This window comes from Diospyros lotus, chromosome 10 (assembly GCF_014633365.1).
Source record: "Diospyros lotus cultivar Yz01 chromosome 10, ASM1463336v1, whole genome shotgun sequence".
Classification (NCBI taxonomy): Eukaryota; Viridiplantae; Streptophyta; class Magnoliopsida; order Ericales; family Ebenaceae; genus Diospyros; species Diospyros lotus.
Window position 1 is genome coordinate 28,840,084 of NC_068347.1, and position 129,839 is coordinate 28,969,922.

A 129,839-nucleotide genomic window follows, 5' to 3' on the forward strand; every position below is an offset into this window, starting at 1 on the left:
ATTATTTAGTTACTAAATTTTAAAATGTTATTCATTAATCACTGATAATCTGTTACTACTTAATCATTGAATTTTAAAATATTATCTATTAGTTATTAATATTTTAAAAATATTTTTCATTCGTCACTTGTAAACTTAAAGTTGAAAGATTAACGAATGATGAGAAATGATTTTGAAATATTAATAACTAACAAGTAGTATTTTTAAATTTAGTAACTAAGTAATAACAGTTTTGAAATATTAGTGACTTCAAAATTTAGTGATTAAATAGTAATAGAATGTAAAATTGAGTAATTATTGATGTAATTAATCCGAGAAAAAGAGAGTGTATAAAAATTAGAGGGAGAATGATGATTTTAGATAAGAAATGTTTCTAGATAAGAAATGTTTTTATAATTTGAAAAAAAGAATATGACATATAATTTCACCCACCTTCACTCGAGATCGTTATAATTATTCTCTCTCTCTATATATATTTATAAACTTTATCCGCGGCCCCGCGGGGGTTCGTTATCGCTGCTTCTTCCGCACTGCACAGACTCTCTCTCTCACTGGCAGTATTCGCCAAAACTGAAAAGCATCCATCAGCTCCATAACCAATCGCTCTCTGCAGAATTGGACATGCAGTCTTCAATTTCATCCTATCCAGCCAATGTTGCCCGACCGAGCCACGCCTTGGAGCCCTCTTCTCTCGCTCCCGCCAATTCCATCAAGCCTCTGAACCTCCGGTTCTGTGGCCTCAGAAGGGAGGCTCTAGGGTTTTATCAACTCAAACACCGCGTCATCGTTCACAGCCGGAGACAAATACCGAAGAAGCTATTTGCTTCGTTGTCCAGAAATGGAAGCGCTCCAACGTCGTTCGATTACGATCTTGTCATTATCGGAGCCGGGGTGGGCGGCCACGGTGCTGCTTTGCACGCCGTTGAGAAGGTAAAGTGAGGCATTTTAGGGAGTTGTTTTGACTTAGGTGGTTTCGAGATATAATTTAGTGGAACTGGTAGTCGAATGGTCATTTTAGTTGCAGATATAATTTAGTGGAAGTGGTAGTCGAATGGTCATTTTAGTTGCAGGATTCGTTCAGCTTATTTTTCAATTTACAACTAGAATTAGGGGTACTGAAGCTAAACTTATCTGTGTTTTTTAGTTCGGTTGAAAATAAAAAGAAGTTTGTTAAAAGAAACTAATTTTTGTAGTTTAATTGTCCATAGGAAAATGTACATGTATAACCAAAAAACCAAACTTGGCGTTTCTGGGCGTTATTTTAGTGCAAATTGTTGTTACTGGTCATTTCAATTACAGTTGTCTCTGCTAGTTAGTTTTCAGCCTTTTATTCTCCGTAGTTCTCACTAATGCCACGTTTGAAACTTGTATGATCTGTGGACCGAAAATTGGAGTAAATGACAGGAAAAGAAATAAAAGAATTGCAGCCAGATTTATTTTTTTAATTTTTTTGGATGGTTTATAAAATGAGAAAGAAAATGGACGAATCTTTGTCAAAACACAATTCCTTCGTTTCTTCATCCATCATCTATATATATACATACCCACTGTTGGAACTAGGATTTGGCCAATGTGGGGAGGAAATAAAGGGAATGAAGCAAGATAGGATCAGAAAAAAAATTGTAAGTTAAATTTATTTACGTATGGTTGGGTTAGAATTGAAATGGAAATTTTCTATGGCGGCAGTGGAACCTTGTCATTTCCCCCACTTAGACCAGCAATATGAGGCGCCAAAGCCTGCTGTGGAGGCGCCTCCACCTCCTTCAGCCACACCTGCTCCAACTTCTCATCAACTAGTGAGGGATTATTCTGTCCCTCCGTCATGAAATCATCAAGCTCAAACCCTTCAAAGATCTGGTTCATCATCTCTTGAGCTTATTTTTCTTCTCACCCTCGTAAATTTTTTCAGTTTCTTTGGGAAGGGCTTTGAAGAGGTAGCTCTCTTGGGTTGCCATTTTATGGGTGTGGTCACTCAATGACGTTAGGAGAAGCCTCTTGAACATTTGCCTGGCAGCTTCTTCAGATGGCCAAACCGTCAACTTGGCCTCGTTAGGGATGTAGAGAACAAATCCTGTTTCTACAGGATGATCCTAATGGCAATGAAGTCAATACTTCAAATGAATTTATTTGGGTTTTCGATTACTGTGCACTATAATGCTTCCACCAACTAACATCCCAACCAAGTGAGAGCTATGGACTGATTAAACTCACAGAACTCGATAATTATGCCAAGATCCAGGGTTGTGTGATTGAGATGACACATCGGAATTCCTTCCAACATCGAAAACTCTTTCTAATCATGTACACCTTGGCCAGGGGTTTTCCAATCATAGCCTAACTGAAACTGCATAGGATGTTCACCCCCATGCCGGAGGTCAATAGATCTCATTGGTGAGCATCTGCCTCCATACACCACTGCACAGTGATCACACAGAGAGCATTTCCACCTCTTACACTGAATGGTTTCGCTCAACGACAAATTTTCAATACCAGTGCACAAGACAACTTTGTCACCTCTGGTTTGAGGATCAGATATACAATCGAAAACCAACAATAGATCATTAATCCTCTCAACCATGTGATCTGCCACTAGCGTCACATTTAATAGATGTTCAACCACCTTTATCATTAGTATCTTATACTGATCAAAGGTAGTAACTCATGTGCTAATCCATAATCGATTAATTATAGTCCCCATTTGATAAATCTAAGAATTAAGAATACTTTTAAGAAATCCTTTGTCATAGATGCTTGTCACATATTCTTAACAACTTAAGAATAGGACCATTAGGAAATTTCAGGACTCATTCATACACATTTGGAGAGCAATGAATGAAGAAATGACCAACAACAACAACAACAACATATCCAGCCTTTATCCCACTATGTGGGGTCAGCTACATGAATTCTAGACTTCTATGTATTTCTATCTTCTGTCATATCTTCATTGAGATCCATACACTTCATATCAAACTTTAATGTCTCCCTCAAAGTCTTCTTAGGTCTACCTCTACCTCTTTTTTTGATTAATTGTTCCATTTCATCAACTCTCCTCATAGGAGCGTCTCTTGGTCTCCTTCTCACATGACTAAACCATCCTAGTCTAGTCTCTCTCATCTTCTCCTCTATTGGCACTACTCTTATCTTATTACGAATAACTTCATTTCTAATTTTATCTTTTCTTGTATGGCCGCACATCCATCTTAACATCCTCATCTCCGCTACACTCGTCTTTTGCTCATATTGGTATTTGACTGCCCAACATTCTGAGCCGTAGAACAAAACTGGTCTTATAGCTGTCCTATAGAATTTTCCTTTCAATTTTAATGGGATTTTACCATCACATAACACCCCGATGCATTTCTCCATTTTAGCCAACCTACCTTAATTCTATGTGTGACATCCTCGTGAATTTCTCCATCTTTTTGAATCACTGATCCCAAATATCGAAAATGGTCTTTTCTTTGTAAGATTTGGTCTTCCAATTTTATTATAACATCCTCCACTCTTGCATTCTTACTAAATTTACATTCCATATATTCTGTTTTCTTTCTACTTAATTTAAATCTCTTAGATTCTAAATTGTTTCTCTATAACTCAAGCTTAGTGTTTACTCCTTCTTTTGTTTCATCCACCAATACTATGTCGTCTGCAAATAGCATACGCTATGGCACATCTGTCTGAATATCTTTAGTGAGTTCATCCATTACTAAAGCAAATAAATATGGACTTAGTGCAGAACCTTGATGCAATCCTATTGTAATTTTAAATGGTTCAGTATCCCCTCCGCATGTTCTGACCCTTGTCTCTGCACCATGATACATGTTCTTAAGGGCTTGTATATAGGCTATTTGAACTCATTTCTTTTCTAAAACCCTCCATAATACTTCTCTAGGGACCCTATCATAGGCCTTTTCTAGATCTATAAACACCATATGTAGGTCCTTCTGATGATCCCGATACCTTTCCCTTAGGCGCCTCAATAGGTATATAGCTTCCATTGTTGACCTACCGAGCATGAAACCAAATTGATTTTCTGAGACCTCTATTTCTTTTCTGAGCTTCTGCTCTATTACTCTCTCCCAGAGTTTTATGGTATGGCTCATTAACTTAATTCCTCTGTAATTTTCACAATTTTGAACATCTCATTTGTTCTTATATATAGGGACCAAAGTACTCTTCCTCCACTCATCTGGCATCTTTTTTTATTTAAGAATCGCGTTAAATACTTTCGTTAGCCAGGAGATACCCTCTTCTCCCATGCATTTCCATGCTTCTATTGGTATATTATCCGGTCCCACTGCCTTATGATTTTTCATCTTTTTTAATGCTTGCCTTATTTTATTTGGACTTATGCGTCGATAAAATGTATAGCTCACGTTCCCTTCGGAGTTACTAAGATGTCCCAACCTAACTCTTGTGTCGCCATCATCATTGAATAATTTTGTGAAATACTCCTTCCATCTCTCCTTAATCGCTCCCTCATTCACTAATACATTTTGATTTTCATTTTTTATGCATTTCACTTGATTTAAATCCCTTGTTTTTCTTTCTCTTGCTTTAGCTAATTTATATATATCCCTTTCTCCATATTTTGTATCAAGTCGTTTATATAGATTCTCGTATGTTTTTGACCTTGCTTCACTAACGGCTTTTTTTGCTGCCTTTTTTGATTCTTTATAATTTTTTTGATTTTTTTCATTGTTGCACTGATATACAGCCTTTTCGCAATTTTTCTTATTTTTAATTTTCAATTGCACTTCTTCATTCTACCACCAAGACTCCTTAAGGTTAGGGGCTCTACCATTTGTCTCTCCAAGCACTACATTTGCTGTGTTTCTCAGGGCATTAGCCATTTTTCTCCACATTTGGTTTGTCTGTCCTTCTCCATTCCATTCTCTTCTACCCCTTAATTTTTCTTTGAAGATTAGTTGTTTCTCCCCTTTTAAATCCCACCACCTGATTCTTGGATTTTGTTTTATGTGATTTTTTCTCTTCCAATTTCTTACTTGGACGTCAAGTACTAGAAGTCTATGTTGAGTAGTCAAACACTCTCCCGGTATCACCTTACAATCCCTACAACATACCCGGTCCTCTTGTCTCATGAGGAAGTTATCTATTTGGGTGCTTGATGTGACATTTTTATATGTGATTAAGTATTCGTCCTGTTTTTTGAACCTAGTATTGGTTATGATGAGCCCATATGCCATTGCAAAATCTAGAATAGACTTACCCTCATTATTTATTTTCCCGAATCCATAACCTCCATATACCTCTCTATAGCCATTTCCGTCTCTACCCACATGACCATTTAAGTCACCTCCTATAATCACTTTCTCTCCTCTTGGTATCATTTGTATGAGTCATTCTAGGTCCTCCCAGAATTTTACTTTTATCTCCTCACCTAACCCCGCTTGTGGTGCATATGTACTAAAGATATTCATAGTCATTCTTTATAGAATAACCTTCACCATAATAATCCTATCCCCTATTCTCTTTACATCCACTACCTCATCTACTAAGCTTTTATCCATAATGATCCCCACTCCATTTTTTGCTCGATCATTTCCTGTGTACCATATTTTATATCCATTTTCTGACAAAGTTTTTGCTTTTTTCCTTACCCATCTCGTCTCTTGAAGGCACATAATATTAATCTTTCTCCTAATCATCACATCTACCACTTCCATAACTTTGTCTGTTAATGTTCTTATGTTCCATGACCCAATCCTTAATCTATGATTTTGTTTTTGGCTTTGACTTTGAATTTGATTTTGTTTTTGATTTTGATTTTGATGTTGGACTAACTTCTTTACCCACATCCGTCCAAGCAAATGCGGGAACCCTTGCTCATTTGTCACTACATCCGGGCGTCGATGCAGCGGCCCTAGCTCACTTCACACTACACGCGGGCAGTGTAGCACGTCGCTATGAAGGGTTACGCCTACACCCAAACGTTTTTTCATAATTTGTCAAGAGTTCATGTTTTGGATTCGACTAAGTATTACGTTGATTGTCGGTTACCTAACACAACCCTCCTCCTTTATCTGGGCTTGGGACCGGCAGTGGATAACATTCCCAGGCGGAGTTGAATGAAGAAATGACCATTTTATTAATTGCAAGAATATCATACATGTATCCCTATTACATACTAGATGTCGTTTAGTTCCGACATTAGGCATACATCACTAACAGACTAATGGTTTGATGATTTTGTAGCTATGCTCACTGTTATGGCTGGCTTTGTTTTTGCTTGTGTTGGCAGTTTTCTCTGTTTTTGAATCATCTTTTGTATTGTTTTTGTGATGGGGTGGGTTGTTTGAGCATGGGAGTTGTCCGATGCATATAGACTTTTGATTGTTCTCCTTGTCAAGCGGAAAAAAAAAAAAAAAAATAGGGATGACAATTTTGTTATCAGGCTGTGTATATCAAGCCATAAGTACAACAGTACACACCATGAATGTCAAATACCTAAACTCAAATATGACAAATGTATTATGATAATATGGCAGATCGTATAACTCGTTTAACTAACAGACCGTGGCAAAATGAATTAATATAACATAACATAAACAACCCCATTTAATCAATGAACATAATATGACATAACATGAATAACTCATTTGGTCAGTTGCTTGTAAATTTTAAAACCTATTTACATCTATTTTGACCCAACTTGTCAAATTAAATAAATAAATTACATAAAAACATAAACAACTACAAATCTAATATGAAATTAACTTCATTCATACATTAAAAAATTGATGCTTTATCACAATATTCAACATGAATTCTAACTCTAATTTTTTAACCAAACTGTGAAACAAATTACATAAGACCTAAATTTCAAATTATATTTAAACAATAAAAAGTAAACAAAATTAACATCATTCAATATGTCCGTTAACTCCTCAAATTCAAATCTGATGGAGATGGAGTAGCTTGGATAAAACTCAATTTGATTATGAATAGGGAATATGGATAGCTATAAGAGATCTAATCCCCTCAGAATTTGTTGTGGGATTGTAAAGTAGTCATTGAGGCTAAACTATGTTAAATTTTTTGTGTTCTCTTTTCTCTTTATTTGTATATATATTTTATAATAGGTTATACGAGTCATTTTGGATTAAGTTAATTGAGTCACAAGTGACACAGTTTGACATGGTTAACCTATTAATTATATTTGTGTTGTTTTTGAGTTAAATAAGTCAACCCAAACCTGATATGATCAATTCCATGCCAAATTCAGGTTGGCTCAATTTTGACACTACCTGTTTAAGCCAAACCCAAATATGCTAATTTCATGTCACTTTCAAGTTGTGTCAATGGGTTGTAGCACCCCAATTTTTAGAAAGAGATAAATAAGAGGGAAAACAAAATCCAAGAGGAAATAGGATTTCTAGAGCCATTGTAGATTAGGATAATTTAAAGTTTCAAAGAAATTGGATTTTTGAGTTCGAATTCTAATTGGAGATTGGGACGAGAGAGATTATCATAGTTGTGAAGGGATTTAGATTGGGGTGGAAGTTTGAATTGAAGATAAACTTGATTTCAGAAATTGTCTTGGATAAATTAGAATGATATACATATATATATTATTGGAACAGAATTTGAGAAGGATTGGGATTTATTAAAAATTCCTTGTTAAAGAAGAATTGTTTAATCCAAAACTTGGAAGCAAACTAATTCCTTATTGAAGAGGGATTAGGATTAAAGATGTCGATTTTGAGGATAAATTAGAAGAAAGACCTATGTATTATCTTTTTAGGATTTGATAAGGATTATAATTAATTGGAGAATTAGAAACAAAAGGGGAAATTGAAACCAAAACCAAAGAGGAATTGGATAACCCCGCAAAGTCGCTAGATTAGTGGATTTTCTCTACAAAGGGGGTTAGGTGAGTGGTTATTTCTGCTTTAATACATGTCTTGAAAATTAATCCCATGCTTGATTGAAAATTATTTTGATATAATATAAATCTCAATTTTGTTGCTTGATCTATACACATGAACTCTTGATTTGCAAAAAAATTGAAAACATAAAATTGTGAAATCACTTTGAAAGGTACGAAAAGATTTCTGTTATGGTTTTGAGAAACATGATACAAAGATTTTGTGATTGGTCATACAATGTTGTGAACTTGCACACTGGTGGACTCTAGGAATTAGGTGTATCGACTAGATCCAAGAAGAGTGTTAGATTACCTTATGTATGGTGAATCCAGGAAGAAAGGGGTATTGGGTAAATTCAGGAGGAGTACTGGGTTACCTTATAAGACTCTAGGAAGATAGGGGTACCGACTAGTTATTGAATAGATTTGAGAAGAGGACTGGTCCCCTCTTGCATCAATGAATTTGGGCTATATTGCCATGGAAATATTTGTTGAGATGATGATTTATTTACATTATGAAAATTGAATAGATACGCGCTATGTAATACTGCATGAGTTAATTCTTTTGTTGACACATTTGAAACTGAAATTTAGTTTATTATATACATTTATTATATACGTATGAAATTCTTTATTTTGAACATTGATCTATTATGTGGGATAATCTTCACTGGGCATTAAGCTCATCACTCTCCCTAACATTTTTCAGGAGAACTGGATTAGTGGAGCTAGACATGGACTTGCATCAAGGGGTTATAAGTGGTTGAGATAGTTAAATTTTCATTTATTTTGATAATAAATTGGATGAATGTTTAGGCTTCGTGAATTTTAAGTTTTGGCTTAGGATTCATGGCTAGTTACACAACCTATGGAGGGGGTTGTGACATGGGTCGTTATATATCTGTTACCTTTGGATGAAACCCCTAAAGAACGAAAGAAACATATATATAAACTGATATGTAACTGGTGGAATGAAACACTCAAAAGAAAGAAACACACAAAAATCAAATATATTTTACGATGTTACATGGGATATAGGGTCATTTGGGTTAAGTTAAATAGTCATGAGTAACAGAATTTGACACTAACACCCCCCCCCCCCCCAAAAAAAAAAAAAAAGATCTACTACAGAGGAAAAGCAATTCATACAAGATATGAAATATTGGCGGTGAGGGTTGTTTATGATTTAGATGTTTTTAGTACTTTTTTTTTAGGTTTAGGGGATGAGATAAACTAAGTTTGATCCTTGCAGGGGCTCAAAACTGCCATCATTGAAGGAGATGTGATGGGGGGAACATGTGTAAACAGAGGTTGTGTTCCATCAAAAGCTCTTCTTGCTGTAAGTGGTCGTATGCGTGAACTTCAGAATGATCATCACTTGAAGGCTTTAGGTTTGCAGGTAAGATAATTACAATGCAACCTTTGCTTCTGAAGCAAACAACAATATAAGCAGATAATTTTGAAATGGAACTCCTTTATTCCAAGTACTGCAAGTCCTACTTGGTTTTTGTACTCCATGGCTATTTATAAAATATTGGTGATGGGAAATACTGAAATGTACTTATAAAGGTATCCCCAGCAACATGGGGGTCTCAGCTTCAAAACTATGGGAACTTCCTTCCCACACACAGGGTATTGTTGGACCTCAGAACCTGCAATTGTGGTAGCCTTGTGCTTTAGGTTGCATTGTGGTTCATGTCGTCATGATGCATACCCTAGAGGTGTCCCTGCCAACTAAAAAATAGCCCATCAATAATTTGCACATCAATTCGTGGATGTTAAGATTCCTCCTTGTAGGCCTTTGGAAATGGTCAGTCAATGAACCTTGGGATAGGTGAAATGTCAGCATACCATCTTTGCAGGAAGTAAAATAGAATAACAAGTTCATTAGTATGTGGAAACTTTTTTGATAGCTTAAGTTCCTCTGGACCTCCTAACTTTCTCTTGTTTAACAATATTTGACGTCATAGCATGCACAAAAGCTTCTCAAAACTTGAATAAGTCTCTGCACCCTTATTCTAATACCATATGACCTATTGTTTTATTTTTACATAATGATAGGTTTCAGCTGCTAACTATGACAGACAGGGAGTTGCTGATCATGCCAGTAATCTTGCTTCAAAAATTCGTAACAATTTAACAAATTCATTAAAGGCACTTGGCGTGGACATATTGACAGGTTTTGGCACAATACTGGTAGGTCATGCATACTGTCATATGGAGTTACTGTCTATTAACATGGAAATTGGAAAACAAAAAGTTATTTCAGTCAAACTCTATGATAATCTGTACTTATTGCATTAGCTAATATTTGTCATACCTGCAGTATTATCTCATTAAAGGCACTTGCCACCCCAATGGTTTTTTTATGAATATGTTCAGGGTCCTCAAAAAGTGAAATATGGAAAAGTTGGCTTCTCTGATAATGTGGTTACAGCAAAAGATATAATTATTGCTACTGGTTCTGTTCCTTTTGTCCCCAAAGGCATCGAAATTGATGGTAAATCCTTTCTTCCCATTTCTTTTTGCTCATGTTTTATGGATTCTTATAAAACTCTTTGGTTAAGGCAGATTACTGCTATAGGTTTCTCTTTTCATACAACAGACAAGTCCTCTTCAATAGTGCACTATCGTTTACTGCCTGCAAGTCATTTACGTTTTTTGTTTTACCCTGCAAGACCTGGTATGGGTAGTGTCTGTCAGACCTTGCACATAACAAATTTACATGAGCCCAAATAAGCATTTAATAACTTGGCCTTACAGCCTGAAATAGGTTCCAGGTATCTGACACACCCTCCATAAAATTTGTTTCACAACAATTAGTAACATGATTTTTTTGACAAAGAAAAAGAAGGCACATTTAAGAGTTTCCATGAATGACTTGCACTCACCTGTTCTAACAAATGATTTGACTTGAAAAAATAAAGGAGACTTCCATAGATTTAGCTTTTAAGCATCCACTCAGTGGTGCATGTAGACTTTTAAAAATATTTCCTAATGTGTATTTGCCACTCTGTATATAGACTTAAAAGTATGACCTGAACTAAACTTAATTATTAAGTTGTATAAATAGTGGAATCCGTTATTCTAAACCAAACCAAGCGAAGCTGGTCATATTAATTTGCGAAGGAAACAGAGAGTCCATTTGTTTTTGTGAATAATAATTTTAAATTATAAATAAATTCCTGGATCAGCCCCTGCATCCACTTGATAAGAAAATTTCCAATTTCATATAATTGGGAGCTCTGTCCTTTCTTTTTGTCTTAATATGCATTTCTTGGATGAGAGCACAAATAAAATAGAGTGGAAGAAAATTCAACTCATGCTGATCCCACTGAACTACACAGCAGGAACAAAACATGTGCTCCATCTAAAAGATCCTTGAAGCTGATTTATTAGTTTGCATCCTTGTTATAGTCCTTATAGATGTAAGAACTATTAGACCAGTTTTTCTCCAATAGTTTAACAGCCAAACTTGGGAAATCCCCTGCTTGGCACTTCTTGGTATGATTTCTAATTTAACTATCCATTGATATGCAGGGAAGACTGTAATTACCAGTGATCATGCTCTTAAATTGGAGTTCATTCCTGATTGGATAGCTATTGTAGGAAGTGGCTATATTGGGCTAGAATTCAGTGATGTTTATACCGCACTTGGAAGTGAGGTACTGCCTCTTTGTCTTCTTGGAAAAGAACTTATTATAGTGATATTATCATTATGCCCTCGGATTAGAATCAATTGTAAGATAGTACTAAATTGTAGTTGGCATTGAAAGAATTGATCTTGTCCCAACCATCATCACCAATGGCACTGCAATTGTTCTCTATCAAGATTATGAGATTTTAGAAAATCTTATTTGATGATGTGAATGGTGAGCCCTGGAGTTTTATAGTTATGTTTGACCCTCTCTCTTGATTGGTCAATATTGAACCCCCTTGATGGTGTGCCCTAGTTTTTTGGAGTTGTCCCACAGTGGGAAATTGACAATGATATTGCAGAGTGTATCTAGCATTCCAAAGGCAACATAGGTGGAGAACAACCGGATGGTGAGTAAAATGTTATGTATAAGATTTCCTCAGCCAAGTTGACAAGATGCATGTCTTTGATGGCTAGACACTGATGTAGAGATTTTCATTGGTCAAGCAGAGAGGGTACTTTGATCATCCAGTAGGTAACACTCATGTGGAGTGTTCCACTGGCTGAGTGATGTGTGATTGTGTGAAAGTCTTCAGAGGCAGTTGGACGAGACTTTCATCAGCTGTGCCAAGGAGGTTCGTTAAGCGTCTTTGTGGCAATGGCCCATGAAGAAATTATGGAGGTTTTTAAGTGCCATCTTATCAGGCTTGCACTGGGAATCTTATATGGAGAGCTTGATCCCAAGAGAGTATATGGAAATTCAGCATAATTCATGTGGAGGTGATCTAGTAGACCAACTAAGAGGGCATGCATGTATACTCACGCCACATGTAAGATGAACTAGCATGTATTCTCTCTCCAGGCTATTGCTTTATTTATTTTAGAATGCTCGCATAAAATTCTCAACAGATGGTTTGGCTTGCTATGCTGTGCTCAATGTATTATTCTTTAAGAGTTTATACATAAATAATGATAATAGTAGCTTCACTTATTCTGCAATTTGTACACTTGCTTCTACCGGGTGCTACTATTTGTGGTCAAACTCTTTTCTTCAGCATGTTTATTGTGCACTGCTGTTTTGTTTTTGCAAAAGTGTAATTAGGCATTCTTTGCAAGTGGAAGTCTTTTGTTTGTTTTGTTTTTTGTTTTTGTTTTTTTTTGCTGTTGCCTTTTGTATTATTATGTACATGCATAATATTTCTTTATGTTGATACTAAAAGTTCCATTCCCTTGTGCGGAATCCACATGAGCGGTTTTTCATTATTAGTCTGATAATTTGCTTGTAAGTAGTAAATGCAGTAGTTTCTTCTCATTGTTGTTTTTATATTTTGTCATCGTAGATCCTTGATTTTTTCAGAATTATCAAGTCAATTAAATTTATCAGAAAGGTATTTTATAGGTTACTTTCATTGAAGCTCTGGATCAACTTATGCCTGGATTTGATCCTGAGATAGGAAAGTTGGCCCAAAGAGTCTTAATAAATCCTAGGAAAATTGACTATTACACTGGAGTGTTTGCATCCAAGGTAATTTGATTTCCTTTTTTCATTTGTGCCATGGATGCCTTTTTCTGAAGGGCCATTAATCCCGTGTGTTTTCTTTCCTATAGGTTACTCCAGCAAAGGATGGGAAACCAGTCATTGTTAAACTCATTGATGCCAAGACAAAACAACACAAAGACACATTGGAGGTAATTTTAAGTTGTGCAACATTAATGGCTACTATTTTGTTCAGCTAAGAGAGTTTAAAAATGAAGAGGTATTTTTCCCTGGTGGCCCTGAAGTAAAGTAGTTCAAAACTGCACTTAAACATTTTCAGGAGCACCCTTGATCCCATTTATTTTTCCATGTTATTAGTTGTTCACACTGACTCAATCCCAAACTTCTGAATTTGTTCTCCATAGGTAGATGCAGCCCTGATCGCAACTGGAAGAGCTCCATTTACAAAAGGCCTTGGACTGGAGAATGTATCTCCTGTTGAACACTAAAGTGCATGCTATAATTCTGAGCTGTTTGCTACCAGTTTTAAGACATGGTTTCAGCAATGTTTTGTTTGTTTTGTTTGTTTTTTTTTTCAGATCAGTGTAGTAACAGAACGTGGTTTTGTTCCAGTTGATGAGCGCATGAGAGTTATTGACAAAAATGGGAATCTGGTTTGTTATGAACAACCTCAAAATTACATTTCCTTCATTCCTTTACTGGTTCATGATATAATACTCATCATTAGGTTCCCCATCTATATTGCATTGGTGATGCAAATGGGAAAATGATGCTTGCTCATGCTGCAAGTGCACAAGGGATTTCAGGTACGCTGCTACTTCCTTCCTATTTGCTATTTCAGGCTAAGTACTTGCACATTACACCCATTCCATGCTTTGCACTGTTGTTTATATAGTTGTTGAGCAAGTCAGTGGAAAAGATCACGTACTCAACCACTTGAGCATTCCGGCAGCTTGTTTCACCCATCCTGAAATAAGCATGGTTGGACTGACAGAGGTGATTGTTAAATCTTCCAAGCATAATATGTTGTGTTCTAGTATGTTTGCTTTTTTGCATTCTATATATATTAATAGTCCCCAGGTATGAGCTCAGTTGAATACACCTGAAATATTCTCATGATTTGTCTCGATCAAGTGAAATGAAGAAAGATATTTTATTGCAATCATGACATGTTTCATTCAACTGAAATACAACTGACGTGATGGAAGATATTTCACTTATATTCCATTCCTTTATTCACTGAGATTTTAATGAATATGTAAATCTATTCTGTCATTGCCATCAACAGGCCTTCCATCCCATTTAGAGTTGTTTTGCTTTTCAGTTGATTTATCTTTGAAAACTACTTTACTCTTGCTTGCTCCTTGGTTTCAGGTGCCTAGAAAACCTCCAGTTTGGACAGGTTCTTCAGTTTGGCCTATTATATTTCTGTCCATAGCATCTGGATTTCTCATACATATGTAATATAATTACGAACCCATTATGATACCACAAGTATTAGATACACTGGGTTCTAAAATATGTTTTCTCAAAATGCTGGTTAGATTGAAAGTCCCAAACATGAGTTTTCCTCAATGTGGCAATGCTTTTGCTATACATGCATAATTAAGATAGAGGTGTCTTCCAGGAAATATGATTGCAACGGCTTGAGAAAACAGCATTAAAGGTTGCAAATTTTTCTTCTTCTTGTACATTTTCCTTTTCTGCTATTTTATTCAATTATTTTTTTCTGGCGCCCTGCCTCTGTTGGAGTAATGACACTTCCGAGATAGTGGACTTTACTTTTCTGTCCCCATGCATTTGGGCATTCTGCTAATCAAATCTGAATTTATGATTGATGCTTTCTTTTTAGTACTCTGGAGTTATCCCTACAGCAGTATTCTGTTCATGATTGAAGATTAATTAGATTCTTCATTTTCATTGCACATGCAGCTCAGCTTAGCTTTATGTATCTGTTGCACTAAGGATGTGTTTGATAGCATGGAAATTTCATGGAAAATGTCACATCCGAAGAATTGAATTCCATCTTTGCTATTTGACACACTGCATTTTTCATGGAATTGAATTCCATAGTACAACCATTAAAGCATGTTTTGGCCTCTTTTCTATGGAAAATTCCATTTAAGGGGGAAGTGATTTTTGTTTTCCATGCAAGTTGGAAAATGTTTTCTTTTCCAACTAAATGCTATCAAACACACCCTAACAGTTTCTGGATTCCTACCCCCAGCCCGTAGAAAAAATAAGTCAATAAACAAAACGAAATTAAAGAAGGCTTAAGTGCAATTTTCTTGCCTCATTGTTCTCTTCACTTGTACAGATTTGATGAACATCTAATTTTTGCAGCCTCAAGCAAGGGAGAAAGCTGAAAAAGAAGGGTTTCAGATAAATGTTGCCAAGACAAGCTTTAAGGCTAACACAAAGGCCCTAGCAGAAAACGAAGGGGAGGGACTGGCTAAGGTAGTGTTTCTTGGCTTTCTTCCTAATCCAGCTTGAATAACTGATGATATTTCTTTTTGGTAGGGGGCAGGGAGTAAACCAGTCTCTTTCCCCCATGTGAACTTTTTTTTTTTTTCTTTGGGAAAACCTTTCCCCTATGTGATTGATGATGTTATTTGGAAGGCAGAGGTAAACTCCATAGAGAAATTGTAGTTGATGATAATTCAATAGGACAAGCTAGGGTGAGGCAGGCGGTTTACATACACATATGCACAATTGTTCTTTTCTGTCAGTCTCTAGCAACTTTCTCTTCTTGTGAAGTTTTTGTTATGGTCTGAACCATGAAGTGCAGTTTATCCATTGCTCCTTTAATCTTCCTTCACTTGAAATTACCTAGAAAAAAAAAAAAAAAAAACCTTCATCTCTATATATAAGCTTGTTTTATTTCAATTCCAACTCACAGTTGAAATTGAATTTTCATCTGGCAATGTATCTTTCCAGCTGGATTTGACTGCCATACGTTTATCCATGTCATCATTGCAGTTAATATATAGGCCAGACAATGGGGAGATACTTGGAGTTCATATCTTCGGGTTGCATGCTGCAGACCTCATCCACGAAGCATCCAACGCCATAGCACTGGGGACACGAATCCAGGTATCATTTCTATGATAGCATTTCTATGATAAAACCCAGCCACATCATTGGATGCCTAATATGCAAACCTCCACAATATATATTTGTATATACCTTTTGGTGAATTTGAAGGTTATCCTCGGCCTGCAACCTCTGGCTTAGTTCTGTTTTGATGACTCTTACAAACCCAACTAAAAATTTGCAAGTGGTCGCTTAGCTTAGAAATATATGCTACTGGCACTCAAATAATTTAACTCTGTTCAACCAGTATGACGAAGCAATTGCTTGATCAAAAAAAGAAAAAGTATGATGCACCTGCTATTAAGAAATTAATCTACAACAGACTGATAAGAGTGTGGTTTTGTATTTTGGCACCTTGCAGGACATCAAATATGCAGTCCATGCTCACCCAACCTTGTCTGAAGTTCTGGATGAACTCTTCAAATCAGCTAAGGTACGGCACTAAACATAACATCTACAGCAATAGATGTGGAGAAGATAAGAAGCATGCCAATGGTTTTCACTTCTACTATTTCTAGATAGGATACTTGCACAGTTTCCGGAATTAAGATTTTTCTTTTTTCGCTGAGTGGAGCAAGGAATTTTCAGATATAACTGTGTATATATCTCTGCACATGCATAAGCAACATTCATTTTTATTCTTTTCCCCTCACAGACCACCCTAGTTCCAAATGCAATGTTTAAGGGGTTTTTTGAAAGAGTTTTCAATTTTTTATTTTCAGTTTTTAGTTTTTAGTTTTCATTTTATTTTATTTTTTTGATTTTCTTTTTAAAAAATGAAAACTTATCACATTGTTTTATAACCAAAGATTGTTTTCGGTTGTCTTTTTATTTATTTTTCTTCTTTTGCCTCCCCAATCCTTTTTGTTCCCACTGACGAAAAACCAAAAAAGGAAAGAACAAATAAAACTTTAAATGGAATTGCTGAGTCCTTATATTTCTGTTGACATATGAACCCAACCCCTTTTGCATCAAGCTTTAAGGATTCTGACAATACTTGAAGCAGGTAACCGCTCGCCCCGCTAGCAGGCTTAGTGAACCTGTTGCAGTTTAAAAGCCCCTCGGCAATCAGGCGCAAAATTTTTGGTGAGACTTCTCCTTATGGGGATTTGCAAGTTTTGTGTCCTTGGAAGGGAAACAGCAAAATTCTGCTGCACTTTGCGAGGAAACAAAATACTTGGAAAACTCGCTGTCCTCCGAAGATCATTTGCGCTTGTTGGTTTCCCATAGAATTACTATGTCCAAACTTTCTGGAGCTCTGTTTGGAAGCTTTATTACACATACTAAAACTTTTTAACTCTTTCTTGAAGTGTTAATTCTGTTAGAAGCAATGAATTTCAATTATAGTGAAGCTTTGATTGTCACTGAGGTTGGTCTTTTTTTCAAGTTCATCAAGACCGAAATTAGAAGTCTGTTCCACCATTCATTAAGTTTGAGAGCTGAGAAGCAACAATTAACACAAGGCAACAAAGAGTATTCCCATTTATAAGAACGAAAATGTGAAAAAGTTAGTAGATTTCATAGAATAGGCATCGAAATGAGCCAAAATGTATGATCTTCAAAACAAAGTAGGAATGTCAGGGATCGAAGCCTATATGATGAAACCCTAGAGTTAGAGTGGCCACAGGATCTCATTGATAGCGCCAAACAAGAAAAAAAATAACTAAGGATTGAAAATTCTGTGAATAACAATTAAGATGTGGTGTTTAGACTTCTTCAGTGGCTGATTCGCCACTCGTATTGTTGTCTTCCTCGCATGCCTCTGCTTCCTTAGAAACATAGGATCCATCTGTACAAAAAGAAAAAAGAAAGAGAAAGAAAACATAAACAAGTATATGTATAAATATGTCTACCTCTGCATAAACAAATACATAAATTATAAACACATAGATCGCTAGATCTCTCTCTCTTCTCAAAATATTGAATTCATCTATACAACAAAAAATACAAATAACTATACAGATCAACGCGTATATATTTTGATATATTTATATTTTATGTTGTACCAAAATTCAAAAACAAAAAAAGGAGAGATATATGATTCACAAGTGCCAAAAAATGCATAATTACATAAATATCATGTCATAAACATCTATAGTTATAAACATCATGCAGCATATATATATATATGTGTGTGTGTGTGGGCTTATTCAAGCTCAAAAAATGAAGGAAACTTTTCTCTTATATGAGATCATGGGCCCTCTCGTTGCTTCCAAATCTAAGGATCATAGTCTCTAACTAATGGTCGTTCTTGGTACACTAGCCTCCTCCCTTGGGATGAAGTAATTTCTTTGTGTAATCTTTCCTTATTTTTTGGAAAAAGAAAAAAAAATTGTTTCCACAATCCAACCCGTACCCCTCCAATCACAAAAAAGGCATTTTTGGACCCTCTTCGATCTATCTCCTTATCTCAATCTCTATCATATTATAAATAAACTACTCTTTATTTTTAACTTATCTCAAAAATTGTGCATACTCCAACCCACATTCTCTATCTCCTCTTTATTTCACTTTCTATTTTATTTATTTGTTTTTATAAATTTTAATTCTATTTATTTTACTTTATTTATAATTTTAACACAAACACAAAATAAACAAATTAATAACTAAATATACAAAATAATCAGATATACACATAAACAAAATAATCAAATATACACATACACAAAATTAATAATTCAATATACAAATCAATAACTAAATACATAAAAAAAAATCCCCAAACAATTCCACAAAAATTCTCGAAGAAGGCACTCATTTCCTCGATCTACTCCTCGTTCAACTAAAAAAGACAATGTTCTACTTGTTGCCGACACCAAATTCGACCGTCGTTCTACTGGTTGCCGCCACCGCCGCTACTCGTTGCTGGCATTTTCTTTAAATTTTAGATCTACAATAGAGCTTGAAATAAATAGCAATTTTTCACTCCTCAACTCTAAAAAGCCATTTGAAGCTCAATAAAAATTTGGAGAGGGACAAGGTAGATAGGGAAGCCAATTTAAGATAATTTCCAACAATTTCTTCCTCAAATTTTGGCTTGGCAAGAATTTGCCCCACACGTTGGAGATGGTCTTACAATTGCTGCCAAGTAGCTATACACACCTTACTTCTCATATTCTATCGTTTGTTCATAGAGATTGTTTGGCTTAATGTTTTTTAATGTGTCTTTTAAGCCTTTCTACTTAAAAACTGTGTAAACCTTTATAACTAACTAGCGTTTAAGTTGATAATATATTTGGATAAATGTATTTTAAATTATAATTTATATAATTATGTATTTGATTTGAAAAAATTGACAAGGTATTACAACTTAATAAAAAAAATAAAATAAATATGTTGCTAAATAATACAAATAAAGTTCATAAAATATTAATTTTTAATAAAATTAAATTACAAATAGATATCCAACTAATAAAATTTTTACTATTACACGTTCATAAATTATATATAATTATTAAAAATATATTAATATAATACTTTATGTTTAAATTTAGGTTTTATAAAAATGTTAAATATATGTTAAAATATTACATAAAATTCTTTATTTTAATATTTGCTCCATTTCATTTGCATTTTTTTTTTTTGTCTTTGTGATTGTTCTTGTTAGGGTTTCACGGTTATTCGTTATTTATTTTTGTTTGTTTTTGTGTTTGGTTGTTTGTTTTGTCGCCCAACGTCCGTCACCTCTACACTCATCTACATCCTTGTTGTTGTCGTTGGTGCCCGCGGCCTGTTCCCTGCCTCTCGATTTGCTTTTTGCCCTGCCTCTCTTATTCCGTTACTACTAGCTTTTCCTTTGTTTTCGTACCTTGCCCTCGCTCTCGCCTTTCACTGCTTCCTCACTTGTTACCTCTCTCTCTTCTCACTACTCTATCTTACTCTCGCCCTCTCCCTCTCCCTCGCCCTCTTGCTCTAGCCCTCGCCCTCTCGTCTCTGTTGGTCAAAACCCTAAAAACAGTGACAAGTCACTGTTTAAAAATAATAATTAATCATAATAATAATAAATAAATAAATAAATATAAAAATTCCAAAACAACTAGAAGATCATGTCAGGACCTGGTTCTCCGTGCGATGCCTGCAAAGTATTAAGACGAAAATATATTCAATTATGCGTCTTTACCCTTTTCTTCTGCCATGAAGAAGGACTTACTGATTTTGTAGATATCCATAAAGTTTTTTGTGCTAGTAATGCCTCAAAGGTACTGGACTAGCTTCTGATTAGTGACCGTTATGGGGTTGTCACTACACTATTGTATGAAGCACAAGCTAGGTTTCAAGATCCTATTTATGAATGTGTATTCTACATTTTGCCCTCCAACAGCAGATCGTTGATTTTCAATTTCATCTAGCTTTATTGGAGCAATTACTATTTGTAAATTCTTATGCAAACCTTCTAAATGTTCAAAATTGGTTTCACCCTGAAACGAATTTAAACCCGTATTATGACAAATGGATATTTCCTTGTGGATGATCCAAACCCTATTTGAAATTTTAAAAACCCAGTCATTCAAGAAGAAAATGTGTCATTCCCTTATTTTCAAAAGACTAGTTTGCAACCTTATCCAATCGAAACTAACAGCAGCCAATGGCCATTCTCAGGTGATATAGATGAACTTGGATCCGTCGTGTTCGGTAACAATCATTCACATTGAGCATCGGAGAAATCCAAAACTATCAACGTGGGTGCCTTAGATTATTATTTTGTAAATTTTGTAATGCTACTGTCCCTTGACTATACTATGATTATTTTCTTTGATGTTGTGTAATCTTGAATTATGCTCGATATTATGGATTATGCTCGATATATTTCTCTCACGAGCTATATTGTTTATATATCTTCATTTTCTTCGTTAATAATGTTTTTTTGATTATGACAAAAAGAGGAAAAATAATAAGATGTTATGAGATGAGAGATTGTATGTATGAGAGTGTGAATTGTATATTATTTTTGTATGGGAGAAGAAAAATGTATTATGATATTTTTTCATGCATGTGAGGAAATAGTATATCTGAGAGATAGGACATCAAGCAAGTGCAATTAAGACAATTAGATTTGACAATCAGGTTTGGTCTTTAAAATTCTTAAAAATTATTTTATCTATTAAGTTATATCCAAAATATTTTTACGCTATTAGTATTTTTGAAAGGGGGAGCTTATAGTATAAAATTAAGAAGGAGTTCAAAAATATTTTATCACATTAATCACCTCATAAATCATTTTTTGTCATCATAAAAAAGGGAGAGAATGTTGAGCTAACTTGTTCATATTAATTAAGTTTTAATGATTAATAAAAATATTTTTATGATATAAATGTATTTATTTCTCATATAAAAAAATAAATTTATTTTGAATTAAAAGTGGGTACAAAGAATAAATTTATTTTGAATTAAATATGGATTGTCTTTAAACATATTTCATTCTTTTGATTATTTATGTCTCAAGAGTTTATGTTTGAAGTTTTATTTATTGATAAATGCTTTTATTACTTATGCAAAAAGTATATTTATTTTGAATTAAAGGAGAATTACTTTTAGACATGTTTTTTTTTTTTCTCATACAAAAAGTAAATTTATTTTGAATTAAAGAGAATTGGTTTTAGACATGTTTTTTCTTATTCATGCAAAAAGTAAATTCATTTTGAATTAAATGAGATTGCTTTTAGACATATTTTTTGATTTTAGTCATTTATGTCTCAAAAGCTTATATTTGAATCTTGATTTCTAATGTAAAAAGTAAATTTATTTTGAATTAAATGTGATATATGTTTTTTTATTGTTTGAGAAAGCCTAAATATTTTTTGAATTTCAAACTTCATATTAACATTTATTTAGTGGGTAAAATGCTTATAAATACTCACAAACTCATTTTTTGAGTATCTATAGCACATATTGCATATTCAAAGCTGCAAAATGCTCTCAAACTAATTTTCAAACATTCCAAAATTCTTAAAGATTTATTATTCATCCACCGAAGAAGCACAAGGCAAGAGGAGAACAAGAGATCTCAAAACTGAATCCGATTTTCTCCATTCAAACTGAGATCACCGTTTATTTATTTATTTAAATATTATTGCCTTGTATATTTTGTACTTAATTGTGTCTAAGTGTGGAAAATTAAGAACACAAGAAAATATGTAAATAAAAAAAAATAATATTTTTATAAATATAAATTTTAATATACAAATTATAAAATAATAACTATTCAATCTAAAAATAAATATAAAATTTATAATACATTCAAACAAATTCTGAAAATAAATTTTATAAAAAATTAAAACTTTGAGTTAGATATGAAAAAAAATTCATTTCTACTTGTGAATAGAAATGTGTTTTTAAATCAAAATAGCGTTTTAGATATTTTCGTAATATCATAAAATGGTCATGAAAAATTTTTAAAATTATAAAAATAATCTAAAAATAATTTTTAACTTTTTACAAATGTTAGACTTACACTCTCGATAAATTTTCATGCTTCGTAGGTTATAAATGCCAATTTATAATTATAATCGGACCTAAGATGAGACACTTAAAAGTGGAAATTGCAAAAAATAACAACCCCTCAAATACAAAGTTCCTTTTTAGTCACATTTCTAAAAAAAAACCTTTTTAACATTTTAAACAAACTAATAGCATCATATAGCCACTTGACCAGATTTGACCATAATTCTCTTTAAAAAATAAAAAAATTAAAAAAAGTTAAATACCAAAATATCCTCACAATTTTAAACCCACAAAACTCGGAATATACTAAAATACCCTTACCGTACCCAACCCTCACAACTACAACCAGTTGACCTCTCTCTCACTACAGCCACCTAATCGCCGCCTTGACAGCTACCGTTACCGACCGCGATCGTTACCAACGACGTCGATCTCATCATCGTCGAACAAGGTATGCTTTTTTGTGTGATTTTGGTGAAGATTTGTTGACGTTGGGGCTGGTGGACATGGTCGTCGGTTCGCCTGTGTTGCCGGCAACGAAGATTGGTTATCGGGCTTCGTCTCGAACAAAGCCCGACAGTAGGCTTCGTTCGCGACGAAGCCCGATGGTGGGCTTCGTCCCAAACAACCAAGCCCCACTGTCGAGCTTCGTTGGGGCATCTCGCCTGACAAGGGCGACGAAGCCTGACATCGGGCTTGGTTGTCTGAGACGAAGCCCACCGTCGGGCTTCGTCGGGGCGTCACTCCCGATGTCGGGCAACACGGCCAACATCGGGCGCCGCCACCATCTTCTATGAGGAAGACGGTGGCTTCCGCCCTAAGCCCTATCGGGACAAGGCCCGATAGGGCTTGGCTTTGAGCCCGATAGGGCTCGTCTTGGAGCCCTATTGGGCCGTTTTCAATTAGGCCCAATAAGGCTTGGCTTCAAGCCCTATCGGGCCATTTTCAATTATAAGCCTGATAGGGCTCGGGTCGAGCCCTATCGGGCACTATATGGCCCGATGCCGAGCCCTATCGGGCTTATGGCTCGGCCGATTGAAAATGGCCCGATAGGGCTTGGCTGAGCCCTATCGGGTCATATAGTGCCCGATAGGGATATCAGGCTTAATTGAAAATGGCTCGATATAGGGTCATATAGTGCCCGATAGGGATATCAGGCTTAATTGAAAATGGCTCGATAGGCCGAGCCCTATCGGGCCATATCGTCAAGCAGATCCCGATAGGGCTTGGAGATATGGCTCGATAGGGATCTCTTCGAGCCCTATTGGGTCAAAGCCCCATGAATACGAAGCCCGATGGGGATCTCATCGGGCTTTGTGCCCCCAACTAAGCCCGATGACTATGTCTCATTTCTGAAAATTTCGATGGCTGTGTGCCTTTTCTGAAATTCTTTTTTTTCACATAGATCTGGAATGAATATCTACCAAAAATATTTTATTCACAACCACAACTATTCTACACAACTTAAATAAGCAATATCAACACAAAAAGTACTTTTGAAAAACAAAACAAATATAAATCAAAATCAATACCTTGAATGCTTCTTGGAGAGGAAAACTTCTCGTGAATGTGGCTTCAATGAGGTCTCTGCGATGATTGATGAAAAAGTTAAATCACCCAACAAGTAAAAGATTGAATGTAGGAAGAATGGTTAAGTTTGATGGTTTGGGCAATGAAGAAGAAAGTCGACAAAATGAAAAGAAGAATGTAGGAGCGTGAATATTGGAAGAGAGAAGAAAGGTAAGTGAAAGAGACAAGGATATTTTGGTAAATGAGGCTAACGGTAATGTGGCCTTTCTATTTTAAAATCTCATTAAGGGTATTTTAGGTATTGTACAAAAAAGTGGCTAGATAGTGCAATTAGTTTGTTTAAGAGTTCAGAAACGTTTTTTTTCTGTGAAGTGACTAAAAACAAATCTGTTATATTCATTTATGTTAATTATGAATTCATCTCCACTTAAAATAGGTTAACATTGAGGGTAGGTATTATATTTTATGCTTTTTTTTTATTTTTATGAGCTAAGTGTTCGAGTTTTGCCTTCCCCCTAATTCAATCTCCGAGTAAATCGGACGTGGTCATAAATTTATACATTTTTAAATAACCACACTATTAATTTTTACTAAATAAGATATTTTTACCTTTACTAAAAATTAATTTATCGCCACTTCCGAAAACAGCTTGGGAGCTTAGTGCTTCTTTGTTTGTGTTCTTTTCTCTTCGAAGAGGAAATGACAAATTGGTAATTGTGAATTAAGTTAAAAAAAAATGTGTAATTGTCGTAATAAATAGAAACTTTATTGTTAATTCCATCAACACAAACTCATTTACCCACCGTTTCCAAATCGGATGGTTACTATCGTCCCGATGACGCGTACAGACCAATGGTTACCATCCACGTGGACTCACGCACTTCCCAGTCGGCCACCTCATACCCACATTGAAACATGTTCTCTCTCCATTTCTCTCTCCTCTTCTTGTAAATAAACGTTCTTTTCCTTGTTTCGTTCGCACTTTCTCACTCTACAAGCGATACGCGAGATATCTTATTTTAAGTGTTATCTCCGACTTTGCCTTTGCCGCCGGATTGTTCTTGGCCGAACTTTGACGCAAATCATGTTTCTGCTCGACTGGTTCTATGGGGTTCTGGCATCTCTAGGTTTATGGCAGAAAGAGGCCAAGATCTTGTTTCTAGGGCTTGATAATGCCGGAAAGACCACTCTGCTTCACATGCTGAAAGACGAGGTTTTTTCACTCTCTCTCTCTCTCTCTATATATATATATAATATTGCGTGCGTGTATGTATATTCACAAAATTTCACTGATTAGGGCATATAAAGCAAAATCTCAGTTCCGCTTTGAATAAGTAATTTTTTTTTTGGTCTGTGTGGGGAATTCATTGAGCAGAAAGAACAAAAGGTACACCGCTAAAGCTAGGGCATACCCAAACTAAACACAAATCAACACAGGAATAAGTGATTTAATAGGTTCCTTACGTATTTTTTTTTTCTAATAGGAGAATTAGAACAGAAATGTATGATATCGTTTAACTTCCTCTCCAGTTTTTTCCTTTGTACTGCAGTTTCTTTATTTTTTTTTCTTTTTGGGAACTAGAAGTTGTCAATACGAGAAGAGGTTAGAAGTGGAACGATAGGAGTTGAATCTACGCATCTTTACTTTTAGAGAGCGAGGAGAAAATAGACAGTGATTTCTAATAAAGGAAATGAACATTTTCTCGTTTTTTCATCCAAGAGAATGTGCATGCGACTAAATTTAGTATTCCTTCATTTTCATTTTTATTTTCTGGTTTTCATTTTCTTTCAAATTCAGCTAGAAATTGTTTCCATTATTCGATAATTAGTATCAAAACACCGGGAAAAGAGATGATTAATGTTTTATTTTGGGAATTTCTGGCAGAGATTGGTACAGCATCAACCAACACAGTATCCAACCTCAGAGGAATTGAGTATTGGGAAAATTAAGTTTAAGGCTTTTGATTTGGGAGGGCATCAGATTGCTCGTAGAGTCTGGAAGGACTACTATGCCCAGGTGAGTTCTCGTGGCATCAGAATTTAATCAGTTAACTTTGGTGTATGGAAGGACTCCTGGTTCTTCATTTTTTTCCCCTTATTTTTAGTCTATTCAAAGCCTTGACTTGGTATAAGTAGATCTATAGATCATATGATGGATGTCACTTCTTGAGACCACTACTCTTGGGTCCCATTATAAGTGAATTTTGACTCAGTTCTTGTTTCAATTATCCTTGTTTACTGACGTTTTAGGCATTCTTGCAGTTCTGACTTATTTGCTGTGACCTAAGTATGAATGCTTATCCAAAGTTGGTATGCAGTTGATTTGTATGTAAGGGAGAATGAGATTCGAGTTCTCTCATGAGAAATTTGAACATTGTCTTGGTTTTATCACTCGTTGTTGCATGAGTTCTGCAGAGTCAGTGTTTTTCTTCTCAGCTGCTTGATTACCTGTCAAAACAGCAGTAAGTCAAAGATTAGAGAGAGGGAGGGAGGGGGGTGGGTGGGTGGGGGGGGGGGGTGTTCATGAATCACGTGTTTAATTAATTTGGCCGACTTGAGTTTGTGTCTTATTAAGTTGACTATGAAAAGAACTTCTGAGTTGTATGGAAGAAATAAAAGAAAGAAACAAAAAAGGAATGAGAAATAAAACTATGTTTGCTAAAATTTAATTTTACGATGTTCGTACTTACAGTTGTTCAATTTTGTTCGTCTCTTTTTTATCTGTGCATCTATCACGCATAGTTGTCAAAGGTGCAAGGTGCATTGAGGGACAAAAGAGTGCTTAGGCCTAGGTGTGAGGCAAAGCGTGAGCCTCATGCACATGAGGCACACATTTATTTAAAATGCTTGTAAAATATTTACACAACATTCTTTTCAATACGTACCTATAAGGAGGTAGATGCAAAGTCATCAAATCATAACTGACAAATAACCAACCCTATCGTAACAGCTAGTTTTATTGCAGAAAACAATTAGTTTCTCCTAACAAAATAAATTAGAGGAAAGAAAAAATTACAGTAGATGCAAAAAAATTACAGAAAAACAGTTCGTTTCTTCCAATTTAAAAAGAATTACAGCTGAACACACAACAAAGACAATTAGTTTCTTTTAAATTGCCCCCCCCCCAAAAAAAAAAAAAAACTAGAGGAGAGGACAATAATCAATAGAGGACACTGAAAAACAATTACAGAAAACAATTTGTTTCTTTTGCAATTAGTTTTTTCTAAATTGCAACAGAAATTAGAGTAGAACACAGCAAAAAAAAAATTACAGCAAAAAATTAGTTTTTTTTTTTTTCAATTAGTTTCTTCTAAATTGCAAAAGAAATTGAATGAAAGAAAGAAAAATGCAGTAGAACGAACAGGGGAATGCACAGTGATGCAACCGACAACCACAATTTCATGCTGGCTAATAGAGAAAAGGTCTCCAAGAGGGTGGTCTCCTGCCTCTGGCAACTTTGTAGGTGAAAACAGGTCACTGGAGGATAGGCGCGTGCCCACACATGCAACTAGTTCTCTAAAATATCACTGTCAAACGATCCCGATCAGTGGGAGATGACAAAATGGAAAAGAAATAGGGTTTTAATATATTTACAAGGCACTCAATAGCCATCTACCTAGGCAGACCCTAATGCATGGCGCTGCGCCTCAGTGGTGATGAGGAGCACAGAGCTGTGCCTCTGTGTGCCTAGGTGTGCCTTTGACTACTATGCTATCACATTGTTCACTCATAAAAGGCCAAGTGGAGTTGAATGTAAGTGGTCAGGTTCATGTCTGCTTCTTGATTGATAAGCTAAGATGCCCTCGCTTGGGAACTTCTTTTTTCTCCCTGCCATGGTGGTCTTAATCAGGCATTTTATCACACAGATCTATTTTGGCACTTGAAGCATGTGTGTAAACCAAAATCAATGGCTTCATGATTCCAAGCAATTTTTACTTGTCATGGAGTATGTATTCCATGCATTATATGCCCAATTTTGAAGTATATGCTTTATTTAGAAGCTTTATTTTTTTTTGAACCAGTTGTAATTATTCATCAATGAGGCAATAATGAGGGCCTGAGCTCAGTTTTGTACCTTTGTTGCTTTGCATGATGGTTCATGTGTTAGGCAGATATGGTTTTGAAAGCTCATGTTTTGAGCATGTAAGAATCTTTTCTGTCTCCAGTTTTATATAATTTTGGAAGTTCAACTTATTGAACAAGTAAAAAGGTTTTATGTTAGAGTTTTGTGTAATTGTCATTCAACTTGCAAGAAATTGTATGTCAAGCCTTTGGTTGTCTGGGTTTGAATTTATTTTTCATTCACTGCTTGTGTGTTTTTGCTTCTTGTTCTGTTAATGCACTCATATTTTCCAATGATATAAGTGGGAGATTTCATTTTAATTTTTTCCCTATCAACCTAGGAGGCATAGACGTTTTCAATTTTTTGGGTGTTGTAATTGTGGATCAATAAATTCAAACACAGATATATGTTGAACATGCCAAATGCCATTCCTATTGTCTACTGAATACATGCCCATAGGTCGGACATGTGGCATATGTAACAACCCATCTAAATTACTCCTAATTAGACCTTAAGTAATGAAAATTATTGATGATGTGACATTATGATTAAGTATGGAATTAACAAAAAGGCCTGATGAAAGAGAATTTGTCTAAGTATGAAAAGTAACCAAACAGTTGATAGTTTAGGTGACCTGGCTATCAGGTTGGATGATGAATCAGCACGCTATTAGGATTTTGAGTGTCTAAAATCAACCAAATTGAAAACAGTTTTGGGTCGATGATTTCTGTCTATAGCAGATTGTTTATTTTGAGGTTTTGATGGATTTTTTGAGAGCCATAATGAATTGATAAAATACACCAAATTTAGTATACTGTTGCCGAAGTTGTGACGAATATAGGGCATGCTTGGACTGTAGGTTAACCACGGATGGGTTTGTCACAACCCCAAGGGTATAGTAGTAAATATAATAGTAGTGGTAGTATAATGCATTTACTGTATTGTACCTTAGGCTACTGATTCATGTTGTACCTTTCAGTTAACTACTAACTGAAAGATATAATAGCCTGTAAATGGGCTATAGATTAGGTAGAGAATGTCATTGTGGAATAATAATCTGAATTTCAGTCATCTCTCTCTACATTTCTCTCTATATATCTCCTCTGTTCTCCCTCAATTCTCTCTGTTCTCTCTCTCTCTCTCTGTTCTAATTCTCCCTTGGTTTCTTCCAATTCTTTTCTAAACCCTAGCTCAACCCTAGGTGCATGACATTTGGTATCAGAGCCAACGATTCTCGGCTAGTGATTCCAGAAATTTTTAGCAGTCAGTCAAGGAAGGCGAAGCAGGTTCAGGTGATTTTCAGCAGTTGAATCCCAAGCGGCTGGATCTCGGTTGTTGAATTGGATGGTAGGTGATTCTCAGGAAGCAGCAGCAGAGTTGATCGAACTCTCAGGAAGCTGCAACTGAGTCGATCAATTTCAGGAGGCTGATTCAGATCTAAAGCCTAGCAGTTAATTTTGATTAGAACTTGAAGGCAGGCCAGATTGATTGATTCAGATCTAGGCGACTCCTAGTGGTGATTTCTGAGGGCGGATTCAGTAAGTGAATTGAGGCAATGGCAGAAGGAACAAGGATGAAGCAGTTGGAGGCGCGGCTTGATGTGCTGGAGCTAGGTGTAAAACAGACTCAGGAGGAGGTGAGTCTTAGCAGAGAAGAGAATGCAGCAACCAGAGAAGCTGTGCAAACCTTGGAAAGAAGTTCTACGGAATAATACACTCAAGTCAACCAGAGGCTGGATGAAATTATGTCAACCAAAGGATGGATGGAATGATGATTGATGAGGATGATTTCTACAATGCTTCAGGCTAGATTACCGGAGGATTTTCCTCCAAGATCAGCTACAGCTCCGGTTCTAGCCAAGGCTGGCATTCTTCCTTGTGCTCCTGTTTTACAGGAAGCCGAGGAACGCAATGAGTTGGAGCCTGAAATTCCAGGTAGAGGTTCCAATCCAAGTCACCACCACTCTTATGCCGAGGTTAGAGATCTCGGTCTTTGAAGGAGAAAAACCTAGGTGGTGGGAGAGATTTTTCCATTACTACCGAGTGGCTGAGAATCAGAAAGTGAATTTGGCAGCAGCATATCTCAATGACATGGCTGATGCCTTGTTCCAAGGATGGAGTAGGCTGAGGACTGCTTTTAATTGGCAAGAATTTGCAAATGATTTTTGTGACAGATTTGGTGAGAGGTTAATAACAGACATGATCGAAGAATTCAATTAGTTGAAACAAGAAAACTCTGTCATGGACTATCTGGTCAAATTTGAAGAATTGAAGTCATTGATGCTTATTTACCATCCGACTCTAAATGAGGCCTCTTTTGTATCTAGCTTCATCAGTGGCCTCGATGATGAGCTGAGGCCAACAATGAAGATAATGCAACCTGCTACGGTCAAGCAAGCTGCTGAGAAAGCTAGGCTGCAAGAATTAGCGTTGGAAGCAATTTATAGAAAGCACAAGCTCCTAACTGAAATTCAACCTTCAAACAGTCTGCAGTTGGAAGGTAATTCCTGGACTACAACCTCAGGACTGCACCAAGGGAATCTGAATCCTAGGGTTTATACTAACTTAATTCAGCCAAATCTCTTTCGATGGAGTATAAGAGACAGGGCTGTGCTACCATTGTGGAGAAAAATTTAGTCCAGGCCACACCAGTGCAGAAAACAGCTATTATATATGGAAGGACTAGAGGAAGAAAAAGAAGAGCAAGCAGGGATTGGATAAAGAATAGTGGTCATTCGCTGTAATTTCTTGGGGACAAGAAATCTCTCAAGGAAGGGGGATTGTCATGACCCCAAGAGTATAGTAGTGAATGTAATTGTAGTGGTAGTATAATGCTTTTACTGTATTGTACTTTAGACTGCTGATTCATGTTGTACCTTTCAGTTAAACAGCCTATAAATAGGCTAGATTAGGTAGAGAATGTCATTGTGGAATAATAATCTGAATTTCAGTCATCTCTCTCTACATTTCCCTTCGACCTCCTCTGTTCTCCCTCAATTCTCTCTGTTCTTTCTCTCTCTCTTTCTGTTTTAATTCTCCCTTGGTTTCTTCCAATTCCTTTCTAAACCCCATCTCAACGCTAGGTGCATGACAGGGTTGTTTGAGATAGGCGACCATTTGAAGCAACCTGTTGATAGTCTTGAGGACCATGAGGATGTGGATAATGATACCAAGGGAACCCGATAGGCTTAGAATGGTACCCAAGTATGATTCAATATCTCCCTACACCTCAATTGATTAATCAAAAGGGTCCTTTTCACTAAGTAGGTGCCCCAATGGCTGGACAGTGGGTTCCCAGGCACACATTCAGTTGTGCCATCATCTGTAAAGAATGATATCCAGCCCATAAATTATACTAGACATTAGGGTTTGAGGAGCAATAGTATCAGAGGAATCTTAAGATAATTAAAATTAAGAGAATTTTTTTCAACTCCATACTTTTGGCAAATAATGGACTAAATAAGAATAATGAGGATGCGGTCCTTACAATCGCAGCATATTTGTGTGGCCATGAGTTGGACAAACCTCAGGATGTAGATGGTTTTTTAATATAATTTTTAGAATTTGTATGGGGGTTGAGGTGTCAAACAAGCCAGGGCTGTGCTGGGCTGGATGCAGCCTTGCAGGCCTTATAGCCCCTTTGCAGGGATTAAGCTGCAGCATATGGCTGCATATTAAAAAAAAAATGTTTTTGATTAAAAAAATAATGAGTTAGCCAAAACAGGAGAGCCAGGCCATACCAAGCCTGGCCCTCAGAGTGTGGACAGGCTCAGAAAATGGTCTTGCCCCTTTTGGGTAACACTTGCAGATGCAACAATTTTTGGGTAAGAAAACACAAAATTGCGTGTATCTACAACACTGGATAAAAAATTGCTACTTCTTTTGGAAAAAAATGGCATGGTATGGTTTATAATGGTATCTTTACATTGAATTAATGGTATGTTTGTAAAATTTTTATGTATGATCATTACCATAAATTGAATGATATCTTTACATTGAATTGATGATTTTTTTTTAAAATTCTTATGTATGATCATTATCATAAATTGAATTGTATCTTCATGTTGGATTAATGATATGCTCATAAACGCCATTAATTAAAATATAACATGTTATTTTTCAGCTCCTACTGTTTCCATTTTTTTGCTTTCTTAACTCACCATACCATTTGTCAGTTTCTTCATCTGGATTAGTACTTATTAGTTGTCAACAGTTCAGAATACAATAGAAGTGGGTTGTCCATGTGCATGCTCAAGTATTGATATGTTGAAGAATTTATATTTTCTTCTTTTCCCCTGCAAAAGTGAGGATTACTGCTCGATGTTAAATGAAAAATTGAGGAGTTGGCCCAAATAAAGGTATGGTTATATGTGAAATTTATTACTAGTTTCCTGGGGTTGCAATAATAGCAGTTGCCAAATGTTGAAATGCGTATATTCTGCATAAGTCTGGAATGTTAAGTGGTCATTCAACTTTGTGTGGTTGTCTTCACTGCGCTTAATTCCTTCTGTGCACTGTTGAAGAATTTATGCAATACAACTATGCAATACTGTTCGCATAATAGTCACTTTTGTATGGAGTCTCCTTTCTTGTGTACTTTCACATGTTACTACAATTTGTAGTCTTGGGGTTCTATAACTTGATCTTGAGTCCATTTTAGGGCATCTGGACCTGAAGCAAATTATGCATCAGCGTCTTTGGGAATTTGTGTACCTCTGATAAACCTACATTTACACATTGATGTAATAAATTATTGACATGAAAACATAGGATAAAGAGAGGTTTGCCTTCCTAATTAGCATATGGTTTCACAATCATGCAGGTGGATGCTGTGGTGTACCTTGTTGATGCTTATGACAAAGAGAGATTTGCCGAGTCCAAAAAGGAGTTAGATGCTCTCCTCTCGGATGAGTCACTTGCAAATGTCCCATTTCTGATACTTGGAAACAAGATTGACATACCCTATGCTGCCTCGGAGGATGAGTTGCGATATTACATGGGTTTGACTGGCATTACTACTGGTAAGGGTAAGGTTAACCTGGCTGATTCAAATGTTCGCCCCCTAGAGGTCTTCATGTGTAGCATCGTGCGGAAGATGGGATATGGTGAAGGTTTCAAGTGGCTCTCACAATACATAAAGTAAGAGAATGGGAACACATTAAGTGAAGATGTGAAGCGACTTAAAGGGTAAGTTTCATCCACCACATCTTCCAGAGGTGTTGGGCAGTGTAATACATAGTGTTAATGTAGAGTCTGTTTGGTATGTAAAACCCTTCTTAGTATAGTACCCTATTAGCTTGCAGACAAAGTATTCTTGTTCTTTTTTGGTACCAGTGTTTAAGTTGCTTCTTCTTCTCCTGCTTTCTTTGTATTTGTTACTGAATTGCAGAGAAATAACAGGGGTGTTCTAATATGTTCATGTGAAAATGTCCTCATTTTGTTCTTTTGGAACTTTGACTCACTGCAGTAAAACAAGTGTACCTCCTCGTCATTGCCAATAACTAATAAATAAATAGCAAACATCATTCGAACTTCTTGTTCTCTGTACAGGAAGTCTGGGCCTCCTTGGGTTTGTGAAGAATGTTCGTTCATAGGGTTGTAGACCATGTCTGAAGGCATATATATATATATATAATATAATTTTACCACAGGTCAAATTAACTGCATGCGCTTGGAATTGCAGAAAATTAGAGGAAAAATTCGTTTATATATTAAAGATGGAAACATTCATTCGGGTTGGTGCCGGGGTTGGGGTTGGGGTTGGGGTTGGGGGTGCGCTGGTGAAGAGGTTGCGCTATTATTATCTTGGCCGTAAATAACAGAACTAAACACTGTCAAAGGGCGAGTATACTTACCAAGAAAAGCTAAAACAAGACTGCACGGAGTTGGATTCCCATACATGGAAAACCGCCAGCGTGAAGCCCAAATTTTGATTCAGTGGGCCGAAATTAAATATAAAAAATATTTTTTTAAAATAATAATAATAATAATAATATTAAAATATAATTATTCTTTATAATTTTTTTATACTTTAATAATACCACATAATAACTTAATTATCAATTCTATTAAATACATCATTTTTAACAAATACTACTAAACTATCATTTATCAATTAATCTCTAATTCTAGTACCCAATCGATTCTTCATAATATTTATTATAAAAAATATTCTTTTAACTATAGCAATAACAACTAAAATAATTAATTCCAAAATTACAAACCTGTAAACTAATAGGTATACTATTTTTTTTTTTTTTTTATCACAATCAACAAGTTCACTAAGTCCTATAAATTTTTAAACTCTTTTTTAAAATGAAGCTTATAAGAAGTTATTTGAGCGCATGGTTTATTAATATAAAATATTTTTTTAAATACTTAAAAACTAAAAAAAATATTCTGACCCAGTGGCCTCATGTGGCTCCGCCCCTGTAGGGGCCTCTCATCGACATAAAACACACAGAAGGCCCAAGCTCCATATAAGGCTACATATATAAGACTTCTACGAATTTACATGTTGAACCCAACAAAGCAAAGTTGCAATCGGAAGCTCTCCATTCCACAGGTCTTACCGAAACTGCTCTCTGCTCAGCAGTCTACATCGCCGAGACCCATTTAACTCCGGCAATCTCCTATTTGATATCAGTATCAGAAGAGACGAGTGTTTCATATTCCAGCTGCACAATATGAGGTTGGGTTAGTTTTAAGTGATGGACAGATTCTATTGAAGGGAAAGGGAGAAGTTGAGAAAAACTCTTGTTTACCCTAGCTTGATCACAGGCCAACTTCATCCTCCGATATTCATGTTGTGCTCTCTTTGAGCGAAACATGGCTTGGACTCGAACAATAGACCTCTCGACACGTTCTTCAGCCTGTTTCCTGCTGGCCCGGAAGAAATCCTCGTCAACAACACTTCCGTGGTCTTGTTCTTTCACAGCTTCAACATTGGGAATCTTGAGCCCACGGAAACCTCTCCTCTTCAGACGCCAGCGTAGAATTGCTTTTTCAACCACTCCAACTGACCAACAAACCTTGCGATACTGCCTCCGGACTTGGAATCCTCGGAAAACAGCCTACCTCAGATAATGTTGATTCCATTAGTCTCTACTGAATTTATGAATTAATGCAAACAGAAGTGCAGCAGGCATATAAACAATCCAAGGCCTGACAATCCTCAATGAAGTGTAATAGAAATAGGATAAGACCCTACTTTTCAGACGATTTAATTCCAAATCGGTATTCATATTTACTCAAATCAGCAATTATTGGAACTTAAAAGGCAGCAATTTCTACTCAGGCCAAATGGAGGATAGGGTCAATTGATATCAATGATATGCATCTAAAAAAGAAAAAAAGAAGAAAGAGAGTTGATTGATTGACATAAACCCGTACTTCCAAGTAAGCAAAAGCAATTAGAATCTAACTAGGAGCTGTCTGACCATGTGACTGTGCTTACATAAAAGCAATTAGAATTTAACTAGGAGCTGTCTGATCACTATGCGACTCTGCTTGGGTAGTGTCAATTGGCAATGAAAGGGTATTTTGGCAAGGGCTTACCTGAATTTTGACGGCTTGACGTCGCATGTTGAGAAATTGTCGGCGAGTCTTCCAAGTGCGGAACCTATGTTGAATTTGAGCAGCAGCTGTCATCTTTTTTCGTGCACCGTAGTTGCGAAAGGCATGCTGAATCTTCATGGCTGCAATTATGTTGCGTGCTTCATTCTCCGGATTGGAGGACTGTACTTCTTTTGCCCGCATTTTGAACGAGTGTTCCCTGAATGCAGCCTGTATACGCGCTGCTGCATCGGCAGCCGTCCGATATGCAGTCAGCGTATCCTTCAGATATATCTCCTCCTCATCGATGTACTCGAGGTTTACTGTGTTAGGTGCACTAGTTTGCAATGAGCCACTGGCATTTCCAGCTATTTTCATATCCTTGAAGTGATCCACCAAAGCCTTTTCTGCAAGATAAGCTGCTAAACCATCATAGCCTTTCTGAAATGCAAGGTCAGCAGCAGTGCATCCACCAGGGTTCTGGAAATTTGGGTCTGTGACCAAGTTTGGCTTTGCCCCTGCAGATAGAAGAGCAGCAACCATTTTCTCCCTGAAAATGGAGATTTTCAATTACAAGCATTTATCAAAATCTGACGAGAACAGAAAGTATGAGCCAGAAACATGCAAGCATTGCTTGGCTCCAGATTAAACTTCCTTTTACTTAAGCTGCAAAGACTGTAAAACGACTTTCATACCTCTGACAACTATAAATATCAGTTCAGAATACAGCAAAGTACCAAGGTGTACATGGAAAAGGAAAGACTATTCTTCTGAACATCTACAAGAAAAATATTTAGCAATTCATGCAATGATGTGCTAGGTTTCTAACTTTCATGTGGCATGATGTGTGCTTATACCTTCCACAGTATGCAGCCCAATGAAGAGCCGTCCATCCAAATTTGTCCCGATAATCCAATGAAAAGCCAGACCATGCAAATGGGCAAACAGCCCACGTATAATCTAGCATAGCACACAAATGAATTACTCCTTGACCCTGATCATCATGCTCTGAAGTTTTAGAACCTTCAATTGCTCTTTCCAACAGCCATTCATATAGTCTGATCTTCAAAGCAAGCTCAAACATGTTGTCCTTGGCTTGCTGAACAGAGATTTTGCTATTCTCAATTGATTTAGTCATATATGCCCAACCATTTACAATGTGGGAGGTTTTACGAGTGAAGTTTTTGGCTTCTTTGAGGGTATTCAGTGATACTTTGTCTGATAAAATGTCAATGGTCTTGGAAGTAGAAAAAATCAGGTGAAAAAGCCTCATCTGAACTCTAAACTCTTCCCAAGTTGACTTGTCTTCGGCAGAAATCATCCAGTTGTGAGTCAAAGGAGAGCGATACTCAAAGGTCAAAACTTGGCTGATGGGATTCTGGCCATCAAAACTTAAATACAGATTTGTTAATCCAGGAGCATGTGGTGAAATCAAACAACGGAATACAACAGATTGGACGATCTCTACTGGACTGCAGGCATCTCCACAAACACAATATAAATTTGACTTTGCAAAATGTTGATGGCTTTCGGAAAAAAATCCAGCGATGAGGATCTGCAGCATCAATCAAGAAAGTTTGAAAGTTGTAATATCTAAGAATTTCAGTTATTAAGCTAGAATCATGTGGGAAAAAAATTCATTCCATAACCAAAATGCATTTTTGGGACAAGAAGCAATTAACTTTTGGAACCTATATCTAAAGCATGCAATATAAACCACATCTCTTCCATTTATAAATATCATCCTATTGTGACACATCTCCATTGTTAGGCCTTGGAAGCATTAAAGATAGGTGCTTAGCATCAAATGACAAAGCAACAATAATGTAAATTTATTCCCATTAATCAATAGAAGACATACAATCCCTCCTATTTCAGACAGGAAGAAAAAGGTACGGATTTAAAGGTTGAATTAAACAGATTTTCCTCAATTTCTGTCCACAGAACTCATTCCAGACCTTTGGCACTGCCAATCCCTACTAACTCATTACACATGCTGAATTCACCATTAACAGGGATCCATACTCAATTCCCAAAGTGTAATCCCGCCAAATGTAATTAGTTTTCTCTGTTAATGTATAATATTTACCATGAAGTATTTTGCTGCCATTTGATGGTGGGTTGCAAGTATATCTGAAGTGCAACAACTACATACTCAAGTCAGCAAAAGGTTAAAATGGTCTGTTTTCCTTGTTGAATATGCCAAATTTGTATAGCAAGGCTCTGCAAGTCTGCTGTTACATATTGAGAGTTAGCCCAATTGTATCCTCAAAGATCATGAACTTTCCTTCACCAAACAAGGGCCAGATAAAGTTTCATAGTTGCTAAGTGGACAATTCAATCCTTTTGACAGTTGAAACCATTCACAGAAAGTGTTCCATGCCATCACAATCAAGATAAGCATCTGATTAAATGTTCCTTAAAATTCTGGCCACTCAATTCTGAAACTTTTCTCAGAATTGAGTTATCTTCAAGTGGCTGTCAGTTCAGGAGGTACTGACAAGGGCAATGGCAGAATTCCGGGGAGGAATTTTGTCGTTGTTGTGAGAAAGAGAGAGAGAAAGGGAGAGAGAATAGAGAGAGAGTGAGAGAGAGATTAACAAAAAAGAGAGAGAGAAGGCAAATTAGAATATTCTCATTGATTGCCTATTTGGGAGCATGTAGCTCTTACATATATAGGTGCTTAGGAGCCTTCTAGATGGTATCCCCTTCCACAACAGCCTATAACAGCTCTAGTATGCCTACTCAGCATAATGGAAATAACAAGAAATTTTAAGTAATAGACCATTCTACTTTGGGAGCGTGACAATACCCCCCCTCCCCCCTAGAAACATTTCTTGTCCACAAGAAATTACAATAGTCTGATTACTTGGGGAAATTGTGTGAGTAGCTCTAGTAGATACTCCCACGTGGTGTGGTCCATATGGCGGTTGGCCCACTGCACCAGCACCTGTGTCAAGGGTAGAGAGTCATGGTAGATGACTCTCTTATCCAGCACAGCCAAGGGCTCTGTCATATCTAGTGGGTCTGTCTCGAAGGAGGGCAGCTCTAGACTGACTGAGTCATGGGGTCCCACAAACTTCTTTAGGAGGGACACGTGGAAGACCGGGTGGATTCCAACCCCTTCGGGAAGTTTCAGCCGGTAAGCAACATTTCCCACTTTAGCTAGCACTTGGAATGGCCCAAATACTTAGGGCCTAACTTAGATGGAGAATGACAAGTGAATAGCTGTTGTTGGAACTTCCTCACTTTCAGATATACCGTATCACAGTCCTCAGAACTCCTTTCACTCCTCCTCCGGTCTGCAATCTGCTTCATCTTATTCTGTGCCACAGTCAACTCCTTTTTAATCATCTGCAAGGCCTCTTGTCTTTGCCTCAAGTGTTGATCAATCGTAAGCTCCACATTAGAATAGTGCATCACTGTGGGTATCAATGGGGGCTTATAGCCAAATAATGCCTCGAAAAGAGATCTCTTGAGGGGGCTATGGTAGTTAGAATTATAGCACCATTGGGCAAGAGATAGCCATTGATTCCAACTCTTCGGCTTGGAGAAGCATACACCCCTTAGATAAGCCTCGAGGCATTGGTTCACTCGTTATGTTTTCCCATTTGTTTCAGGGTGGTACACAGTTAACATATGCAACCCAAACCCCAATTGTTTGAACAGTTCTTTCAAGAAGTTGTTGGTGAACACCTTATCTCTATCAGGAAGTGATGGATAAGGGTAGGCTATGCACCTTTACCACATAGTCTAATAACAATCTAGCCACATCAGAGGCTGTGAACGGATGGGCTGTACTAAGGAAGTAACTGAACTTAGTAAGCCAGTCCACTATTACTAAGATGGTGCTCTTATCTTCAGACCTCGATAGCCCCTCCACATCAACATTATTTAGTATAAACTAAGTAATGTTGCTTAGGAGATCAAAACTCTATATATCACATTGTGAATAAAAAATACAATGTACTTTTCTCCTCTCAAAATACAACAAAATAAATAAAGGTCAGGAAAACCTGAAAAAGCAGTCAGCCTATCCAAAAACTGGCCCAGATTGAAACCTTACCTCAAAAGCAATGGAAAAACTAGCTCAGTTTCCAGAACTTCTAAAAACCTTTTTTTTTAATAAAGCAAACACCAAAAGAGGTGAACCTTGAACAACTCTTCTTAAATCTTATTGATTGCTTTCTGTTCTCAAGTATTGATCCTTGATCTTGATTGAAATAATTACAAGAGGGGTTCCCAAAAAAATAGGAGAAGAAGAAGAGCCCTAGCAAGCTGAGAAGTTCAGGAAAAACTAGAAAAGGAGCCCGCAGTAACACCATCTACCTAGTACAGACCCAGACCCGCCTCAAACATACATGAACTCCTCTTAAATCATTTACTTTTTCCCGGATAAATAATGCAATGCCAAAAGGGGGAGAAATTGAACAATTCTTTTTAAATCTTAATTCAATTACTTTCAGTTCTCAAGCATTGATTATTTTCTAAACAAAAAAAAGGCAAAAACAGTAAAACTATAGCCTTGAGGTAAAATGTAAAGCCCATTTGCCTATATTCTGCTATTTTACATAATTGCTAAGTAAGAGAATGGTTTCACATGTCAAGTATATCTTATTAAGGGTCTAACTGTTGTAGTAAAAACGTTCAGAACTGTAAAATAAAAATTATCTAATAAAATAAAAATGGCAGAAACTATATTACCATTTTTATGCAGCAAAAACAAACATTGAGTTGAACAATCCAATCATAGATTTGGTACAACTCATGAAGAAGTTGAAAAATGAAAAACCAGAATGAACCAGATGACCAAATTGTAACAAATAAAAAATGTGCAAACACATAACCAGATGACCAAATTGTGAGAACATATGAATTTTTTGGAATTTAAAATTTGTGTTTGTGTTCTAGAAGAGCAAGAAACCAGTGACATAGTTGTCATGAAGGAACGAACCTTTGTCTCTTCATTTGAAAAACCCCAAGCAGGAGACACATCTGTTATATAGAATATTTGTCCAGGAAATGATGGGAGTTGATCCGTTCCAGGTGAAGTAGACAATTCGTGACCACTTGGAATTGAAGATCCCATAATTGGATCATCAACTGATCCTGGAGAATCACTGATGATGTAGTTCATCCACCTTCCAAAGCTGTCTTGAGTATGAAAACCATCCTTGCCTGAAATGTCAAACTCATTGTCAAACTCATCAGTGCCTACCATGACCACCTTAGGATCCTTTCTCTGCAAATCTGAATTTGTTTGACCTTCTATCCTCTGAAAGCAATGATTGACCAACGTATATTCTATGGATAATTTGTTTGCTGATGGGATGTTACCCTTCAAAGATATAACATTACAAATTATGCCACATCAGAGAAAGAAGCAATAATCAAGTAGCTAAATTGAATAAAATACAGAAAATTTTCAGCAGCTTTTGTTACTGGAAAGAATGGGATTCTGTAATAAATCCACAAGTATGGCCAAGTTAAAATTCAGAAGACAGGTTGATGCTGTTGTACCAAAACACAATGTCAACATCACAAAAGGACAGGTCATACCTGAAGTCAATAAATTACTGTAAATTGTATAATACTTCAACAGGAAATTACTTTGAAGAAGAATCAGCATACCCTTTTTCTGATAAGTTGAAGAAGAATTCTTTATAGTTAAGTAAGAGAACACACAAATTAGGATAAAGTCTCAAGTCTAAGCGTGGAGCAAGATACAAAGCCTCCAGGTTTAGGCCATGCAAAAGGGAAAATTCAGCTTGCCCATGTCAGTGTGAAACACACACAAATGTGATGTTTCTTTCACATTGTAATGATAGATCAGAAAATGCAGCCTCTAGCTTAACTACCAAAATTGTTCTTTGACTATTCAATTTCTCCCACAGCTGAAAGCACATGTAGTTCAACTTAAATCCCTCCAGTTTTTCCAAAAAAAATCATGATGTCATACCTTCAATCAAATGTAGATCTTACCTTTAGAATGTCTTTCAAATTTTTAACCCCAAAAATGTTCTAAGAAAGGTAATAACAAAGTTTAGCTTAATCATGTGGAGAATATTGAAACAATTCAACATCAATTATCTCTTTTTGTATGTAAGATTTCAATAATTTATGAAACAAATATCAGCAAGATTTCAATAATTTATGAAACAAATATCAGCAAAGTAATTATTGAATCTAGATAAAGAATAAAAAGAGAAAGGATATTGGATACGAAGGACACACCAAAACTTTCAAATGGATGTGCACACACAAAGAGATCCACTTACATTACTTGTGAGACCATTTGCTTGATATTGGTTCTGCTGTCCGAAATCTGAAGTTTTTCCTGTTCAAAAAGCATAGGAACAATTAATATAAAACAACCACTGAAAAGAAAAAAGTATTCAATAAAGATACAAGATCCAACGGTTTCTAGAACAGCTTCTAGCTCCAACCACAAGAGAAGCATCAAATGAACTACCTCCATCAGGTGTACTCAACTTGTTGAGATCATTTGGCTCCAAAAGCTCATCCCAGTCCAATGTATTGATCTCATGAAGTCTCCTTTCATGATCTTTTAGGGTCATACTGTCTCCAAGATCTGTTCAGTTCCCAAAAGGGAAGAATTATAGTGCAATATGTCAATTTTCAAAAGGGAAAGCTAGAGACACATAGACATAAATTACATCTTCAAGTTCAAATATTAGCCACGATCATGATAAAGAATAGGGGCCAAATGAAAAGAAAAACGAAGAACTTATTCCCACTGAAGACTAGTTATTCTGTTGTCCTAGATTCCAGACTTCCAGTACAGTAAACTTAGAATTAGTCTTCTCACGTTGGTGATGTAACAGAGCTGTACAAGTGGAAGTTCCATTACCATCAATTGATTGTGATTTCTCAGCTGTATAACACACAGGATCAGCCCCAGAATCAGTTTCTTCTGACCAAAGCCAAGAAGCAGATAGCCCAGAGGGGGCCAAACTAGAGTTTGAACTCGCAGGAGTGTTGGGAGAACCCTGCAACTGAGTCATGATAAACTACAGCCCATCAAACAGCTACCTTAAACCATAATCAACAACAACAATTGTGGGGAAAGTGAATGAGAATAAGAAAGACAAAAAAGATTTATCTTCAGTATCAGGTTAAGCATATTTATCAATGCATGTAAAATGAAATGAATCCCGTCTTCCCACTAATACCATCAAATTGCCATTAATTTCTTTCTGGCTAATACGATTGTCAGAGGTATAACAACTGAAGTGATACAACTCAGATGGTATTACATGAAGATCTGAAGTTGGAACTGCCACCACAGAAAGCAAAATTATTAACGAGTGAGATTAAAATTGCAGCTATATCAGAACTGTTAACTATTAGCCTCACTTTGTTTAGATAGAGAATGGACGGGGAGAGAATAGTAATGTAAAAAAATAAAATAAAATGATAATAATACCTATGGCATGCAAAAATAAATACACCTATAAACTTATAAGGTACAAGAAATTATGAATTTAATTACAATACATCGTGGTTTGATACCAAGTCGTAAGAAATCTGAAAAACTGAATTGAATACCTTGGCAATTTAAATATATAATAGGCATTTAATACCTTAATCTCTGTACTAGGTTGGAGTGGCTCATGTTCAAGGGAAGATGCATGAGATGCGATTAAAGTGATTTCATCTCATGAGAAGAAGACCAATAAAGATTTTTTTTGAGGGGAGTGGATGGAATGAAACAAGTCTTTGGCAAAAGATGTAGATGAAGACCTTAAACAAGGTGAAAGACTCTTAGGTATGGCGTGAGCCATAAGGGCCTTACAGAAGATACGAGTATAGACGATAACAATGATTAGCGAGAGATAGAATTCATGTAGCTAACCCCATCTATTGGGATTCAGGCTTGATAAGATATCACTTGTATAGAAAAGATTAGTGTTTTTTTGGGTTACAGATAGTATTGGATTTTTGTAAAAATAGTAAAGAGAAAGGCAAAAAATTATTTATTAGGTTACTTCCTCTTCCTTACCTCAAATTGGGTATAAAGAAGGGATTAGATGGGGAACCCTTTCCTTCCTCTATAAATTGATCTCCCAAATGAAGGTAAGGTTTTGCCCTTACCTCTCCCTTCCTTACCTCCCATCCAAACACAGGGTAAAAAGTCTTGGCTAATAGAACCTTTCAAGAATCAGGCAAGTTAAACAACAACATGGTATTGTGAAACACATCCTTCAAAAAGCTTTAGATAACTTGCATAAAATTAATAAATTGTCAGAGAAAAATGAATTTTTCAGCTCATTAGTGCCTGCAGAATACCTTCTCATTAATGTTTCTAGCCCCTTCCTTAAGGCAAGTTATAAGCATGGTGTGTGAGAAGCTGCTAGCTAAAGAATTAAATCTAGATTTATGAAGTGTGATATGTCCAGAACTAAGGCAAAGCTATAATTTTTTCATTGGGAGATATCAGGAGTTTAGTAAATACAACACTTTTGATCTGAGATCAATTGATTTGTAAATTACTATGAAGGTCCTTAAATTCTTTAACCAACTAAATAATCCTGGAAGAATCCAAATTTTGAATAGTAGTAACTTGTAAGCACAGACATGACATGCCTGCCTGGGTACATGAAACAAAGAACTTTGACAAGGGATAGGAGACCAACCTCTTGGGTTTCACGATAATGAACAAGGACTATATGTTCCAGCATCCTGATACATATTTACAACTAAAAATTAGTTAAAACTAATATAAATTATAAATAACCTTTAATAGTATTCCATCCAATGAGTAGAAATTGCAATTGCAATTAATTCCAAATCAAAGTTGCTAATACAGGAAACAAGTACAAACTAGCAATTGGTGGAACCATGTAGGCTTTAAGATTGCTTACTGTAAAACAAAGCTATATTGCTGTAATTGTGCATTATACTTTGTATTGAGTTTAGATGTCTATTTATACATGAGCTAGGCTATGGATTACTCCTAAAATACAGGGATTGGATACAAAATACATATTCAAATATGCTATGAACAGATAGGGAAGGATTTAAAACTCAAGTGGTAGTTTTTGTAACCACCTATCTCCCTATCTCTATCTTCTTCTTTATCTTCTCATCTTTCCTATCTCAAATATTCTTTATCATCTCATCTTCTATTCAAACTCGATTTCTCCAACACTCCCCCTCAAGCTGGCGAGTAAATGTTGACCATTCTCAGCTTGCATGTGATCTCTTGAAATCTTGTCGGTGAAAGACTTTTGATTAGGACGTTAGCTAATTGATTTTCTGTTGGCATATAACATAGATGTTAAAGGTGCGCGCCTAGGCGCAAGTTTGGCGCCTCGACTGGACCGAGGCGAAGCGTTTTTTGGGAGCCATCCGCCTTGCACGACGAGGCTCCGAGGCGTGAGGCACTCCTCATGAAACCAGCTGTCAAGCAGCCCGCTGCCCACTGAAACCAGCTGCCATTATCGATTCCAACCTCCCCTCTTCTTGGTTCCAGCCTACTCTCGTGTGTTTTTTACTTGTTTTATTTGATTAGAATTAGAATTAAACAAACTCGATCACAATTGGGTTCAACTTCGGCTTTGACTTCAAAGCGGCGAATGAGAATATATATATATCTAAAAATTAGGGCTACTCCATACCTCGGGGGCTCCGCTACCACCACAACTCTCATGAAAAATCCACATTTGGGTCTTGTCCCAAATTATCCGGGGCGGGTCAAATAACGGGCTTCATTCTGGAAATCAAGACATACTTCAACAACTTTTTTATTGATTGTGAACTGATAGTGTTTATGTGTTTGTTTAGAACTTTGCATGATGATTGGTACTTGTTTGAGTTTGAACTTTGATGATATTTCTAATTTAGAATTTGCATGATGAATGAATCAACTTTGATGTTGTTAGTTTAGAATTTGAAGATGATGAATCATGAACGATATGCATGTGTTATTATTGATAATTTGATAGTTGTTTATGATTTTACAAGATTTTGAGTTTTTTTTCTAAAAGATGCGCCTCGCTTCGCAAAGGGGCACCTTGCCTCGTGTGCCTCGCACCTCAGGCTTCAGGACCCTTTGCACCTCGATGCGCCTATCGCCTTTCAGAACTATGGCATATAAGGAGTAGTGATTATGCCACTTGATAAAATGTCCATCGACCTCTATATGTTTGGTACGATCATATTGGACTGGATTGTGAGCAATACTGATAGCAGACTTGTTATCACAGTATAATTTTATCGCTCCTTCTAGTTTGATCTTGAGGTCATTTAGGATAATCCTCAGCCATAAAAGTTTGCATACTCCATGAGCCATAGCTTTGAACTCTACCTCAGCACTTGATCTTGCAACTACACTTTGTTTTTTACTCTTCCATGTGACTAAGTTTCCTCCTAGAAATGTACAGTAACCAGATGTGGGTCGTCTATCCATAGGTGTCCTTGCATGGTCAGCATCAAAATAAGTTTTTAGAGTCATACCACCATTGTTCTGAAACATGATTCCTTTCCCCGGAGTTGTCTTTAAGTAATGCAGGATGTGGTTGATAGCCTGTAGATGTTCTTCCCTTGGGTCATGCATAAATTAGCTGACTATTCCAACGAAATAAGCAATATCAGGCCTGATATGAGATAGATATTAGCTTACCAACTAACCTTTGGCACTTCTCTTTATTAACTGTGCCACCTTCATTTTTAGACCCTATTATGTGATTTGGATCAATGGGAGAGCTTGTTGCCTTGCTATTAAGTTTCCTTATTTCCTTTAGCAGGTCCAAAATATACTTCCTTTGGGATAGGAATATGCTGGTTTTTTAATAAGTTACTTCAATTCCAAGAAAGTACCTTAGCTTACTAAGGTCTTTAATTTCAAATTCTTATGCTAGATGTTCTCTTAGAGCAAGTCTTTCAGTAATATCATTCCATGTAATAATAATATCATCAACATAAACCAATAGGGTTGTGATCTTACCTTTCGAACCACGCCTTTAGAGACTATTTTAGCCCATACAAAGCCTTTTTCAACCGACACATCTTATTACCCCCAAATAATCCTTCGAACCCAGGAGGAGGCTCCATATAAACTTCCTCTTCTAAATCACCATGTAAAAAGGCATTCTTAACGTCAAACTGTAGCAATGGCCAATTAAAACAAACAACAAGGAAAATGAATATTCTAACTGTATTCATCTTGGTTACTGGAGAAAACGTTTCTTGATAATCGTTGCCATAGGTTTGTGTGTATCCTTTTACTACCAATCTTGATTTGTATCTTTCAAGTGTCCCATTAGATTTGTATTTTACAGTAAACACCTATTTACATCCCATTGGTTTCTTATCCTTTGGCCTAGGTATAACCTCCCAAGTTCTATTCTTTTCAAGTGCTTTCATTTCCTCCTCTATGGCAAGTGTCCACTTCTTATCCTTTAATGCCTCATGAACGGATCTTGGGATTTCTATAGTGTCTAGTGAGGTAAGAAAGGTTTGATATTGTAAGGATAGTCTATGGTTAGATACAAATTGGGATATGGGGTAGATAGGACGTTTGGTGCATTCTCGGGTGCCTTTTCTTAATGCAATGGGTAGATCAAGGTTGTGAGACTCAGATTCTTCCACAAAGGTTGGAAAAGGGATACTGGTATTACCTTCATCCAGGGACGAATCTTGAATTTGTGTGGGTCTAGGATTAGTTTTCTTCCTTCTTGAGTAGACTAGAGGTTCTCTTGGATTCAAGGTTGGTCATTGCAATTCGACTGCACGATCATCACAATTAGTGTTTAACAGAATTGTAGAAGGTGGGGATGGAAGGGAACCAGTTGAAAGAGGTTGTCTCGGCTAGCTCGGTGGTTGAGAGGATAAAGGAAGAGATAAACGGGTGTCAATAGTAAGATCTTCATCTTCACTCGAGTGCACCCCCCTGAAGATAAGGTGGGGAAGAGAAGGAAAACGGAGTAGTTTCATGAAAAGTAACATCCATGGAGATAAAGAATTTACAAGTAGATGCATGATAGCATTTATACCCTTTTTGAGTGTTTTGAGTCAAGGAATATACACTTGAGAGCTCGAGGGTCAATCTTGTCACGACTATGTGGATGAAGGTGTACATAGACCGTGCACCCGAAAACTTTGGGAGATAAAGTGGAGGAAAAGGAGACAGACGAGAAGTGATGCATTAGAAGCCAAATAGGACTCTTGTTGTCAAGGGAGAGAGAGGGGACATGGTTAATCAGATGAGTGGCAGTGAGCACGACTTCCCCCCATAATTGTTTAGGTACACAAGATTGAAATAACAAGGACTGAGTAACATTTAAGAGGTGAGAATTTTTCCCCTCAGCCACCCCGTTTTGTTGAGAGGTATCGACACAAGAAGACTCATGAAAAATGCCTTCTTTAAGAAATAAGTTGTTTAAAAAGTAGTCCTTTGCATTATCCGAGCGAAATCATTTTATACACAACTCGAATTGAGTTTTGATCATGCAACAAAAATTTGGAAGAATAGTGGCAATGTCAAATTTGTCTCGCATGAGTTAAACCCAAGTGACCCGAGTACAATCATTAATGAAGGAAAAAAAACCATCAAACCCCAGTGCAATTACGAACCCATGAAGGACCCCATACATCACTATGAATTAATGAAAAAGAAAAAAACAACTCTTTTGTTTACCAAGGGAAAAGAAGTCCTGTGATGTTTGGCAAGTTCACAGACTTCACAATGAAAATTGTCAAGAGATACATTGTGAAATAAGATAGGAAACATAGTTTTCAAAAGACTAAAAGGAGGATGGCCAAACTAATAGTGCTGTAACAAGATCTTGGAAGTAGTAGGAGAGGGTTGACACTGTGATGAGACACTGTGATGAGAGAGCCAACCGGTGCCCCAATCCATTCAAAGTACTCGCTGTCTCAAGATGGTAAAGTCTGTCCTTAATCTTAGCAAGTCCAATCGTCCTCCCTGAAATCTTGTCCTGAAAAATACAATGTGTGTCAAAAAAGGTACCACTGTAGTTCAAAGAGTTGGTAAGTTAGCTTATGAACAAAAGGTTAGATTGGGAACATGAAGAACATTAGTTAATGAGAGATGGGGAATGAGATTGATGTTGCCTTGACTAGCAATAGGAATATGAGAGCCATTTGCAACAACAATCCTTCTGTGGTCGGAAGGGGTTTGTAGGTTGTAAAAAAAGTAAGACATGGTGTCATGTGATTAATTGCACCTGAGTCAAGAATCTATGAAGAAGGATGTGGGCTTGCATGAGCATTAAAGAAACAAGCAGAGAGACACTTACCAGAGGCAGCTAGAGAGCATGCAGAACTAGAGCTAGAAAGAGATTGGATGAAACCTCTCAACTTTTCAATTTCCTCCTTACTTAGTCCACTAAGTTCATCACTACTAGCAGAAGCATCTTGAGACTGATCTGTCATTTTGGTAACATTTGCTGACTGTTGTGCTTGTCCCTTGAATCCACCAGTCCGACTTAGAACCTAAGCCTTTTCATGAAGCTTGAAACAATTTTCTCGTGTGTTGTGGCTTCTTACAAAATGTGCACCAAAGACCATCCTTATTGAAGGGCTTAAGGTGGCCAGTTTGACTCCCCATGGTTGTCTTTCCTCCATTAGGCTTCCTTGATACCATTGCAAACCTTTCAGTTTGCTGAGATTCAAGCATAACCAGGTTCCTGCTTCCTCGACCTAAACGATAGAGAAGACTTCCCCCAATGCTGGCAACTTTCCTCTTCCAAGGATTTGAACTCGAACAGAATCAAATTCGGGATTTAGACATGCTAAGAACTCAAACACTCAATCTCGTTCAATGAACTCCTTCAGGATTTGGGCATCCTCGCTGTCTTTCATCTTCAGATTTTGATAGTGATAAAGTTCTAACCACAAGCCATTGAGAGTATTATAATAGTCAGTCACAGAAAAGCTTGCATGTTTCGTGGATGTGATTCTGGTTTTGATTTCAAACATCAAGGCTACATCTTGCATTTTTTAGTACGTCTTCTGAACAGTTTTCCATACCTCCTGGGCAATGGATAAAAACATGCAGTTGCGGCTAATTTCAGGCTACATAAAGTTCCATAACCATGACATAATTGTCGAGTCGTCCTCGTCCCATGCTGTAAATCTCGGGTCCTCTTTTGGTGGTCCTGTTCCATCAAGATGACTCAATTTCCCTTTACCCTTCAAGAATGTCCTCACCACTTGAGACCATTATAGGTAGTTTCTCTCCCATCTAACCAGTATGACAGGTTAAGATTCTGGAAGTCGCTCGATGCAATGTTGTGAGTGATTCCAATCAACATGCTAGTGTTAGGATCAACCGAGGAGCTGCTAGGGTTGTTGGTTTCAGAGGTTGAAGACATCTGAATCAAGGATCGTCGGGGCAAGAACATTGCAACACTAGAGAAGAGGCCGATGCCGGAACCAAAGATGACAAGGGAACAAACGAAGCGAGGAAGACTAAACAACGGCCTGAGCAACTTCTTGATCTGGGATAGCAATGACAAATAGGAATGATGCTGGAGATAAGCGACAGATGAGGGACCCTGGAACTGGATGCAAGAGATACGGGCGACAGTCAAGGGTTGAGCGTCGAGCGTCGCCGAAGATGAATGGTAGACAAGAGATGCCAAAACTGGATGTGGGTGACAGTCAAGGGTCGAACGTCGCCAAAGATGAATGGCAAATGAGAGATGTCGAAACTGGATGTGGGCGACAGTCAACGATCAAGAGTCATCGAAGATGAACGACGGATGAGGGATGTTGGAACTGGATGTGAGAGAGACAGTGGCAGTGGAGGCCAACAAACTGGCAATGAAGACTGGATAAACGACGGTTGATGAACAGACAAAAACAATGGCCAGTCGATCAAGTCTTACATAGGAGACTGACGGCAGCGATGGCAAACGATCGCATGGTCGGTGAAGGCAAAGCAGTGTGGGCCGTCGATCAACAGTCGGAGGCTGCTACTACGAAGGTGGTCAATGAGGACGTGGTAGTTGATGGCAGCGACGCAAGAACCAGCAACGGCCAGAGACCAGGCAAAAAAAAATGGGCGGCAATGAAGGCCGAAGGTACCCTAGGATGATGGCTCTGATATCATGCAAAACAAAGCTATATTGTTATAATTGTGTATTGTACTTTGTATTGAGTTTAGATGTCTATTTATACATGAGCTAAGCTATGGATTGCTCCTAAAATACAGGGATCAGATACTATATACAAATTCGAATATGCTATGAACAGATAGGGAAGGATTTAAAACCCAAGTGGTAGCTTTTGTAACTACTTATCTCTTTATCTCTATCTTCTTCTTTATCTTCTCATCTTTCTTATCTCAAATATTCTTTATCATCTCATCTTCTATTCAAACTCGGTTTCTCCACACTTACTTATCAAGTAGCCAGTAACATCTGCGAACAAAGGTTGAGTTATCTTCTCCATGAGCATAGTATACATGGATCTTTTCCTCATTGCCAACCTGTAATTGAAAAAAAAAAAAGGTGTAAATTGGAGAAGTTAATTCAACAAAAATAAATTTTGGCTCACTTAATTTACAACAGCATTAAGCATTCCAATAAAAAATAATTTGTTCATCTCCCAACCCTTCTGAAAAACAGTCCACAATTTTTTTTCACACTATCAAACCGTTGGTTAAAAAAAATACACACTCATCTAGAGAGCAGTTAACTCCTTAGGATAGAAGACAAAGAACAAAAAAGGGTAACAAAATCAATTTAATGAAATTTTTTATCTAGAGGAAATGAAAAACATATGCCAAGCAGAAGCAAGAGACCAAGTTATCTATGTTAGGTTATAGAACAAACCAATAATATTAACATGAGTAACCATAGTTAACCAACTCAAGGAACTTAAAAATCAAAGCAAATGATGGACAACCAAGGTAGGCTATGTCAGGAACAGGAGCTCACATTAGTTAACTGATGCCTAACTCAAACTAGACAATTTAATTTAAAACCATAGAGAGACCCAAACATATAAATACAGCTAGTTCAGAAAACAGTTTTGAAATAACTGAGTAAAATATATAAATAATGCCGTAACATTGTATTACCAACTCTTGTATAAGAAAAAAACAGGTAAGTTCGTAGTACCTGTTTTTATACAACAATTTGATGCTTGAAAACTTCACACACATTAGACCTTATGCCATGATATTTACATAGTTACATACATATTACAGAACATTTACACTTCACATTCTTAGCAAAAACTCAAGAAGTTGAATGAATTTCAAGATTCTATTGATTCTCATAACCTAGAACTATCATTGTTTTCAACATAATTTCATCAATAGCTATGTTGTTCAACGCTTCTGTAAATTGTTCACCCCCTTAAGGTTGTTCACCCCCTTAAGGCTGTTCACTTTTATACACATTATTTTTTCTATTACTATCGGATCCCTATTTATTTTCAATGCTATAACAAGCATCACATGGATTTAAGCCATGACATGCATTCCTTAGGTGTCCAAAGTATGTCAGTCCTGATATCAAGGCATATATAAACGTGTGTTCAACATGTTATGAGAGTATCCATGGACATACCTGTGGTAGGAACATCACTTTCTTAACATGTATATGCTTCTTAGCATGTAAGTTACTTTTTGCTTAAAAGTCATAAGTGGTAGCAACAAGCCTAACCCTTGGTCATGAGATTGGTACTCATTTTTATGCACACAAAGAAAAAAAGTCTGCAATACTTTTTTCAATAGGTAAAGAATGCATAACGTAAAGTACCATCATAAAGGGGGCAAAACCTAATAAAAACGGAGAAATAAAAGGCTTAAACCTCAAAAAGCTCAACAAGAAAATGAAAAAACAAAGGGAACAGAGCCCGAGAACCACAAGCAAAACAAGGATACAGTCTCAAGGGAAGAAATAAAATGATCTATGTACCTCCAAAACAGTACTACTCATTTCTAAAAAAACGTTCCACATCACTAGAAAAAGGAGTGAGTGGAAAAAAATCTCTTCGAAGCAAAAAACAGAACCTCAAGCACAGGCAAATAGAACGTCTCTCACCAAGACAAAGCATATAACAGAGTTCAAATTATTAAGAATATGTATCGTCAAGCAAAAACATGCTTAAGGCCTTGTGAAGAGGATATTGAGGCTTTTCTAATTACAATTGGATTACATCACGGTTCTGTGCAGCCTTTACTTCTTTGGTCTTGTGATGGATGAACTCACACAACACATCCAACAAGAGGTGCATTGGTACATGTTTGCAAATGATATTGTCTTCGTATATGAGACGAAAGAAGGCATGAACGCCAAGCTTGAATAATGGAGGAACACCATGTCATGGCCCTAGGTTTTCCTAGGGTTTAGAATGGGATTTTGGAGCAATTTGAAGAAGAAAGAACATAATGGAGGGAGAAAACAGAACAGAAAAAGGGCGAAATTGAGAAGAAAAGGGGAAAGGTTTAGACGAAGAGAGAGAGAGATAAGAGTGAGAGGGAAAACAAAATGGTTTCATTCAACTAATTCCCCTTTATTCTCTATTCAACAGCCTATTTATAGGCTATTTACATCCTTGCAGTTCTTACCAAACTAATCAAACTAACACACTAATAAACTCCAGTACAATTACAACTACTGCCCTTTGGGTCATGACAATTCCCCCATTCTTGAGAGGTTTCTTGTCCTCAAAAAACTTATTACAATTGTGCCTTATTTGTCACTCGATTCCCGCCGATTCTTCTCTTTCGATTCTTCTCTTTCAATAACTGTCCTAGGCATGCATCGATGGTTGGAGTTGAATTTACCCCCACATTTATAACATAATCCTAATTTCCTCTGCTCTATAGTAGTTGATTTGGCTGCATCATGGCTTGGGTAAACTTTAGAATTCACATTTACTTGGTTCCCCTCCAATGGTTGAAAGAACATAGGCTGAGTTACTATTGCAATCATGATCTTACCGAAAATCGTTTCCAATGCAAGCTCCTGTAACTTTGCCGTCTCAGTAGCCTACTTCACCGTCACAGGCTGCATCATCTTAGCCATTACCCTCAACTCCTCCTTAAGGCCGCTAATGAAGTTGGACACAAAATAATGCTCTGCTAATGCTGGTTGTGAACTCCACATCAAGGATCTTAACTCCTCAAATCGAATTTGATACTTAGCCACTAATCCTTCTTGTCTCAACTTATTAAATTCTTCAATCACATCCATCATAGAATTATCCCCAAAACGTTTGCACAAGTCCTCAACAAACTTAGCCCAACTGACCTCAACTTTCATTGTCTGAAGCTAGCCTTGATACCATGAATCAGCTGTATCATTAAGATAAGCTGATGCTAAATTGATTTTCTACCCTTTAGCTACATTGTAAAACTAGAAAAATCTCTGAATCCAGCACCTCGGTTTCACTCCATCGAAAACCAATATTTCCAGTCATGGTGCAAGAGTGTAAGTAGAGGTTTGAGAATTGCTTCTTACCGGAATAGTTGGGCCCAAATTCGAAAGCTCCTTAACCTGCTACACTACTGAAACTCTAGGGGAATTGCCATCGTCAGGCAAAATTGGATCAGAAATAGATCTCGGTGGAGATTTTGATTCGAAAGCTCGAGGGAGAATTTCGTCACCAGGCAAGACTAGATCGGAAATGGTCATTGGTGAGAAATCTGCAGATAAACGAATTTGAGGCAATAATGTCGACAGCATGTTGAACATGCAGTCTATTCTCTGCCCAAATTGATCCATTCTCTCTCAGTGCCTATCCAATTCCCTTTGCATACTCTCTCAAGATGCAACGAGATCCCCCTGCACGCTCTCCCTTATGGCCGAGATGTCTTCCCTGCTACGATTCACGACCTCCTGAGCCTGTATCATCCCAGTTTCCAACGCCTCCATCCTTGACTCAAGTTGTTTCATTCTCATGCCTTCCGCCATCTTACTTCTTTCAAGAATCCTTTCTAATATTCTTACAAAGACCGACAGTGAACCACAATCCCCTGTGTTCACCTATATCTTGAATCTCACCATGCAACAATCTTAAAACAGAGGATCAGTTACCGTTCTCAGCTTCAATCAAGATTGCTTCTTGAACCTGCGGCACGTCTTCCTTCTGGCCGAATCTCAAGTTGCAATCGCTGGGATCCATGCTCTCAACTTCAATCAAGATCGCTTCTTGAACCTGTGCCCACTTCACATTCAATTCTGAACCAAGATCGTCGAAATTGGCTTGAGTGTTAAGCAGCAGTTAACACCCAAGATGCATTGGAAATTAGTTGCACCAAGAATCGTCGGCTTTCTTTCTTCTGGCCCACTTCGCCTGCAATTTCGAATCAAGATCGTCGGAATTCGCTTGAGTGTTAAGTGACAGTTAACACCCTGTTGGAGAGATTTTCAAAAGAATGGTTGCAACCTTTCACTTGTTTGGGAAGAGATCCAAGTCAAGAAACCAGAGGTTGTAACATTTCAAATTCTATTACACACATGAATGGTTGTAACCTTTAGTAAAGGATTGTGCCTCACTTGTTTTAAATTTAATTTAAGTGGTCATAACCTTTAGTGAAGGGGTGTACCTTTGGTAAAGGGTTGTAACACACAAGAATTAGTTATATCCTTTTGTGAAGGATTGTAATACATATGATTGGTTGTACCTTTGATGAAGAGTTGTAACATTATCTATAAATAGATTGGTGTGTTGTTGGAACAAAACACTTGAGAATTCATATGATTTCTCTCCTTATCCTTCTCCTACATTCTTACATAAAACTTCATAATATTTGTGCATACAAAAACCAATTCTTTGTATTTTTTTACTGTAGAATTAGAATACAAAGCTTCTTGTGTTTGTTGTTAATTCTGTATGTTCGGGTTTGTTTTCAGAAATTGCACATTCGTCAACAAACATTATTCTTGATTTCGTTGTATCTTGGAGGCTTGTTTGAATCCCTTGTGCATTGTATTTTGGGACAAACAAAGTCTTAAGGAAAGTGAGTTTTCGTGCCTTGGAATCTTTGAATTATTGCAACATATTTGTCATTCCACCACCATAATTTTTCTACACACCCAAGACGTGCTAGAAATTAGTCGCACCAAGAATCGTCAGATTCTTGAATTCGTCGGAGTTGCCTAAAATCCCTGCTCAGCCGATTCCTAAGCCTCATGATCTTGACCTACCCATTGCATTAAGAAAAGGTACCCGAGAATGCACAAAACATCCTATCTACCCTATATCCCAATTTGTATCTAACCATAGACTGTCCTCACAATATCAAGCCTTTCTTAGCTCATTGGACACTATAGAAATCCCATGATCAATTCATGATGCATTAAAGAATAAGAATTGGACACTTGTTATAGAGGAAATGAAAGCACTTGAAAAGAACCAACACTTGGGAGGTGTTACAACCCTCAAGTAGAACTCACCCTCAAAATCTAGCTGTTAAGGGGAGGGTGCCCAAGAGGCTATAAACCCTACACTAGAAACCTGAACTTCCAATGTGGGACAAGTCTCATACCCTGCAGTGGATCATAACATACCACCACGCTCCGCAGCCCGACCCCCACGACGGCAGGCTGTGCACTAACCACTACTAGTCTCGGGCAAACACTGCAATGCCGACGTCACCTCCGTCACCGCTTGCTTGCACTGGGAGCCATGGGGCCGACTCTGATACCACTATTACAACCCTCAGGTAGAACTCACCCTCAAAAGCTAGCTGTTAAGGGGAGGGTGCCTAAGAGGTTATAAACCCCACACTAGAAGCCTGAACTTCTAATGTGGGACAAGTCCTATATCCTGCAATGGATCATAACAGAAGGTTATACCTAGACCAAAGAATAAAAAACCAATGGGATGTAAATAGGTGTTTATAGTGAAATACAAATCTGATGGAACACTCGAAAGATACAAAACAAGACTGGTAGCAAAAGGATACACACAAACCTATGGAAACGATTATCAAGAAACATTCTCTCCAGAAACCAAGATGAATATAGTTAAAATACACATTTCTCTTGTTGCTTGTTTTAATTGGCCATTGTTATAGTTTGATGTTAAGAATGCCTTCCTCCATGGTGACTTAGAAAAGGAAGTTTATATGGAGCCTCCACATGGGCTCGAAGGATTATTTGGGAATAATAAGGTGTGTTGTTTGAAAAAGGCCTTGTATGGGCTAAAATAGTCTCCAATGGCGTGGTTCGGAAGGTTTACAAAGGCAATGAGGCAGTTGAGATATAAACAAAATCAAGGAGATCATACCTTGTTCATAAAACATAATGGAGAAGGTAAGATCACAACCTTGTTGATTTATGCTGATGATATTATTATTACAAGGAATGATGATACTGAAAGGCTTGTTCTAAGAGAACATCTAGCTCAAGAATTTGAGATTAAAGATCTCGATAAGTTGAGATATTTTCTTGGAATTAAAGTAACTTACTCCAAAAACAATATATTTATATCCCAAAGGAAGTATATTTTGGACCAGCTCAAGGAAACAAGGAAACTTAACAGCAAGGCAACAAGCTCTCCTATTGACCAGAATCACAGAATAGGGTCAAAAGATGAAGGCAACACAGTTAATAAAGGTAGTTACCAAATGATAGTTGGCAAGTTAATATATATGTCTCATACCAAGCCCGATATTGCTTACTCTGCTGGAATAATTAACCAATTTATGCATGACCCAAGGGAAGAACACCTACAGGCGGCTGTAAACCGCATCTTGCATTACTTAAACGTAACTCTAGAAAAAGGAATCATGTTTCGGAATAATGGTGGTATGACTCTAGAAGCCTATTTTGATATTAACTATGTAGGTTCACATATGGACAAACGATCAACATTAGGCCATTGTACGTTTCTAGGAGGAAACTTGGTCGTGTGGAGGAGTAAAAAGCAAAGTGTGGTTGTTAGATCAAGTGTCGAGATAGAGTTTAGAGCCATGGCCCATGGAATATGGGAACTTCTATCGCTGAGAATTATTTTAAATGACCTCAAGATCAAATCGGAAGGAACAATGAAATTGAATTGTGATATCAAGTTCGCTATCAGCATTGCTCAGTATCTAATATAGCATGATCGCATCAAACATATAAAAGTCAATAGACATTTCATCAAGGAAAAATTGGACAGTGGCTTAATTACTACTCCTTATATGCCAACAAAAAACCATTTAGCAAACATCCTAACCAAAGGTCTTCCACCAACAAGATTTCAGGAGATTGCATGCAAGCTAAGAATGGTCAACATATACTGTAACACCCAAAACCATCGTCAGTGACCGTTAAACATAATTCTAGGGGGAAAAATTGAGTTATAATAGTTTAGGTAGAATATTCTTGGAAATCTTTGATTTTATGGATATGAATAAATTGATATGATATGATATGATTTAAAATCATTCTAATTGATAGGAGATAAGGTAAGATTTAAATTCATCTTAGAATATTCTTGGGGATTCTTTAATTTTATGGATATGAATAAATTGATATGATATGATATGATTTAAAATCTTTCTAATTGATAAGAGATAAGATTTGAATTCATCATATGGAAATGAGAATATTTGATTGGGATCCTTACCAAATAGAATTCTTGGAAAACAAGACCCTAGCACTATAAATATGGCTTTCCCCCTTTATAATTCTTCACTTCCCCTCTCCATAGTTGGTCGACCCCTCCCTCTCTTTTCTTTGTTACTCCCTTATTCCTTTCTTACTACAAGCAAGACAACAAGGTGTGAAGGTTTTGATTAGGAGAAAAGAGTTAAAAGATCTTTTTTATTCCAATCAAGTTAAAGATAAATGCATTATGAACTATCTTCGTGTTTAAATAAATTTATGAAATTAAGTTTTATGGTCCCTCATGTCATGATTACAAGCAAGTTTCGGGACTAGAGTTCAATAGCTACGCGCGAATGTTCTTACCCCCACAAGTTGGTAGAATTTATCGTGTCTCCTCATGTTACAAGTTCAAATTACCCCATGTTTAAATACGATTAATAGTTCATTTGTGCTTATTGAAATTTATCTCACCTCTAGGTGGCTATGAATAAGGAGGTTAGAGCATGGACGTGGCGCGTGGTGGCATTTTCAAAGGGATTTTAAGAATTTAATTTCAGTTTTTTAGGATGCCTATTAGATAAACCAATCCAAGTTTTTTTTCTTTCCTTCTTTCTATTGAAATAAAGTTTTTTTTTTCAATAATAAACTCTAGATTCTATATGAATACTATAAACCATGTTTTGAAATTTTATTTAAGTTTATGAAAGTTTGATTCTCAGTTTAAGTTCCGGGCGTCACATATACTCTCCAACTTGAGGGGGAGTGTTGGAGAACCAATCCCACCAGATTCATCCCAATCAATCTCCTGTGATTGTGGGAATATTTTCATGATTATTGGTTGACTTTTTGTACAAATTTGATTAGGTTTCCATTCCTCGTAGTTTCCTTCTTGTAATCTTTCCTAATTTGTAAATCCCTACTTGTATATATAGGGTGACTGGCCCTATTGTGAATATATGAAAACAATTACAGCTTTCTTTAGACATAACATGGGGTAAAATGGACTTACTAAAAATATGCTTATGGACAACAATTGATAGAAAGCTAGAATTCATGGAACGAAGCCCACCTAGTGGAATCAAGGTGTATAATTAGGAATGGCAATGGGGCAGGATGGGGCGGGGTTTTGCTCCCCCATACCCCACCCCATGCCCTAGCATGTTATAATTCCTAAACCCCATCCTCAGCCCCAATGGCAAATAGGGATCCCCAAACCTGGCCTGTGCCCTGAACATATCATTAACAATAATAACAAAAACCATTAAAATTCATAATGCATTATTATCAAAAAAAATTTACATTTTTTTTTTTTTGCCAAGAGTTTTATTGTTCTTAACCTAATAATAGATAATAAATCTCAAAATTCATAAAACAATTATCAAAACAAGTTAAAAAATCTATTCAAAATAATCAAAATTTTCCAAACTGTACAATTTCCCTTAATTACCTGTACAAAGAAGCATTCTCTGCTTCTTGCTCTTGCTGTGAGAAGAAGCTGAGAGTAGCTTCTTGCTGTCACATGGCAAGAAACTATGTTGTGTGTCGCTTGAAGAAGTTTGGACTGTAAAAGTCCTTCAACTATTATTCAGATTGAACACATATATATATTACAAATGATAACTACCCCTATGGAGACTGTTAAACACAAAAAAAATCGTCTAATTTAGGAAAACAAATAATTATATAATTAATCAATTAAATTGTCCCTATTATTTTGCCTAACTGCCTAACTATTCCTATATTTCTGCACATGGTTTTCTACATGCCCCCTCAAACTAGGTTATAAATATGAAGAAAGTCCAACTTGGATCTTCACATCTTCAAATTGACTCTTCGATAGGTAGTCTCTGGTAGATCCTCAGTATGTAGGAAATCCACCTTTAATTTTTCTTTTTATAAAGTGTCTATCTATTTAGATCACTTTGAACATGTTGAGTTGTTGCTAATATCTAGTTAGACAACTAAAATATTGAGAGACTGAGAGGTCTACTTGACAACAGCTCTGTTGTTTTTTAGTATCGAAATACGTCTCCTTTGCGGCATCCAGATTTCCTGTGCTGTCTCGTGGAAGATGAGATTTTCTCCGACTTCATTAGTCATGGAATTGACAAGTCATGACATTACCATATTGTGTTCTGCCTTCCATGACTTGTACTTCAAATCTATTGAATTTGATTTAGAGGCTTCACCATTAAGATAGTCATCTTTTCCTCTGCCACTTATGAACATCATAACCTAGTGTACATTAGAACTAGGAACAACAGAAACTTGAGAGGAAGAAGTAGAGACCGCTACGGTGAAGGACACCATTGGGACGATGGGAGAATTTTCTGATTAGAAATGCTTTGATACCATGAAGAAGTTTGGACCGTAAAACTCCTTGATATATTATTCAAATTGAACACATATATATTACAAATGATAACTGCCCCTATAGAGACAGCTAAATACAGAAAAAACAGCCTAATTTAGGAAAACAAATAACCGTATATTGAGTCAATTAAATTGTCCCTATTATTTTGCCTAATTGTTCCTATAGTTCTGCACATGATTTTTACATTGCTAACTGAAGTTGCTCTTAGCCTCTTGCTCCCAGCAAGAAACAGAACATTCATTTTGTTGTTTGCACAGTGGCCTGGGGGTATGGTTATGTTAGTGGCCTGAGGGTTTAAATTGTTGGTGGTTTGAGTAGATTATAACACACACACACATTCATAAGGGGATATGATAAATGTATTCAGATTGTGTAAAGGGGTTGGGGTGGGGCAGGGTATATAAATCCCATCCCCATCCTGTCCCCAATTAAATTTGTTTGGGGAATCAGCAAACTCAGTCAACAATTGCTAACCACACCCCACGTGGGGCAAGGTTGTCATATCTACCTATAATTGTTGTTGTAGTCAATCCCCTAGATCTGTTGCATATTTCCAGAATTTATCTATGTTCATCTTAGTCTAACTTCATGGTAGTAAGGAACCTTCACCAACATTTCCCCCTTGGATTCATGGTATAACAATGACATACTTTTGCTCTACCATTTCAACTACAAAAGTATCATGAGCTAAGGAGGCACCAAGGGTTTGGCATAAACAGAAGACCATAAATCAAAGAGCTACATGACATATAGAAGAAAAAAAAATAAAAACTTGTCTTAGACAGTGTATATGTGATGGTATATGTTAAGAGTTGTGTGTATATAAATAGTGCTCTTTCTTCATTTCATTTCTATACAAAATAATATAGAGTTCAATTCATTTCATCCTCTCTCTCTCTCTCTCTCTTCTCTTTCTTTCTCTCTTCCTTGGATTCTTCAGTATATATAAGAAGGACATTAGGCACAAACAATCATAAATCTATAATGTGGACAGGAATATTAACAAAGTAGTCATGGCGCATGAATAGCACAAGACTAACTCAACTAAATATTAAATGCATACTCTTGCAAGGCAAGCTCCTTTTTCCCTTCAACTCTATCCAAGGCCATACTATGAGCTCCATCATAGCCACAATGCATATGTTTCAATATAAAATAGAAACTAACACAATTTGCAAACTGACAAGCAGAATATATCCTTTGGGTGGATGCATGTTGTAGGAACACCCTCGGCTCCTTTTGCTACAACAGTCATATTAATGAAGTTTTATACCCCAAATACAAAGCATTTATTGGAAAATCTTACTTTTAAGTGTTCATGAGCTTCTTTGACGGTCTTCCCATCCTTTTTCTTCTTCCAGCTATGACCATCTTTCCTAAAGTTCCTGAGCATTTTACGGTCAAACAACACAATAGTACCACCTATTTACAAAAAATAGATAAATAAAGCAGGTTAGTTAGTTCAACCAAATTTTAGCTAGGAAACAACATCAAGATATATCCCAATGGTTTGAAGATAAACACATTCATTGAGAGTTAAAAATGTCATTGTTGGCATATAACACAATGCATTACATCTAACTAACATGTATAAACAAAAGAGAAGATTCATGTGATAGAATTAGAATTAGCAATGGCCCATTTACAAAATTAATAATGGACATTCAGTCAACTGAAAGGCAACCCATTTGATTCAACACTTAACAACTGACCTATCAAAAATATGTAAAAATATATTTCCTAAAGAGTAAAGATAGCGAACGGATATTCCTAAAGATTTTATTTGACCCTGTAAACAATAATATGCAACCACAAACATTTTATCACCTTCTTAAGTCAGCTTCCAGGAGAAAACACTCTTAATCAATCCACAAGTTGTATCAATGTTTCTCACATATTTACATGCTACTGACTGGCATATGAGACATACAGATCATCCCTTTTTCAACAGGCTTAACTTGGAATCTGAAATTGCTCACACACCAACATGAACTGAACCACAAGCCAAACTACCAAAATTTTAGATATGCTTTCTCTATCTCACTCTATTGACAGAACACAGAATAGCTCTCGTCAACCTATACCTGCAATGCCTAAAAACATATGAACAAATGAAGTGTAGCTCTTATTACATAGGCTATGACAAATATTTACTGATGTGCCAGGCTAAATAAAAATCAATAAGAAGCTGAATCCATATCAGCTATGAAAACAAAGTTGGCATGTGGCAATCGTACATTAAGACACATTATATCTCTTAATTAAATGGTTCTCAAAAGAAGCCAACAACAGATAGCCATAAGTTACATGATTGAGTTGTTAATGGGATAACAACTGCCTGCTCCCCGTGGCATTACTGAAAGGTATAGAGAGATAATTTTTTCTTCAAAATAAATAGCACAGATAATTGTTACCTAGCAAAAATAAATAAATAACACAAATACAGAAGATGATATGCTCCCTTAGATAAATACTCCAAAATAAAATTCTAAATTTGGATATAATAAAATTGAAAGTGATGGGTAAAGTGCTAAATTTTCTGCAATAATATGAATGGAATGGGTCATTCATATATATGATAAGTCTCCAAAGTTTAAAAAGAAATACCATCATCCGTTCATGACACTAAAAGTATTTACTTTTTGGCAGGTTTACTGGCTTGACGCTGACATTGAAACATTTATAGTTACATAGTATTGCATGGATCTCATTTGGTCTCAGCCATCTTGCCTTGGCTTCCTCCATGATCTTGCCAACATCCAAATCTGTCAAATGTCAATTGAAGAAGGAGCCATAGTGAGCTATAAAGTTCAACAGACAAAGATATCTCAAGAGAAAAAGGCAAGCACTAAACTAGGTTGAACCTACTAACAACGCCAAATAACAATTTAAGGAGGTAATAAAGTATTGCTGCTACCAGCCACAATTGTAGCACCATTCAATATGAAGAAGCATATATGGAAATGATGGAAGACAGAGAGTCACCCAATACTTTAGACAGCTACACAAAATTAATATGGTAGGATTTTCAGCATACATCACTTCCCCTTTTATATCCCCATCCTAACTTCAATATATAATGACAATCCTAAATATTGGTTTTGCTTATGCCTATGGCATGCCTAACAGGAAACAAGAATCCATCTACAACTATATGCTTTATTAATTGGTGAAATTTTCAGTTATATCATGGGTTCTCATGATTTCCTTGCTGCATCAACCAATTTTCTATGTTCATCCCAGTTTCAACTACATAATTCTAAACCTTTGGTTTTTTATATATGTAAAAAACATCATAATTCTCTTTTTTTTTTTCTGAGGGAGCAAACTTTATGCACACATAAAAGCACCAAAAGAGCACCACTCAAACTATTGTAAAGGTGGAGATTGGCGAAAAGTGTTTCATGCCACTAGGTGATATAATCTGACCTAAGGGTGTCCATGCTTTTATTGGGTTTTATGGACCTTCAACCACCAAAAGCATGACCAAAAATGTCCCACTTTTAAGAAAGGCATCTGACCTCCACCCTCTTCTATCCCTTGTTGAATAAATCTCCAATACCCAATCTGTAGGGGAGAAAGTAACCTTGAAGAGAGCCACCCATCTGAATTTTTTGACAACCCACTAGATTGGAATGAAGAGTCCTTTGCTCACTCCATTAGAAGTATCTCCCTTTCAGACTATTCACCTACATTAAACCTAACCCTCCCAATAAAAAAAAAGTTCTTTTATGTAGGAGTGGATGGCAATTCATAGGGCGTCATGTTAATGTCATGTTGCCAACCTATGAATATAATAGAAAATAGGTCAACCTGAACAAAACTCGATTAATTTTGTGTGAATTTTGTGTCAAAGCGTTTGACCCAAACTCGATAATTTTGTGTCGGCTCCATGCCATGTTCTTGGATTATGAACATAATGTTAGTGATATGCCCTAATGCTATATTTGGATGATAGTTGTTGGGTAATATGATGTATTCTTGCAAATTAATAAAATTGTCATATCTTCATTCATATCTCCGAGTTTTATATGAATGAGTTCTTAGATCTCTTGTTGAAAATCTCATTCTTATGTTGTTAAGAATATTGTGGCGAGGTACTTTAATATAGGATTTCTTGAAGTGTTCCTAGTCTTTAGATTTCTCAAATGGGGAGTTTGATGAATCAATTATGGACTAACACATGGTTTACTACCTTTGATTAATATGGGATACTAATGATAAAAGATGATAAATCACATGCCATATTGCATGAGATGCAGATAGTAAACATGTAGGTGAATGTTGGTAGAACATTTGTTGAACATAACATAAATAACATATCACATGGTTGAGAGGATTAATGATATGTTATTGGTTGCGATTGTATAACTAATCCTCAAACTTGAGGCGACACAGTTGTCTTGTATGTTGGTGTCATAGATTTGCTAGTGAGTGGAATCATCCAATTGTGAGGTGGGATGTTCATTGTATGGTCTCTCTTCTACTAGTATATAGAAGTAAGTGATTGCTAGATAGGATCCATTAACCTCCAACATGAGGTAGACATCCTATGTGATCTTTGTTAGTGGTTGATTGGTAAAGCCCATGGCCAGGGTATGAATGATCAGAAAAGAGTTTCTAATGTTCCATCTCGATCACACCAAATTAGATCTTGGCATAATTATTGAGTCCAGGAAGCTTAATCAATCCATGGCTCTCACTCAATCAAAATGATGTTAGTTAATGGAAGGATTGTATTACACAATAATCGTCAGTCGAAATAGGATCACATGAAGTATGACTTCATTGCCTTACAGGATTGCCTTGATATAATAGTAGTTGTCACTCTAGACCTTTCGGGATATTTTGAGAAAATAGAGAGATTTTCAAAATAGATCGAAGTGTTCGATCAGCATCAAAAGGGTTTGACGTTTCTTGATTGCTATTGGCAGTGAACCTTGAAGCTCACACACCCGAAAAGCAAAGCACTAAATTAAATGCTTAGTTGGCAATGAGTTCTTGATCATCATTAAGAGTTAATGATGTTGAATATTGTTAAGGGTTAGCAAGAGGTCAAGGTACCGTTAAGAGTTAATGGAAACACCGTTAAGGTTTTTATGAGGGTCTAAGTTCCATTAAGAGTTAATGGAAGTGCTATTAAGAGTTAATAGTGGGCCTAAGTGCTATTAGACAGAAGTTTCAATGGAAGGCACAAACTGTTGATCGGTTGTTCAAATCGGTTGGATAAGTTTGAGAAATTTTCGATCGACCTAAGAAACAATCGACAATTTTGCTCAATAGGATTTCAAAAAACGAGGCCATTCTTCCATCGCTTCCGTCAACGGAGCATTAAATGCTCTGATAAAGTTTCATTAAATGCACTGACCAGTGCATTAAATGAAGAGAGAAGATTGAGAGAACAAATGGGAGGGAAAGAGGAGAATATCTCCATAAGCTATCAGATTTGAACCATTCTCTTGGCAGAAAAAGTATTCTAGCTTTTGGCTTAAGCTTGAGCTTGTTGTCTTCTTTTTTTTCTTGCTCCGGCTTCTGCTAGCTACCCTCCTTCTTGCTGTTTACTCCTTCTCCTTTGACTCTTGCTCATGAGATGAGCTCCTCCTTTTGATAAGAACCTACAGCCATCTTCCCATCACCTTTGCTCGGTCTCGTTTAGCACAAGTGACCGACAAAGGGTTTTAGTTGCAGCTTTGGTGTGGACTGACTTGGTCCTTCATGCTCATGGAGGAGGCTTCATCAGCCAAGGTAAAACAAGTGAGGAGCTGTTCGCGAGGGAGCCACAAAGGAGCTCATGAAGGAGGACCAAAAGGTTTGGGACCTAGCTCAAAGGAAACAACCGGCAACAACATCTCTCCATAAGGTAAAAGTTACTTTACAGCTTTTCATTTCGAATGAAAAATATGCACATGGCTGAAACAACTGAGTTAGCAAGAGATTTTTCGTTCCATTTCCGCTGCATTTAGATGTTTTTGAAAAATGTTTTCGAAAAGCATATGAGTCTCTTGCGGTAGTTGCTTAGTGTAAGTACATCTTTCACATAACCCCTGATGTTAGGCTGTGTTAATGTGAGAATGAGTGGCTTATATATATTTTAAATTATTTAATTTTTTCTTAATATGAGTTACATAGGTTAAGGGGGTCCATTTTGTGTTAGGTGTGTCAACCCAAAAATGACAAGAATTTCATATTAGCCCATTTTGACCCAAACCCATCTAACCTAAAATATACCTGCTAACTTCGTGTCAATTTCGTTGTGAGTTGATAATTGCCACCCCTAAGCAAGGCAACTACAATATATGCTTCTCTTATTATATATTTTTTCCTAATGTATAGTTCCTAATGTATAGGCTGCAGCAGTATAGCAGTTGCAGGCCCTTTTTGTAAAGAAAGAAATGAAGAGAAAACAGAGAAAATTTTAGGATAAAAGACTGAATCTCAATGATACAATGAGACTTGCTGAGTTTATATATTACTCAACAGAACCTCTAGCAAACTAACTGTTACTGACAGCTGGCAGTAACAAACTAAACAAACACTGCTGTTTGTTGAAACAGAATAAAAACTAACTAGTCACATAAGCAATTGAGAATAAACTCTGCCTACTGCTAATAGTAAAGTGCATCATCCTCTTTCCAATCCATCTTCTCTTGTACGTGCACAGCATGAAGCATATCTACTTAACACTTTTATATGGTGCTGCACTGCTCCTGCAGTCATGGTTTGCCTGGTGCTGCAGGCTATAAAAAACCATGACAAGAATCAAATGCAAGTCTACTTTATGGTATTGTAGCAGTAGGGAGAGAAACAATAGTCATCTCTTTTCTTTTCTCTTTTTTTTTTTTTTTTTTTTTTTGTTTTCAGGTCTGTCTCTTTTCGAATATCAATTTTCAACAAGCTTGCAAGTCTGCAATTATAGAGAGTTGCGGGCTTGCGTACAAGAATTAGTAACATATGCAAGCCTGCAATTCCATTGCCAAACAAAGATACCCACAATCAAATGAAGCAATATTTGCAAACAGATAAAGGAAACAAATTGATACATGGCTTCCAAAAATAAAGATGCATGGCAGTCAGTATCAGGCAAATCAATTGATTGGGATTGGAAATCCCCTTAATCAAAGGTATGCAAGTCTTCAAGCCTGTAATTATAGAAAATTGCCTTCCAGTGATTACAGGCTTTGGAAGACATTATTTGAGAGAGTCAAGATAGTTTCTGCACTTGTGATAACAGTAGAGGCAAGTCAAATCACTGCCATGTAAGTCTCTATAGTTACAGGTTTGCAGCATAGTTGTCAAAGGCTCAAGGCGAACTTGTGCTTGTGAAACAGTAGGCTAGGGCACAAACAAGAATAACTAGGGCACAATCAAGAGAGAAGAAAGGCTCTCGTAATTCTCTAAACTAAAGATCAAGATGAATGAAATGAAAAATCAATACAAGAGACTCTGCAGAGTTTAGTATTTATACTCAGCAAATCTGATAACAGACCAACTAATACAACACCAATACATAGAGTAAAATACAAGACAACATTACAACAACATCAACTAATTTAACAACAGTAACATGACTATGAACAACTCAGGAAATACTTGCTTCCACATTCCCCCTCAAACCAGACTCCTTGGACAATTGCCTATCTGAAACTTCTTGAAAAGCAGTCTGAGCAGGTGACAACTTAAGACTGAGTTTGTCACACAGAAGCCGAAATCTGTTCCTTGATAGGCCCTTAGTGAAAACATCAGCTATCTGATGAGAAGTAGGAACATAGCGTATTTCAATTTCACTATTCTCCACCTTTTCTTACACAAAATGCACATCAATCTCAATGTGTTTAGTGCGAGAATGAAACACTGGGTTTTCAGCAATACTCTTAGCAGCTAGGTTGTCACTCCATACAATTGGTGTGTGAACACATGGATACCCCAGCTCTCAACACAAGGATTTTAGCCACAAAATTTCAGTTACACCCTAAGCAATAGCCCCATACTCAGCTCCCAACAGACCTTGCTACAACAGATTGTTTTCGAGAGCTCCAAACTATCAAATTATTTCCAAGAAACACACACAGTCCACTTGTTAAACGTCTGGTTACCTTGCAACCAGAGTGATCAGCATCATTATACACAATTAAGGGCAGATTTGTGGATGAAGGAGAGAATAACAAACCCAAACCAAGAGTACCCTTGAGATACCGAAGTGGCCTCTTACAAGCCAGCCAATGTTGCTACTTAGGGGAAGATAGAAATTGACTGAACTTATTAACTGCAAAGGCAATATCAAGTCTAGTGTAGGTCAGATATTGCAAAAAGCCAACCACAATCTGATATAACGATGGATCAGAGAAAATATCACCCTCATTAGTTAAAGAGACAGTTGTATTCACAGGAGTGGCACAAGGTTTATAGTCTAGCATGGTTGCCTTTCTCAAGAGATCCAAAGTATATTTTGACTGAGTAAGATAAATGCCACTATGATCTCGGTGTGCTTCAAACCCTAGGAAATAATTGACAAAACCTCGAGTTTTTAGAGCAAAATGAGTATCCAAATCCTGAATACAAGCTCTAAGGGTTGTGGTATTAGATCCTATGATTAGTATATCATCCACATACACCAAGATGAACAGCACAAACAGAGAAGATCGCTTGATAAACAAAGAGGCATCAGACACAACCCGTTGTAAAACCCCAACACTGTAGAACAGCCAGCAGCTTAGTGTACCAAGCTGTAAGAGCTTGTTTAAGGCCATAGAGGGGCTTTTCCAGCTTGCAAACATGTCTAGGAAACTAAGAGTCTACAAAGCCCTCTGGTTGAGACATAAAGACTTCCTCAATAAGCTCACCATTCAGAAAAGCATTGTTTACATCCACCTACTATATATCCCAACCAAATGTAATAGCCAAGGAGAATAAAACTTGAATAGTAAGGGCCTTAACAACAGGGTTAAATGTCTCAGCATAATCAATACCCAGAGTTTAAAAGAACCCCTTGGCTACTAATCGAGCCTTGTGCTTAAGCACTATCCCATTAGAATTATACTTAATCCGAAAGACCCACTTGCAGCCAATTAGATTCATATCCTTAGAAAACATAACCAAATCCAAAGTGTGATTGCACTGCAAGGCTGCAAACTCTTCTTTCATAGCCTTAACCCATCGCAAGTCTAAAAATGCCTCACAAACTGAACTAGGCTCTAGGGAACTCACTAAGGCATGAGGTGAAGTGATTGAAAGGGACTTGGCCTTGGACCTAGTAATCATAGGATGACAAGAAGGGGCTGAAGAAGCTGTGTATTTAGGAACACGAGCTACAGGTCTAGGGGAAGAAGGCTGCACAGGGGGCGAGGGAGCAACAGGAGGTGTAGAATCAAGAGAAGAAACGGCGTTTGATAAGGAGAAATTCAAGGGCCGTGCTACTATAAAGGAAGGAGATTAAGGAAGTGACTGAAAGTAGAGTGTGGAAAAACCACTAGGAATTGATGGAGATGAAGAGAATGATGTCGACAAACTAGGATAAGGAAAGTCATCAGGATTAAATTGGATATGTCTTGAAACGTCCAGAGGGAAGCAAACACTTGTAACTTGCTTAAACATGACTATACGCAAGAAAAATACACTTGGCTGAATGGAAAACAAATTTGTGCTTGATATAAGGTCTTAGGTAAGGAAAGCAAGCATAGCCAAAAGGTTGGAGCATTAGGTAGTTAGGTTATTTGTGGTATAATAATTCAAATGGTGTGCGCAATTTGAGAGGTGATGAAGGAAGCAAATTAATGAGATGCACTGCTATTTGAAAAGCTTCCACCCAAAACTTGAGGGGCATGTGAGCCTGGGTCAACAAAGTAAGTCCCATTTTTGCTATATGTCTATGCTTTCTCTCGGTTACACCATTCTGTTGATTGGTATAGGGACAAGTAAAACGTAGCTATATGCCATGACTGTGAAGATAAGGCAAGAAAGCTTTGAATTCACCCCCCATTATCAGCTTGTAAAGCTTTAATTTTGGTTTGATATCGAAGTTCAGCAAATTTGTGAAAGGTAACAAAGGTAGGCAATGCATCAGATTTTTAACTTCAAAAGGTATAACCATGTATAACGTGTGTATGCATCAACAAAAATGATGTAATATATGTACCTTTCAATAGACAAAGTAGGAGAAGGACCCCATAGGTGATAGGTCTGAATAAACCAACTCGCATGGTTTCTTTGCTGTAATATTGTAATCAGCAAATGGAAGTTGATGAAGTTTCCCAATTTTGCAAGAATGACAAAAAGGACGAAATGAATGAGAACAAGGAATCTAAATTTTATTAAGGATCAAGCACAATACATTGAATGATGGATGCCCTAGCTTTGCATGCCACTGTTGGTACACATTATTGTTTTGGGCAACATTTACACAAGAAGATAGTCCATGAAAAAATGGATGTTGTCTTTTACACTTCTTTAAAGAAAAATTGTTACAATTTGAAGGAAATGTATTGCTAACAACATGTTTAGGCTTAATAGGCTGACTTGGAGTGTTGGGATCAGCAAAACCAAAAACTGAACTCAATTGGTATAGCCTATCCTTAAGATGTCCTTTGAGTAGCACTAGTAGGGAATTCTTGTCCTTCATTAAACAAGAATGAGAGTTAAATTCAGCAACAAGATCATGGTCTCTTGCAAGTTGTGAGACACTAATCAGATTTTTCTTCATGTTAGGAACATGTAGAACATTTGGCAAAGTAATAAGAGATGTAGGTTTAGTTTGTGTATGTAACTATCCAAGGCCAACATTAGAAATGGAAAGCTGCTTACCATTACCAATGGAGACTTTAACACCACCACTGTAAGGAGCATGCAAAGACAGGCTGTTGAGATTAGAGGTGAAATGGTTTGTTGCATTAGAGTCAACAAACCAAGAATGATCTAAGAAGGAAGATTGAGATGAGTTATCAAGTGTTTAAAGGAAGTGACTATAATGAGCCCCTTGAGTAGAACCTATAACACTCATGTAGGCCTTGTTAGAATCACTTATGGAGGCTAGAAAAGCTCTTGATCTGACTGAGTAAAACCTTGAGGATTTCCAAAATTTTTACTAGATGTAGGTGTTCTCTAAAAAGTCCTATCAAACTGGTGAACACCTATCAACAAAGTGCCCTGCCTTGCCACACAATTGACAATAAATTCGTTTACCAGACTACCTGCCACGGCCTCTCCCCCCTCTATTTATATAACCACCTCCTCGTTGAGCAAAACCACCTCTATTGTTCACAAATTACTAGCACCTCTTGGCATGTATGCAGTCATGTTAACTTGAATAGGTGAGGGTCTAACTGACTCAAAATTAATTGATGACTCTAGCAAATTCTTAGAGACTAGTCTTTGTTCATGCATTAGCAACAAATATTGCACTTTCTCAAGATCTATATCATCCATTTGGTAAGTGATAAGACTCACTAGTGTCTCATAATTATGATCTAATCCATTAAGGATTGCAAGAAGCAATTCCTTATCATCCAAAGGCTCGCCTATCGCAGCTAGAGCATGGCCAATAGTCTTGATCTTAAGAATATAATCATTGATAGACAGAAAATCTTTCCTAACTGACCTTAATTTTTGCTTTAGTTGAAAAGACTTGGCAATAGTTTGACGTGAATATAAACTTTCAAGCGAAGACCATAACTCGGTAGATGATTTACAGTGAATCACCTGCGCTAAGACCTCCTTGTTAATGGTCAAAAAGAGCCAGCCTAGCAGCAGTTGGTCCAATCGTAGCCAATTTAGATATTCTAAGTTCACCTTCTGAGATCTAGCCTCTCTGTCATCAGGATCCGATACATACTTCGATGGAGGTGGCACCTTGTTAAGAAACAACAAAAGGTCAAAGGCTTTGATTGTAGCCAGAATTTGAGCCTTCCAAAAGATGTAATTACCGAAATCTAATTTTATTGAAATAAAGCTGAAGGCCTTTGCAACCGCAGCAAAATCAGACTACGATGCAGATGATAATGATGAAGAAGAGCGAGGTGGAAGGGAAGAAGAGGAACTAAGATTGGGATTTGGCGTCATGACTTGTGTCGACAGCTTTGATAACATGAAACAACAGGCTAGGGCACAATCAAGAGAGAAGAAAGGCTCTCGTGATTCTCTAAATTAAAGATCAAGATGAATAAAAATGAAAAATCAATACAAGAGACTCTGCTGAGTTTATTATTTAAACTCAGCAAATCGGATAACCGACTAACTAATACAACACCAATACATAGAGTAAAATACAAGACAACATTACAACAACATCAACTAATTTAACAAGAGTAACGTGACTATGAACAACTCAAGAAATACTTCCTTCCGCAGCTTGGAGCCTAGGAGCAAGCCTTTTGGACGCAAGGCACACATTTATTAGGTAGCTAATAGGGCATTTTTATCGTTTTCTCAAATTTCTTTTATTTTTTTCTTAGTTATTATTGGTTAGAGTTTAACAAGTCCATCCAAAAATAAAAACAAAAATTAATTATGACATAGGCACAAAAGGCGTGGCGTCTTGCCACTTAGGATGAGGCATGCACCTTAGAGCCCAAGCGCGCGCCTCATAAAGGGAGGTGCCCTCAACTGGGCCTTGAGACTAGGTGTGCCTTAATAGTGCTTTTGGCAACTATTGCTTGCAATACAAGTGATTAAGGGGATTTCCAATCTCAACCAATTGATTTACTTGATGCCAACTACCATGTATCTGTATTTTTGGAAGCTATATACTGATTTGCTTCCTTATTTGTTTTCTAATTAATGTTTCTTCATTTGATTGTTGATATCTTTGTTTTGGAAAAGGACTTTCAGGCTTGCATAGAATAACTAATTCTAGTATCCAAGCTTGCAAGTCTCTATAATTACAAATTGAAGACTCCCACATCTGTAATACCACAAGGTTGACTGCCATTAGATTCTTATTATGGTTTCTTATTATGGTAACATTAGTACATATTGTAGTTGCCTTGTTTTACGCACTCTGAAAGTTCAACCCTGCAACCGTAACTCTCTAGCCTGGTCTTTCAACTCTTTTATGTAATTTGTCAGTCAACAAGTTAACAATCTTCCTGATTGTAGTCTTTTTCAGGCTTTCAGCCCACTCTCATCCATACCAACATACTCAATTCCTCGCCATATAAACATATCAAATTTCCAAACTGGGGGCAAAACAGATTATCACTCGCCACACCCAAGATTAATTGAGAGTATTAGCAGAAGTAGATTGAACTCCACAGCCATACCCAAGATTAACCTAGTTTTGTACAAGTGTCTTGCTATAGACACGAGGTGTTCCACCCCAACTGAAGAGTTCGTGCCCCAATAAGCCCTAGAGCACACTAGACAGAACATGATAGAGCACAAGCGATCACAGCCTTAACAGGGACTATAATCTACTATAAATAATTACACACAACATTATCAAATTAACGAAAATTCGAGGATAACAGGTTTAGAGATTGCAAAATTACACAAAACATAACACGATTTTCCAACATCAATCATCTACTTTATATTTCTATACCATCCCCTCAAACCCTCGGGTAATTTTTCACTCTTCCCAGCATATTTCAGTCACAGAGGCAGCTCATGAGATCAAAATAGCATCAGGATGAAGCATATTCCAAGGAAACGATAAATTGAAAACGAAAATTTGAGTCTGTCTGAACATGCCTTCCATGGTCCGGAAACCATGAATATCCCACCCTGCGAGTCGTCCTGCTACAGTCCCTTCCATTGCGAAAACCTCAGACCACTTGACCGATTAGTCCGCGCATCAAAGCCCCAATCTAACGCAAGAGTAATCCACCAAAATGAATTGTTTCAATAACGCAAATGTGTGTGTGTGTGTGTGTGTGAGAGAGAGAGAGAGAGAGAGAGCAAAAGCTGAAATAGCAGCCTATATGTATATATATATATATATATTCAACGAGAGAGAGAGAGAGAGAGAGAGGGAGGAAAACGTAGCGATTGTGTTGAGCTCCGCTTGGAAACTATCAGTCGGCGAAACGTTTACAAATATAAGGAAAATGCATCATATCTTATATTTTAAATATTATAGGTTATATAATATAATTAAAATATTTTAAATATTCCTTATTTAAAACGATGAGGTAAGTTGGTGAGACATATAATTAAAATATTTTTAATCTAAGGTAGTGAGGTGAAGTGGTGAACTACAAAAGGTATTTTTGTTACAATATACTAACAATATAATTTTAAATATAAAACTAATAAAATGTCTTTCTAATAAAGTGTATGATAATAAAGTATTATTAAAAATATTTAAAACGTTTTATAATTTAAATTACAAAAAAAATAAATATAATCTGAATTAAAAATAACTGATGTTGACGTAGTAATAATACGAATAATACAAATTAGAAACTAACACCCAAAACAAAAACAAAGAACAGGCCATCAAAGACGGCATTAAACTATATCCAGCTCCAATGTTGTACTTTTGGGATTTGTCCCCTGAAATAGTTCAGTACAGTATCAGCCGAATCAATCAAAACAACAAAATCAAGCAGGGGTGAGTAGAAGTTCGGATAAATCAAATTAACTGAATTGAATCGATCAATTTGGTCGGTTTGATTCGATTTTTTTGAAGAAATTATTTAGTTCGGTTATTTCAGTTCAATTTTGTTTATAAAACGATTCGGTTCGATTTACAATATTATAAATTTTCAGTCAATTCAGTTAACCGAACTAACCGTGAGTTGAGCCCTCCCTAACCGTGAACTGTGAGTCCCCTCCTCCCCCCCCAAACACGGAACCCACCCAAACCCAGCTCGATCGACACTCATGCTCTCCCACATTCTCTCTATTTCTCTCTTTTCTCTCTATCTATCTCTCCCCACCCTCCGACCCTCGCCTGCGAGCAGCGAGTGAGTTCGGGCCACACCTAACTTGACCAACACTCATACTCTCCCCCCTTTTCTTTCTTTCTCTATCTCCCCCCACCCTCTCACTCGCAGGCGAGACTACAATATCGATTCTGACGACATATTTCTTCTGAGTCACCCGACCGAATCAAAGACTCAAAGGTACGCGATTCACCCACACTCGATCGAATCGAACCCTAACCCTCACCTCACCATCCCTAGCCTTCGTTTCTTCTTTTCCTTGTGCTTGGACGATCGACGAGGGCTATTCCAAGATTTGGGCCATGGCAAAGGCGTTAGCAGTGGCGACTGTCAAAGTGGTGGAGGGGCAATTGGCGACAGCGACGTGCACTTCGAAGCTCGTCGACCAGACTCTTTTTCTTCCCAAGCGCTTCGAAGCTCGTCAAGTCTTGTGTCAAAGACTCAGAGGTACATGTATTTCTTCTAATTCAGTGATTCTTGTTCACTTGTTTTGGAAAATTCTAATTGGAAAACTCTCTGGCTATTTCTGATTCTTGCTCATTTGTTTTGGAAATTCTGATTGGGGACTTGGAAAATCGTTTTGGTTTTGGTTTCATGTTTGGCTATTGTCGATTCGGTTCGGTTATTGCATTTTATTCTTCGGTTATTTCGATTTCGGTTATACTAGGATTATCGGTCAGTTCGGTTCGATTATTAGGGAAAATTCGGTTCGGTTCAGTTAAGAATTTTTGGGCGATTCAATTCAGTTATAACCGATTGCACACCCCTAGAACCAGGACTATGTGTTTAGCTTAACAATACCAAGTAATAACGAGGTTTAATTATTGAATAAATGAAATTTTGAGTGTGTTTAATCTTGTAAACTAGTTCATCCTCGTGCGACGCACGGAAGTTTATATGTATTAAATTTATTTAAAATTAACAATCTCACAACCATAAATTCCATCTATAGTTTCAAGAACTACACATTTTTCATAAACTAATAAATAATTTAACATATGATAAATATGAATAAATAATATAACAACATATAATAAATTAGTAACATAAATAATAAAAATATAAAATATAATAAAAATTTCAAAAGAAATATGACAACATATGATAAATATAAATAGCTTATACAAAATATTAATTTTGTCAAAATAACTTAAACAACTTATTTAAAATAATTCAATTTTTCCTAAATAACTAATTTAACATAATCTACAAACTAATTATTTTTCAAAATTAAGTAGTAACATAAACATATATAAGATTTGTACTTTTTTTTTGCATGAAACTAATTATGAGTTTTGAGTGGTGGCTTTATTGAGAGAGAATGAGAGGTAAATTATGGGAAATAAAATAAAAAATTAAATTTATTTATTTTTTAAAATATACTTGGCAGTCGGTATTTGACGGTATTACTTGATATCTCAAGATTTTTTTCAATTTAAAAAAGTCTATTTTTTTTGTAATTTATTTTAATTAAAATTTTATTTTAATATTTAAAAATTAATAATATGGATTAAATTTTGCCTCTTCATATACCAGCATGTTTACACATTCTTCAAATACTATTTAACCATAAATAAAACCACTTACAGGTTCCAAAAATTATATGTTTTTCATAAATCTAAACTTAATTAATGACCTATAAAAATTTTATTTTGGATAAACAAAAAAATAAACAAAATATAATAAAATATCGAAATAGAAAGTGAAAATAGGCAGAAAAAAAATTTAACGGCTATTTTATTATAATATATATATATAGATATAGATTATAAATTATAAATAGTGAGTTGGATCGATTAGTGGTTCCTCTCTTCATATTTTAATTTTTAATTTTTAATTTTAATTTTAGGTTTTAAATATCTATTTTAAAATTATTAAAAATGCGTTCTTTTTATTTGTAATGTTTTTTGCTTTTTAAAAATTTTAAACGTATTTGTGATGAAAATAATCAAAATTATTTTTGTTGTTTTGAATTTTTTTATAAAATTTTTATTTATTTTAAAAAATATATTTTTAAAATATAAAAATAACATGTTTTTATTGTTTTAAAAAATTAAAAATAATTTGAAAACAGTAAAAAGATATAAGCCTTTTAGATTCCAGGTCTCTCTTTTAATATTGACATTAATCTTTTTTCTGATAATAATAAAATAAAATTAAGTATATTTCTACGCTTAAATTTGTTATTTTTGCACTAATCAAGAAAAATCAGCCCCCAAGGCAATATTTTTGTCATTTCCAGTACTGTTCACTTTAAGTACGGAAACATATGGAGGTGCCGTTGTCAAGACGTTTCCATTTTTAAAATATTAAAAATATTTTCAAATTATTTTATAATATTTAAAAAATATTAAAAACGTGTTTCATCCATAGGTCTAACCAAGTTTAGATCCTTCTCTAATTCAAAATTTTAATTTTTTTATGAATCGTCTCTAGCTTAAAATTATATATTTTTTAAATATATTTGAATGAATTATGAAATTTATGTTTATTTTTATAATTTTTTATATTAAAAATTAAATTTATAAAGAGGCCCATGTAATTTTTTATTTACATATTTTTGTTTCTTACTTTTTAAAAATAGTCATTTTTCTGTTTTTTATTTCCATATAACTTAATTTGAGACATATTTACACATTACGTGTTAAATTTATCTAATATACACACAAAATATTGTTATTGTCGGCTTCTCATAAAAAAAAATAAAATTCAATTTTTCATATTTAAAGAAATAGATATTAAAAAGTAATTGTAATGTACATTTTTACTACTTACTAGACTCGTGAAAAACAATTAAACAAAAAAAAAGTAAACTATATTACGATTCTTTATATTTTTTTACTGCGTGACAAATTAGCCATCATATTTTAATTTTTGTTACGACAATCATTATATTTTAATTTTTATTATAACTCAATTTCTTTTTTAATTTTTGTATCAAATTATGTTAACAAAAATCAACACTATACTTTAATATAAATCTCAAAATGAATTAATGGTGAAGTTTGTATTAATTTGAACATTATTAAGTATTTTTCGAGCTTATATTAATGTATATTTCGTTAATAGAATTTGATTAAAAAAATTAAAAGAGAGATTGAATTATAATGAAATTAAAGTTTAGTATTTGTGGTGGAAAAAAAAATAAAATATGATACAAGTCATTATTTGACATATTTTTAAAATAGGAACATTGACATTGTGTAATACCCCGAGAGCCCAAAGAAGTTAGAATATATTGAGGATAGTGTAAGAAAGGAAACAACACCAGCTGGATACCTTTTGGGCTGAATGTTGGCAAAGAACTCCCAAGTTAAGCGTGCTTAACCTGGGGTAATCCAGGGATGGGTGATCCCCCTGGGAAGTTCGTGTAAGCCCATCAGGGTAAGTTGTTCCGGTTCTTCCTATCGCTCGAGCGGAATGTTACTAATGGTATCAGAGCCGACCCCCGAGCCTTTAAGCGCGGTGGTGGGGCAAACCTCAGCGAGGAGGCTGAGTCCCGAGGGGGGTGTGAGGCCCCTATGGGGGGTGCGTGTAGGCACCTTAGGCGAATCCCACATCGGCCATGCACGGGAGGAGATCTGAGACCGGTTGTAAGGTCGCATGACGAGGACGTCATGTGCTTAAAGGGGGGAGAATGTAATACCCCGAGAGCCCAGAGAAGTTAGAATATATCGAGGATAGTGTAAGAAAGGAAACAACACCAGCTGGATACCTTTTGGACTGAATGTTGGCAAAGAACTCCCAAGTTAAGCGTGCTTAACCTGGGGTAATCCAGGGATGAGTGACCCCCCTGGGAAGTTCGTGTAGGCCCATCAGGGTAAGTTGTTCCGGTTCTTCCTATCGCTCGAGCGGGATGTTACTAATGGTATCAGAGCCGACCCCCGAGCCTCTGAGCGCGGTGGTGGGGCAAACCTCAGCGAGGAGGCTGAGTCCCGAGGGGGGTGTGAGGCCCCTATGGGGGGTGCGTGTAGGCACCTTAGGCGAATCCCACATCGGCCATGCACGGGAGAAGATCTGGGACCGGTTGTAAGGTCGCATGACGAGGACGTCATGTGCTTAGGGGGGGAGAATGTAATACCCCGAGAGCCCAGAGAAGTTAGAATATATCGAGGATAGTGTAAGAAAGGAAACAACACCAGCTGGATACCTTTTGGGCTGAATGTTGACAAAGAACTCACAAGTTAAGCGTGCTTAATCTAGGGTAATCCAGGGATGGGTGACCCCCCTGGGAAGTTAGTGTAAGCCCATCAGGGTAAATTGTTTCGATTTTTCCTATCACTCGAGCGGGATGTTACACATTGACTTTGGGACAAGTCATAATTCAAATATAGACAAAAGGCAATGTATTTGTAGTGGCACAATTCAGTTGGACGGAGCAGCAAAGCAAGAAGGCCCACTCTAAATTTAATCAACAAATAAATAATTGGTTTGGCCATTGGATGATGTCAAATTAGATGCAGAATTCATAGGGTTGGTTTGGCATAATTGAAGCCTTAAATGATTTAAGTGGATGGGCCTATCTGTCCTTGCTCAGAATTTGAAGTAAAATAAAATAGCATAAATCATGTAAATATTGTTGACTTAAAGATAATAATAAAATTATTGATTAAAAATGATATCGTCGAGTTATTTATCCTTTGTAAAAAATATAATGATTAGAGAGTACAAAAAAATCTATACATAAATACTGGTGTTTAAATTAGACACTAAAAACTTAAAGATCGTATCGAAATTAAAATCATAAATGTATCTTTTCTTAGATATATTTTTCTATTTATATAGGAGTAGAGATTCGTAAAATTTACTAAAATTATGATTCTTATAAATAATATTTTTCTTAGCATTTTTAAATTCTCTAAACCACTTCAATTTTTATATTTTATGACTATAATATTTAAAAAATATATATATCCAATTGAAACCTTAGAGTCGGTGGGATGGATATTATTCAATTAGTGTAAAAAAGGGTCTAACTAACAAAAATTTTATTCTAAAAAATGTGAAAAAAAGTTAAGAAGCACGTGTGACTACACTCTAAGAACCTGTTTGACTATATTTTTATTTTTTTAAACTTTTAAACTGGATAGTGTTTAAGCTATTTATAGTGTTTAAATTAGATAACATTTAAACTGATAACGTATTTGAATAAATGTATTTTTAAATTATCAGTTAATAGTTATGTATTTGCTTTGAAATAGTTAAGTTATTGCAAGTTAATAAAAATACGAAAATATACATGTTATTAAATGATACAAATTTTTACCATTAAATGTTGATAAATTATACATAATTATTAAAAATATATTAATACAATATTGTTACATGTATTGTATATGTTATATAATAGCAATAAATATTATTATGTATTATATATATAATATATTGTGATATGTATATATATGTTTATTGTTGTTATATGCATATATTTATATATATAATAGTTTAGCCATAGTAGTAGCAAGGAAGAAAAGCACGAACAAAAGAAGCAAAGATGGAGACGGCGACAGCTGGCAAGCAACGAATGAGAAGTTAAAGCAGATGGAGCCAACAAATGACTGATGATGCAATAAGAGCAACGGTTGATGGGGGCGATGGCCAACATGAAGCAGCTGGTGGGGGTGACAATAATGGCCGACGATGGTGGCCAGAAGAGTTGAAAAAGAAAAAGGCGAGAGACAGAGATTGAAAAAGAAGGGCATGACTGAAAATTAACAAAAATGATAAGGATAAAATGCTTGGTTAACATAATTTATAAATTAGTAGCATTTTGTATATCTCTCAATAAATTTTATAAAATGTTGTGGTGGTAATGTTTAAGCTATCTAGTTTAAACACTGGTCAATTGCACCCAAATATCTCGCCAACTTTTCTTTTAACACCTAATAAATTGTCGATACAATTATAAGAAATTAAACAACAACAACTTATAAGGTTAAAATCGTTTTGCCAAACAGGCTATAAGTTGCCATTGTCATTTCATCATTTTCTATTGTTCTTCTTGTTTACCATCTTTATTTGAATTATTGTTTCAAGTGACACCACTTACCAAAATTTATTTAATCTTTGTATTTTATATCGTGTAAAAAACAATTAAATGAAAAAAGTAAACTATATTACTAATCTTGGTATTTTATATTGAGTGACAAATTAGTTATTATATTTTAATTTTTGTTACTATAATTATTATATTTTATTTTTTATTAGAACTCAGTCTCTTTTTAATTTTTTTATCAAATTATGTTAACAAAAACCAACACAGTGTACATTAATATAAATCTCAAAATGAATTAATTGTGATGTTTGTATTAATTTTAACATTATTAAGAAATTTTTGAATTTATATTAATGTATATTTCATTAATTTTCATTAATAGAAGTTCTAAAAAAATTAAAATAAAAATTAAATTATATTGAAATTAAAGTTTAATAGTTGTGAAAAAAAATTCAAATATGATACGAACTCATTATTTTTAATATAAAATAGGAACATTGACATTAACTTTGGGACAAGTCATAAATAAAATATAGACAAAAAAGCAATGCATTTCTAGTGGCAAGAAAGCCCACTCTAGTCCTCGGGTATAAGTGGGATGGTAAAAAAGTGAACGATATGTCGGTGTAATTTGATAAGTCATGACTTTAATTTTTTTCTGGTTAAAGATTCAATTTACGATTTAACGCCCCTTACATAATCAACATCGACGCAAACAAAAAAGGTTGGATAAGTACAATCATCCGGCCCACTCTAAATTTAATCAACAAATAAATAATTGGTTAATTTGGTTTGGCCATTAGAAGCAGAATTCCAAGGGTTTGCTTGGCATGTATAATAAGTCTGAAGGATTGAAGTGGATGGGCCTAGCTATCCTTGCTCAGTATTTGAAGTAAAATAAAATAGTATAATCATGTAAATATTGTTGACTTAAAATAATAATAAATTTATTAATCAAAAACGATACGATCAAGTCATTTATATTCTGTAAGAAATAAAATGATTAAAAAATATAAAAAAAATTATACACAAATACTGATATTTAAATTAAATATTAAAAACTTAAAAATTATACTAAAATTAAAATTAAAAATTAAAAGAAATTATACACTACACTCTAAGTTGGCATTGTCACTTCATCCTTCCTTGTTGTTGTACCAACTTTATTTGAATAATTATTGTTTCACGTGGCAGCAGTCGCTAAAATTACACAATAACGAGATAAGTTGGGGCCCGTTTTGATTCCATGGTGCGCTTTTGGTCATTCTTCCCTTTCGCTTCCCTTCTTTATTTGATTCGACTTTTTACGTAAAGGGTAAATTGTAAATAATATCTTTTAAGTTTAAGCAAAATTATAAATTTTAGTGATGACTATCTCTATTGTTAAATAAAAAAATTATTTTATACCTCATCTCTCTCATTTTTTTTAAATCAAGCTAAAAAAACAAAAAAAAAAAAACATTCAATAATTAATGACGGCAAATGTTGATTTGTGGGATTCAAAATTGATTAAATGATTTTTTTCATTTATATTTTGATATACAATCTGATTGCATATTTTTATATGAAATTGAGTTGCATTTGTTATTTATTTGATTTGAATTTAAATGCTATACATATTATGTGGATTATTACCTGGGCCAAATTTATTTTGGGCTAAAATGAGTTATAGGTCAAGCCTATAAGCTTGTATTTGCTCGTGTTGCGTGTTTCCTGGCCTAGTCTATTTCCAATCCATTAATGCTGCTATAAAAGGGCTCGTCTGATGCCCCCATCTCCAGATCGCATTCTCTCAGTTATTTCAAAAAACCCTAATCAGTGCCTTGAAGCGAGACACTTCCTCGTGAATCCTTCTCTCGTTCGATCGATTAGTTGTTTCTATGATAAGATCATTTGGTAAGTAAATGTATTGTTTTAATCTCTGTTGTGTTTTAAGCACTTGAGGCATGAAAGATTGGTAGACTGATGTCCCGACCCAAAATTCATCAGCCATGACTGACACTACCCCCTAAGAAGTCGAAGACTCCAATACATATCCTTTTAATACATAAACATTCATTTCATTTACAGAAATACTACCATAACATGTATATAGAACTTAAGGTGTCATTGGCCCAATAATAAGCATGTACTTACAAAAATATTCACAAGTTACCAATTCGCAACAAGAACTTAAATCTTCCCATGCACAACCCCGTGAAATGACGTGCATAGGCTATGCCGGAGCGTGACTAGGGTATACTGTCAAAATGTATGCCAACCTACAAAATCTGAAATATTAAGGGGTAAGCCTGGCACTGGCGTTGCGAGGGGTAATAACCATTATAATGGGGGAAAAATATAGAATCAATGCAACAAATATAGATCATTATGCCATGACATTTCAAGTAATATATAATACCAAATGAGAGATGATGAATAAATATGCACATTGAGAGTAAACCATTTAAAACCAAAATTCACACATATTATTTTCTTGGTGCGGACTATCTCTACGCTACCAAGATCTACTTCGGTGGACTATCTCGCGCCCATCCAGGGTGGACTATCTCACACCCTAACACATACATGGTGCACCAACAACTAACTTTTACCGTGGTTAGCTATACATGGTTCTAACTGTTACTCCATTTAACACACGTTTCATACCAACATTTAGTATTGTCAATGCCACATGTAATATATCACATACAGGTATCACCATCCACAATTCACAATAACAGAAATGCACCAATCACATGTGTCAATATGTGCAAAATAAATAATATGGATTCTAATTTCCTCTCATGCAATTCACAAACAAAATCATGAATAGTATATATAGAATATTAGAATAATAAAAGGTATGCATGCAGCAATACCACCATAATACAAATTGTTCACTGACAGTGTTATGGAAGACTTAGGATTCCCTCAAACGACTCTAGGTTGGGGCACGTCAAAACCATATAACAAAATCATTAAATTACATGAGAATTACATAAATATCAACATCAAGTCACCCAACATTTGGACCGACCCATGGGTTGCCACAGCGGCCCCAAACCCTAAAAAGAATAAAACATCCTAACTAGCCACACGATCGTCGCCCCCAGCAGCCACCACCGACCCAAGATTCTGATAATCAGAACTCACCATTTGAAACGCCTAGTCAAGGGGGTCAATATATAAAAATAGGCTAAATCTAATGGCTTGATTTTTGTAGATCTAGCTTTTAATTTTTGGCCAGAATTAAAAAAGTAAACTGCCAGTCGTTGTCGACCATTACGGCCAACGCTTTCCGACGATCCGAGACAGTCATTCAACACCCCTAACTCCATTGTCTAACATACCCAAAAACCAACGAGATCCAATGGCTAGATCTTTCTATATCTAAGTTCAAAGCTTCAGCCAATCCAACCCACATGTATATATACATATATCACGATTTTATGCTAAACATAAGGCTGATGAAGTTAAAGAACTTACTTTTTTTGTAGATCGGGATGACTTTCACGGTGAAAATGTGGTCTAATCTAAGATCCAATGGTTAGATTGCACAAAAATTGGTTGGAAAGAAAATGAGAGAGAGAGAGAAAGAGAGCTTGCTGGAACGGCAGAGAAGAAGAAAAAGAAAAAAAAGGAAGGGGGGGAGAGACTGGAGCCCTAAAGCTTTTATTTGGCCATATGGGTTTGGCTGGCCCTTCTTGGGCCCTCTCAATATAAGGCCCAAAATTGGGCCTTACAACTAATAGAGCATATTTTTTACCTTAATCGCGAAATTGGTCTGAACAGAACTATGTTTGTTTTTGTTTTGTATTATGTTTTCAATTGTTGTTTTGCAATACTGTTTTACTTCTATTGAGATCTTGTAATCAGTTGTAACCTTAAGATATTAGTAAATTAACTAGAGGCGAAACTTCTGCTGTGAGTATGATCTATTTTGATCTGAACACGTAACTTGCTGTATCGCTATTTTGTGTGTGTGAGTTGTGGTTGTAATCTTTCAATTCTGTTTTCGGTTTATTATGCTTGATCTGTTGTTTAGCCGAGTAATAGGTTGCGTTATAAAACCTACAGCCAACCATCGACCATTCGAAAAAAAAAATAGATAGTGATGATAATGAATATGATGAACCCAAATTTATTATAAAAAAGGGAGATAGATAAAGAATGATGATGAATCTAAGTAATGAACTCAACGATATGGATTTATCAAGAATAAATGTAATTGCTTGGTTCATCATGAAGAGGGAGATGATGATAGTGATGAGCTCAGGCCAAATATGAGTTTATTGTATTTTGACGTGATTTTTTGCATAAATATAAAAAATAATTCAATAAATACTAGAAAAAATTTAAAAAAAAATGTTGAGAACAAAAAATATTTTTTAAATCTATTTACAAAAATAATTGTTAAATTTTCTCATCGTCATATCTATTGAACTATCGTCATTGTCTTTGTTGAATCATCACCTTTGTCCTACTACTTAGAATTTCAAATTGTTCTAAATTTAGAAAGACAATGAACCCCAACCAAATAAAGGTCCATAGCAAAGAGTGAGAGAAAGAGATAGTTACCAGGGTCACTGTAAAGGGTTGGAGGCTCTATACCATTATTAATTTAAGGGCCCTTTAAAAAGCAAAAACAATTTTTATTTTATTTTAATTTTTGTATAATTATTTATCTCTTTTTCTTTTTAATTTATTTTATTTCTTTTTTTTAAAAAAAACTTTTTGAGATTCTTTTTTTTTTGAGAGCCCTAGGCCTAGGCCTTAATGGCCTTTTCCATTGAGAGCCAACCTTGAGAGTTACCATTGGGATGATAACACCCAATGGTAACATAGCAACACCCAAAACCAGCTCGCCCCTCATTTATTGCAAATCTCTGGGATGATTTCAAAGATATGTTCAAATAAATCACAACAGAGGCACTGCACAAGCCGATGTTTGAACCAACAAACACAAAAAATTCAAGAATAAGGTTCCCTTCTAGGAAAATATGTCTGCTGAGAGAGCAACTTACTGGGATTTAGATCAGCAGAATATCACGAACCACTTCATTAACCAGAGAATTCAGGATTCTGCCTTCAATATCTACTCCCAGTTGGAATGCTTCGACTTCAAAGTCGAGCCATTTCCCATAATGGCTGCTCATGTCCTTATCTACAAGATCGTCGACCATACAGTCCCCCATGCCTTCCCAGGATGAGATCTCTTTGTACACTTCTTTGGCTAGCCAATCCTTTCTTCTTAATGTTGCCAACCCCTTCGTCCATGTTCTGCATCCGGCATTGGCATAACGCCTGCATCTTAAGTCCATGACTTCACCCACACAATCGAATAAGACTTTTCGCCTCAGCTTAGGCTCATCCCCTTGGCTTTCTGTTACCTCTTTCCGGTTTTCCAACTGATAGAAAAGATGAGGATTTATGATCTCACGGGCCCTGCCCAACGCAAAGTCCTTAAACATCAACTCCACGTTAAACAGTATCTCATTCACATATTCCAGCTCCCAACCGGTTGATTCCACAAACTGGGTCATGCAAGAGCCAGTTTCATGCCTTCTAGCGACAGTTCTAGTGTATGTGGAAGAAGCCGAGTCTGACAGTTCTGCATCGGTTTCCATTACATGGAAGTCCTTGGAAGAACCCGTTCCATGTACTTCTAGGCCTTGAATGGATGAGCACAGCTTGCTACCTGGAATTAGATTATAGATTTTTCAAAAAGTAATTTCTTTATGGAGGCAAAAATACCTAAAGATTAAAAGCTAAAGTATACCCCTGAACTTACTGTCTATACTGTTACTATCTGCACTATCTGACGAGTTGCAACTTTCTGTCAGAGAAGAAGGTTCCAGAACAGATACAGGACTGGGATGTCGACACTGAAGCGACTTCCGGGTTTCAGTATCATCAGTGCCACATTGATCTTTCTCTGACATTCCCTATAAATTTGCAGCAATAAAGTCAATTGCTAGGGCAAAAAAAAATCTAGTATGCTGGCAAGGGCCAAATGGAAAGTAAAAGGACAATATTTGCTCTTTTAGGTGAGACGTACTAAATCTGAACCAAAAATCTAGAAAATTCTTGTTTAATTTAGTATTGAGGGCAAATGTTATCTCACATAGTGGAAAGTTAGAATTCATTCATGTAGAACACCCTGCATAGTGGGATGAAGGTTTGGTATATTATTATTGTTGGCCTTGACCAGAATGAGGTGTTCTGCCCCCTCGGTTAAGGAGCAGTAAATTTTGATTATCATGGATTAAGGTGTTGCCAAGTAGAACGTATCAGATTGGTTAACCGGACATTTATGGAGGAAGACAAGAAGAAAGAAACACTGACAAGCAGGAAAATTCAGTAACTCCGGACCCCCCCCCCCCCCCAAGGAAAAAGAAAAACTTTAAACCAGAAAAGATTGGAGTGTTGAATTTGATATACCTGAAACTTCTGCTTAGTCACGAATCCCAGTGACTTGGTTGAATAAATGCTGGAGCTGTACTTCCCACCAAATTTCTCTGTAGTCATCCCATACTGGCTCTCTTTATCATGATACATTGATACGGCAGGTACCCCTTTCAAAGCGGGTGCCAAATCTTGAAAGATAGAAGTGGAATTACCAGCTATCCCCATTCTATAGCGGGAAGACTCAACTCCAAGAGTTAATTCCCTTAGCTTTTGCTCCAAAAGAGTGCTTAAAGCATCAGCTTCAATCGAATTACATCCTGGCGATGATGGGTTTGCACTATTTGTACTATCCGAGTCGGACAGCACCTTTCTACCTGTATGGTCAGCACAGTTTTTCCCTGCTAGCTGTCTGGACATCTCACCACCAGGCATTGCTCTTGCCATTGGAGCCGTGAATGTAAAAGAAACAACATCCATGCCTTTTCTTTTGCTGTCCTCATCCCAAGTGAAGTGTCTGTCTACAGCTGAACTAGATTGAATTGCCTTCTCAATTTCATTAACCAACATGTTATCAAGACCTTGATTTTTATCCAGGTGAAAATTCCCATCGACATATCGTTTCTTGCGGGGAACATTTTTTGTGCTCGAACACGAGGTGTGTTTACCATCTGCCACCTCTTGCTTTAGCTTCCTTGAACCAACTTCAGAGCTCCCTCCACCTTTACTTGCACTTTTATGTCTCCGCAAGGAAGGATCTCCACACTGCACTTTTCTACCTTGAGTGTTAGAGGGCTTTGAAGGTAGCTTTTCTTTATCAATTAGGCAGTTCTGTTTCTGATTATTCTGCCTGAGCACAGTGGAAGCATTATGAGTGGAAGGTTTCTTCGACTTACTCTTCTCGGTACTTGATTGACATTTAAAAGGTGGATTTGGCATGACCTCACTTTGTTCTTTGTGGGCAAATTGGCTTCTACCCCCACTAGGGTTCAAGCTTTCTCTTCTTTGAACATTGACCTTTGCTTGGAGTGCAAGTGAAATAGACTTTCCTTTATTCTTAGTAACAGAACAATCTTCTGAATCAGAATAAACTCTGAATGATGGTTCGGCAGATCCATTCCAACTCTTGTTCAAAGATTGTCCCTTGAGAACCTTAGCAGCATTTGATTCAGCTAGCCCTCTAGAACTAGAAGGTTCAGCAGTCCTTTTAGCAGTTTCCACTTTCTCCTTCAGGTCCCTCACTTTGAAGGGAACAGAGGAATGCCGGAGAAGAGTCCTTTTAGCATTGTTAGTTGCTTGAGGTCCTGATTCAATAATTTTAGCAGCTGCTTCCATTATATGAGCTGCATTCTTGGGTGGAATGAACCCAGGACTTTTGATGGGAGACAAAAGCTTATGGTGAGTAATTGGAATTGATTTAGCTGATTTAGGAGGTAATACCTCGGTTTGGAACTTCTCAATTGGCCTGTTAATCATTTTCTGAGGCTTTGGCTCCATTGCCTTCTGAACAGGGCGGTCTACTTTACTTCGCAAAGGGCCAGAAAGTGAAATTTGATGGTCATGATGAAATTCGAGGTTTCTCCTGTGGTACTGAGTGTCTTGAAGAGATTGGGAATAACAAAATGGAGTAGAGAAGGGCTCATCGAAATTCTGTGTAGGCAAGGAATCCAGTCCCATAAGCCTGGCAACTACCCCTGGTGCCCTCGTTCTGTATCCCTCCTCATCAGTCACTGACGAAGCACAACTATAGTCGCTGCTTCCTTTCATACTAAAACTTGCTGCAAGGTCCTCCTCCTCCTTCTGGACATATGGCAATAAATACAGATTTTTTTTTTTTTTGAAAAAAAAAAAGTGGAAGATAATCAGTACCTCAAGACAACTTAATAGATTAAACAATAAGAAGGTGTCCAATGAACAGAAGCATACCAAATGAAACTGTGTCACTGGCAGATTCCCTTCACTTTTCTTTTTCTGTTTTGAATGCTCTATGAGAGAGGAAAAAGACAAACATAAAAGATAGCGTGGATGAGCATACAAATTGTTTAGCATTATAGTATGAAAGAGCTCGTGACCATCAAGTTCAGTTGTACCTGGTAAATCAGATTTCCCCGAAAACAACTTCTTCCGAGATTTTGCATTCCAATCAAAAAGATTAAGGAAACCACCAACATAACCTCCTCCACTCTTCGAACCATGTTTCTCACCCCCCATTTCTAATCCAGTTATGAAGCCACTTTGGTTTTTGTTAATGACAGGAACTCATGTAATGAGTAGCACTATTCTGGTTACTGAAATTCATCTGCAACTATATCAAATGCCAGAAACCTCAATTCTTAGAGGACATCAATCTTGTTAAATCCAAATTTCTTGAACTACAAAAACCCAAACAACAAAAATGATGCCTACGTAATGGATTGTTCTGTAATCCATAACTTACAGTTCACACAAGCAGGAGCAACTAAAATCTTACTGATCACATTTAATGTTTAATCTTTCAAAATCTAACATTTACATTTACATTTACAGATTGTGGCAGAAATTAATTTTTGAAGTTGAATGAAAAAGACAAAAGTCTTTTTATATTGTTTGATTTTAACATTTCTATTTCATCTTCCTATAAACTGGAACTTTAACCAATGCATTTTCTCTGAGAACCCGTCTCATTTTTCTACTGCTTTCAATTCGCCAAATAAAGCAAGTACACCTTAATCCGTATCAAGGCCGATGCATTTTTTTGATTCGTCAAGGAAGAACTTCAATCAGCTCAAGTTTAGCCAATCAATTACAAAGTCTAGATCATTAAATCTCTGATTCCATAAGCCAGCTCTGTTAAGCACAATTTTGCAAACCCCCCAAGCTCAGTTAAACCATGAAGTATAACGATGCATAAAAAAGTAAGAATTTTCCTTAATCAGAGAAAATTAAAAAACAAATTCATTCTTGAAAAAAGCCTAACATAACTCAAATTACCACTCAGGGCTCCAAAAGAATGATGTAAAGAAACATCCAAATCCCAACATTCAATCGCTTTTCCTCCCATTCCTGTTTCCACCAAGCCTTTCCACACATTTTCTCGGCAAACAAACACAACAAACCCTTTTCTTTTATCTATTTATTTTTCATCTTGCCTCCAAACAGTCAAATACCACGGAGATCAAGGAAAAACCAACAACAAAATCATCAAAACCCATAATTAACTCACAGATCAAAGAAATGCCCAAGTCAAGAAAGACCCACAATTCATTCTCGGTCAAACATCAATCCAGCCAACTCAGAACAAGAAAGAACTTACTTCCGTGGATTTGCGGCGTCTCTAATCTTCCCTCCATCTCTCCCCCTGCAAAATCAACAAATCTCCGAAGCTTTCACAGTGCCGCATATGGAGAGAAAGCAATGAGAAGATTGAGAAGGGAAAGTTTAGAGAGAGAGAGAGAGAGAGAAAGACTTGAAAGAGCTTTAAATGTGCAAGGAATGCTATAGTGGTGTTGGAGTGGTCGCAGAGTAGAAGCATTAAATGGAGAGAGAGAAGAGAACAATCCAAACAGTATGTAATAAATAAACGATTCCTTTTTTCAAAATATTATTTAAAAACAAAAAAAACAATTACAACGTCTCTTTAGAGAGAGAGGGAGGAGATTTCAAATTCCAAACGGGTAAAAAGGAGAAGTGATTCCTTACATCACGGTGTACTCTTAAAAGTGCTGACCTCTGACACGTGGCATCCTTGTGCAAGGGTTTGAGACTTGATGGACATTCATCGTCAGTTGGGTAAATAATTAAAAATATATATATAGAAATAGCAAATAAGTCAATATATTTGGATTATTACGAGACAAAATTGATGATTGTATTTTAAATAAAATGAAATAAGTCGTTGCATTTTTTAGATTTAGAGTAAAATTGATTATTATATTTATTATTTAAATCAAAATTTGAGATTTAATTTGAATTTTTGCGATTGTGAAATTCATTTAATTAAGGACAAAGTTGATATCATAAAAAATAGTTAAAATTACATTTATCAAACTAATTAACACGACCTCAAGTCTGAAACTACATTCATTTATTCGATTATTTTTAAAATATCATGTTTAAAATCTAAAAATTTATTTTTTTTATATTTATTATTGTCAAGTACCAACTTGCCATCTCTCAAAATAAGCAAAATGAACCTTCACGGGCATGGTGTAGTAGTAAAATATCTAAAATTTTACATAGAGTATAGAGGTTCAAATCAATGCGACGACTTAAAAGGTAAAACTATTGTTGAAAAACAATATTTAATTGGAAGACAACAATAAATTTAGAAGACACGTCGGCATAAATAGGATTGGCTCTGATCAGAAGTTAGGGGCCCTAAGCAAAATTTTATATAGGTCCTAACATTTCAAGTCTCTAATATTATTTAATATTATATATACATATATAATATGAGATGAGTTCATGCCAACAAGGCCAGGATCGGCCTTGATGGGGGGCCCAAACCAACTGCCTTGGTTGCCTATCTTTAGGGCCGGCCAACTACACCAAATGTTTAGCTCTGAGTATGTACAGATTATGTCAGCATTTAGATTTATTTGAAGAGTATATTAAGAAAAAAAAATACTAGTCGTCCTTGAAAATTAGTTAGGCGAATTTCAAAATAAAAAAAAAGGCAAAATGAGTAAGGCAAGAATTGGGGTTGTCTTCGTACTTGACTACTGGCCCACGGCCCATCAACCTGTTGGCTCGAGTGCTCTGTCCATATGTTAGACTAATGACGTACCGTTGTTATTATACTACACTTTTTCATCATCGTACCATTTTCTAAAAAATAACTTGGACACCATCTCTAGTTTAGGGCCCTTCTTCTAGATGCTCTATAATTTGGATATTTTTTGTGGACACCATTTCTAGTTCATTTTTGCCAACATATACTTAAAGCATTAAAAATAAATCACAAAAAGTAAAAAAAAAAAATACTTAAGCATACTTGCTAGGTTCTGTACCCAAAATGGATAAATATTAGTCTTTTGGGTATATGTCTATTTATACATCGAGTATGCACCATTAAGTATCTCTTACTTTTATGTGGTCCCCTGGAAGCTGCATCTGATATTAGTGTTATCCTTAGACGGAAAGCAATAATCAACACAAATAAATGTATTGATAGTAACACAAATCTACATGAAGATACATATTAACAAAATTAGGGACCATTTTTTATATTCTACAGCCTCTTAAGCTGGGAAGAGTTGTGTAATGAATGCATGTCATATATAACACTCATAATTGCCATAATATTAGTTGTATTAGAGCTATGTTAGTTAAATTAGAGTTGTTAGAGCTGTATTAGTTATAATTTAGGCTAAATTATATAGATCAACTGATTTTATTCTATCAATTTCTATTATATCATCGCCTCTATCTATAGGTATTTGGTCTCAAATCTCATTTGATATTGTGAATTACATCGGGGATGATTCATTATCGTAGTATGGTTAATCTCTTTGATCATTTGATAAATTTAGAGTATTGATTATATTTCGAGCATTTATCTTGATAACACATAACCATTATTGATGACTTTCAAGATATAGTAGTCTAATAAATTTGTTGTGCTTGTTCTTCAAGTATAAACAGATTATACGACCTATATCTACTATTTGATTAATTTGACCTCAACAATCTCATAATTTTTATCAATTTTTATTCCTTGATTAGGAATTTAATCAAATCACTTACGTTTGAATAAAACAAATTTTTTTATAGTCAATCCAATATATTTTAATTCTATAACCAGTGGCAAAGCCACGTTGGATTTTTAAAAAAAATATTATATATAATAATTTAGTATTTTTTAATTTTTTTTTTCTAAATGCCCACATGAATTTTTAAAAAATTCTAAATTTTTGATATATTAATCGATGAAGATATGGGTGTTGGGGTGATTGTCTTTGATTGCTAAAAACCACTGGCCACGGTGGTTAGTGGCAATTCCCAGTGCATTTACACTCACGAAAAATTATAGAAAGACTGACGGGCTTACTGATCACGTTACCAAAAGGGGGCAAAAAGATGATTTTGCCCTCACACTCTGCTCTATCCTTCCCCCTCCCATGGATTTGCCTTTCCCTTGTTGCTCTCGTCTCCCCTACCATGGTTGATGTCGTTGCCTCGTTGTTGTTGCCTCTCTGCCATCGCCGCTTCGCCTCACCGGCAGTTACTGCTAGGGGTGTTCAAAAAAATCGATGCACCGCGGAAACCAGCCAAACCGAATCGAACCAAACCGATCTGATCGATTTTTTTTTTTTTGCGGTCGAAAACGGTTTGGATTCTGTCCAAACCGCGCGGTTTGTGGTTTGGACAGTTTGCGATTTGGTTTTAAACCGAACTGCCCAAGAAAATAATAAAAAAATTATTATTATAAAAATCTAATAATTGGCATCCCATCCTATTTATTTTTTACACTATTTTGTCTTTATTTTTTGCTCTTATTTATTTACATTTAATTGTCTTTATTTATCAATATTTATGTCTTTATTTACCATTTTAAATATTTTTTTTAGTGATTTTAAATAACATTTCAAACCGCGTTAAACCGCACCAAACTAGACTGCAAATGCGGTCTAGTTTGGTTGAAAAACCGTACTAGCGGTTTGGCGTGCTGAAAATGATTCAGACCGGCCAAACCGCACCACAAACACCCCTAGTTACTGCATCTACTATCGGCAAGGCCATGGCAGAGATGCGACAGAGGCGAGGAGATGACAGCGAGGCGCGGAGGCGAGGCGACAGCAGTGGCCATGGTAGGGGAGACGAGAGCAGTAGGGGCGGGGGTAGTGGCCCACTTTGCAAATTTGCAAAGCGGGTGGGGGTAAAATTGTCTTTTTGCCCCATTTCTGTGAGTCGTTTGGTAGGCCCGTCGAGCCTTATGGAATGACTCTACGCTCATTGGGTTTGACCAAAAGTTTAAGTTTAGATTTATGAAATTTGGCCGTTAGATTTTACTAGTTTTTGGGTATGTTGGTCGATGGGAATAAGGATGTTGAGTGGTTGCCTCTGATCGTCGAAAACCACCGGTCATGGTGGCTGATGGCGACTGCCAGTTTTTTTTCAGTATTGGCTAAAAATTAAAAATAATATATATGAAAATTTGATCCACTTTTCTTTTGTGTATGTTACCCTCCATTAACCATTTCTTTAACTATGTTTTAATTAAAGGGGGATTACTTTTTTTCATTTTTTGTTACAAATTTGTCAATTACATATTTGAAAACTATGGCAGAAAACATATTTTCTATCATGAAGTTTGCCAAAATTTGAGTACATAATTGAATTAGAGATCAATGATTGAATGACAATCTGTCATGAACGTACTTATCAAGACTTGACTGCGCAATCGAATTGAAAATTAATGATTAAATAACAAATTAGTTGTATATATTAAAAAATAGATATTTAATAAAATTAATAATGATGTTATTATACGACGTTATTAAAATATGAAAATACGTCGATTATTTAATTTATTGATATATATTTTTTAATATTATATTATTTAATTTTAAATAAAATTTAAAATTTAAGATTTAATTTTTGTCCATCCTATCTAAAATTTCTGGCTCCACCATTGTCTACAACATTATTTAATATTTCATAAATTGAATCCTAGATGCATTTATATATGTACACACATATAATATACTACAATATAAAATTGATTAAATCATTAATATCTTAATTATTAATTAGGATAATACCCATAAAATACCAAGGAATAGAGATAGATAGGCATGAAATCAACTTAAACATCCTCATTAAGAATGTCTGGACCCAAATTAAAATTACAGCAAATCATCTAAAAAACACAATGATAACCCATCATGCATGTTACAAGTTTCCTTTCATCACACCCTGCAACTTTTTTCCTTCTTCCTCGGATTAATTTAATTTAATTTAATTTATTATTTCTCTCCTACTAATGTACGTATGCATGCATGCATTGGAGATCATTTTCCGCAAAGCCTATTCTGCAAGCAAATTAAGTCTACACAACACCAGAGACACAACCATGTGAATTCAAGTCTTTTAATTAGCCATATATATATATATATATACATTATACCTGTGTTTACAGCGGATAGCGCGCGGTTGCAGCGGTCAGTGGCGCACGGCGGTGGGTCAGCAGTGGAAGGCGAGGACGACCGGGATGAAGACGATGGCAACAAACGACGGTGGGCAGTGCATGCACGGTGGCGGCCAACGACGGCGGCAGATCGGTGCATGGTGGGCCATAAGGATTTTGCTTTGCACTTTACTAAAATGTAAAAGGAAGAAAAGGATCGAGCCGACAAATATACAATATTTAGAGATAGAATTTTTCATCATCGAATTCCGTCTCTATTCAAATTAGAGATGGAGAGATGAAAAATTAAAATTTCATCTTCGACGAAATTTATTTTACGTGCAATATTTAAAGACGAAAAAGTGACTCAAAAATTGTCTCTAAATCTTCTCTCTATTTTTTTTTTGTTTTGTTTCTAAAGCTGTCTATAAAGGCTTTTTTTTTTTTTTTTGAGATTTTAGTTTTTTGTCTCAAAATTTGTGGAGACGAAAATAAATTTTATCTCTAAGATTATTATTTTTTTGGTAGTGTGGTATAGTCAATCAATTTTTGCTCCGCGCTCTTCTCATTATGCAGCCGTTCTTTACATCCTTTGCTATGTCGAAGTAACTATCTTGAATGGTTTACATTTCTGAGCTCATTATTCATTACAATTACGTACTTGTTCAAATGCTAATTGGGTTAGGGATCCAACAGATAGGCATTTTATTATTAGATTTTGCTTTCTTTTAAGGCGAAATTTTGATTTCTTGGCAGAGCAAAATAAAAGTCATGCTGAGGCTGTCAGTGTGGGATCGATTCCTGGGAAAAATAAATTCATATCCTTCTAGGAGTGGTTCTTGGTAAGTGTCAGTGAAGTAACTTCAAACCCTAGTCACCTAGGCACATCCTTGATTTACCTTCCTTGTGATGACTCTAGGACAAGTTCGACGAAAACACGAGTGATAGCGTGTTTTCTAAAAAAATATAGATCTTGATGCTACTAATGAACTTCTTTGGCTTAGATGTTTGTTAGATGATATGGGTGTTTGTTCACACGAGTTTTATTATTTTTTATTATGAGAACCATAGTATCATTAAAATTACACACAATGATGTCTTTCATGAGCGCACCAAATACATCGAGATTGATTTTCATTTCATTTGACACCATATTTAACAAGGAATCGTGACACTTCAGTTTATTTCCTTCCTTCACTAATCAAGTTACTGACATTTTCACTTATCTACCTAATTGTTTTCGAGAATTGGTATCCAAACTCAAGCTTGTTTCAATACACCCCTCTTGGGTTTGAGGAGAGATATGTTACGATATTATAGCATTGTGTTAGCAAAATTAGAGCTATATTAGCTATAGTTTAAGCTAAATTATATAGATCAACTAATCTAATTTCTTCTTTTGTATATTTAATTATTTGGACTATAAATATTGGGTTGTACATTGGTGCAAAGATAAAATACAGAGACAAATTTCTTTCATATCCAATCTCCAAAATCATCAATAACAAATAAACCAATCTGGACAGCCTCTTGATTTGGATTTTATTAAGTGATAAGATTCAAACCTGCATATTACATTTCGCCACATCCAAGCACGATCAAGAATTAAATTATGCGCCAAAAAAAAAAACGCCTGGAAATAGAAGACAACAGCCTGAAGCCAATCCTCTCGTCTCTTAAATCTCTCTCTGCATGCATGGCGCGCGATTCTAGTAGCCATGCACAATGGCGGCATACTTTTGTTTCACCCAATGAAGGCTTCTGCGTATGGAAGCTTTGAGCCTGCCTTCAATGGCGTACGCTTTGTACGTCGCCACCCGCTTCTTTCTCTTAACTTCCCGTTCCCCCATCTGAGCCGGGGACAGCGAGTACGACGAAGACGAAAGCGGCCTCGCCGAATGTCGGGGCGGCCCAGGTTTCCGGGGGCCTTGAAAATTACAACAATCCTGGCGGTCGGCGGAGTCACACCGGCGCGCCGGCAGGTCATCGATCGTCTCTCTCATCTTCCCCTAGCTAGTTGAATATATATATGTATGTAGAGGAAAAGGGACAAACAAACACAACAGGGAGATGTATATTGTGTGTGAATGTGTTGCAGAGAGGAAGATGATGGGAAAGTTATAAGAAAGAAGTTGATGGAAATGAAGAATGAGAGTTGTTGGGTTTGGTGTGAATTGTTCGTCGTGGGGATCAGGAGGGAGATGGGGTGGACAGCCTAAATTTTCTCTCGTTTTCCGTGTTTGGAGGGTGTAAATTTATAAGGTTCTCAATGTGTTGTTTTAGTGATGGATATTCATTAATTCATGGGAAAATTAATGGCATGTTTTGTTTAATTACACTTATTAATTAGACATGCATCATTCTGCTTATTAGTTAACAAGTTCTGGCCAAATTAAGTAGTCATTTTGCTCTACAAGTAGGCATGGACTTATTGCGTCTTAAAAATATTGGTTAGATGGTCTTTAGGGCATGATGCACTGATAAATACATAGAATTTCACATAAAGTATCAAGATTTGAATCAATGCCGCGATTTGAAAGATAAAATTATTATTGAAAAGCAATATTTAGCTAGAATGCAACAATAAGGCTGGAAGGTAAGTCCTATATGGGCTGCACAGAATGTCCATATCTAAGTGTATATAGACTGTATTCGTATCCGAATTTATCCGGAAGGGTCTATCAAAGGCAAATGTCACCATTTCTTGGGAATTAGTCACATGGAGTTTCACATGAAATATCGAGATTCGAATGAATGCGGCGACTTGAAAGATAAAATTATTACTAGAAAATAACATTTAGCTGGAATGCAGCAGTAAGGCTGGAAGATAAATCCTACATGGACTCCACCGAATGCCCATATCTGAGTGTATATAGACTGTATTCGTATTCGGATTTATTCGAGAGGTCTATCAAAGGCAAAAATAACCCGTTCTTAGGGATTAGTCAGGCAAAACTCAGATACCCTAGGTGAACAAAAAAAATATTGGTTAAATGTATTGTATCATTTGAGACTGATTAATTTTAAATATATAAATAATATGACAAGGAAATTTTAGTTATAAAATGGACATTATTTTAGAACGAGTCTAAAGTCTATAATCGAGCACTGTAATTCAGCTTGTTTATAACTCTAAATGAGCCCAATACTCTCAAACTCAAGTTAAATTCAATTATAAATTAAGTTTAAAAATAAGCCCAAGTTTTATATGTTTATTTAACTAAATAAATGAATTTGAAGGAAGGAAAGAGCCAAGTTGGAAGCCCCTAGCTAGTGAGAGCTTATCTTATTAGCAACCTTCTCTGCAAGCATTAACTTTAGTCAAAAAATAAAATATAAAATTATTAATTTATGTGTTATATTATTTAATTGATTCTATAATTGAAAAATATAAAAACACTAATTTTGATAAATCTATATATATTTAAACTTTTATATTTATGTTCCCATAGTTATAAAATTTATTTATTTTTATCATCAATCATATAATTACTTGTCTATAATATAGTGTAGAGACTATTTATTTCTTCATATTAAATTGCTTGAGCCTGATGTGACTCCTGAGCTCATTTCAAAATTAGTTTGTGGTTGTAGTCATAGGAGGGAGCCAACATTTTGATTCAGCCGAATTCAAATACAAAAAATATAATTTTAAAAATAAGATAATAATGATAATATTAAAATATAATTTTTTTATAATTATTCTTTATCACTTTTCATACTTTGATAACGTCTTATAATAATCTTATTATCAATTTTATTAAATACATCATTTTCAATATACATAACTAAGCTATCATTCATCTATTAATCTTCAATTATATTATGTAATCGATTATTTATAATATTTATTGTAGAAAATACTCTTTCAACTGTAACAGTAGCAATAAAAAGAAATAAAATCGGGTGAGAATTGGAAAAGAAAACAAGAAATGGGATAAATTTAAAAATAAAATGGATTAAGACTTAAGAATTAGTGGATTTGGATCATTTAGCCTATTTAAGCTAAGTTTTAATATAATAATTTTACATTTATTTTGAGAGTTAGATGTGAATTAAAAATAATATAAAACTATTTTTTTTTTTAATCCACCTAGTGAGGGCACTTGCCTCCCACTTGGCCTCACTTGGCTTCGCCCTTAGTTGTAGGTAGAGTTGGCTCTGAGGGTATATTTTCAAGGCAGTCGCCTAGGGCTCCTACTAGGGTCGTTTATGGGCCTAGACGAGATGACCCCATCTCATAAATAATGAAAAGAAGGCAAAAATAATGTATAAAACAATAGAAAGAAGGTAGAGCTTCCTGTCTTATACAGTCTCAATTGTAAGACAGTCTTCCTCCCTTGGTCCATCTTATACTATAGTAACCCATTAATTATGCTGTAATGGAAAGAAGCGGCATGTGTCCATCTCAAGAGGGTAAGAAGACTATAATGGAAAAAAGCAACCCAGGAAGTCCCATATAAAATTTTAGAGCCCACTTATATATATATATAATATTATATAATAAAATATATAATATACTTAGATTTTAGAGGGCCATATAAAATTTTGCTTAGGCCCTCCAATCAGGGCCGGCTGAGGACTAAGCTCCATCTTACAAACTCTTCTTCATAAGTTCAATTATGCCTATGATGTGAAATGAAAGGAAGAAGCTGAGCCTGTAAACATGGCAAATTGTGACCCATTTTGAGTTCATTGAAAGTATATATCAAACTAATTAAGCTTGGACACAACAGTGGGTGGCTTAACTTTGCTCATTTACTGCCTTGTATATCATACATATCTAGTTTGGTTGGAGGTTCTAATGGCTCTGATGGATCATGGGTGTCTACCCTCCATGGTTACTAGCTGGTGTGGTGTTTGGTCGAATGATGGCAGGTTGTTGTATTGATGTAGGCATATATATGCTTTGATTTATTTAATTGCTCTCTAAGCTTGTCTAAGCTATATATGTACTCGTTTTCTCCAGTTATTCATCCCCATATCTGTGCCTATTCCATCATTTCTGTAACGCCTGTAAATAGTTATTAATTTAATTTTGAGAGTAATTAGATTTAAGAGAAATATCAAAATAATTTATGGTGGTTAAATAAAATTAAATTAGGTGATTTTAAGGAAATAAAAATAATTAATTTTGTTATTTAGGAATTTCTGGAAAAAGAAAAAAAATTAAAATAAATTCAATTGTGTGATTTTCAAAAATTTGGGGTGTTACTGTAATTAATATAGTGGGTGTTTGTGTAATTTTTGGAATTGAGAGGGAGGCTGGCGCGATTTCGTAAAAGGGGCCAAAGTCTCCTTTAAATTTTGTGCGCACCTATATAGGTTAAGGTAAGCGTGCGGGCGCGAGCAGTCGCGCGCAAGGCGGCCAGGCGGTGGACGCGGCTTCGAGTCCGCGGGTAGGCGTGCGCGAGGGGTGGATTTTCAAGGACGTCGAAACGACGTCGTTTCGAAGGAGGCGGTGGCCTCCCTAGCAGCCGCTCCAACGCTACCACGTGGCGCCGCCCCCTTACCCCTTTTTTGCACGAAATTGAGCCCGATTTCGGGCGTTTTCTTCTCCCACCAACAGTAAGAAATTTTCAGAAAAACAGCAACAGCTCGTAGGAGAAATTGAGAAATTTGAGCTTCAAAAATTCAAATTAAACTTCGTTTAATCCCTGATTTAATTATTCAGGTATGTAATTAAACTAGTAATTAATAATCTCTGTGGTTGAAATTTTATTTGGAGTCCAATTTTATTAATTTAGTCAATAATTGGATTATTGCAGTTGTATAACTTTGACCGCGTTTGGTCAAATTGAGCTTAAGACTATCTTCGGAAAGGCAAGTTCTTTATACCCTCATTGTCGATTCTTTCGATGTCAATTTATTTGACCTCCTTTCGTTGGATTTGGCTGTTAATAAATTATGGAATTTAAACGGTGTGTTTAATAATTTAATTTATTAATCTGGTTTCGAGGGTATTATTCGTTGGTTGCCTACGGGGGTTTGTATCACCCCCAATCCTATGAGAATGATGTCGTACTTACCCGGGGCTAGGTTCTTAGCTGTCGGGTATTATTATTAGATTTTTGGTTAATTATTGGCTAGAGTGGTTGGGCAGTGGGGGCAAGGGTTAGCTGTACGGTGACGGTGTGACTGTTATACGGTCTATTTTAGGCCGTTAGATGGTCTCTCCTGGTCACTAATCGCTGACCGGTGTCAAACACTGCTGACTTACTCTACGGTTATGTGATTATGGCATGCCTGATTATTTTATTTTTGTTGCATGATTTGGTATGCACATGGGTTCGGGCTGCATGATGGGATCATCATGATTTGGTTATGCTTGATCACGGACATTTTAGATTGGTTAGGTTGCATCCAGCACGGGCATATGCATCGCGTGTGATTTACTACGTGGGCGGAGCATGGCCTGATGCCTAGATGTATGGGCGCCTTGTATCACGTTGGTGCTCATTACGCCTTGCATTTTATATGTATTGCATGGTTACTGGTAGTTATTAGTTCTCGGACGGGAGTACCGTTCCGAGGGAGCCTTTGGCTCGGCTGTCGGGAGTACCGGCAGGGATACGGGTGACGGGAGTACCGACCCGGGACAGTGCGCACAGGTTTGTGGTGATTTATGTTGCCTTTCATGGCAGCGGCAGGTTGGTATGGGACTTAGGTGCCAGGTGTTTTATGTGGGCCCCAAGGACTGGTATATGTTTTATTATGCGGCACTGTTGCGTTGTTGCGTCACATGACTTGTGTGTACATGTGGGTTTATATTTGGGATGATCTCCTCTTCTGTTTCATTTACAGCCTTCCTTTTCATATAAACTTGCTGAGTCTTGCGACTCACCTTGCTTTTCATCATTCCAGGTAAGGGTAAAGCTAAAGTCGAGGGCAAGGACCGCGCTACCTAGCAGCCAGCCGTGTCGGTAGGGTGTACAGTTAGCTGCCCCCGTTTTCTCTGATGTTTTGTTAAGAGTTCTGACTCTCATTTTTTACTGTGCCCGGTTGTTCTTTGTATCTTTTATCGTTGGCACAGGTGTCTGTATATTTTTATATACTCCTTGACTGCTGTTCCAGCAGGGTACTTGTAGGCGTGCATGTATATTGTTTTGCTTCCGCTATTGTATTTTTCGTATGTATGCATGCTAGGATATTTTTGTATTGTGTTTGTTTCTCTTCTCTTATGTAGGCGCTCTCGTTCGGATAGACGAGACGGTTGGGATATCCGGGCGGAGTGCTTAGAACTTCACTCCGACAATATTGTGAGTTAGTGCTGTAACAGGAGAGATAGACATCCAAACTCAGGTACGCATATTGTAAGTTTGCCTTCTCCCTTCAAACATCAGAGTTGTGTACCCTATCTATGTACATGAGCTCCTTAATATTTTACAACGTGTTTTTACTCCTGCTAATTAAGCTACTCATATTGGCTGGTTCCTTAAGCTACAAAAGACACGATTGAGTCCCCCCCCCCCCCCCCCCCCCCCGCCCTGGCCCTCTTTAAGTCTGCTTCTTCTCCTCAAACAATCCCCTATCTGGCTTCTTTCGGATCCCCTTCTTCCTTTATATTCTACCTTCCGCTGCACTTTCTCTTCTGTCCCACATCAATGCTCGTACAGTTTTCTGCTCCCTTTATATGGTTATTATTATTTGGAAATAAAAGATTCATTAGAAATGCAATGCCAAAGACATGGGTTGTAATCGCCTTACTTTATAAGTGCCAATCAGCATTAAATTAAATCCCTGTGCAGACTAGGACGGTGAGTAGTAACTCTGTGTGTCATATTTTCTGTTTTGGGACAAAGACACAAACCTGGTTCAATCTTCTCCCTTCGAACTCTTCTTTTAAGTCACTAAAATGTCTCTGTTCTGATGAGTAACTTGTGCTAGTGAAAATGAACAGAGCACTCCCATTAAGCTGAAATGCTCGTAAATGGCATCTTTCGTTGTTGTGTATTCTATTATAGCCTTCAGTGCCCAACCCCCCTCCCTCTCGCTCCTTTTAAACTTCTCTCTGTTCAATTGATCATGCTTCCACTGGTAGCTATAAGCTATTCTTCCTTGCAGTGTACATATTTTAAGGTAATTCATCGGGCATGCTTCATGCAAGTGATTTGTCAGTCCAACTGTTCCTCCCTGTCTAAAATGGGTGGTCGAATGCGAGCTTGCAACGGTAAAGAATTGACTCTGGGAGATAACTGACATCTGCAAATAATTTGATACTCAAGTAAATAATATATGAAAGTGACCGACTATCAGTAGACTAGAAAAGAACATATCTTTACTCTTAATAAAGTTGGTTTATATAGAAAAAAGAAAGATTCTTCTGTATGCATATTTATATCGGGTATTGTATGGTGATGAGACTAGATATCAAGTGCTAACAAGGCTCCCTAACAATGGCATGGTGCCAACATGATCTTTATTAAATGCGAATGTGATATGTCATTAATGAAGATGAGATCTAAAACAAGCACTCGAGTGTTGGAGTTGGCGAGTACTTCGGGGACCCTTGTTTCTCGCACCGGGTACGCCCACGTGAGCTTAGGGGAACTGAAGTATTACCCAACTAAATGTGACCCCTACGCGCGGGATACGGGGGTTCGCCGACGGGGGTTCCGCTGACCCGTATGATTGGACTTAAGAGTTTTTTATATTGTTTTAGGTTTTAGGCCCATTTTTGAGGCATATTTATTTTTGCTTCTTTTGTTCAATTGTTAGTTGTTGAATCTACTGTAACTGAAAAAAATCTTTGCAGGACGTAACCCTCACTTGGGGTGAACCTGGGTAATCTCGTGTGTCTCTCTTATTTTTCTTGGTTTTTTGTGTGATCGTCTGACTCAGTTGTGATAAATCCCTTCATTGAGTACCTAATGTGAGACGATAATGATGTTGTTGTAGACTAGCGCAAGGCCAAGGTCGGGTCAAGATTGGGTCGAAATTGAGCCGTGGGTCGAGAGCCAAGATTGGGCCAGTACGATCCACCAATGATGCCACATTGGTGCTTTAGCCCATATTGAGTAGGAATTTGTCTCGTCTCCAGTGTGCCGAATATAGGTGAAGTTGGTTTAAAGTGATATAAAACCTTGAAATTTGAATGAATGTTTTGAGTTAGGTACTTATTCCCGACAAGATTTTATATGGAAGGTACCTGTTTTTTGTTCCGTGAATAGATTGGTAGTTAATGCGAAATGCAAATTTTGAAATTAAGAAATACGCTTCTTCTCGTTTTTATCATTATATGATAGATTTTTGGAACGAATTAATCTATTTTGACTTATAAACTAAAGTGATAAATTATGAAAAAAAAATGTAAAGATGAAATTGAGGTTTATGTTGACAGCAACGATAAGCAAATCTTAATCCCTTAAGCATGGGCCTTTGAGTCAATATAACTCGAGGACATTAAAACAACCAATAAATTGGAATGATCCGGCTGAGAGGAGACCCACGACCACGAGCACAGGCAGAAGCACAAGCACAAGCACAATGAAGGAATGAGTTGTACTTGTTTCTATTTTTTAGTATTATTTATTATTGTTGGAATTAAGCAGGTAGAAAAACAGAAGCGTTACCAAACAGTGATTTCAATGCAGTGGTCCTCACTCACTCTCTCTCTCTCTCTGGGGGGGGGGGGGTCTCAGTGACACATCAAATTTGGGTCTCGTGACCCATCATTTTCACTCACTCTCACCAATTCTTCTTCCCCTTTTCAAATTGTTAAGTCTGTATTTGTTGTTATATATATATATATATCTTCCCTTAATATCTTCTCTTGCTATCTCCTCATGGTTGCCAGCCATCCACCTGACCTGCCTCATAGTCTTCTTTTCTTCTTCACATAAAGATATATATGGTCATTAATAATTTATCTAAGATTTTGTGCTTTGCCAACAAAAAATGTCTTAAGAATAACAATTGAAAGAGATTGATTTCGGGACCCACAAAAACATAAGAAAAATGTGTCCAAGACTTGATTTGAAGGCCATGACCGTCCGATTTGACATCAACGGCCGAGATCATGACGGCCGCGATTCAAACCGAAACGCCAAAACCGCAGCCACCAATTTCCCAAAATACTCCCAAATCCAGCACTAAATTCCAATCCCGCCGTTTCCGTTTCCAGAGAACCATTTTGGCGGGTGAACTGTTGGCTCAAAAAAGCTGGTCATCGGAGGGCACTTCCGTCATTTCACCCCACCCCGCCGCTAGGGTTTTCCGGACTCCCTTATATCTCCGCCGGTTCCTCCCTGTCGGTTCACCCCCTCTCTGTCTCTATTCTTCTCTCTCTCTCTCTCTCTCTCTCTAAGATGTATATGTATCTATAGTCAGTGGATGAGCCTCTACTATTCTCTTTGCCTCTCTGACTCTCGATTCTGCCTTCTTGGTTTCCCTTCTTTGCCTGGAATCTGATCTCTATCTTTCCTTTCCGTGTTTCTTGGCATTTTCTTGCTGAGAAAGTTGAGCTACGGCCTTGTGATATCTGTAGTTCTGATCAGTAGGGAACCGGCGTTTTCAGTTGCTTCAGCCGCAATTTCACCTGGTTTTGCTTCAGATCTTCGCGATAGGCAGTTCAAATGGTGGATCTGAGCGATAAAGTGAGTGATCAGTGGCTTTTTTCTCTCCTTCTTGATCTTTGATTTGCACATTTGTGTGTGCGGAGGTTTGATTTGTTTTGATTTGGTTGTTTGTTTCAGGGATCAGAATCGGAGGACATGAACAGCAAAACCCCAGATAGGGTTTCGTCGGATGGAAGCCAGGTGAAGACCTGCGCTGATTGTGGAACCACAAAGACTCCTCTCTGGAGGGGTGGTCCGGCCGGCCCCAAGGTCTGATCCTTCTTCAATATCCACATTCTTCTTCAATATCCACATTGTTTTTGCACTCTTCATTTCTTATGAATCAGATACCATGTGTGTTCGATTTTTCTGTATATTTAATGCCTTAAAATATGTTAAAACTTGATTGGAGATAAGGTGATTTCATGGCAACCTTACATAGCGGGATAAAGGCTTGATATGTTCTTTGTTCTGTGTTACCTAATCTCACCCACAAACAATCAATCCTTGAGTGTTTTTACACTTGGAAATGTTGGATAGGAGAATAATATTAATATAGTTGAACCGATTCAACCGGGCTTGTGGTTTTCACCAAGGGTATGCCATATAGGAGATCAATTTATATATTAGCAAGGCATAGTTCTACAATGAACTCTGGATCTGTATCCGGTCCAATTTCAGTAATTATGCACCTTACTACTAAGAAATTCCAAGTTAAATCAGGAAATGGTCAGTTTCAGTACCCACGTACTTGAATGGGCATTTTGATAAATATTGAAATATTTCCAAGTGGGTAATTTTATGTTCAACCTTCTTACGTTAATACTGCAGGGCTAGTTTTAACAATGAGTGGTGATATATTTGCAGGGATTTTATTACAATTTTTTTCTTTTGTAGAAAAAATGTGCATTGATTGCTGATAATTGTAAAAATCTGCGTAAATATTCTGCAAGGGAATAAAGTATCCTGAGGTTATTAGTGACTACTGTTGATTGTGTGATCTGGGTTTACCTTATGCAGTCCCTGTGCAATGCTTGTGGGATCAGAAGCAGGAAGAAGAGAAGGGCTCTTCTGGGTCTGAATAAAGGCTCAACAGAGGACAAGAAATTGAAGAAAACCAGCAGCAACACTCAGAGGAATAGAACTAGTATCAGTAGTAGCAACAACAGTAAATTGGGGGATTCCCTGAAGAGGAAGCTGTTGGCTCTTGGGGGAGAGATGGCGTTGCAGAGACCGAAGATGGAGAAGATGAGGAGGAAGCTGGGTGAGGAAGAGCAAGCGGCTATGTTGTTGATGGCTCTCTCTTGTGGCTCTGTTTACGCTTAGGTTTTAGCAAAAAGAAGAAAAAAAAAATGAAGTAAAAGGCAAGATTGAGAATGTTACTAACCTCTTTATTGTATCTCCCAGTATGTTGCTAAGTGAATTTTGGTTTTTTTCCTCTTCACTTGTGTCACATTCCATTTGTCTTAGGTTGTCTACTGACTGTGCTCTTGAGAGAAGTGGAGAGTTGAAGAAATGAAGAGAAAATGTAAGAATGGGAAATCAAATGAAACTCCCTTCCTATTTTGGCTAAAAAATAGTTTCTACCTTTTGCTGTTCGTATTTCCTTTCATTTTACCAAACAGAAAATGGTTCTTTACTGCACAATGATTACTTCCAATCAGCCAAAGAAAGAAAATGTTCCCTTTTACCGGTTAACGATAAGATTGATATTTTGTTTGGTTGAGACGTGATGGGTTTTTGTTGTGAAAGTGGTTTTTTCAAAGAAAATAAATGAAATCTTTATGCTGTTGCTTTGCCAGACTAGAGATCAAGTGTCGTAAAACAATTTTGGTATTCAGAGAAATTTCTGCCATCAAATAGAAACGATTGGATAAATTGGTTTTGATAAAGCAGGACACGAGGATTTGGCAGCAAAAAGGACTGAGAGGAGGGGGCCAAAAGGAAAGGGTGTAATCATAGCATTGAAAGGCTAGTGGTTCGGCTGTCCTTCAAGCAGGCCCCTATTCTGACCTTAAAATCCCATGATTTCTAAATATTTGGGCACCTTCTAAGCCACCCTAATTCCAATTATTCACACCTCCTTCCTTAAAACCAAGTCTACAAATAGAATCCTTAATGAGATTTCAGTGGAAAGTGGAAGAAAAAAAAAAAAAATTGTTGCTGGGAGTTACAACCTATGAAATATCACTTTTCATATCACATCATTTTAGTGATATTTCTACAAGAAAATTGTTTTTCCTTTGTGGTATGATTTGAAGCAAAAAGCAATGAATATTCGGTCCATTTTCAACCTCTCCAGCGAGGAGAATTCTTGTTTAGGAACCATGGGCCTTAAAGCAGAAAGTGCCCACTAAAGAGTTCACGAATATTTTATAGTACGATTGGGAAAAGAGTTTGAGTTTGAGAGCATTTGATTTGTGAATAATCTCTTCAAACTGCTCGATTGTAAGCTCTTTTAGGGCTCATTCATAAAATATTTACAATTGAGATTTTCTGTCATATTATTTAAAATTTAAATATATGTTATTCATTATACATAAATAAACTTAAAATTAAATTTCAGATAGATTTTAAATTTAAAATATATGAAAAGAGGTTCACCTTGAAGGATTCCAAACAAACAAATTCAAGATTACGACTTCGAACTTTGACTTAAACTCTACCCTAAAAAAATTTAAAACAAATAAAAAACATTTAGAGTTTATTTGAGTTCGTTATTATTTAGAATTTCTTGTCCACTCCAAAACTTTCGAATGAAAACAATAAAAGTGGTGTTTGTTTTAATATTTTGTTTACAAAAATTTGACAACTTTTTTTAGAATGGAATGGCAGCTTCCCTTTTTTTCTTTCTTGCTCAAAAGTCACCATTATCCTCTCTCTTCCTTCCCACTCAATCGAGAATGCCTCACTTTTTGTGACTGTCGGGTGATGCCGACATCGAGATATTTCTAGTAACCTTGCATTAGGGTTATATTAGTGACTTAACTCTTGTTACTTGTGATATTTTCAGCACAATAGACTCAACAACTCTAGTATGGTTATACTTTTATCACACCAAATCTAACAACCTTGCTGGTCGTGTCGATGACCACACCTAAAATCAGTGGTATTAAAATCAATAGTATTTCTAGTAATGAGTAGATGAGTGACAAGTTTATCAAATTTGGTTGTCCTTATAGTGAACTTAAGCATATCTAGCAAGTTCAAAGCTTTCCACAACAAATCTCGCCACACATCAAACATGGCCAAGGGCCGCACCTCATTTGGGTGTTTTCCAACAACGAGTGACTCAGGCAACTAGATTACCAAAATCAATAGTTTTCACAATGAACATATCAAATTCGATGAGTTTCAAACTTTTTATAGTAGATCTTACAATATTTAGGGCATAGTTAATGATGACACTTATCTTGCAGGTTTTTCGGTAACAATTGACTCCAATAACTAGATTAACTAATCCACTATTTTAGATTTGACAATATTTAGGGCTTATTTGAGTTTGTTATCATTTAGGATTTCTTGTCCACTTCAAAACTTACGAAAGAAAACAATAAAAGTGGTTGTTTTAGTATTTTGTTTACAAAATTTTGGCAACTTCTTTTAGAATGGAATGGTAGCTTCCATTTTTTACTTTCTTGCTCAAAAGTCACCATTATCCTCTCTCTTCCTTCCTCACTCAATTGAGAAGGCCCCGCTCTCTGTGTCGGCAATGCCGACATCGAGGTATTTCTGGTAACCTTGCATGGGAGTAATATCAGTGACTTTAACTCTTGTTTTTTGCGATGTTTTCAGCACACTGGACTAAACAACTCTAGCATGGTTATACTCTTATCACACCAAGTTCAGCAACCCAGATCATGTTGATGACTACACCTAAAATAAGTGATATTTCTAGTAATAAGTAACTCGAGTGACAAGTTTATCAAGTTTATTTGTTCTTATAGTGAAGTTATGCATATCTAGCAAGTTCAAAGCTTTCCACAACAAATCTCGCGACACTTCAAATATGGCCAACATTCGCACCTCATTTGGGCGTTTTTCAACAACGGGCGAAAATTGATCGTTTTCACAACGAACTTATCGAATTCGACGAGTTTCAAGCTCTTTATGACAGATCCGACAATATTGTGGGCATAGTCAATGATGACACTTAGCGTGCATGTTTTTTAGTAACAATTGGCTCCAATAACTAGATTAACTGATCCCTTATTTCAGATTTTTTATTATTTAATTAAATTATTCACATATAATTTTAAATCAATAATTATAATACTAGAATGATTGTAGATCTACCAATAATATTTTTACCTACAACATGTATTTAATGTTAAACATAGATTCAAAAAATCAAACATTGTTTTAGTTTTCAAATAAAATTCATGCGAGCCCTTATCTAATGAAAATGATAGATAGAATAAAATGAAAAATTTTGACAACATTTTCAAAATACCACTTGTGAATTTAACTCAACTCAATTCATTTCAAACTCTATGCATAAATGGAAGGTGAAGTTTGAGCTCTTCTTTGTGTGAATGTGGTGGAATGATGGGCTGAGACTTGGGGAGGCCCATTTGAGAACCTGAGAGGCCCATATCAACATGGCCGACCATACAAATCCGGTTCACTTGCATTTAGTTACACGAATTAATACTTAATTTCTCTCTTCTTTTATTTTTAATAAAAAATCAAATTACTAAAAAAAGAAAGAAAGAAAACTAAGAAGTTTGACTAACAAGTAATTTAAGTATTTAATTTAGGTGATATATTTTTATTAAACAATAAAAAGGTACAGTATTAGAGATAGATATTTAATTTAGATAAATAATATTATTTTTAAATAATACTATTAATTTATAATAGTGATGATGTGATAGCCCATATACTATACAGTTGCTATTACATACAAATTCACTTAGAATCACATTATTATTATTTATTTCTGGTAGAGATGAATAGCATTACACTTACAATTTCTTCACAATCATGACAGAGAAAGTGCGCTTAATTACTTCTCTGTAACCAGCAGCATTCTTTTGCATTGAGCTGCCAAAAATGGCTCCTCCTTGCTCTTGCCCTTCTCCGTTTGATGAATTTTCTCCAGAAGATTATTTTCGGAAATCAGGGGAGCCACCGCTGCCGCCTTTTTCTGGGCTTTTCTTCCACTTTTTCTTGATCCACACCGACTTCTCTCTTTTGCAAGCTTATCTGCGAATCTACCACTTTATTTATTCCCTGCTCGAACTGGTCGAAATCGTTTCCCTTCAGAGTTCAGAGTAGAAAGAGAAAGCTGAAAAACACAGCAATGGCGGGGGATATGGAACAAAACGTTGTCGTTGACTGGACTGAGCCGGCGGCGGAGGGCTGTGGTAGTAAAAGGGGAAGTATGAAAGAATTTGGCTCGGAGAGCGGCCAATAAACTCTTACGTGATATTATCTAAATTACTAAATTACTTCCGCTAGTCATCTTGCTCACCACATGGATTGCCCAGAAAACTAGCAAGTGGCAAGTTCATAATACAAAGTGAAGAACAGTCTTCTACGATCAATTAAAGAACGCGTGGCAATACTTGCAGAGTGATTCAGAATGAAGTTCGAAAAATCCGAACTGAACCATGCGACTCGTTCTAACTTGACCAAGGTTTTCGAGAATAGTACCCAATCACTTCAGGCTTTATCTCGAGTACTCTATAACGATCTAACCTATAAAAAATAGAGACCTTCACCAGATATAAGGAGACTCAAACTCTTACATTTTCTACTACTCACATTTATTCTATTGACCTAAACGTTGGAGTCTATCTTGAGAGATCATAGTCCTGTCACTCTATTATTTTCCAGGCTACATTCTCGAGATCAAACATAGCTAAATTCGAAGTTTTCACTCTCAAAATCCATTAGTCAAGAGGGCACATGGTGCTAAGCCTCAAAGATCTTCATCAACCCCCACCTGTTAGAAGAAACATGACAGTTAAAACAATAAATTTTTTATTACACGGAAACAGCTATACATGAGATAAAGATAAACCGATAAGCATATATATAAACTAATCCGATTCAAATATTTAATTAATATTAATGCACCTTTAGGCGGTGTCGGGGGAGAGTTGTAGTAGGTGCCGTAGCTGGGAGGGGACGGCGGCGGCGAGGGGCCGGGTTGCATGGGTTGTCACAGCAGGCAGAGCACATTGTGCAGGAATCACACACACTACTCGATCATTTCTTTGCCTTTTCTTTCTCATTTGTACACATTCTAATCTAAGGTTAAGGTGTTGGCTGGTTGTTCTCTATTTTTATTTTATGATGATTACTACAACTTTAGGAGAACAAAGTTGTATTCAAACTCACAATTTCATGTTTATTATTAAAGTGAATCAACAAATAAGTTGTTCTCGAAGATGTATATATTTTGACTATTAATATCTAATCAGGTCATTTGAGACTTCATAATTCGGTTAGATAATATTTATTAAATAAAAAAGTATCTGAAAAAGGTTATCAAATTTTAACCAATAAATATATAAACTCATTGATTAAGTAATTCTTGTGGTGCCCACAGGCATGAGGCACCTATGAATGTGTCTGCCTGCCGTAGGGACAACCCACCCCAACAATAATACAAAAGCTCAACTAAAAAACCTTCTTAGCAACGTTAGTTTGAGGCTCCGTATAGTTTATAATAGAGAGAGACAACAATGTTCTTTTGTTTGTGTTGAGTTTCTTCTGATATCATCTGCGGGAGGGACTGAACTGGAAGTTAAGGCCATTTTCATATCTAATTATGTAATTTGTTGGTAGGGCCCACGGCGAGGATGATGTGGGAGTGGAATCCAAAGCATGGCGCCGCGGCCGCACAACCTGGCAGAGACGGTGGTTGTTGTTTGGCTGGATCTGGATGTCATCCAATTAGGAATTAGCCACGGGACTGGCCCGCATTGAAGATTCTGGGCAATTGTCTGGTCATGTGTGCCCCGTTGTTTTCTGCTCAAATCAAGCATCCATTTTCATTTTCACCTCCCTCCCCCCCCCCCCCCCCCCTCTCTCTCTCTCGCTTCAGCTTCTGTATCCACCAGAACGCACCATCGCCGGAGCCTCTGTTTCCGACACATAATCCGGAAGCTCCCCGCCAAAGCATCATACCACCCATCCAGTCATTTCCTCTTCTTTCCGCCGGAAGAATTGCTCCCGATCGATCGGAGATTTCTGCGCCATTGCCTGAAAATCTCTCCGGACGGGATAACCTTCGACGAAACCAGAGTAGCGCTCGCCTTGCCCCAAAGCCACCACGGCAAATTAATCATTTTTCTACGAAAAGTTTAGGTAGAATGTAGTACGGGTGTGTGTGTGTGTGTGTGTGTGAATGGCTAATATTGATTTGGTCAATAAATTAGTTTTTGTTAATTGTCTGAAATTAGAAGTTGACCATTGGTTTTGTTAGTTAGTAAGAGAGTTAATTTGTCTTCATTTTGGGATTATAATATGTGTCAATTTATTAAGGCCGGCTATGGGATGAGGAGAAGAGAGAGGAGACAGCCAAAAGAGGGAGAGTGAATTTGTAATTATGTGAGGGATATTTGAATTATTTAAGCGTGTATGGATTGAGATGTACTAATAATATTTTTCTTTATTTATTATATATGGTTATGAGAAGGATGCTTTAGTATTTCTAGCTAACATATTACCCAGATTAGTTAAGTTTAGCTGTTTCAATGGAACGTTTCCACAGGAGGAAAGGAGGAGTTGTTCTTCTTCTTTCCCAACTGGGCTGGGCTGGGCTGGGCTGGTTACATTTATATATATATATATATATATAGATTACCCGAAGCAAAAAAGAAAGAGCTTATGTATTATTATGCTGTAAATATATATATATCAAAATAAAAATGATGTAAATTTATTCTTAAGACTAAATCTAAAGACGATCCATTCCATTTGTACGTTGGCTGAGGCCGCCAACGCGCAAGTCCTTTTCATTAGCATTTTAAAATTAAAATTATTCATCCACTAAGAAGTTTATATATACATATATATATTAGAAGAAATAGGAAATAACGTAACGTGGGAGTGGGAAGCAACAAGGAAGGACGGATCGGGATGCGTGTTTTGGCATTCCTTCCATCCAGCTCAGACTTGAGAGAGAGAGAGAGAGGCCGAAGAAGAAGACGTGAAGGCCACCGCTACTGCCACCGCTGCCGCCACCGTGTTCTGATTTCGTATTATATATATTTGCTTCCGCTTCCTCGTGTTGACGCATTAAGCCGTGTTTGGTATGGTGGCCCTCTTCCCCCAACCCAAACAATATGTTACTAATCATCAGTGTAATAACAGCAAAGTTTTAATCTCAATTTTCTTTTTTTAAAGCTACTTACGGATGCTAAAAAGTTACGTAATTTTTGAGACTGTCTGTCATTTAAATAATAATTAATTAAATAATAATAGCTTTTGAAGAGAGAGGGACCGAGTAACAGGACAGGCTCGGGCTGACAGCAAAGGAGGCTTGGGACCACCTTTAATTCAAGGATTCAATCAATCCATGACTCGGTTAAGTCGTCGGTAGTGGGTACCCCCTTTTGAAGTTGGAACCTTTCCCCACCTTAAAACATTCAAAATTTCCAACGTTACCCCACGGATGGATTCAAATGCAAACTCTTAACATCTTATTATATATATATATATATATACGTAATTTATTTTTTCTAGTATAGAAAGAAATGGTCATTTTATTATTAGTATTAGTATTAGTATTAGTTGTAATTTGCATTTAATAATAATAAGAAAGCTTTTCACTCCGCGTCGTCGGCGTTGCTTGCTTCTCTAATCCCTCCCCCCTCCCCCTTTATACATATATATCTCTCTCTCTCTCAATTCAAAGTTGCAAGTTTGAATTTTGAAATGGGGACGCCAAACATGGCCTTCTTGCCTCTCTTCCTTCTTTCCATACAATTAGCCGTCGTTCTTCCGCAGGCCCAGGCCCAATCCACTCCGGCGGCGCCTGCCCCGGCCGCCGACGCCTGTAACGGAGTATTCCTCTCCTACGCCTACACCGGCGGGGCGAAGCTCCCTCCAACACTCAAGTCCAACCCGACCCGCCAGCCCTACCGGTTCGAGTCCACCTTGACTATAGTCAACAACGGCCTAGACGAACTCAAAGCTTGGCGGGTTTTCGTCGGGTTTCAGCACGACGAGTTCCTCGTCTCTGCTTCCGGAGCCGTGCTCGCCGACGGCACTTCACTCCCCGGGGGCGTCGGAAACGGCACCCTCTTTGCTGGGTACCCTAGCACTGATCTCAAGACTGCCGTCGAGACTGCCGGTGACATGACCCAGATGTCGACCCAGATCAATCTGGTCGGAACCCAGTTCGGCGTCGGGTCGCCGAATGTCCCTATGCCAGCCAATATATCGCTAGCTAATGATGGATTTGTTTGCCCAAAACCCGCTTTGCAAGGTATAAATCTAGTTCTTGACTTACCCAAAAAAATAACTCTCGTTCTCGTTCTTGGTAATTTTACTTGTTTGTATGTCCATGTCGTTAATGGATGCGTTGATGGGCTTGATCTGATCTTTGTCTCGTTTGGTTTCTGAAAATTTTGCTGGAGAAGTGGAAATCTAGGAGGTAATGCCTAGGATGACATTTTGGAGAAACGATGCCGATGGGTTTTGGTTTCTATTTTTTGCCTTCCCTAATTCATATTATTTTTTTTCCTGATTATGTCCTTTTTTAGCGTGTTGAAGTTCTTATCATATGTGGATCGGATTTTGATAAAAAAAATAAAAAATAAAATAAAAATGCATTTGGTTAATTAGAATTGGAAGGGGGAGAAATAACAATTGTTAGATTAAGATAGAATGTTGAAGGAACTAGTTTCACTGGTCTTTTGTGTATCTGTACATGTTTTTGATGGTTTGGCTTGATCTTTATCCTGCTGTGGTTCTTCTGAAGATTTGTTACTGTTGTTTAGTTATTAAAGAATTTGGGAATAGAAATGAAAATTCTGACGTTTTTGAATAGAATGACTTTTTTCAGAAACTAAACTGCCTTTATCTGTGCTGTAGATTCGATCCCTTATGCTTGATCTTTTTGCATAGATACAAAATCTTAGACATCAATTGATTGTGTTTTGGGTATATGATGGGCCTTCTGGTTTTCAATCAGGAAAGTGGAAACCATGATATTTTGACCAGGTTTGAGCTTTGGTTCTGAGATAATTAAAATGCACTTGATGAGAAGCAGAATAAAAAGGGTTGAAACATTGTAACAGAGGAAGTAGATATAAGCTCTACAAAAATTTTATGTGCAGCAAAGCATATGAATATTGTTGAAGGAGCTATCTATTACCTAAAATACGTAGGGGAAGAGGGTTTGCCTTAGAACTTAATCCTATGAAACACATTCGATGCATGACCGTTGGCTCTCAAACAAGGACCAAAATATGCAATGTTTAAGCTATGGGTTCATCCTAATCTAGCATATATTGGTTACTTACTGCCCTAAGTATACTGGTATAGTGTGGATTTAACCTGATAGAGCATCAAGAATGTGTCTTACAGACGTTTCTTTGTTGAATTACTGATGATGCAGTGGCTACACATTTTGGCTTTATAGTTAGGGAACAAAATGAAAATAGAGAAAGAAAATCTTGATTTTGTGACCTAAATGACTTTCTTGGTCACCATTAAGATAATTCCTTCATGTTCCTACTGTCATATATCTATAATAAGAGAGAAGGAAATTGGAAACACTATCACAATCTAACTAATTCTCAGGTTTAGACAACATGCTGCAATGGTTTGTTTTTGTGCTGTATGACTGTCTGAAGGATGCCAAAGAGGGAAAACATTGGCGGTTATTCTCTTGGTATTTAGTGTCACTGTGTCAACATCATGCCCCAAGGAGGTCTAGGAGCGGTGAAAGCTGCACTGACATCTCATTGTTACCAAAAGTTGGTAATATCCCAGCAATTCACATATTGCATCACATTTAACAACACATCATAATATCTTGAAAAAGCTTTAAATTTAGTTATCCAAAGCAATTCCGAAATTTTTCTTTCTTATTTCCTCAAATGAGGAGGAAACACGAAATACAATGAACTTGAATCTTGTAGTAGAATTTTTGGGGACAAGAGATAAAAGGAGGCCCAAAACTTCTAGAAATGTGTTTTTACATGGTTACATTGAAAAATGAAAAAGTTTATATTTATTATATATCTACTTGTTTAGAAAATATTCTAAAATTACCTTAAATTCTAGTTGTTCTATTCATATAGGTCTATCCCGAACATACATTGTCCCATTTTCTTTGTTCCCCTAACATGTACTAAAATGATTTGAATTCCTATTAACATGGTTTTAACTCTTGTGATTTAGTTTCATTTAGGATTTTGACGTTGTCTTCTGAAAAGAAAAATAACAGACTATATAAACATGAAGAAAAGAGGAAGGAGATGACCTCTTCCTATGAATTGATAATGGGATAGCTTTATAGCTTTATACTGATCCTTATTTTTTGTTTCTGGATAAATTTCCAAGGGTAAGGCTGCTCCTTTGTGCTTGAAAGATCATGGGTTTGAGTTGTGAAGTAACCTATCTGCAAAAATAAATAAAAAATAAAAATAAAGAAAGAAAAAGAAACAGCCTATTTGCAAAGTATGGATAAGGCTATGTACAAAGATGACTCTTCTCTGACCTCACAAAGTAAGGGGCCTCATTCTCTAGGGACGCCCTTTATGAATTCTTCACTTTGTAGTTCTTGAACTTTAAGATTCATGAAATGCCTTAAAATTTCTCCCTATATTTTTTTTTTTGAAAATAGGAAATTGAGATGCTAAAACAATAGGAATGGGCTTGCACTAGCATGAATCTCTGCAAGGTGAAATTTTTGGTTTTCAATCCATTTGCGTTTATGCATGGATTGAGGTGGGGGAATAGCTTATTGTTTTCATTTTGAGATATGCTGCATGTTGCCCGTACAAGTAAAATTTCTCCACAACCTCCCCTTTGATCCAGGGAACTCACTTTGGGTTTTTTTTTTTTTTTTGGGGGGGGGGGGGGGGGGACCCAAATTAATAAATTCCTTGATGCTTATTTCTTATTGAATTGCAATTCTGGAGAATAAGAACTCAGGGAATTTGAATTGATTGTGTTCTAAAATTTTGTGATTTTTCAGTACTTATCTTTTTAACTAGACATCTTAGTTTTAGGCCTCTGTGGTTGGTTTAACTCACAGATCCTTCTAGTTGTAGTTGGTCTGGCCCTACTTGATAACTCTTATTAGGGTTGGATGAAATCCAAACTTGGTATCATTCTGCAATTGTTCTAAATGACAGTAGTTCTGAATGACGTTACAACAATGGCGTAATTTAAGAGCTGTGATGTTGTTGGATTTGCACCGGTAGGATTTTCAAAATAATGAAGACTTAAATCAACTGAAATCCGGCTGTCATGTGTAAAAACGTATCAAAGATATTGCATAGAAGTGTACTACATCTAATGGCTTAAAGATAATACATAGACGTGCATTACATTTAAAACCGTTGAATAACTTTTACCTGTGTATTCTAGTGGAATAACATTTACTGAATAATGTCACACTGTTGTCTTTACTGGTCAAAACATAGTGTAAACCATTGAAAAACAAATCATTTTTATTTTGATGGAATTGATAAATTTATCTTGACAAAACCTAGACAAATTTATATTCCTCTTTCAGTATTTGAATTTGGAGAATCTGACATGTTAGCCATTGAATTCTTATGACATCTTATTCTCTGTGTTCATTTTCATCTTCCTTTCTGATATGCCCTCTTTTTTGCCTGCCTCGTTTTTCCATATGAATATATTCATTATGCTTCTTGATGTTGATGCATTTCTGTTTTTGGATTTTGTAGGGAAGAGTTTAATGCAAGTATGTTGCACCAAAGATCCAACCTTTAAGACTAACATCACTGTGGATGATGAATTTTTGCCTCGCCGTTCTGGCGATCTTACTATAATGTACGATGTGACTCGAACATATGACTTAAATTACTGGGCTCAGGTCACCATCTCCAACCATAATCCGCTTGGTCGCCTTGATAATTGGCAACTAAGTTGGGTCTGGATGAGGGATGAATTTATTTACACCATGAAGGGGGCTTATCCAGATCTTGTTGATACGTCAGACTGTATATTTGGTCGGCAAGGTCAATACTACCAGGATTTGGACTTCTCCACTGTATTGAATTGTGAAAGAAGTCCAACCATAATTGACCTTCCTCTGGAAAAGACCAACGACACAACCCTTGGAATGGTTCCTTTCTGTTGCCGAGATGGTACAATCTTGCCACCATCGATGGACCCGAGCAAATCAGTTTCAGCTTTCCAGATTAATGTTTTCAAAATGCCTCCAGATCTAAACCGGTCACAGCTTAGCCCACCACAGAACTGGAAGATCAGTGGCAGACTCAACCCGGATTACAAATGTGGTCCTCCAGTGCGGGTGAGTCCTAGCCAGTTCCCTGACTCGAGTGGATTACCGTTGAATAAAACTGCGTTCGCAAGCTGGCAGGTGGTTTGCAACATCACACACCCGAAGGGAGCCATCCCCAAGTGTTGTGTCTCATTTTCAGCTTACTACAATGAATCTGTCATGCCGTGCAAAACCTGCGCTTGTGGGTGCCCTAGTACCTCCAGTCGTACTTGTAGCACTACTGCTCCAGCTCTTCTTCTTCCTTCTCAGGCGCTTCTTGTTCCTTTTGAGAACCGAACAAATCTGGCCAATGCCTGGGCTGATCTTAAGCATCTGCCAAAGCCAAACCCCTTGCCCTGCGGAGACAACTGCGGTGTCAGCATCAACTGGCATCTATACACCGACTACAGTCGTGGATGGACAGCAAGGATTACGATCTTCAATTGGGATGATTTCTCCTTTGCCGATTGGTTTGCTGCAGTGGAAATGGATAAAGCAGCCCCTGGATTTGAAAAGGCATATTCCTTCAATGGAAGCGCTGTGACAGGCGCTAACAACACGATATTGATGCAGGGAGTTACAGGTTTGAACTATCTTGTAGCAGAAACAGATGGAGCCGATCCACAGAAGGATCCAAGGGTGCCTGGTAAACAGCAGTCTGTGATCTCATTCACAAAGAAGAATACTCCTGGAATCAATGTGGCTGGGGGGGATGGCTTCCCTACTAGAGTATATTTCAATGGGGAAGAATGCTCGCTTCCTAGTGTACTTCCCACGAGTGATGCTTATAGGAAGGGCTTAAGCACAAGCTTTTCGGTTCTCTTAGCAGTCGTAGTGTTCTTGATTATGCAGCGATAGCAGTGCGCTGAGGAATGAAAATTTGCTTCTGTATATGGTGCTTATCGGTTCATTCTTTCAGCTTCTTGTCGGCTGAATCTTCACCGGGAGTTTGGTGCCAATAGAAATACGCGAGAACTGCCTGCTATTGCTTAGGCAGAAGGTTCTGGCTGTACAATTCGGTTTGTCACGGCTATTATTACATGAGAACAGCAGTGTAGAGTGGTATTTATGTACACAGCACTAGACTTCAGACTTATAAGTTTATTCTTTGAGTGGATCTTTCCTTTTTGTATACCAGAGTGGATGATCTAACAGTTGGTTAGTATTCTAGCTTTCTCACTGTGCGATTTTGGTCTAATTCAGATTGCAGATTTCCCTTTTCGTTCCTTTTCCCCTTTGTTTTGGAGTTTGAGAAAATGTTTACTTACAAGTTACAAAGCAAAGATAAAATTATGTACAAAAATAAATCTTTTTGGGATCTTTTAAGAAGGGGGGACTTCAACCTATAGTGTTAATGCTTTACGTGACAAAATAATAATCATCTTTATCTAGAATGAGGAATCTAATTGATCGATGCAGTATTCTTTGTATGGTTTTAGAATTAACAAACTTGTACTCTCGTCAAGTTCAACGCATTAACAGAATTTGACTATACTGAACCCTATTGGCCATTCAAGTTCATCTTGAGCCAATACATCTAGTTTCCTCATCTTCTTTCATTCCCATTTTTCTCATTGATATAGGTTGATAATGCTCCAACTGGTTTGAGCTGTCATGTTTAATCTTTTAATTTAGCATTCAATCTTTTGAAAAGAGAGAGAATATATATATATCATTTGATGCGTCCTTGTTTCTGAAAAACGAACAAAACAATGTTCAGGAAAAAATAAAAACGAACAAAAGAAAAAATTTAAAAACTAACATCAAAATCAAACATGGCCCAGCTACTACTTACTACTCGTCCGGATTGATCAGTTATTCACATCATCATTTTAGATAAGACCAATCCGCCATTCACATCATAGAGCAACTGGCTCAACATGGTTTATGAAATCAATCATAAATAAAGCATAGCAATATGAAGCGGCAATATGAAGCGGCTATATCTGATATCACACATTATAATGCAACTGATAAAAGACACAGCTTATATACAACATAATTAAAGAACTCAACCCATAAATGAAAAGTTAATTAAAATTTAAATTCACTGAACAAAAAAACTTGTCTAGAGCAATCAAGTTAAACTGTACATCATATTCTAGTACTCCTAGGTAAAATACCAAAGATAGAATGCTCCTACAAGTCCTTCAATTTTCTCATACCCTCCTCATCCTGAACCACCATTGGGAAATATAAACTTATATGAATTGATTCGTGATAGGAAAATTCTAGTTTTCGTTAAATTCACTGACAAAAACAGCCAAAACTTTGCATGCCATGCTTCTACATCTTCCTTGGGCATCCAACGACTCCAATTTGACAAGGCATGGAAAGCTATACATCCATCAATACTAGGCAGCAAAGTAATTAAAATTAAGATCTGATCTCCTCAAGTAGGCCAGGATACTGAATGCACTGTTCAGTTGCAGAAAAGAGATGCCTAAGTACTTACAGCAACACATAGAAGGTCGATAATACTGTTGAAGCGAAAAGATTACCCAAGCGATGCCCATCAAATGTTGAAAGCATTGTCTACTCCAACAGATTATCCAAGGGAAGCCCTTCAAAGCCAAAGTCATATGCTACCAGTCCAATACTCTCTTGAGGCTACATGACAACACATTTAGAGTTAGCAAATGATTTATCCCTCAAAACCAAAACTTGATTGGCGATTCAAAGGTAAAGAATTTAGAGCCAAAAACACACACCTGCTTGAGCAGTGCACTGATTAGGTCATCCTGAATAAACTGTTCAGGTGATACCATGTTTTGATAGCTTGCATCAGGCAGCTCTACCGCCGTAGCCCTTCGTGAATTATCAGTGAGAAGTGGACTGAGTTGTTGACTGGTGTTAGGGGCATTCCCAGTTCCAGTTTCTTTAGCTGAGAATATGACCTTGCCACTGGATGTATTTGTATTCAATATACTGTTTTGGCATGGAGAAAACTCTTGGTAGAACAAAACTGAAGACGGGATGTCCAGGTAGCCATGCATGTTTTCTTGCTGTGATGCATCAAAGGTGAAACCTACATTAGGTGACTCCCAGTCTTGGGATTTATGTTGATGATGTAACCCACTGGAAATATCATAATGGGGGGGAAATCCGGTTGGTGCTTGCACTTCAGAATTACCCTCTTCTCGGAACACCTGTTTAGATGTGAAACTGGGCATCTCTGAATTATTCCCTAGAGGGAAACTATTGCCTGGAAAGTGTGCATTTCGGTTTATTGAGAAATTTACCACTGAAGAGGCTTGAGAAACTGAACTGTAAAATGCCCGTCTGGGATTCTCAACTACTTCATTTCTTGCCAAACCACCACTGGTCATTTCACTTGACAAAGTAGGTCGTGGAATGGATGATGGAATCCTCAAAAGATGATTGCCATCAGTGTCATGTACTATCTGTAAAGTTGACCGTTGTTGAGAGTTTTGTGACAACACAGAGCTACCTGGGATTCCATGGGGATTGGCCTGCACATTGATTTGCTCAAAGTACTTTGCAGATTGGTGCAAATTGGCTAGTTGCTTTGAGTTCGTTGTAGTTGGGATGCCATGGAGTAAGCTAATTTGCTTATAGTTGATGTTCAGTTGTGGGTGCTGGAACCCTCCAAATCTTGACTCGGGAGTTTCAAAGGTGAGAGGATTCTTTTCATTAGCAATTGGAGTGGATGTGCCATCTTTATTTACGGTCTTACATTGAGGTCCTGCTAGTAGGGTAGCAAGACTCTTTGATTGAAGTTCACCAGTGGCAGCCAGAGCACGAAGATCAAGCCCATTGAGTGAAGATATTGACCCAATTACTTCCAAAGGTCCCGTGAATGAGTTTCTGAGTTCAATCTGTCGTGCTGCCTCCTTTCTACGGTGCAACCGATACTTCTGCAACAAATTGCTGCTGTTATGAATGCTTTAAAAAGTGAAGGTGAAGAGAAACACAGTGATAACTGATAAGTAAAAGCAAAAGACAAGTCAGAAAAGATGAGAATGTGATAGCGGAACTTCTTTCAATTGTTGGAAAAAAATAAATTTGTACCAGACCTGAAGGTGGCTGGCAACATTTTCTCTAGTGAGACCAGGAGCATTCATCAACTGCAGAATTTTCTTAGGAACAGCCTCTGTACTCAAATATGTCATATACTAGAAGATGAGAAAAACAAAAAAAGGATATGTGAACATAATAAAATAAGCAGCTAGTTCAATGCACATGCATTTTCATCTCTGCAAGTGCAACGAATAAGTTGACATGTTGCCAATTAAACAAAACCCACCAACAAAAAGAAAATGTTGACAGAAGGCATCCATAAACAGTTTTACAGCCAAACACAAAATCTTATTCATTTAACACTTCTCTTAAAATCCAGCTAACCTGCTGCTTGTTCATGGACCCAATTTTTGTGTTTATTTGCACAAAGTGTGTTGCTAACACCCCCCCCCCCCCCCCCCAAAAAAAAAAAAAAAAAAAAAAAAAACATTTTCAAACTTTCCTACATGTCTCTTACCATTATACAAACAATGGCCCCTTCTTGTGGTTGCTAGCTAAATTGATTCCCAGTTTTGGGCCCGATATTTATCAATTGCACTTATTAGTAAGTGGATCAAAAGAAAGCAACATATCCTTTGAGTTGTCTTTTTGCTAGATATCCTTGGGGTTTTTATCTGAAACCTTGATGACTATTAAGTTATCAGACAATTTTCCAGGGCTTCCAATGTATGACACCTCTATGCATTAGAGGATGCCTCTTCCTCTCTGACATCTACCTCTTTCATTTGTTCAATTACTCCTGAAGTTAAATAGGAGGAAAAGACATGCACATGTATGAATTACTGTAACACTATATGCAAAATTTGCAGAGACAACATTAATTACTATTTACCAAACAACACTATTAAAATAACAATTGTATCAAGGACTAGGAGAAACAACAAAAAGTGAAATAGAAATAAAGATAATAAATAAATATGTTGGTGTAAAACGTGTATAGAATAAAGGGAAGAAGCTGATTCTTAGAGGATTATTTTATTCACTGCATAGTTCTTGTTAAATAGAGCTTGAGTTTAACAGAAAATAGAAAAATCTGCTGATTACAAGGCATAAATATATATATATATATATTTTTTTTTTGTTGGTGTGAAATGTGTATAGAATAGAGGGAAGAAACTGATTCTTGGAGAATAATTTTATTCACCGCATAGTTCTTGTTAAATAGAGCTTGAGTTTAATAGAAAATAGAAAAATCTGCTGATTACAAAGGCATAAATATCAACTTCCTAATAACAAGTCAAAAATAATATCTTATCTCCTAAATACTTGGTCTTTAGCCACATGTTGTTGTTGATCCATTCCTCAACAACTGATCAGCCTAATCTTTAGGCTATATGCAGCTACTTCAGACATTCTTTCAACACTCTTCCTTGCCTTAATAGTTGCAGAGACCTAATTTTTAATTTTGGCATGTCTTGGATATAGGTATACAGGCATTTTATGGTTTATGGTTATGAGGCATAGGTATGGTTATGAGGCATAGGCATTTTTTGGGGCATAAGCATGGATATGATTTTGAGTAGAGTTAAAATAACTCCTCCTCTGGTTGGCTATTCATTGCTGCTTTGGCTTCATTTTGTTATTGATTTTTGCATACTCTCTCCACATGACCTAGTTGACCACATTTATTGCATTTGACATCTGGTCTCCACCAACACTTGCTCTTTGGATGATTTGTCTTTTTGCAATGAGGGCAAGTAGGATGATTTCCCTCATTGTTCTTCATTGACTTTGCTTGAAAAGCCCATTTCACAGAGCCTTTTGTCCTCATCAATCTTCTTTGTTCTTGTGCCTGCAAGGCACTCAAAACTTCTGCCAAGGTGATCTTGGACAGATCCTTTGTGTTTTCCAATGTCAGGTTGTTAGGTTCAGAGTTTACTAATTCAAGAATAGTACAAAAGATTCTTGTTACTATTTTAGAAAATTATGAAGCTTCAATAACCTCCTTGGAAAACATAAAGGATCTGTCCAATATCACCTTGGTAGAAGTTTTGAGTGCCTTGCAAGTACAAGAACAAAGAAGATTGATGAGGACAAAAGGCTCTGTGGAAGGGGCTTTTCAAGCAAAGTCAATGAAGAATAATGAGGGAAATCATCCTACTTGCCCTCATTGTAAAAAGACAAATCATCCAAAGAACAAGTGTTGGTGGAGACCAGATGTCAAATGTAATAAATGTGATCAACTGGGTCATGTGGAGAGAGTATGCAAAAATCAACAACAAAATGAAGTCAAAGCAGCAATGAATAGCCGACCGGAGGAGGAGTTATTTTAACTCTACTTAAAATCATATCCATGCCTATGTCCCATAACTATACTTATGCCTCATAACCATAAACCATAAACTATAAAATACCCACATGCCTATATCCAAGACATGCCAAAATTAAAAATTACATCTTTGTAGCTATTAAGGCAAGGAGGAGTGTTGAAAGAATGTCTAAAGTAGCTGCATATAGCCTAAAGATTAGGCTGATCAGTTGCTGAGGATTGGGTCAACAACAACATGTGGCTAAAGACCAAGTATTTAGGAGATAAGATATTTTTTTTGAATTTTTGACTTGTTATTAGGAAGTTGATATTTATGCATTGTAATCAGCAGATTTTTCTATTTTCTGTTAAACTCAAGCTCTATTTAACAAGAACTATGCAGTGAATAAAATAATCCTCTAAGAATCAACTTTTTCCCTCTATTCTATACACATTTTAGACCAACAAAATAAGACAATAAACAGGAAGTATTGGTAAACATACTATCAGTGCCAAGCTGATCTACAGCTGCTATAAATTGATTATGGAGCTCGGTTGACCAAACCACTCGAGGCTTCTTTAATGTAGATTTATCGTCCCTCTCCCCCTCTTCATCTTCCTCCGCTTTCCTCTTTGAGTCTTGCAAACTCTCCTCATTTGCTGAGGATGCATCTACATCCTCTGAAGGCCTTTTTTGTCTTTCTCCAACTTCTATACCTCTCAATTGCTCAAAATCCTTCAACTCGTGCTTCTTCCGAACTACATGCTGCCATATGGTCTTCAATGCCTCTATGCTAATTGGCTTAACCAGATAATCACATGCACCATAAGTAACGCCTCTCATCACAACATTCTTACTATCATCGCCAGAAATCACTGCAAGCAAAAATCCATATCTCAGAATACAGGTACAACAGATACAAACAATCAAAATTTTAAGGAGAAAAACCAGCAGAAATGAGTGAAACAAGGCTCTTACTTATAACAGGTAGGTCCATCTCCAGCCCAATGTGCTCAAGGAGTTCGAGCCCATCCATCCCAGGCATGTTTACATCGGTTATAACAATATCAAATCCATTTTTGTTCTCTCGTAACAGCAACAATGCCACCTCTGCTCGATCGCATTTAGTAACTGAAATCCCAAGAAATCAATTATCCACATATCATTTGAGTACAACCCCTAAATTTCTTGTTTCTATTATATGCATAAAGAAAAAGAATGGAGGACAAATCAAGATTTTATTTTCTTAATGGAAAACCAAAAGGGTGTTGCTGTTACACACTAGGCTCCCAGCTATGCGAAGGTTGGAAGTGGGTCATCTCTGTATGTAGCCTTACCTTTGTTTTGTAAAGAGGCTGTTCTCACAACTGGAAGGTGTGACCTTCCAACCATGAATGAGCAACTTTACCATTATCAATGAAGAAGAACCAAAAGAAGAAGAAGAAGAAGAAAAAAAAACCTAATTTGAGTTAAATAAGTCCAAGGTCATTGGAAGTTAATAAGCAGAATATGTGCCGCCAAATTGCAACTTTCATTATCAAGCAATAATCTTGAACAAAAACAAAGCTTAAGAGTATTAGATGATGAAATACTGTAATTATCTAATCAGTCATTCCTATGTCCATGTACAAAATCTTGAAGAGAACACAAGAAATTTACCCCCCAAATTTCGCATACCATGCATCACAAACTCAGAAATTACTAAAAGAACAGAGTATGTGAGAACTCAAACAGTCAATTTCCATGAAAATTCAGTTCCTCGAAGCTGAATATGTAAACAAATGATGTGTACATTTATTTACCATTGTAAAGGCAGTTCTGGAGCATCTTCTCCAACCTCTTCAGCCATGCTTGGTCATCATCCACAAGTAGTACCCGAAGACCCACCGGAAACTGGTCGGAAACGCCAGAGCTCGACATCAACATTGATTTTGATCCTTCGCCTGCCAGATTCATTTCTTCATATTTCAACCTCAAACTCACAAGGAATCTACAATTTATACACGCCTACATCCAAATAGCTACAATAAATCTACATGTTAAATCACTTCATTTGCATGTAGAGAAAAAAATGAAAACCCAACCGAGAGAGAGAAAATTAGAAGAAATGTGAACATAAAAACACTGCCTTCCATTCAAAGAAACATATACCCAGTTCAAGAAATTCAGAGAATTCTCAAGAGCAGTAACTAGTGCATATGATTTAATAATTTTGTTAGGGAGAGAAAGAGAATAAAGAAGAAAGAAACTTGAAAAAAAAAGAAAAAGAGCGAGCATTATGCACGTAGGGATAGTTACTCTGTTGAATAAATTCGTCAACTCCTTAACTTCATATGAGAAAATGACGCCAAATGCCAAGAAGAGAGAATGACTTTTCTTTTGAAAATTGACTTTCTTCCCGAATATCATGAGATAAATTAAAAACTACAAAACTTCCTTTCCATGTTAATTGGAACAAAACATTTTCTTCCTCTTTCCTTCCTTCGAAAATCAGCCTGGAATTTTAAGAAACAGAATCAGTTTTATTTTTTTTTCTGGTCAAGCAGAGACTGATTTTTTAAGAAAGAAATTTTCCTATTCCTTTGTGTTTTCATTTCCCTTCATTCTCCTAATATATATTTTAAATAGTATTTGTTAACTAAAATATAGATAAAAAAAATCATATATAAAAACTATTTTAGACAAAAATACTTTTCATTATATTTGTTAAATTTATATCTCTCTCATCTGAATAAATTTATCTTAGTCTTTACAGATAAAAAAAATAATCCATATGTCTTTCCAGTACATTCCAAAAAATTTAACAAATAGTTTGATAAAAATCTTAAAATATTTTTTAATTTTTTCTTGATATAACTTTATTTTACTCATTTTAACAAACGCTACCTTAATAAAATATTAAAGTTTGAATTTCAAAACTAAATTTTCTGTTAAAGAATAAAATCTGATATTTAAAACAAGCTAAATATAAATCTTTAATTTGAAAAAGTCAACTCTTATTAATTATCGAGCAAATGAATTAGATGAATATAATTACAGTGGTCATCAATATTTATAATCTTTATAATAAGGAAGCAATCAAATGTCATTAATCCTCAAAGCAAGGAAGACATTTTTTTAAATAAAAGCGTTTTTTTTTTTAATTTCTTATGGTATTCAACCAAAGCTGAAAAAAATGCTTTAATTAACAGTAAAATTATTATTTTTTATGTGAAGTAGAAGAAAAATATTTAAGATTTCTACAGTGAAGTAAAGATATAAATAAAATATAAAAATATAAAAGCGGAAATTGAATGGGGGACTCCCTTTATAAATTAAATCAATAGGAGCAAGAAACTTTGTGCTTATCTTTCTTTTTGGAATAATGGAGTTGGCAATGGGACAAAAAGTCCAAACTGACCTTGCATTGGGCTTGTGCACTGAGATTGTAAAAACCAATGCAAAGGGCAATCCAAACTTTTCGTCCAGTCTCTAGCTCAGCTAAGAATCATTGGCCTCCTTTTTTGTACACTTAGAGTGAATCATCAAACAGTTGAATTCATATTGCATGTTCCCTT

General features: G+C 36.5%; 7 protein-coding genes across 13 annotated transcripts; 4 read left to right on the forward strand and 3 right to left on the reverse strand.

Moving 5' to 3' along the window:
• Positions 1 to 501: 501 nt before the first annotated feature.
• On the forward strand, positions 502 to 17,483 carry LOC127811544 (dihydrolipoyl dehydrogenase 2, chloroplastic-like). The gene is made up of 15 exons (XM_052351501.1): positions 502 to 930; positions 9,144 to 9,290; positions 9,953 to 10,087; positions 10,274 to 10,391; positions 11,432 to 11,556; positions 12,928 to 13,053; positions 13,137 to 13,217; positions 13,431 to 13,493; positions 13,605 to 13,679; positions 13,754 to 13,832; positions 13,922 to 14,022; positions 15,370 to 15,483; positions 16,006 to 16,119; positions 16,481 to 16,552; positions 17,126 to 17,483. The coding sequence occupies exons 1-15, from the start codon at positions 622 to 624 to the stop codon at positions 17,171 to 17,173; spliced, it is 1,707 nt and encodes a 568-aa protein (XP_052207461.1). The 5' UTR covers positions 502 to 621; the 3' UTR covers positions 17,174 to 17,483.
• Positions 17,484 to 25,032: 7,549 nt separating this feature from the next.
• LOC127811615 (GTP-binding protein SAR1A) lies at positions 25,033 to 33,565 on the forward strand. Its single transcript, XM_052351628.1, has 3 exons — positions 25,033 to 25,303; positions 25,976 to 26,107; positions 32,975 to 33,565. The coding sequence occupies exons 1-3, from the start codon at positions 25,175 to 25,177 to the stop codon at positions 33,293 to 33,295; spliced, it is 582 nt and encodes a 193-aa protein (XP_052207588.1). The 5' UTR covers positions 25,033 to 25,174; the 3' UTR covers positions 33,296 to 33,565.
• Positions 33,566 to 34,484: 919 nt separating this feature from the next.
• Positions 34,485 to 74,595, reverse strand: LOC127811383 (calmodulin-binding transcription activator 5-like). Of its 4 annotated transcripts, XM_052351190.1 has the most exons (14): positions 74,305 to 74,595; positions 63,264 to 63,389; positions 61,931 to 62,046; positions 51,096 to 51,184; positions 44,364 to 44,409; positions 42,578 to 42,722; positions 42,179 to 42,298; positions 41,985 to 42,043; positions 40,972 to 41,044; positions 40,661 to 40,884; positions 36,564 to 37,261; positions 35,710 to 36,256; positions 34,917 to 35,225; positions 34,485 to 34,829 (listed from the first exon to the last, which is right to left on the reverse strand). In XM_052351190.1, the coding sequence occupies exons 1-14, from the start codon at positions 74,366 to 74,368 to the stop codon at positions 34,785 to 34,787; spliced, it is 2,661 nt and encodes an 886-aa protein (XP_052207150.1). In that variant the 5' UTR covers positions 74,369 to 74,595; the 3' UTR covers positions 34,485 to 34,784. The 4 variants fall into 4 exon arrangements, with proteins under 4 accessions (XP_052207150.1, XP_052207149.1, XP_052207153.1 ...); XM_052351189.1 differs by having other exon boundaries at positions 40,661 to 41,044; XM_052351193.1 differs by lacking the exons at positions 63,264 to 63,389; positions 74,305 to 74,595 and adding an exon at positions 63,232 to 63,250 and having other exon boundaries at positions 40,661 to 41,044.
• An 11,134-nt stretch (positions 74,596 to 85,729) lies between these two features.
• LOC127812289 (uncharacterized) lies at positions 85,730 to 91,378 on the reverse strand. 2 transcript variants are annotated; one of them, XM_052352693.1, is made up of 6 exons: positions 91,175 to 91,378; positions 89,973 to 90,181; positions 89,809 to 89,867; positions 87,919 to 89,682; positions 87,269 to 87,422; positions 85,730 to 87,175 (listed from the first exon to the last, which is right to left on the reverse strand). In XM_052352693.1, the coding sequence occupies exons 2-6, from the start codon at positions 90,091 to 90,093 to the stop codon at positions 86,508 to 86,510; spliced, it is 2,766 nt and encodes a 921-aa protein (XP_052208653.1). In that variant the 5' UTR covers positions 90,094 to 90,181; positions 91,175 to 91,378; the 3' UTR covers positions 85,730 to 86,507. The 2 variants fall into 2 exon arrangements, with proteins under 2 accessions (XP_052208653.1, XP_052208652.1); XM_052352692.1 differs by having other exon boundaries at positions 85,731 to 87,175; positions 89,973 to 90,187.
• A 14,805-nt stretch (positions 91,379 to 106,183) lies between these two features.
• On the forward strand, positions 106,184 to 108,144 carry LOC127810928 (GATA transcription factor 16-like). Its single transcript, XM_052350541.1, has 3 exons — positions 106,184 to 106,584; positions 106,684 to 106,815; positions 107,566 to 108,144. Exons 1-3 carry the CDS (start codon positions 106,564 to 106,566, stop codon positions 107,869 to 107,871), a joined length of 459 nt encoding a protein of 152 aa, XP_052206501.1. The 5' UTR covers positions 106,184 to 106,563; the 3' UTR covers positions 107,872 to 108,144.
• Positions 108,145 to 115,389: 7,245 nt separating this feature from the next.
• On the forward strand, positions 115,390 to 121,220 carry LOC127811722 (COBRA-like protein 7). The gene is made up of 2 exons (XM_052351868.1): positions 115,390 to 115,990; positions 119,433 to 121,220. Exons 1-2 carry the CDS (start codon positions 115,438 to 115,440, stop codon positions 120,848 to 120,850), a joined length of 1,971 nt encoding a protein of 656 aa, XP_052207828.1. The 5' UTR covers positions 115,390 to 115,437; the 3' UTR covers positions 120,851 to 121,220.
• Positions 121,221 to 121,969: 749 nt separating this feature from the next.
• LOC127811721 (two-component response regulator ARR2-like) lies at positions 121,970 to 128,620 on the reverse strand. 3 transcript variants are annotated; one of them, XM_052351867.1, is made up of 7 exons: positions 128,581 to 128,620; positions 128,085 to 128,225; positions 127,261 to 127,413; positions 126,786 to 127,157; positions 124,030 to 124,106; positions 122,704 to 123,870; positions 121,970 to 122,602 (listed from the first exon to the last, which is right to left on the reverse strand). In XM_052351867.1, the coding sequence occupies exons 2-7, from the start codon at positions 128,206 to 128,208 to the stop codon at positions 122,528 to 122,530; spliced, it is 1,968 nt and encodes a 655-aa protein (XP_052207827.1). In that variant the 5' UTR covers positions 128,209 to 128,225; positions 128,581 to 128,620; the 3' UTR covers positions 121,970 to 122,527. The 3 variants fall into 3 exon arrangements, with proteins under 3 accessions (XP_052207827.1, XP_052207826.1, XP_052207825.1); XM_052351866.1 differs by lacking the exon at positions 128,581 to 128,620 and adding an exon at positions 128,434 to 128,561; XM_052351865.1 differs by lacking the exon at positions 128,581 to 128,620 and having other exon boundaries at positions 128,085 to 128,559.
• Between the last annotated feature and the right edge of the window lie 1,219 nt (positions 128,621 to 129,839).

Excerpts from the sequence above, each read along its gene's own strand:
- LOC127811544 (XM_052351501.1), top strand. The coding sequence starts at position 622 with ATGCAGTCTTCAATTTCATCCTATCCAGCCAATGTTGCCCGACCGAGC. Across the intron at positions 11,557-12,927 it reads ATACCGCACTTGGAAGTGAG|GTTACTTTCATTGAAGCTCT; the intron begins GTACTGCCTCTT and ends GGTATTTTATAG. Across the intron at positions 13,218-13,430 it reads AACACAAAGACACATTGGAG|GTAGATGCAGCCCTGATCGC; the intron begins GTAATTTTAAGT and ends TGTTCTCCATAG.
- LOC127811615 (XM_052351628.1), top strand. The coding sequence starts at position 25,175 with ATGTTTCTGCTCGACTGGTTCTATGGGGTTCTGGCATCTCTAGGTTTA. Across the intron at positions 25,304-25,975 it reads TTCACATGCTGAAAGACGAG|AGATTGGTACAGCATCAACC; the intron begins GTTTTTTCACTC and ends AATTTCTGGCAG. Across the intron at positions 26,108-32,974 it reads GGAAGGACTACTATGCCCAG|GTGGATGCTGTGGTGTACCT; the intron begins GTGAGTTCTCGT and ends ACAATCATGCAG.
- LOC127811383 (XM_052351189.1), bottom strand. The coding sequence starts at position 74,368 with ATGGAAGGGACTGTAGCAGGACGACTCGCAGGGTGGGATATTCATGGT. Across the intron at positions 62,047-63,263 it reads GCCAGTAAACCTGCCAAAAA|GTGGTACTATTGTGTTGTTT; the intron begins GTAAATACTTTT and ends TTTTGTAAATAG. Across the intron at positions 51,185-61,930 it reads AAGCTCATGAACACTTAAAA|GTTGGCAATGAGGAAAAGAT; the intron begins GTAAGATTTTCC and ends TTTCAATTACAG.
- LOC127812289 (XM_052352693.1), bottom strand. The coding sequence starts at position 90,093 with ATGGGGGGTGAGAAACATGGTTCGAAGAGTGGAGGAGGTTATGTTGGT. Across the intron at positions 89,683-89,808 it reads CAGTGACACAGTTTCATTTG|AAGGAGGAGGAGGACCTTGC; the intron begins GTATGCTTCTGT and ends CCATATGTCCAG. Across the intron at positions 87,423-87,918 it reads TGACTAAGCAGAAGTTTCAG|GGAATGTCAGAGAAAGATCA; the intron begins GTATATCAAATT and ends GCAAATTTATAG.
- LOC127810928 (XM_052350541.1), top strand. The coding sequence starts at position 106,564 with ATGGTGGATCTGAGCGATAAA. Across the intron at positions 106,585-106,683 it reads TGGTGGATCTGAGCGATAAA|GGATCAGAATCGGAGGACAT; the intron begins GTGAGTGATCAG and ends TGTTTGTTTCAG. Across the intron at positions 106,816-107,565 it reads GTGGTCCGGCCGGCCCCAAG|TCCCTGTGCAATGCTTGTGG; the intron begins GTCTGATCCTTC and ends TACCTTATGCAG.
- LOC127811722 (XM_052351868.1), top strand. The coding sequence starts at position 115,438 with ATGGGGACGCCAAACATGGCCTTCTTGCCTCTCTTCCTTCTTTCCATA. Across the intron at positions 115,991-119,432 it reads CCCAAAACCCGCTTTGCAAG|GGAAGAGTTTAATGCAAGTA; the intron begins GTATAAATCTAG and ends TGGATTTTGTAG.
- LOC127811721 (XM_052351865.1), bottom strand. The coding sequence starts at position 128,238 with ATGAATCTGGCAGGCGAAGGATCAAAATCAATGTTGATGTCGAGCTCT. Across the intron at positions 124,107-126,785 it reads AGATCAGCTTGGCACTGATA|AGGCTGTTCCTAAGAAAATT; the intron begins GTATGTTTACCA and ends ATTTGAGTACAG. Across the intron at positions 122,603-122,703 it reads TCAGTGCACTGCTCAAGCAG|CCTCAAGAGAGTATTGGACT; the intron begins GTGTGTGTTTTT and ends GTTGTCATGTAG.